Source organism: Haliotis cracherodii, unplaced genomic scaffold (assembly GCF_022045235.1).
Source record: "Haliotis cracherodii isolate W230 unplaced genomic scaffold, xgHalCrac1.p SCAF_5, whole genome shotgun sequence".
NCBI classification, from domain to species: Eukaryota; Metazoa; Mollusca; class Gastropoda; order Lepetellida; family Haliotidae; genus Haliotis; species Haliotis cracherodii.
In genome coordinates this window covers 50,766,476-50,910,654 of record NW_027266308.1, presented here as the reverse complement: position 1 = coordinate 50,910,654, position 144,179 = coordinate 50,766,476, and the positions used below count along the sequence as shown (strand labels likewise).

Genomic DNA, 144,179 nt, shown 5'->3' with positions numbered 1-144,179 from the left:
GGACTAATCCTGAAGCTGCAGCCCATATTACAAATCAAGGGCGGGGAGAGAGAATCGTTCCTCACCAATAGGATATTTATATCATTGTGTAACCTGACAAAGTTAAAGTTGACATTTGTATGACTTTCGTCTACACAAACATATATGTTCGGAATGTTAGTTTACAGAACGCCTGTCGGAAATGCTAGAAAACTGCTTTTTGCCTGTTAAAAAAGGATATAATTTTTCACAGACTGTTGTTATTGAAATATCGAGTAACTACCGATCGACCTACCTGTGGTTTGAAGTGTTTCAGTCACAAGGAGTCCTATCGACAAGTTTATAGGAGGCAAATTCTAACGAAAACAGAAAGTTTACATTTATTCAGTGATGGCAGTCTAAAATGGACTATAGAAATATGCGCACGTGACTCCGTTATAATGATAATAATGTAGTCTTCATAAAACATCTAATCCACACACAAAAATCATTTTGAGAAAATTCTAGATATGCATCTTCTAAAATGACAAGATGATGATGTGTTTGTTTTGTTAACATTGCTCCAATGATGCTTGTTACATTACACTTGCATAGCCATAACCATGGTACACGATATGGAGTCTGTACTGGGAAATGTATGTACAAGTTCTTTACACTTTAGAGAGATAGAAGGAAACCATTTATTAATTTAGATAGGGTGAATTACCGAACTGCCCAAGCTATTGGGTTTTCAATGCATACCATCAAGTCTACAGTATGATAAATAAAACAAAACAGGTCTCAAAAACAAAACTGGGACGTAAAAGGATATTAGAAAGCTTTGATACAGGGTGATTAGGCCTATAGTGTACAAACTGTATGAGCAGAAAGTAACCCTGACTTGTAGTAGAATTAGCGAGGAATTAAAGATACAATAAATGTTTACGGCACTAACTATTGCTCTACAAGAGATGGGATTTCGATACACAGCGCGTGGCGATGACCGAGCACTTTACAGGGGAAAATATTCCATGCTGTCTTTGAGGTCACATTATCTCCGAACCATTCATAACTATCACAGTCAGGGCGTCCAGATAATTTACCTTGGTGAATCATTCCACTGACTACATGTGGCTATCGGCAGATGGACAAAAAGCATCCAAAGACCATCAGGTAAAGGTAATCGTGTCATTGTTTTGCACGCTGCAACCCATGATATGGGGCTTATTGATGAATGTGTGGTAGTTTTCGAGGAGAAAAAGAAAAATGGTAATTTTCATAAGGAAATTATTGGAAATTTTATGATTTGTTCATGGATGTTCAGCTATTGCCAATTTTAAACAACGTCAGTGTCATTGTCATAGATTACATGATACAGTGAAGAACGGTCGATTATTGTCGATAGGAATCACCCCTGACTGCAAACAGTATCTAGAGTAGGTACCCCTCCATTTTCCCTAGGCAAAGGAGTTAACTGTCTGTAAAAGTTCAACTGGATTTTTATAGTTAACTCCCTTGCCTCGGGAAGATGGTACCCCTCTCACGGATGACATTCTCGGGAAGTCTCCAAATCAGGCGTCTGATTTTCAACATTGGGATTCTCTGTCATTCCTGGTGCAGTGCCTGGGTCCGTTCATTCAGGGTTTGAACTGGAGGATCGAGGTAATGTTCAATAGAGTGAGTGAGTGAGTGAGTATGGTTTTACGCCGCTTATATCACTATTCCCGCAATATCACGGCGGGGGACACCAGAAATGGGCTTCACACATTATACCAGTGTCGGGAATCGAACCGAACGAACGCTTTAACCGCTAGGCTACCTGACCGCCCCTAATGTTCAATTGAATTTAGATCAGGGTTTGTCTTTATTTTTCAGAATTTAATTTGAATGAGGTAGTGCTTAATTAATGCCCATGTGTATATACATAAATAGTAATTCTCAAATGCCCCGCCTAATATGAAGCAGACACCTTTATCCATACTTGACAACTGACGTCGCATCAAAGAGAAGCGTTCAATTGGTTGGTACTCGTTGGCGTCTAGTTGTCTGTGGTAGCTAGACTAATTACAAGAAGTAGACGACAGGTCCCACAACGCAACACCGTTATAGATTATATTACATGTTTTTAATGCTAATGTTTTAATATTTATATAGCTACCTCCTTATTGATATAACATGGGAATTTCTATGATGGAAACGTCTGGTTCATAAAATGTGGACAGCATTAATGAAGGCTGACAAACGACCGGAAATTATACACTCTTCAAAAAAAGAAACGCATAAGTGTTTTGAGATTTCCTATTCAAATTTTTTTCCCCCAGCAATTGTCATAAAGACAATTCTTATGTTTGATTCCCGTTAAACATGTCATGTTTGTTGTGCATTGCGCGCAAACACATCTCCAAATGGTTTTTGTAAACGTTTATCAGCAAAAATGCAAAGGATGCATGGAAATTGCTTTCAGAAAAGGTTTTCTGCACAATGCACGTGCAACGTGTTGGAAACAAGAGTAGAGACACTGACTATAAAAAGACCGTACAAAATTCATCAGTTCATTACGAATTTTCTGACGTGAACGGAGATCGAAAAATGCCAAGATTAACTGCAGCTTACCGAAATATCGCCATTGGACGTTTGGAAGCAGGGGAGTCCAAGTCTGCCCTTGCAAGACACTTCAACGTTCACCAAAGCACCATATCTCGACTATGGGATCGATATACCCCAAATTCGACTCAAGATCATCCCAGAAGTGGAAACCAAGAGTGACCACTCCTGCTCAGGATCGGTACATCCGGTTGCATCACCTTGGAATCGATTTGCTACAGCAACGGACACTGCAGGACAAGTGCCTGGTATGCGAAGAATTTCCGACCAAACCATCAGAAATCGTCTGAGGGAAGTGGGAATTCGAGCGAGATGACCAAAAGTTGGACCTGTCTTGCGACGTTTACACCGTCAACGACGTGTCCGGTGGTGCTACAGAGTACAGGCATGGGATATCAGGAACTGGCGACGCGTTTGGTTCAGCGATGAGTCACGTTTTCTTCTTCAACGAAGAGATGGCAGACAACGTGTATACCGACGTCGAAATGAACGTTTTGCGCCGAACTGCGTTCGACAGGTGGACCGATTTGGTGGAGGGAATGTCATGGTGTGGGGAGCCATATCCTACACATGTAGATCACAGTTAGTGGTTGTCCAGGGCAATCTTACAGCAAAACGATACACAGACCAAATTCTGCGTCCTCACCTCCTCCCAACTTTGGACCGACAGAGGGAGCTGTTCCAACATTACAACGCTCGGTCCCACACATCACGTGCAACAGTTAATTTCCTTGTTAATGAGAACATCAATGTCCTTCCATGGCCGTCCAAATCGTCTGATCTCAACCCGATTAAACATTTGTGGTACGAACTTGATCGACGCGTCCGTCAACGTCACTAGCGTCCCCACACACTGGCACGACTCGCCAACGCCTTACAGGAGGAATGGCGAAGAATTCCCCACGAAAAAATCCGACGACTTGTGCTATCTGTGCCAAAGAGGTGTCGAGCAGTGACGGCTGCAAGAGGTAGTGTGACCAGGTACTGACCATGACGCCCCCATGTGGCTACACATGTGCAGTGACTGAACTGAATTAATGCTGACAATGACGACAATGCTTTTGTCGATCACTGTGTCTAATTTCATTTGATTGTGTTCACGCATATTCTGTGTAGATACTTTTACACCCGCTTAATACATATCCTTATTTTTTAACTATGCGTTTCTTTTTTTTTTGAAGAGTGTATATTGAAAATAGTATAATGCCAGCTATCCGGAGTCGATCCATAACTTTTAGGTATTTACGTGTGTGTGTGTGCGCGCGCGCGTGTGTGCATGCGTGCGTGTGGTGTATGTGAGTCGAAGGCGGTTCTCGTGAACACTGTTGCAGCTAGCACATCAATGTTTGTTTGAAAAGGTCTGAAGCAACATGGCATCAAATGACACTGGATTGTGTTCATGAGTGAGCGGTTCCTAGGTACTGCTTTTTCACACACGTGTAACAATAGAATGGAATTATACATAAAAAATGGTCACGCTTAGATAAACATTGACATTTGTAATCTTTCTCGACATTAATAACGTTACATCAAATATTAAATTCCGAGTCCCGTGACAATATGTGACTAGATTGTAAGTTTTATTACTGATTAATTATTATATGAAGCTATTGTTACGATTACCTCAAATTGCGAGCTAGCCACGAGAAGATGGCCATCGATTTGCTATTATGTGGTTGAAGAGGAGAATGCAAGAGAATATAACCGTGTCCCATCCAAACAACAAACCACAATGGGTATCAATTCTAGATGTATAATCATAATAATATGTTTCAAAGTGCATTATTCATAGCTGAAATAGAAGTAGCATTCAGTAATGATATTTGAATTATATCGATGCACCATGCATTGGTGGGTATACAGTGTTAACAAGTCATCACATCCATTGAAGCAGATATTTCACCGAATACTTAAAATATTCATATGAAATAGAATAGAATGAAATACGAAACTATTTCATCTCACTATCACAACATCTGCCGCCCTTTTCAATATGATCGGACCGCCTCCGTGGTCAAGTGGGTAGAGCGCTTACCGGAGAGCGGAAGGTCCAGGGTTCGATCCACGGCAGCGTCATACCAAAATATGTAAAAGTATGGCACTTGTTGTTACCCTGCCTGGCCCTCGGTATTAAGGGGCTAATAGTTACTCTAAGCATAGCTGATAAGCATAGTCTTATTTGATCATAGCTGGTATTAGTACACGCCCAAGGAGTAGACTTTGACACAGTAGTATCAGTGCGTACTAGACCATCCAGTGTTTTTCAACTAGATTCAATTATTTATCATTTTCAAGTGGATATTACAACACACTGAATAGCCAAAGATATGATCACTGACGCTTGTCCAGTCCATCAACAGCAAACTCTGCATTATTGATTGACTAAATCGCGAAACAAAAGGCAACTATGATATGTACAATAGGCTGGGTATTCAATCTCATTAAAATGAGATCTTAGTTCTCCCTATCGCTAAACAAAGTCTGAGGACATCCCATTACGGGTCACGTCAGAACGACCTTTCATCCAAACAATCAGAGCGTCGCTTACCAGATCATGAAAGTGACACACGGAATGTGTTTTCTAATCGTACAACCTCGAAATATTTAACAGAGGGTATTCCGAACGACAGTTACAGGTTTCAAGATTATATCCATACAATCTAGGCCATCTATAAGCCACTCCAGAATGTTATTTTTATCAGTTTTAAAAATTTAAATCGAGAATGCGTCAAAATATGCTTGGAAGCGTAGTCGCCAGTTTGAAACTAGTGTCGTAAAGCTCGTAAAGCTGCCTTCTGATTGGCTAATGTCGATTTCTTGTCAGTCATTCCATTGATCGGTCAAAGTTCGCGAAAGGTCGTTCTGACGTGACCCGTAATGGGATGTCCTCAGATCTTTGTTTAGCGGTAGCGAAAACTAAGATCTGATTTTAATGAGATTCTTACTGTTATATACCGATTCGATTATGTGACCATTCATATCAGGGGCGTCCTCTTTGACACTTTACTAATAAGTTCACGGTTCATAACATGTTATCATGGTGGGAAGAAGGGGGTGGGGGCACCACCACAGAATTCCATACATACTGCAATTCGTTTGTTTTCAATGTCGTGATTTTGAAAACTGACTTTCAAAGACTGGAAGCGAATGTCCTCAGGGACAAAATTAACACTTCGGGGCTGCAAATTCACTTGAAATCCTTCATGATGTCGACCATGTGTTAATTTCAATACATAATGTTCGAAACGCACATTACTTACCGTTTTAAAACCAATTGGTAGTGACAAATATTAAAATATACAAAGTCATTGCTCGGGAGTTTAACATTGGATTGCAAAATGAACAAGGAATTTCAATATTTTAGTCTATGCCACAGATAAGAAATATGTTATATACAAACAAGGCGGGCCGTTATCCAACTGAAACATGCGGTATTTATCTCAAACTATTCAGACGAAGGTTCGTAATGTTTTTAAACATCATTTTATGAAGAAATTGAAAATTGAAAAGGTAAAAATGTGGTTCCAGGATCAATATTGTTCAGATAAGTGGAAATTGAACATATTTTCGATTTCTTCAAAGAACTGAAATTGCATAATTGCGGCACAAAATTGGATTTTATATATTCAATTAGTCTGGCAATGTATGTTATTCTATAATAGTGTTTCAGCAAAGAATCCCTTGTCCCCCAAAAAAGAGAAAACAAATTACACCCTGCACAAAAGGATTTTTGAAGTCTGAACAAAAGGTCGGGATGCACTTTTTTACTGAAGTTACTTGTTAAGATATGAACAAATATGACCATATGACTTCTTATTTACCAGAGACTTCTGCTGCTGATTTGACCGTTAAAAATAACATTGAACCAAAATCTGGAATGTAAAGGCGCCTTACAGAAATGTATCACGAGTACAGCTTTGTATCTTCAAATTTATCTCGCTCGAATGAATTTGGGCAATAAATAGAAGAACCCACTTGGTAATCGTGATTATGGAAAATGTATCACTCACTGAATAACATTAGTTTCATTAATTGATAAACATTAATGATCACTCGTACCTCATTGGTTATACAATAAATGTAATCCTTCTCCACCACCCTCGTCACGGGTTCAAAGGGTTGCCTTCACACACACTAAAACACACACACACACACACACACACACACACACACACACACACACACACACACACACACACACACACACACACATGTCAGGAATCGAAGCCGGGTCTTCGGCGTGACGAGCGAAACGCTTCAACCACTAGGCTACCTGAACTTATGAGCATGGGTCGAACAATCCAGTGGTTGATAGAGTAAGCACCGTTTTACAAGTTTGCCAGGGTATGGTCATTGGTCACACACACACACACACGCACGCACGCACGCACGCACGCACGCACGCACGCACGCACGCACGCACGCACGCACGCACGCACGCACGCACGCACGCACGCACGCACGCACGCACGCACGCACGCACGCACGCACGCACGCACGCACGCACGCACGCACGCACGCACGCACGCACGCACGCACGCACGCACGCACGCACGCACGCACGCACGCACGCACGCACGCACGCACGCACGCACGCACGCACGCACGCACGCACGCACGCACGCACGCACGCACGCACGCACGCACGCACGCACGCACGCACGCACGCACGCACGCACGCACGCACGCACGCACGCACGCACGCACGCACGCACGCACGCACGCACGCACGCACGCACGCACGCACGCACGCACGCACGCACGCACGCACGCACGCACGCACGCACGCACGCACGCACGCACGCACGCACGCACGCACGCACGCACGCACGCACGCACGCACGCACGCACGCACGCACGCACGCACGCACGCACGCACGCACGCACGCACGCACGCACGCACGCACGCACGCACGCACGCACGCACGCACGCACGCACGCACGCACGCACGCACGCACGCACGCACGCACGCACGCACGCACGCACGCACGCACGCACGCACGCACGCACGCACGCACGCACGCACGCACGCACGCACGCACGCACGCACGCACGCACGCACGCACGCACGCACGCACACACACACACACACGAAGGCACGTTACTGTATCAGTGCAATCATCTTGAACGCGACGTTAAACCCCACATCACTTCACCTTCAATATGATCAATGCTTGCATTAATTCAAAGATGACATAATCGTTACTTACGTAGGAATTCCATGTGAAAGTCCCGTGTCTTTTCTTTCACACTGATTTCATTTGGCTGTTCCAGATAATGAAACACTGTAGCTGACAGGAGTATGTAACACAACAGAACACCTGAGAGAATGGCAATGCTCTTCCACAGCATGGCGAGGTGTCACGCCTTCAGCAGACCAGGAGAAACAAATGCTGGCAAGAGCGGCATGCCTGGCTGTTCACCATGCACGTGACTCAATCCGGTAGGCGCCGTTTCCCAAAGAGCATTCGCATCCCTTCATTCCTCCCTTCATGAAAAAGAGGAAACTTATCAAGTTACTTGCATGTACCAGAAATAAATGAGGTATTTATAATGTATAGCCTGTTCAAGTATGAATGTAGCACTGCGGCTTCGCGTATATAGACTATAAACAGGCGCTTGTTGATTAGGTATCACCAAGACGACAAACAGTGGATGTCTTTGAAGGTGTTCAGAGCTGGATGCGTAGGGTTGGATATTTGCCGCCTAGGTCGATCCCCGGGACGCGATACAGGACGACCGGCCAATGGCATAATTGCGATCAAGGTGCTTCGATCGAGTTGTTTGTCGTTACGTTATCGTAACATATTCATGTATTGACATGGCCTATATCAAAACAGGAAGCTGGTACTGGCAATGGGTTGATAGGAAACATAATTACCATAGGTTTCAAAGAGATGTTAATCCCGTTATGAGCCGCATGCTAGACAAATGACGAATTTTTACTCAACTATACATTGAAGAAACCTACCGTTTGGAAATGGTTACAGTTGATTCTACCATGCATTGAAGAATTTGAAATAAGCTGTATCTAATTTACATTTTGACTACATCAAATTTCACCAGACTGTAGGTTTATCTCGTAATTTCAACACATTGATGCAGACATATTCAGAGGAATAACATGTAATAATAGGAGATGTAACAAGAGATTGTTGTTGGAAACGCATGTTTCAGCACTTTGCCCTGTTCCACAAAGCAATCATACTCCCATACTTTTACACAAACTTCGACAGCCGTAGCGCTGAGGTGATCGTAACTGTCATACTGTAACATAGACTTCCACAGCCGTAGCGCTAAGGTGATCGTAACTGTCATACTTTAACATAGACTTCGACAGCCGTAGCACTAAGGTGATCGTAACTGCCATACTGTAACATAGACGTCGACAGTCGTAGTGCTAAGGTGATAGTAACTGCCATACTGTAACATAGACTTCGACAGTCGTAGTGCTAAGGTGATCGTAACTGTCATACTTTAACATAGACTTCGACAGTCGTAGTGCTAAGGTGATATTAACTGCCGTACTTTAACATAGACTTCGACAGCTGTAGCACTAAGGTGATCGTAACTGCCATACTGTAACATAGACTTCGACAGTCGTAGTGCTAAGGTGATCGTAACTGTCATACTTTAACATAGACTTCGACAGCGTAGCGCTAAGGTGATCGTAACTGTCATACTGTAACATAGACTTCGACAGCGTAGCGCTAAGGTGATCGTAACTGTCATACTGTAACATAGACTTCGACAGCCGTAGCACTAAGGTGATCGTAACTGCCATACTGTAACATAGACTTCGACAGTCGTAGTGCTAAGGTGATCGTAACTGCCGTACTTTAACATAGACTTCGACAGCTGTAGCACTAAGGTGATCGTAACTGCCATACTGTAACATAGACTTCGACAGTCGTAGTGCTAAGGTGATCGTAACTGTCATACTTTAACATAGACTCCGACAGCGTAGCGCTAAGGTGATCGTAACTGTCATACTGTAACATAGACTTCGACAGCGTAGCGCTAAGGTGATCGTAACTGTCATACTGTAACATAGACTTCGACAGCCGTAGCACTAAGGTGATCGTAACTGCCATACTGTAACATAGACTTCGACAGTCGTAGTGCTAAGGTGATCGTAACTGCCATACTGTAACATAGACTTCGACAGCCGTAGCACTAAGGTGATCGTAACTGCCATACTGTAACATAGACTTCGACAGTCGTAGTGCTAAGGTGATCGTAACTGCCATACTGTAACATAGACTTCGACAGTCGTAGCACTAAGGTGATCGTAACTGTCATACTTTAACATAGACTTCGACAGCGTAGTGCTAAGGTGATCGTAACTGTCATACTTTAACATAGACTTCGACAGTCGTAGTGCTAAGGTGATCGTAACTGCCATACTTTAACATAGACTTCGACAGCCGTAGCACTAAGGTGATCGTAACTGCCATACTGTAACATAGACTTCGACAGTCGTAGCGCTAAGATGATCGTAACTGCCATACTTTAACAGAGACTTCGACAGTCGTAGCGCTGTGGAAATTGACGAGGTAGTTCTGCTAGTATGCATGCATGCTAATTTAAAATCATTGACTCTTGATTCCCAAGTGCTTCACAACGACATCGCTTTCGTTGCACTCACCCATGAATTGGCTCAATTCTTAACTTTAAACTATAGTTCCCTTTTCTTGGGGACAATGGCGTTTTCCACCGTACCTGTAATCAATTGATTTGCTTGCGGAAGGCGGACAATAGATCAATTGATTTTTTAGATGTACATCAATTACACCTTTGTAATTGTTGCGACCGTATTGTTTAAGATTGAATTGTTAAATTCACGGCGAGTTACTTCAATGTCAGAATATTGATTCTCCACGGTTCATTTCAAGGGAATTATCAGCGTCCTTTGTAAAACCCAGACATAGATGTGCCAATTGCTTAATCAATAACTTCTCTACAGACAGATATAAACGTTGAGTTGCAGTGTTTGAAATACTTCAATCAAACTTGCAATAGGGGTTTGGTCTATCTCTGGGTCCATAGACTGCGTTAAAAGTAATATACAAACAAGATACAGTAAACTACGTTTATATCGAACACGCTTATAACGAACTGGCGGATATAACGAGTTGGTTTTTTGTCCCAACCATTTGCTGTATATATGCTGTATATATGATTATAACGAATTACGTTTATAACGAACTAAAATTAGTGGTCCCTTTGAGTTCGTTATAACCGTAGTTTACTGTATCTAAACCAGATGTCCTACCTTGTTCTTCGCTGTCCTATCCTCACATGATACCATCACATGTTCAGTCAAAAAGTCCCTTAGGGGTTGCGTCCCTTAGGCGTGCCAGGAACCTGTGATCGTGGGTTCGAATTCATGTTCATCTTGATTCAGTGTTTAGGTTTATCAGCACCATACCCGCGAGGTCGTGCATAACATAACTGTAGTACTGTTCAAAGCGGGGTATAACCTCAAGTCACTCACTCTTCCGCTATACCTCAGCGCACGCGTGCACAGAACCGGTAACCAGGCTTTTGGTCTGTCTCCCAGACCTAGAGAATAAATTCGAAATAATCCAAGTCAAGTCTAGATTGATTTGGCACGTTGTGATTGCCTCGGCTCTGAAATTAAGTATTGTTCTCGGCTCCATTTGAATTATATTTTTTATTTTGAAGATATATATTTTTAAATACGATAACGCTATTTCTTGGAGTAAATGTTTACCGGGCTATGTAAGAAGCGCAGTAATGAAGAGTTTAGCCTAGCAGGAAACATGATAGCATAGTGCAAAAACAGCTTAGGGAAGTCATATGACTCAGTCACTCATGACAAAAACATATGACTCATGAGTGTAGTTTCGGATACGTGCTTCCTGGTTACAATAACCATACTTAGCGAAATAATATTTTACAAAACTGAATGTAGAGATATAATATATCTTTGTTGAGAAATAATTAAAAAAACATCGAAAAATATATATTTCTAATATTGCACGTGAATTCTAATATTGCAGCAGTGAAACCTGTTGTTATACAGGTGTGGATGGTATCAGACTTGATTGCACCTCCGTACAGAAACAACGGGTAATGTGGATTTATCTGAAACCCTAACAGCTCTGGCAAGGAATATGACAAAAAAGATGGTTGACAATGAGTGTGCTCATAAAAAACAAATGCTCCATGTCATACTCGCGTGATGTCCTTCCGTGCTGGAACCGAAGTAATGAGAAAATGGGATCAGCAATACTACAAATCTGCAAATAGCGTTTAATCAATAGAGTTCGGTTTATTCTTTGTCTCATTTAGCCTCTTGGATATAACTGATTTATTCATAGTATTACCAACTTGAAGGACATTTCACTTGCCCTGAGTAAGTTATATGTTTCTATTTTGAACAGAAGGGTCACGTCTTGGTGTAAGGTATAATTATGGTAAAATTGCAGAGTCCCAGGCTGGTTTCCGTTATGATTACTCCACCATAGATAATATCTTTATATTACAGTGTATTATCTAGAGATATATCAGTAAGCGTAAGGGCATGGTATATGGTTTGTCGATTTTGCAAAAGCCTTTGACAGAGTAAACCGGATGAAATTATGGTCACTACTAGTCAATAAAGGTGATTCTGGCAAAATGGTGAAAGCCATACAGTCTGTTTATACAGCTGTTTAGGCTAGTGTTTAATTTAAACATTCATTTTCTGAAATGTTTCAGTGTCCAAGAGGAGTACGTCAGGGTTGTGTATTAAGCCCCCCTCTATTCTCGATGTTCATTAACGAACCGGCTGCTGAAGTTGAACAAAATTCTAGACCAGGAATACAACTTCATCCTGATATTACAGATATTCCTGTTATTATTTGTAGACGATATTATTTTAATCGCAGAAACCATTGGTGGACTTCAGAAGCGTATTGATGTTCTAGAAAAGTATTGTAATGATTATGATTTAGACGTCAATTTGGATAAAACCAAGGTGGTTGTTTTAAAGATAGGTGGAGCGTTCTCAAGAAAAGATTTTACATCTACTGCAAAGGTCTAAAGTTGGAGTGTGTATCATCCTATACATATTTGGGCGTCATTTCTCTAACGCTGGTTTTCGGGGGGGGGGGGGGGGGGGGAGCAATGACTGGAATCTTAAAGTCATTGATAAAATTACGCCCTCTTCGACATGACTTATATTCTAAAATATTTGGTATGAAAATAGTCCCAATTTTGCTGTATGGTTCCGAAGTCTGGGGTCTACACAAGAATGGAGAAATAGAAACCATACATACATTGGCATGCAAGCGCTTTATAGGTGTCGAATCGTCAACACCCAACAACATGGTTCGCGGTGAATGTGGGCGGTATCCATTGTATCTCTATGCATACAAATGAGTTATTGGTTATTGGATAAGGTTATTGAGTGTGTCCGATTCTCGCTTTCCAAAGAAATGTTATTATATGATGCTTCAGGCAGGAAGTAATGGAACAATTAATTGGGTCTCAATATGTAAATCTTTATTGTTTAGTTTGGATTCTGGCTCTATATGGGAAAACCAGTGTATAAGTCATACTCATTAGAATTTGACAGAATTTATGTCGCGTCTGAAATGTAGTTATGAACAGGATTGGCATAGTCTTCTGGTAAAGGGTAGTAAATATTTCTCTTATTCTCTATTCAAGGTATCGTTTAGTACAGAGCTGTATCTTAACTGTGTGACCGTCAGGAAATTGAGAGTGGCGCTAGCTCGGTTTTGATGTTTTTCGCATCAGCTGTTAGTTTGCTCCGGTTCTAACAAGCTACGGGTGGATCACTTACCACAGAAATATTGTGAATATCCGACCCAACAACAATTTATTATCATTATGTCTACAACTGACTGTAAATTAATTGAACGTCTAGCTATCTATACCTATCAAGCGATGTCACTTCGTAGTACATTATTGTCAGAACAATAATAGCTGTGTACATCACGTCCATTGTAATACAAATGTAACTATGGGCCGATGGCCTACACTTACGACATAAACCGAATTGAAATTGAAGGACATTGATTGTTAAGACTTTCGCCCACACTGAGCTTTTGTATAATGCATTTACATTGTATCAATAAATATTTATATAATGAAAACGGTTTGCCTGTTACTTGCTTTATTTCAACGCAATTAACTGATTATTTTTTACTGTACATTTAAAAGCTGTGTGTACACTGTAACATTTTTGTCGAGAAGTAAATGATATAACAAAAACGATTATATTTTTCTTGTGTTTAGGAAGTGACTATTAACTTGTGAACACATCACTTATGTGAGACACATTTCTATATCACAGCAGACGCGTGTCCAATATGTGTTTAGCTCTCCTTTGTAATTGATTATTTTCTGCATCTCTGAGAATCCATATGTGCCCGTGTAAGTATGATATTTCTATCGTCAATTTGACTGGGGCTGGTACCAGTGTTGTCGGTTATAAAAAGAACACAGGAATTAGAAAACTGACTTTGTGTGCCTCACTCTGGACGCGTGGGTTCGAATCCCGGATAGGACCCAACTATACCATTTGTTACAATTGCCCACTTTTTCAAATGGCATTATATATTAATATAGGAACTGATACCAACTCTAAAACTAAACAAAGACTTAATAAAACAATCTTTTCAACTACAATAATGGCCCATTATCTGTGCTAAGAGACTCGGTAATATCGGTTTATGTATTTATCTGTTGGGAATTTGTCAGTAACGATTCTATCAACACCAGGCCTGACCATTACCCCAGGCGGGACAGGTGACCACAGGGAGTATCAGGTTAAACATGGCGCCAAGTTTGAAAATCAACGCAACGAGAATTAAATGCAGATGTAATTATAGAGAAACGAAGCAGGCAAATGGTCCTATTGATGAAAATAGAGGAGTGACGTCCACGGCTTCGACATGCTTATTTGATCATGTAGTGTCATGTCGACGTCAAACTAAAAGTATAGCGACAAGGTGTTTCTCATTCACGACACAGTGTTCTGTTAATAATAATTAGTTGCGATTGCAAGTGTATTGTAGGTAAATTTGTTTACCTTCGTAACGCCCATAACAGATGCCCGCGATCCAGGATGCTGGGCATAGTGTAGCAACATGCACTAGTGCACTGAAATTAGCTGCATAGAATTTTTTGTGGTGACGCGCGGGAATGGTTCAATGGCAAAACGATTTTTCATACCTTTATGATCCACTTATTGCTCTTGTGTAATACAGAAGTATTTTCCAGACACATTGCTGAGATGTGAATCATTGTGCTCTCGCTGATGTTCGTACATTATTGATGTGCCGTTGTCAGGATCGCAACAACTTCCAGAGGCAAGGGAGTTAACTGACTATAAAAGTCAGTTTTCACCTGACGGCAAGTTTTCACCCTTGCCGAACTGGACTGGAACTATGGAGTTATACTTTAGCTGGACCAACGAATCTATGCATAGTCCAATCAAAATCGCGTAAACAAAATCGACATCGGTGCGTAAACAACTATGCCGATTTTGGTCGATTGCAGGATTTGCAAAGCATGTGTATCGCCAACTTCGTGTCAAAATATAATTTCCAAATCTTTTCAAGTTTTAAATTAAGGTGCTCACGTGATTTGATGCACTTCGCAAAAGTAAGAGCCGTTTTATCACAATATACAGATTTTGCTTATCGATCAGATCGGCTTGACTTGGCGCCGCCATTTTGTTTGAAGCAAACGCAAGTGATCTATGGGAGGTGGAATCTGATTGGTCAATAGGAGGGACATAGAACTGACGTAACTCGTAATAGCAACTAGTGGCGCTACCATCGAGCCCAGAAATTCCATCCTAGGCAAGGCTGAAACTGGACTTTTATAGTATTTCCCTTGCCTCAGGAAGATGGGATCGCAAGAGATTGTGACAGCAGATGTTATCAACATCTGTCAATCTCAATCTCATTAGATTCGGGGTCACGGGTCGCTGTGCAGAGTTGCGTCCCATGGGCACGCCAGAAACCTATGATTGTGGGTTCGAATCCCGGTTCGCCCCGATTATGTTTCTAGGTATGTCAGCACCATACCCGTGCTCGTGGGTTTCACCGAAGTGGTAAACGTTCGAGAACTACATCACTTCGGGCTTTCCTCCCACATTATGCTGACACGCCGTGTTATAACTGGAATACTGTTAAAAGCGACGTTAAACCCAACTCACTCACTCATTAGATTCAGATCTTTCACCCTGGTACGATACCTCTTTGTATAAAGATCTGAGGACCCCTCCAAAGAAGATTCTCGGTACGATTGAGTGAAGCATTCAAACCTGCCTGTCTGGTTTCTATATTTCATATTTCGAAAACGAAGTCAACCGGCTTGTTCCGAATGTAAACGATAAATGCAGCGCCATTATGTTGTTGTGATATTTTATTCACACTTTCGTATCTGAGCGTCATGGCATCAACATACAAAAGGAAGTACCGTCGAAGGAATATGCGTGCCCTCCCTCTAGGTGTTTCTTTTGTTAAAATCGAAAATTCCGAATCGAGGGTAGTTAAAGAATAGAAATTGATTTTGAAAGCTGACATTTGATTGGCTCAAGGTCCTATGCATAGCGCACAGATCACAAAGCAGGTGAAGTTAGCGGAGAGTCCTTGGATGGGTGACCGCGTTGGGCAGCTTTTACCCCATAGTCCGCAATACCACAGCCTGAACTTGTGAGTGAGTGAGTGTGGTTTTCACGTCGCTTATAGCATTATTCTAGCAATATAACGGCGGGGGACACCAGAATGTGCTTCACATATTGTACCCATGTCAGGAATCGAACCCGGGTCTTCGGCGTGACGAGCGAAACGCTTCAACCACTAGGCTACCTGAACTTATGAGCATGGGTCGAACAATCCAGTGGTTGATAGTGTAAGCACCGTTTTACAAGTTTGCCAGGGTATGGTCATTGGTCACACACACACACACACACACACACACACACACACACACACACACACACACACACACACACACACACACACACACACACACACACACACACACACACACACAAAAAAAAAAACACACACACACACACACACACACACACACAAACACACACCAAAAAAACACACGCACACAAAACACACAAAAAACCACACACACACAAAACACACACACACAGCTGAGGGTCACCATCCATGCTATTCTGCAACCACAGTAGCCTCTCGATTGCAATGCATATAGTCAGTTGTTACGAGAAGAGTTCTTTCACGGAAGTCAAATAACCCCCCGGATTCACTACGGGGATAACGTGGAGCAGTATATGACTGTCGTTATTCCAGGTTATTGAAATCCCACCGTTGCTGAGTCAGCACGTCTGAGGCCAAATCTATACATGTCCCAGGGGAAATATAGCAAACGATGCGTGTTGCATTATGATGTAGATTGATCAACCATGTGTCTCGATGTTATGTCGACATTTATTGCAGCACATACAGGTTATATATTCTAAAAATTGAAATTACATGCAAAGTCGATGATTTCAAGTAGAATCGCTTTAATTATTCACAACATTAACATGTTTTTTGATGATATGTTTGAACAAACTTGCTGCTTATTAGTCTGTAGGTTTGAACTCTGGTGTGGGGCCCAGAACAAAGCTGTAACCTATGCCATGTGTAAAGAGGGGACAAAACGGGGGTCATAATCGGTGACTTGGTTGAACCGCGTGTCAGCGGCATTGACATCGACGTTGCGTATAATATGAATAACTGCTGGTTTAAACTCGGTTAAACATAATCATTATCCGCCGTCATATAGCTGCAATATGGCTGGAGTTCGGCGGAAGCTGCCGACCCCTCCCCCCCCCCCCCCCCCCCCCCCCCCATACACACACCCACACCCTAACCCACACACACAATCACACCACCACCACCCCCACCACCCCCACCCCCCACCACCCCCCCCACACACACATCCACACACACCCCTCCCCCACACACAAACACACACGTACGTATGTACACGTCAAGCAAACTAAAGTATGTGCTGCCCTCTTTTTTTAAATCCTGCTTCCGCCCCTGAGATGTTTGGTCTCTGACAAAAAAAACGGTGTATAACAGTAACGTACTTAGGCATGTCACTTCAATAAGGGAGGGATATTCAACGTCTGGTATATCTTACAGTTGTCTTTTGTGTCTACATTGATTTCCCGACTTGCTCAATCTATAATGCAGACGTAACCAAGTTGGATACCCTGGAGACGGAATGAGCATCAGTGATCACGCCCTTGGTTATTCAGTGTGTTGTAATATCCGCTTGATTATGATAAGTAATTGAATCTAGTTGAAATACACTGGGTGGTCTAGTACGCACTGATACTACTGTGTCAAAGTCTACTCGATTTGGTGTGTACTAATACCAGCTATGATCAAATAAGGTTATGCTTATTAACAGAGTAGCTGCTATTAACGTCCATGTCTACAGCTCAGCACTGAATGCAAGTTGATGTTTGTCTACAGTTCGGCAGCACCCATAAGTGTGTTAAGAGGTAGGGTAGGGGTTATTAGGAGGGAGGGTGTTCTGTGGTATTCTGTATGCCTTTACGATATTAGATATTATAGTGGTAACTGTGTGAAGTCTACTCGTGAGGGAGTAATCCAAACAGCTTAACGTGAAATGGCTGGCATGTGATAAATAATTCATATACTCCGCGGTGAATGTAGAGAATAACAAGCTAGAGAATAGGTACTTGAGAAAATGGTGGCGAGAAATGTAAATGAATTATCTGTTTTATTTTATACCAGCTGTGGACATGTAAGGTTAGTACAGCTATTAACGCCAAGGTTTTCAGTTCGGCAGTAGGCAAGTTGATGTTTGATTGTCTACAGTTCGACACCCATGACGGTCGGGTTCTCTCTCTTTCTAGGTCTGCTCCGGAAACGATCACGACCACCATTTTCAGTCTAAGTCAAAGTCGTTGCCATGGAAGCTCGAAAGATATTTTTGTTTAAAATCCCAAAGTATCAAAAGGCACTAGTTTTTCACTAGACCTATTTACGTGCCAAGTTTGGTGAAGAAATATTGTACGGTTTTCTAGATCTGCTCCGGAAACGAGCACGACCACCATTTTCAGTCTAAGTCAAAGTCGTTGCCATGGAAACTCGAAAAATATTAAATTTTTTTAAATCCCAAAGTATCAAAAGGCACTAGTTTTTCACTAGACCTATTTATGTGCCAAGTTTGGGGAAGAAATATTGTACATTTTTTAAGATCTGCTCCGGAAATGAGCACGACCACCATTTTCAATCTAAGTCAAAGTCGTTGCCATCTCTCATGGTTTTTGTTTTTGTGAAACGAAATGTGACAGACTGGTGGATGGAAGGACGGACGGAAGGCACCCATTCCTATACCCCCTTTCACTTCGTGGCGGAGGATAATAAATAGATACTAGTATCGTCCGGTTGGAAGTACGATAACACAGGGGATGCATTTTCTCTACCATATTCCACGTACCAAGCCGAATTCCGCCGGACTGGCGAGCCTCGCCCGCAGCTGCCAAGATACCCCTGGCCGCTGTCCTTATCGGGTCATCGGCCTGTCATTCCGGGACTCCAGCTAGCTCCATAGTAATTACATACATTAATATAGTATGTCTATTCTACACATGCACATGCACTGTTCGTGATTCTACGTTCCCTACTGTGTTACACTATACAATATTTATCTTCATTTACAGTTGTCAACCCATTATATAAAGCACAGTTATATCAGTGTACAACAATTAATTCATATTTCTAACATAGAATAGATGGATTCTGTTCATAGAACCATGGGTCGGGAAACATGCCTAGATGTCTTGCTCGCCTGGTTGCTGCAGTGTGCGCAGAAAACAAAGAACATAAGTACTTGTATCCATCCAGTGACGTTTCCGGTTCGCCACATCCCTACTGTCGCATCTCACGCTTGTGCCCACGGGTGTTGCCATAGTAATGTCTTTATCAATAGTCATGATCAATTGCTATAATTTGCTAATGATTCGAATGAAAGATAATTTTAGATGAAAGTGATGAGCTGTGTAAGTCAATGTTTAGCATCTTCTATTTATGCCAACAGAACCGTGAACCCATGCTTGCCGTAAAAAGGTGACTATGCTTGTCGTAAGAGGCGACTAACGCGATCGGATGGTCAGGCTCGCTGACTTGGTTGATGCACGCCATCGTATCTCAATTACGTGGATCGATGCTCATGATATCAATGACTGGAATGTGACAAATCACATTTCGATTCATTCCCCAGCTCAAATTTTCCCGTCGTCTGGAAGAAAGTACAACACGTGTGAATTATTCAATCGTGGATGTCCTCGTGGGAGTTTGTCTTTGACGTATGGTTAAACAACAGAAGAATATTTGATCAATAATATATCACTGGATAATGACGATGTCCAAACCCAATCACCAATAAGTATTGATCACTCTCTCTATGAACACCGTCTCACTAGGGCGTTGTGATCTGTCATTTTGGAGGATGTAATACATCCATAATGACAACACTACCAAGTGGAAAGTTTCATAAATATTTCATTATCCTGGAATCTTTATTGACAAGAGACAAGACGCATCATCAGCAAAAGTAACTGTGACATAGTTTATATTCCAATCAATCAATCTTTATTGTTATGAGTATTTGTCAATATTATCTTTTAATCAAGAATAATATATATTTTAAATATGTATAAATACGGATAGCGTATGCGTCTTATCCGTTATGTTTGACCTGAAGAGGATCGGTTGGGCTGAAAGCGCTAACCATTCAACGGATGTATTCTACTCTTTAGTTTGTATTTTATTTATAATTTAACTACCCTTCACGCACAGATTCAGTCAGCCAATCATTCGTGACCAAATCGTGCCATCCCGGATGCGAGAGATGCCAGCCAATTCGACAACTTGCACGTCTATGTTTATGGTATCGTTTCCAGACAGCCAGCTCAATTCAGTATACCACATCTGACGTACAGATATTGTCACATTCATTGTCGGATATTGATATATTGATGGAGGATACAGCCCGTCCACTGTCTTCATCTATTCTATGTACACATGATGTATTGACTTCTCTCGTGACTCCAATTGGCCTCCCTTATATTGTTATCTTTGTACATTAACCCTATCATGCATCAGCATCCATATATACTACTCAAAATATATACTACTCAAAATACATACTACTCAAAAGCAGTTAAAGAATACCCACAGTTGGAAGGGCTGCTATACTCACCAGCCATGACACATTAACTATAATCGTAGGACAATATGCTTGTTGTAAGAGGCGACTAACGGGATCGGTTGGCGCCAGGCTTATAGGAAAACAATCGGGTGTTCTTTGACTTTTTTGAGTAGTATATATTAACTAACATGGCGCAGTATTCACCTGATGGGCGAGAAGTGACACCTCATTACAAATAACATAGATGTTGATATGCATCAATGTTCATATGTTCATAGAGCACAGTTTTCAGTCTAACACTATTTACGACCCATCCCCCCAAACATTTACAAAAATGATAAACACAAATCTGTAATTTCATATTTGCACTTCCTAAATTATAAAGATAGCTACGAAATATAGTTCACTCTCAATACGTATCTTAGCTATAGTGTATTGCAAAAACGAAGATTGATTCGCGACTGATTTTATCCATACTGTTAATAAAAAATATTAATAATTTTCAAAATGACACATACCAAATTGTGCGTGGCATTGGCGTTACAAACCACATGCCCATTGTATGTCGTAATGTAAGGTTGTTTACATGTGTATTGATTCAGCTTTAAGCCACTGTGAGATTATTATAGTTTGAATATAGTTTCCTCAACACATTTATAAACAAATATTTGAAATGCATTTATGGAATCTCAAGATGGCCAATTGTTCTGGTTTCATTTTGGATTGTATTTTATGTATTTATCACAGGTTCTTGTGTAACAACCTTCTTGCGTTTTACCCGAGGATGTCGGACACAAACAAGACACACTTAGGATGACACTAATGTTACGTTGTCAGAGACAATAAAAATAGAATTTGCACAAACTTCTATTAAGCTTATTTGAAAGAATAATATTTTCTCAATATGTCATCATTTCTTCAGATATTTTTGCATCACACAAATAGTGAACACTCTTCATAACACATAACAGGTCTAGGCAAATTACGCATAGAGAACTGCCCACGAACTGGTCACGGTTTGTTGTGCACTTTTAATTTCTTTTAGTTCACAGAAAATATGCGTGCAATCGTTATGTAATTTCATATAGAATGCCCAATGAGGTTAAACTTTAAACATTGAGCAACGACACGGTTGCCAAACGTATGTTACTCAATGGTTGGAACATTCGTCACCACTCGTAACCTGCAGGAAGACTCGTCCCCTATCGATGAATGTTATGTGCGAAAATATGACAAACCAATCAGAATGCGCGTATGATTTCATGTTCTTCGTCAAAGAATCCCTCAGAAATATTTTTTGATTTTTCATGTCTTGCATCTAAAAGTATACCCAAGACACAGTCAAATGTGTTCAATCATACTGTATAATTCCGCATGTCCACATGTGCTTTAGAGAGTTGGGTTTAACGCCGCTTTTAACATTATTCCAGTTATATCGCGGCGTGTCAGCATAATGTGGGAGGAAAGCCCGAAGTGATGCAGTTCTCGAACGTTTACCACTTCAGTGAAATCCACGAGCACGAGTATGTTGCTGACAAACCTAGAAACATAATTGGGGCGAACCGGAATTCGAACCCACAATCATAGGTTTCTGGCGTTACCAAGGGACTCAACTCTGCACAGCGAATCACGGCGCCTTAGACTACTGGGCCACCCGTGGCCCCAGATGTACTTTAAATTGCATCTGAAATATATATAATATATGGAGAAATATATGTGAACCATTACGCAACGAGTTGACAATTGTTTTAGGTATGCCCGTTTGCGCTAAGACGGAACGCGGTCGCAAAAATGGCCATGATAGGGGCACGAGTCGCTATTCGGCTTGTCCCGGAATAAGACGAGTTGGTCACGAATGTAGCTGGAAGGGTCGTGTGCAACTCATCATAACTCGACTTTTACCGTATCCTGGAATCGGCTTGCCGGAATGACACGAGTTGTTACGAATAGGTCGTGTGCGTGCGGTCGCAAAACATTTACACTTCTACTGGAACTGCTCTGGACTGAGTGTATGTCCTCCTCAATTAGCTCTAGTTTTTGTCTTGCATTGTCCATTCACATTTCCTTCATATCAGAATTTAGAAACTTTGACACCCAACGAGCAGATATCTTATTCATCTGCAAATGTTCATAAATAATAGTTTCAATGGATCTATGGCTTAGACATATGTCTTCCTCAGTTCAGCAATGGTAATACGTTTATCTGACAGCATAAGTGGTTTTTTTTTAATATCCTTGATAGAATTTTCATCATCAAGGCTTGTTATCACAGCCTTAAACGTAGCTGCCAAGCGGTTAACAGTGGAATAGCTAGGGCACCTATCCCCATACACCTGTGACATGCGGTCATGAATTTCTTGGGGAGTACTTTTCCCTGAAGTAAAAAACTTGATGACTGCTCGGTACTCGTTCTTTTCCATTTCTGTGTCTATTTGGAACCCCATCACGTTCAACTGGCTGTCACTAATATACAAACGGCCCCAACAGAGTAAATACACTTTCAATGAACTACTCAAACAATGTACTACATTGACTGGTTCACTTTATGGCCCATAGTTGAAAGTTAGGCTTAGAACTTTTTGACCAGCCCTCGTATGAATCTCACATGGACATACAACCAGAATGACATATGTTCCTTGAGTTTGTTTATTCAGTAATACAGTAGAATAAACGAAGTGTGAAAATTGCAGTTAGTTTATATGTAAAAAGTCAAAATATATATTTGGTGCATTCAAGGTGATCACGTACATCGGTATAAAGATATCAAACTCACTCATGCATCCGACATCTGATTACTAAAAAGTATTAAAATCTAAGAAGAGCAAAGCCAGATGGTTCTATAGGGCACCCGAACCTTTGGATATTTTCAAATTGTAGAAGTGGAAAACGATTAAACACAGATTATAATGAACGCAACCACCGAGTCCATACATTCATAAAAATATAAAAATATTTGAAACACATGGGTCAGTAATAGACAACGATAACAGTTTCGATATAACATTCATGAAGGTATATAGAACCATTTGTGTGTAAGCCGGCTCATAGTGACATTTTAGATCGGGTTTCACATTCATGCAGTTTCATAGGAGATGGGGAATAACATTAACGATTAAGAAAGAAGGACACAATGAACCATGATTTGCAAGCCCGGCTCTTTTGGCATGTCTAATCACACAGTGATAAATCCATAGATGGGTGAAAACTGCGACAGAATGTATTTCCAACAATAATGGATCAGATTAAACTTCAGTGCGATTGGACCGCCTCCGTGGTCTCGCGGTAGAGCGTCTCCCCGGAGAGCGAAAGGTCCGAGGTTCGTTCCCAGGTCGCGTCATACCAAAATACGTTAAACGATGGTACTTGTTGTTACCCTGCCCGGCGCTCGGCATTATGGCTAAAACAAGAACTGGTCGGCTCGGAGACAGTATACTGTGCCTGAGCGGGGTATTCATGTTAAACTGCGGCATGGTATCTCAGTGGTCTAGCACTATAAAAATCGGAATCAGTCCGGACTAGTACAAGAAGCCACACACACACGTGCATGCATGTCGCTATACAAGTCCAACAATCTTGAACGCCCATCTTTGAAGTCCCGGTCATATCATTCCACGTGTTTGCAGTTTGTGCGTTACTGCCATGCATTGTCTCGTCATAATGTCTGCTGTTACAAGCCAGAGTAAACATATCCAAACATTGTCTTAGTTACACTGCGGTGGATGGATGACAAAGGCTTGCCAATATCCTACCCGCGTGCAATTTCCGTAAATACGTAGCGCTTTCACCCGGGAGTAATGGACTGCAGGTGTCATTAAATGTGACGACTACATGAACGGTTTCTTATTTTCACCATAAGTATCTATATGTACACTGCATTGCGCCTATATCGCTGGATTGACTGAGAGTGAGTGAGTTGGGTCAACGCCGCTTTTAACAGTATTCCAGTTATATCACGGCGTGTCAGCTTAATGTGGGAGGAAAACCCGAAGTGATGCAGGTCTCAGACGTTAAGCACTTCGGTGAAACCCACGAGTACGGGTATGGTGCTGACAAACCTAGATACATAATCGGGGCGAACCGGGATTCGAACCCACAATCATAGGTTTCTGGCGTGCCCAAGGGACGCAACTCTGCACAGCGAATCGCGGCGCCTTGGACGACTGGGCCACCCGTGCCCCCCAGCATTAAGCAACATACCGCAGTCAAACAAAACCGCTGCTATATTGCTCTTCCTCCGCCATGTAAGTCCCATGGCGTTGATCTTTTATGACCTAGGTCATCGATTCACGTCGGTTAGGGTATCACGCAACTCTGCACAGCGAATCACGGCGCCTTAGACGACTGGGCCACCCGTGCCCCCGCTTGCCGTAAGAGGTGACTAACGGGATCGGGTGGTCAGGCTCGCTGACTTGGTTCATACATGTCATCGTATCCCAATTGATTGGATCGATGCTCATGATGTGAATCACTGGATTGTCTGGTTCAGACTCGAGAATTTGCAGACCGCCGTCATATAGCTGCAATATTGCTGAGTTCGGCGTCAAACAACAAACAATCAAACAAACAAACAAACATTTGGAGCTAAATCAACATTCGCGTCCACAAATGTCATGGATTTTGACCTCTTGACTTGACAGTCATTCCGTATGTTATATACTACTTACAACAAGTGGAACAAACGTGGAAGGCTATGTGTAGACTAACATACATGTAGTCTCTGAAAATATTACAAAAACAACAATTATTAATTATCTTAATAATATGTAATTAAAAAGGAGCCCAGAGACTGTTCACCCGAAACTGCAGTAAACTAGACTTGCCCATTATCATAGACGTGCATGAGCTGTATTGGATATTTATGTTTCACGATCTGTAAGACAGACTGGGCTGTGTGTAGCATACCCACCAGTCATTAGAGATCAACTATAGTCATATGAACAAATCGAATGTTTTGTAGCTTCTTTTGAGTAGTATGTTTTCCTCTTTTAAATTCCTTCGGTTGCAATAGCAGATCTCAAAGTGCTTTATTGGTACTAATGTTATTTTATTGTGTTCATCATTGGGTACTGGTAACAAAAGATAGAGATTACTACACGAGTGCCTGTTAGGTACCATTTATCTCACAACGAGTTGAAAGATAAATGGTATCTAACAGGCACGAGGTTAGTAATCTGTTTCTTACACACCCTAAAATCGCAGTGGCGCATTAATACATAACACAACGGTCATGAGTGACGTCATCCGAAGTACTGCTTACTATTCACAAATAATGTGACCCTACACCTAAGCCTAAAAACGTTTCCGCCATCTGTTGATCACAAAGGCGATGATGATAGTGCAAACTAGATAAGGTCAAAGAACCCGCATGATGCCGAGTTTATAAAATTCACCTCAAAGAAATTACCAAATATGTACAACAATGTTTACTACCATATGACATCACTGAACAAAGCACTGGCAAAGTGAACCACAGAGAAAATGCTTCAAGAATTTGAAGAAACAAGAGACAAACACTCCGGTACTTCAATACTTCGATGTCACTCAACCAGTGACATTGTCAGTTGATGTCAAAAGACATTGCATGGCACTGGAAGAACCCCAGAGAAAATACTTCAAGAATTTGAAGAAGCAAGAGACTAACACTCCGGTACTTCAGTACTTCGATGTCACTCAACCAGTGACATTGTCAGCTGATGCCAGTTCCGAAGGACTAAGAGCAATGCTCATACAAGCTGAAAAGCCAGTTGCGTTTGCATCACGATCACTAACAAGTGCACAGAAGAGATATGCACAGATCGAGAAGGAGATGCTGGGATGCATGCATGGGTGTGAGAAATTCCATCAATAAATATATGGAAAACCTGTCCGTGTAGAAACAGACCACAAGCCACTTGAAGCAGTCTTTCGAAAACCTTTGAGCCAGGCTCCACAAAGATTGCAGAGAATGTTGCTCCGTCTGCAGAAATATGATCTACAGGTTACTTACCGTCCAGGTAAAGAATGTATCGTTGCTGATGCTGAGAGCAGAGCATATATCTCCCAGCTGATGACAATTGGTTCGATGAGACAGAGTTTGATGTGAACTTTATATCACAACTACCCTTGACTTCATCTCGAGTGGAGACATTCAAGTTGGCCACAGCAGATGACCCACAACTACAGCAACTGAAATCTGTCATTCTCTTTGGTTGGTCGTCTGACAGGAAAGATGTTCCAGCTTGTGTACAAGACTTCTGGAATATTAGTGTCAAACTGACTGTAGTTGGGGATCTAGTCTTCAATGGAAACAAACTAGTTATTCCAAGGGCACTGCAAGCAGAAATGCTACAAAAAATTCATGAACCCCACCATGAATAACGAAATGCAAGCAACAAGCAAGAGATGTACTCTTCTGGATTGGAATAGACATATATAATGAAGATTTTGTATCTCAGTGTACAATCTGTAATGAAAACAAAAAGAGCAACACGAAAGAGCCACTAAAAAGCCATGACATACCAGAAAGACCATGGGCTAAAGTTGGTGCAGACTTGTTTGTATACAAAAACAGTGATTACCTGTTATGTTTGGACTACTTTTCAAAGTAACCAGAAATTGTGAAACGTACTGACTAGTCAAGCAAAACTGCTATCACAGCAATGAAGGCAGTCTTTGCTAGACACGGAATACCAGATGAAATCTTGACAGATAACGGTCCACAATTTTCAAGTACTGAGTTTCGCAGATTTTCACAGGCATGGGAATTCTCCCACATGACATCAAGCCCAACATATCCACAATCGAATGGTCAAGCCGAAAGCTCAGTACAGACAGTCAAGATGATGTTGAAAAAGGCAGAGGCAAGTGGAAGAGATGTTTACTTGTCCCTGCTTGAGTACAGAAATACACCAGTGGACAAAGTGAACTTTACGCCAGCACAGATGCCCGAAGAGCCCCTTGCCTGTGTCAAAAGCACTCCCCCAACCACAAGTAAAAGATCACTCCCTGCTTCAAAGACAACATGAATACAAGCAATATCTCCAAACGTACTACTACGACAAAGGAAGCAGAGAGTTGCCTCCACTGAATCCGGGACAATATGTCAGAGTACAGGAGAAGAGCGGGTGGAATCCTGCTGTTGTGACAGCAGTCGGCCCTTCACCAGGATCATACAAGGTGACAACTAGCAGTGACAAAACATACAGACGAAATAGACGTCACATCAGAACAACAGCGGAAGACTTTGACAGAACTGCAGATAACTGCCGTCGTCGTTGTGCGTGACTTTGCATCAGTCATTGTGTCCCACGGGACGGAAACTTTTACAATGTGTGTTGAAATTTCCCTGATCATTGTAATGTATTTTAATTAATATATGCAACAATTAGACGAATTGGTTTCTAAAAATGGGAGAGTGTAAAATCTGAATTTTGCTTTGTTTACATTGCAACAAGTACAGTTTTCCGAGCACAGCTGTTCGTTTCCACACCTAATTTATTTAGCTTCATGTCATCTCGATAATTTGTATTGGTGACAAAGACCATTTGTCATTTGATTCTAAATTGTATGAGGAATTCAGGGATGCATGTATCCCAGCTGCGTTTGAAATGTACGTGATCTAATAGGCGCCTCATAACCACATACGTGAAACGTGATTTTAGTAAACACTATCCAATATGGCGGAAAGTGCACTTCGTGTTTGCGTATTTTCAAACACATTCTAAACGATTCCAGGTTCCTTGGCGACGTTTCAGAATTATCATTGGTGTTTATCATTGGTGAATGTTCCCGTGATCACTAATGTGCTATTTTTGAAATTCATGCGATATTTAGATTTGTAAACACACAGTAATTTTACTTTGGCTAATATGAAGTGAGGGTTGAAGAGGAGAGGCATAAATATATATATATATATATATATATATATATATATATATATATATATATATATATATGTTTTCGGACATCAAACGTTTTCATACGGTCATGTGAATCGCGAATTACTCCCGCTATAACGAGGATTGTGGTGTCAACAGACATTGTAAATACTCAAATGATGGCTTGATTTTTAAATAAAGCTGTCTTTGATAAGGGAATGAGATGTTTTACGGTTCTTGTGATAAGCGAATGTTTCTTAGCGTCCGAAAACCCATAACAAAGGAATATATCTATTAACACTCTAAATCCATAACGTTCTACACAGACGTAGGTGGACATTCGACAGAAGCACGAGCAACTTATCAATGACTTACGATCTGGAAAGTAGTCCGTCATAATCTGACCATCACCATGGAGTAGCCAATCACTGGCCCGGAATTTGATCTCACACATATGATTGATACCAGTTATCTCAAATGGGTTTCTTATCCACAGGTGTGTAAGAGAAAGTATTGTCTTCATCGTGGTGTACTGGTATCAATGCAGTATCGTCTTCATCGTGGGGTACTGGCATCAATTAAACAGTCTGTGTTCATCGAGGTATACTGGTATCAAGAGTGCATTGTCTTCATCGAGGTATACTGGTATCACAATGCTATACTGCTTCGGTACACTGATTATATCACTACTTCCGTCAGGAAACCTGGTTGAACGAGGGTTAAGAGTCACCAATAGAATCAAGGTTCCCAAGCACCCATAGTTCCACCCACAGAACGAGGACACGGGGTCTTGTATCTCAAACACGTCACTTCACTATCACATTTTCGAAGACTCGAGAGGTGTCATCTGAAATTCGTCCTGTTCATCCACCTGAAAGACATGTCATTTCAGTTTTGTTATTAAGGCAAAAAGTATGGTAAATGTGTGGGATACGACTACAAATTTTACAGACACAACCCCTCCTCCTACTACTACTACCACAACCACTACTACGATGGAGCACAGTCGTCTAAGGCGCCAGAATTCGACATGCAGAGTTGCGTCCCTTAGGCACGCCAGAAACCTGTGATTATGGGTTCTAATCCCTGTTCGAATAATGTTTCTCGGTTTGTCAGCACCATACCCGTGCATGCATCATGTCGTGGCTTCCTTCCACAGTAAGCTGACACTCTGTGATATAACTGGAATACTGATGGAAGTGACGTTACACCCAACTCTCTCACTTTGAATTAAAACACTGATTCACATCTAACTGACGTTTATCACCACACACCAAGGATCATAATCGGGATTAATGGAGGATTCGAACCAAAGACCAGTGGATCATGTCAAGGCTTGGGAATGCCTCGCTTTAATTCGCCTCGCTGTGAGAGAGTGAGTGGTCTCATGCCGCTTTGTGCAGAATTTCATACATATCACGGCGTGTCAGCTTGAAATCAGGGGAACGTGATTCGAGACTACGATCACAGGTTCCTGGTTCGCCTAAGGGACAAAACTCTGCACAGCGAATTCCGATGTCTTAAACGACTGGGTCACCGCCTCTACATGAATTGTCTGTAACATATGCATCTCACACCAGCAAATTCTGAGTTGTGTTGTGGTCGACGTGTATAATCCGGCGAGGAATAGTGTCCCAAATTTGCTCCCAAACTGGCTTAAATGGGGATCCGTGGAGATTGTGACCATCGTTTTATAGCCGGGTTATAGCTGTAATATATTGCTTACTGCGGCGTAATTCATTATTCAACGACCGCTCTGTCCTGGCTTGGCTGTTGCTGATGACGACATAAACCATAGTTTAATCACTAACAGTTGGTTTTCATAGTTTGACACTGACATGTTTGGTACTGCATTTCTTTTCCTTTTTGACGATCTTGTCATTGATGTCCCCGGTCATCTCGCTGATGAGCAGGGCTACCCACGCGAGACCTAGAACCACCCACACAGCAGCCACAGCACGATATAGGTGACGGTACGGCATCGCCTGCTGACCTGCAACAGGAACACACCCATAGTTTGCATTGTGGTTCACAAATTCTTAGGAACCGATCACTTCATATAGGAGGATGTGTGAGTATTTTTTCAGCAACTGCTGCAAAACCAGATATATTTTTTTTAAAAACAAAAAACGATATTTTTTTTATAAAATCTTGCAACAAAGTACTTTTCGTGGCTGACAACTTCTTTTTCAACAGTTTGAAGCATAGTTATCATTTCAAGCAAGTATTTTCTGGTACAGTATTTTTGGGGGTGAAAGTCACAGGCATCTCCAGGATATAAAATGGTCGGTCCCTAAGTTGATTGGTATTACTGTGGTAAATGGTGGCACATGGAGCTAAGATATGGGTTACCTCGTCTGTAGTGTTTTTAATTTCGTATCTGAGTTTCAAAATGTCAAAAAACATGGTCTGCATTATTCTGTGTTAGTCCGCGTGGCATACTCCTCCCTGTTGATGTTGATCAGATATATCTGTAAATACACACGTGACATCAGGAGAATCAGGTCTGTGTATCATGGAATGCTAAGAGAATCCCTATCAAAGATGGAGCAGCATAAATAGGTTGAACATATAAGTAGATAACATGCACGATTTCATCATGGGTTTTGAATCAACGGTAAAGGTGTGATTGTTTCACAGCTGGGAACAGAATGCTAGTGTGGAGGTACGGGTCTGGACAGCTGCCTGGCGTCGTCTTGGCATGCATTGGGTGAGGGTCGTTGTTGCTGCAAAAAGTTGGCCCAGACGCTAGGGCGCTGCAGGGTCCACTGGCACAGAACAATCTTAGCGCTAAAATTATTGTTAAGATCACGATCTTAGGCTTCGGCTACGATCGTAATCCACTTGCACAAAGCGATTGTAGGCTAAGATCATTGTAAGCTCCAATCAAAACATACAACTGGTCCGGGACAATCTTAAGTAGCTAAGATCGTTGTAGTCCCTGAATAAACTTGTCAAAATGGCGTGGATGACACGGTCTGTTTCACATAAACAATCTCCTTACATTCAAACATTGCCACTGTTCTGTAGCAGGATGTGTTGCAAACCCATACCATCACAGTGCAATCACTATATCAGTCGTATGGCCCACTGATGGTAAGCGCGTCTTTAAACAGGACTGTGGCCATCTTGTTGTTTGTCAAGTTGTTTGTGTGTTTGTAGTTTAACGCCGCACCCAGCAATATTCCAGCTATATGACGGCGGTCTATAAATAATCGAGTCTGGACCAGACAATTCAGTGATTGATACGGTGACATGCATCAACCAAGTCAGCGAGCCTGACCACCCGATCCCGTTAGTCGCCTCTAACGACAAGCATTGTCGCCTTTTACGGCAAGCTGTGGTTGTTGAAGACCTATTCTAACCCGGATCTTCACGAGTCGGTTCATCAATGATCCAGCGTGACGCAACAACCTAACGCTATCACCCCGCGTTCACTCAATTATTAACTTATTTGTGATAAGTGGCCATCAGAGTGCCAACCAAAGGGAGACGACTTTTGATCCCGCGACCTATCCTTTGAGCACCAACCTTTGGGATGGTCCTATACGCGTCTGTGCTTGATGATGATCTGAATGTATCCATGGCGCATTGCATCTTACGTTACGGTTTCACACCCTGCGACCATGCCGCATTGTCACATACTTCATTTCACAAATTGATTTGTCTTTATCATTCCACGTGTTTGCAGTTTGTGCGTTACTGCCATGCATTGTCTCGTCATAATGCCTGCTGTTACAAGCCAGAGTAAACATATCCAAACATTGTCTTAGTTACACTGCGGTGGATGGATGACAAAGGCTTGCCAATATCCTACCCGCGTGCAATTTCCGCAAATACGTAGCGCTTTGAGGCTTTCACCCGGGAGTAATGAACTGCAGGTGTCATTAAATGTGACGACTACATGAACGGTCTCTTATTTTCACCATAAGTATATATGAATATAGAGGGTAATATAGAAGACGAAACACTGCATTGCGCCTATATTGCTACATTCACAAAGAAGGTAAATATGATGGGATATGCTGTCTTAAGTCTATACATGGGCTGTAACAAATGTTATATTTGGGATAACAATTACTTGGTAAAGTACAGATTCTCGTACTAAGTCGGCGATCTAACCCACTCAGCCACCGAGGCTTCCACAAAATGAAACTCCGACAACTGGTAGTCTTGACAAGTACTTTATGTACCCATCTGACAAGTGTAAATTGGCACGGCTCCCATGGCCGAAAGCTATGAACACACAATGCCATTTAGAAAGTGGTCAGATGTAATAAATGTTATATTTGGGATAACACTGTCTTGGAAAAGTACAGATTCTCGTACCTTTTGGGGTTGAGTCCCGTCTGGAATTCGAACCCACACCGCCAGAGTGAGGCGCGGGACTCAACCCCCAAAAGAACGAGAATCTGTACTTAACTGAGAAAGTGTTTTACCAAATATAACATTTGTTACATTTGACCACTTTCTAAATGGCATTGTGTTTTCAAATACATAGCTGAGTTTTCAGGTAATGTTTTTCAAGCAGTGTTCTCTTATAGATTTCATGGACAAAAAGACAAATGTTAAAATTGTTTTAATGATTGTGAGGCCTGGTAAGCCATTTCGATAAGGTGATGCGTGTTTTTTGTTGACTTTTGTTTTATATGCTCGATGTAACAACTATAGTAATCTAATGAAGTCGTGGTGGATTTCCTCACCATCACATGTATATGACCAATGAGTGAGTGAGTGAGTTGGGTTTAACGCAGCTTTTAACATTATTCCAGTTATATCACGGCGTGTCAGCTTAATGTGGGAGGAAAGCCTGAAATGATGCAGGTCTCAGACGTTTACCACTTCGGTGAAACCCACGAGCACGGGTATAGTGCTGACAAACCTAGAAACATAATCGGGGCGAACCGGGATTCGAACCCACAATCATAGGTTTCTGGCGTGCCGAAGGGACCCCGAGGCAAGAGAGTTAACTGACTTTAAAAGTCCAGTTGGAATTTCTTGGCTCAATCGCAGCGCCACCAGTGGCTATTACGAACTATGTCCCTTCTATGCCTCTCCGATGGACCAATCAGATTCCACCTCTCGTATCACTTGCATTTGCTTCACACAAAATGGCGCCGCCAAGTCAAGGCGATCTGATCGATATTCAAGATCTATATGGTGATAAAACGGGTCTTAAATCCCAAAGTACATCAACTCACGTGAACACCTTGACAAAAAACATGAAAAGACTAGGAAAATATCTGTTGACAGCGAGTTGGCGGTGCGCATGTTTTGCAAATCCTGCAATCGACCGAAATCTGCATGACAGTTTGCGAACCGGATTGCGATTTCGTTGCGCGATTTTGATTGGACTATGCGTGGACTCGTTAGTCCAGCCAAAACTCCATAATACCAGCCTAGTTCGGCAAGGGTGGAAGGGTGGAAGGGTGGAAACGGGACTACTAGTCAGTTAACTCTCTTGCCGCGGGAAGATAGGGTTGCAAGACGTTAATCCAAAATCATACCTACCTGCTACATAGTCCCCGAATCCTATAGTAGTGAGCGTTATAACAGTATAGTACACGGACACGCCATAGTGCCACCCCTCCACCAATGTGAACAGGACGGAGGGCAGGAGGATGAACAGGGTGGAGCCCAGCACCACACACAGGCAGACTTTGACACATCTGAGGACACGGTGAGATCGGCTTGTGACCAGCCTCTCCTGGAGCTTCGTGATGGGATACCTCAGTTTCTGACCCATTGCCGCCATGAACACAGCACTTAAAGGAATTCCGCACAGGGCACAGAATATGCAGAAAACCTGTCCAGCCAAGGTGGTCGGCGCGATGTGGCCATAGCCTGAAATCATAGAAGCATTTGAACCTTGTACAGCAATGTGTTATTTCACGGTGTGATTGTTTGTTTGTTTGTCGTTTATTGCCACACTCAGCAATATTCCAGCTATATGACGGCGGTCTGAAAATAATCAAGTCTGGACCAGACAATCCAGTGATTGGTATCATGAGCAACAATCTGCGCAATTGGGATACGATCATGCATCAACCAAGTCAGCAAGCCTGGCCACCCGATACCTATACTATCGGGTCGTTGCTAAAGACACATTCTATAAGCGTTTCGGCTGTAATATACTCTTTAAAAAAAAAGAAGTAAGGGATACTCGGAAATAACTTAAATTTTCCAAAATTACATAAGTGATATTAGATTCTAGTAATAGTTGTATGATATTACAACCGGTAGGGAAGTATGACAGTATGGCCGCCAACGATCTTGGAGGTCGACAGGCGTAAGGTGGGAAATTTTATAGTTGACGTTTTTGGATCAGTAGATCCCGTTAGTCTCCTCTTACGACAAGCATAGTCGCCTTTTACGGCAAGCATGGATCGGTATTCTATGGATGTTGCGCTTCTGGGGGCGCTTTCATCACAGAAAAGCATCTACCCTCGCGAGACGACAAGCTGAGTTGAGACCAAACATGTCTTTGAAAACTTGGGACACGTTATCCCAAGTGTTCCTGGTGAGGCAGCCTGGCAGCGAATGGTGCCAGGTCACTGCTGACCGCGGCGGCGGCCGCATCGTTGCTGGAACACTACCAAGTAATGGCGTAACAAGGCCACAGATTCACAATATGGGATCGAACATAAGACACAAGTATCATTATATATAGAGACTTTATTACACGGACACTGGTAGAATTTGACCAAACTCGGGATTGAGTGTGACAATGACGGACAGCGCCACAAAGGACGGACAGTTCAAGCTGTGATTCTTCCTTAATATAAGAGTACTTTTATTGTGTGACGTCAGTGCGCCAACTGTACTGGACGATAGGAGGTTACTTTAATGATTTAACTTCCAACTTTATATTTCTTTACGCTTACAAGTTTTGGAAATCTGTATGCACATACATAAAAAGTAGCTGTATGACTGGACTTGTATAGTCAGTTAACTTCCTTGCCTCGGGAAGATGGACAGTACTGTCCAATAACCATTTCCTGCACAGAATGGAGTGGGGTTCGCTCAGTCATGGTGATGCCACCCCCGCCACACACCCCCCCCCCCCCACACACACACACACCCGACCCCACCCCCCACCCCCACCCCCACCCAAAGTGGAATCGGTACTCATCTGAAAACATGACACGTGACCAGCGAACGATTACACAAGTTTCGACGTTGTGTACATCATTGGCGTCCGTTGGCAATACGGGGAGGCACAACATGTGGCTGTTGTGCATTGAGGTGAACTACATATAGACGATTTCTAATCGTCTGACCCTTAACTCATACACCGGTAGCCTGATGAAAGTCTGCAACAATTTCATGCGCCGTTTGAGCTCAATTTCGTACAGCCATCGATTAATCGATGCTGTACTCATGTCGTTGACCTGGGACGCCCTGAATGGGGTCGATCGTCAGCATTTTGGATTTGTTGGTACCTGTTCCATAGTCTGCTAATCACAGACTGGGAAACATTGAAAGCACGGCTGATGGCTGCCAGTTTCCAGCCTATTTATTGCGAACAGGGACCTCGGAGAGTACAAGTGGAGCATACATAGCTTCGAGTTCGCAGCTGAGGGACTGGCCATTTATAACGGGGCAGGGAGGGCCGGTGAGATGTCCATAGTTGTGATAATTTTTGGCGACAACCCCCCTTTCGTTGAGTCATTCCTTCATGACACTCACATGAATCTCACAGCCCAATCCAAACCCCCCTCCCCTATAATAACTGACCGGCCCCTAACATGAGTACCTATCGTGGAAATAATGGTCGTGGTGAAGAGGAAAGCACTTGCGAAGTCCCAGTTAGTTTCCGACGTCTTATTGGCTGTCGCCACCACGCCCATGTCGTACGCCGCCGTCACTCGCTCTACGAAGATCTCCAGATCGCCAGTCTTTAAACACGAAAAGTTACCTGAAAATCAAACACAGGCATCATTCCTCAGTCCTTCAGAATAATGCATACTACACTGTTCCTCGATATAGCGTCTTTGGATAAATTGTATATTCTGTGGAATTACCATTTAGTTCTGTGGGCAGCTGTAACATGTATTTGTGCTGTAGAATACACGCAGTAAGCAGGACACTGTAGGAAGGAATTCAGTGTGTGTGTGTGTGTGTGGCCGGGGGGGGGGGGGGGGGGGGGGGGGGGAGGGAGGGGGGGGCTAATCCTGAAGCCGGAGTATTACTTTATAAATGAAACATTGTATTATATTACTTGATTTGTTTAATGTATTTAGTCATTTCGCAGGAAATGTACATGAAAATGTGACTTGTTTAGACTATAGACAGCATGAAGTCACCACAGGGTGGGGCAGCGAAACGTGTTCTGTAACAATTAGGAGTGAGTGAGTATGGTTTAACGCCGCTTTTAGCAATATTCCAGCAATATCACGGCGGGGGACACCAGAAATGGGTTTCACACATTGTACCCATGTCGGGAATCGAACCCGGGTCTTCGGCGGGACGAGCCAACGCTTTAACCACTAGGCTACCCGACCGCCCCGTAACAATTATGATATACATGAGTACGCTAATTTCTCATGCATCTGCGCCTAATTTCAGGACCCGGGAAGATCCGGGTTAGAATAGGTCTTCAGCAACCCATGCATCCACCTTTTCTGATATGTGCTACATTAAAAACCTGACTGGTGTGATTCAGCGTTGTAAACACGACAAAAAAAAAGTAATAAACTGCCAAACAGAATGTCTGGCACTACAATCATATACATAATGAAGCTGACACTAGCAATCAGTACCGAGTTATTGGCACAAAATTGGATTTTATATATCCAATTAGTCTGGCAATGTATGTTATTCTATTATAATGTTTCAGCAAAGAATCCCTTGTCCCAAACAAAGAGAGAACAAATTACACCTTGCACAAAAGGATTTTTGAATTCTGAACAAAAGGTCGGGATGCACTTTTTACTGGAGCTGCTTGTTAAGATGTGAACAAATATGACCTGTCTTCATATTTACCAGAGACTTCTACTGTGGAGGTTGACGGCTGATTTGACCGTTAAAAAAACAATTTGAAACGAAATCTAGAATGTAATGGAACCTTACAGAAATGTATTACGAGTTCAGCCTGGTTCCCTGGGTATGCTGCGCTGTCGCTATATATACCCAGGAAATGACTGCACAATGGCCGCCTCCAGTAGGCGAACAAACACGGCGGACCCGACATGTATTTACTTTTGACCTTTTTCACACTTCGCTACTTCCGGTTTGAAAGCGAGGCTTGGAGAGCAGAAGGTAGCACATGATACACATGGAGATGTGAACAAGGCACGCACTCGGGACAAACTGTGACAATTTAACCATTCCGGTACTATCACGGCAACATTTATCCTAAGTATTAAAAAAAATAATCTTATCACTGACGAACTATTCTACTGTTACCTGGTCTCTTTACTGATGTATTTAGCGAGTGAGTCTGGCCTTTCTGTTGTGATTTCAATTTCAAATATGCATGACCACCTGGTAACTCCCAGTGCAGTTTATTGTAGCTGAACAGACTGTATACACATCCTACTGACAGGGTAGTTTTAGGGTGGTTCTGCTTTTAGCCCCTAAATTTGAAAAAAAAGGCCCACATTTTCAAATACAATGTGGCATTTTAACATACTGCTGTATGGGCGTAGATCTACGCCTGGAATACTTGAAAGAAGTACATAAAGGGCCCATGTAAAGCAATTCCTTGAATGAACCCTGCTTCTGGGATCGTATAAAGAATAATTCATTGTTTACACACCATTAACCCAAACTATTTATTTATGTGTTTTAGTCAAGGTGTGAGTTTGAATAACTTTGCGAGTTGTATTTGAAGTCGAGTAGAAAATATTGACTTTTGGACCATATCTAGATAGATGTGAGAAACTAACTAAATTGATGTGTTCATTTTATTTATCTTTTGAGGATAATGGATTCAAATACATTCCAATAAAATATTAGACTTCTAGTTCTACTAGTGCTGCTGTGTTATTGTGAACAGTAGTTATTTTAATTGTCAATGTTGACAGATTAGATAGCATAAGGTGAAATATTTCAACTGAATTATTACATAAAGAGTGCGTAAATATTTAAAGTGAAGTACAGTTTGATCTACAATTTTGTAAACAATATTTTTACCAAAATGACATTTACTTTTCTGTACCAAATTAATCATGTCATGAAATGATCAAAATCCCAACTAATTAATGGCCAGTAAATGTTCTACATGTGATCTGTATGTAATGTACAGAAACAGATAACTCTTTAACAGTCTGTATTCGAATATTGCACATTCCTAAATTGAGATTAAGATTACTAAACTAAGCGGCAAAAGAAAGTATAGGTTGGCAATTTGTAATTTTCCTAAAAACAGCGATAATTATAGTGGAATATGGGTATTGGGAATATGACTGCCCAGGAACAGGTACCAAAAAACACCTCACCCGAACACGCCACCTTTGGCGGCGCTCGTGCGGTGACAAAAAAAATGGTGAAACAGGTTTCCCGCTTATGGCATAAACTGCACGTGCATGTTAGCTGTATAAATGCGTTCGTCTGCAGGGTATAACCACACGTGATGAAAGCACACAAAAGAAATGCCACGACTGTCTCAGGAGCAGAGAGAGAGAGCCATCGGTATAGATGAAATGGGGCAACACAGGTCCAAATTGCCAGAATGTTTGGTTGTACACCATTGACAGTAGCCAGGCTGATTCAAGGGTACAGGCGGACAGGGAGGAGACAGGACAGGCCTAGAACCGGACGACCCCGAGTGACAACACCACTGGGAGACGGTCAGATACGGCTCATTCACCTGCGAAACAGATTCGTAACGGCGACGGCGACGGCAGCAACAGCGTTGGGACATCCCATTAGCCAACGTACAGTACTACGACGACTTCGTGCTGTTGGAATCCGAGTGTATCCTCCTTTCCGAGGAATGGTAATGACTGCTCAACATCGACGCCTGAGACTGCGAAATTGGCGTCGAGTGCTGTTTACTTATGAAAGTCGGTTTAACTTGTTTCGACATGACGGCAGAGAACGAGTTTATCGACGCAGAGGGGAACGTTTGGCTCCGGCGTGTATTCGAGAGGTCCATCCATTCATGGTGTGGGGCGGTATTTGTGGAGATCACAAGACTGATTTGGTGATTATACAGGGAAACCTGAACGCTGTGCAATACAGAGACCAAGTGTTGCAGCCAGTTGTGCTTCCGTTCTTTCAAAACCATCAGCAGGGGACATTATTTCAACACGACAATGCCAGGCCCCATACTGCAAGACTGACTCGGAACTTTCTAAACCGGCAGAACGTTGACGTTTTGCCCTGGCCTGCCCACTCACCCAATATGAATCCTATTGAACAACTGTGGGACCATCTTGACAGACAGATTAGAGCACGCCATCACCCTTCCGTCAACAGACAAGAATTGCAGCAGGCCCTGAGAGACGAGTGGCAACGGATTCCAGTCCACGTCATCAGAAGACTGACGTCATCGATGAGGCGGCGTATCACAGCATGCATTGAGGCAACTGGAGGTCATAGACGCTATTGAAGGCAACTGTGTCGACAATGAACTTGTAGTGTGTCTGACAAATTTTTGGTGACATTTCAGACAACTTTTGAAAATGAAATTTCTTACCCCACCATTGTTTACCTTGAGCTTCCATTAACTGTGATTGCACAATTCCATTCAAACTGTGGTTGATCAAGCATTTGTTACCCCTCCCTAGATTTTTTTATAATTCACAACAAAACCTCTTCTTATTATTTGTTATCGATCATGGAACTCGACCTAGACTTTCTTTTGCCGCCCAGTTTATAAACAGAAATATTTTTTTGAATGTTGTGTAATTCTCATGGGTATTTCAATCATAACTTATTTATTCCCTTTGTTTAATTGTGAAATACATCTGGTTTTATCAACACAAACATGTTTTGAAACTTTTAGTTTATTTAATCAAGTCAAGTGGTGTGATCATTCTGATAATTTTGATAGTTCAATCAAGACAAGAAATATAAAAAAATGTAAATACATAGAGGGAATTTGTTCCTTGTCAAGTAACGATGATAGCATGAATGTATTTCATCTTGTGATCTGACAAAGGTAATATTTTCATGAGAGACACAGCCACAAGTCAAAATATCAACTTTAGTAAACCACAAGATGAGATACACATTTCATTTGACAAAAAAATACAAGTCTTTTTCATAGTATATTTTCTTTGTGATCTTCATGGCCTTACTCAGAAAACCATAGTGTCAATGAGGCAGACTGACTGTAGGTGTGACAAAACGTGATATTTCACTTTGTGATTTTAATAATCTTATTTATTTCACTCTAGCGAAATAATGTTTTCAGCATGGTCAGACTAAACAAAGTATCTCATGATTAAATACATAATACAAATATCAAAACCTGTTTCATTAAAACAAGAGTAAATTTCTATGTGACATTGATATAAAGAGGGGGCGGTCGGGTAGCCTAGTGGTTAAAGCGTTCGCTATTTACGGCGAAAACCCGGGTTCGATTCCCGACATGGGTACAATGTGTGGAGCCCATGTCTGGTGTCCCCCGCCGTGATATTACTGGAATATCGCTAAAAGCGGCGTAAAACCATACTCACTCACTCATCTCCAAGCATGGTTGTAGCCGTCAGTGGGTAGCTTCGACTGGTGGCAGCGATGGTATAGAGAGCACCGCGAACGGGATATTGCTGTTAGGAGCTTGGCAGCGATAGTACAGGCAGCACCGCGAACGGGATATCGCTGTGAGGAGCTTGACTGGTGTTACCCTGTAAGCTGGTTCCAGACTCCCTATGCACGTTGTCAACTTGCGCCTATATTGTGATATTAGAGACGGGGCCCAGCCAGTATAGCCCCAGCGCAGCATCCCCAGGGAACCAGGCTGTTACTTCAGCTTTGTATCTTCAAATTAATGTGTCTAGAATGAAACTGGGCAATAAAAAGAAGAATCCACTTAGTACTCGTGATTATGGAAAATGTATCACTCATTGAATAACATTAGTTTCATTAACTGATTAACATTAATGATCACTCGCACCTAATTATTTATACAATAAATGCAATCCTTCTCCACCACCCACCACCACCCTCGTCACGGGTTCAAAGGCTTGCCTTCGCGCGCGCACGCACGCACGCACGCACGCACGCACGCACGCACGCACGCACGCACACACACACGAATGCACGTTGCTATATCAGTGCAATAATCTTGAACGCGACGTTAAACCCCACATCACTTCACCCCCAATCAATATGATCAATGCTTATATTAATTCAAACATGTTCGATATAATAATTACTTACGTAGGAATTCCATGTGAAATTCCCGTGTCTTTTCCTTCACAAGGATTTCATTTGGCTGTTCCAGATAATGAAACACTGTCGCTGACAGGAATGTGTAACATATAAGGACAACTGAGAGAATGGCAATGCTCTTCCACAGCATGGCGAGGTGTCACGCCTTCAGCAGACCGGGAGAAACAAATGTTGGCAAGAGCGGCAAGTCAGGCTGTTCACTATGCGTGTGACTCAAAGCCGTTTCCCAAAGTGTATTCGTTTCCCTTCAGTCCTCCCGTCATGGAAAAGAGGAAACTAATTAAGTTACTTGAATGTACCAGAAATAAATTAGGTATTTATGATGTATAGCTTGTTCAAGTATGGATGTAGCACCGCGGCTTCGCGGATATATACTAGTAGACTATAAACTCGGGACGCGATACGGAAAGACCGCCCAATGGCATAATTGCGATCAAGATGCCTCGATCGATTTTTTCAAAACAGTGGGCTGGTACTGGCAATGGGTTGATAGGAAACATAATTAGCATAGGTTAAAGAGAGATGTTTATAGAGAATACTACACTTGTTCTCGTTAGATACCATTTTTCTTACACACTTGTGTGTCAATTCGTTGACAGATCAAACTGAAACCATTTGCAAAATCTGGATGCGCAGGAATATTAAAATATGCCCAAATATGGGCATTGTTGACATTTTTACGCATACGCATTAACAATATGTTCCTGCAGTTGTGTTAGCAAATGCTCATAAGGACCCTCCATCTATTGATCGGTAGTCATACATTGTATAGCTCGATTAGGCCTATATAATGTCTGCAGAAGCTCTATGCATAACTTATATATAATGCAAACCGAATTTGATGCGCGTGACTATCTTGTTTGGTTTCATAAAGTGTTTGTAAATATCTCTCGCTCTCATGAGATTGCTTTAGTTCTGCTTTGTAGTTTCAAAATGAATGACGTCTCGCGATATTTTATGAATGAAAAAGTAGTCCCGATGTGACAGAGGTCACGGTTATCCAATCAAAACGAATAAAACGAGGTCAACCTTGTACGACACACGTGTGACGTACAGATTTAGTATCTTACCAACTGTATCTTCACCAATAAATCCCGTTATGAGCCGCATGTTAGACAAATGGAGAAATTTTACTCAATTACATTGACGCAACCACGGACCTATATAACCTGGATAGGAAACGCAACAGATAGCCTCAGGTCATCGGCGATTGTTTTTCCACCTCTGCGGGGGGTCATCGCCAAGGCTCATGGGTAGATTCACTGACCAGCTCTTCAATTTTTGTCCGCTTATCGCTTCAAAAAATCCGAATTTCCCGTGTATTTCGCTTATATACAGACTTGAAAGGTAAGTGGATATTTTGTTTATATATTGTGTAATGGTATTCGGGACGAAATAAGACTTCTGAAAGTAATTATTTTTGTTTCAACTGTCTTTAGATATGTGCACACCGGTCCATTGTTTTCGTCTTGCATCCAAGATGGCAGACAAGTGAAATCGTGATATTTGGCTGTTTTATTTCGCTATCTCCTTCGTTATCATCCAATAAAGTCCTTAGTTACAAGGGTGTGCTGAACATATGCTATCTGTACAGCAGTTATGTGTAAGAACTTCTTTGATAATGTTATTTCACAACGAATTACGAGTCCATGAAAATCGATGTTTATGCAAGAAAACTCGGAAATTTTTACACACACGCACAATTTGGGCGTGCTAAAACTTTTATTCTGATAGATATTTTTTTCCCCAAAAAAAACCAACTAATACCTTATATACCAATAAGCAACTATGCGGTTTTGTAATTACGAAACATTTGTTAAATACTCTGTAATTAATGTTACAAAAATAGCTATAATTTAGCTTAAAATATAAGGAAATCTACTATAAATTCCCACTTGAAACATACATTTCATGTCAAATAATGTTTCACATGGGTAGGTGTTGGAGAAAAATAATGATTCATAGCATATTCTATTTAAGCCCATATTTCATGTTCCTAATTTCTGAAGTGTAATTCACTAACTGGTAAAATAATTATGTCCAAGACTTTTTCTGCAATAATATGATCTGTATGTTTTTATATTATAATTATAGGTTTCAACTGTCAATAAATAATGCTACATGTCCACATGAGTACATTCTTGTTGATTTAACATGAAGAATGATAAAACAGGTGCATTATATTCCATTTACAGATGCCACGCCGAAAGAAAATGCCAGGTATTGGCCAGAAAAAGAAGCACTATAAAAGAAAATCTTCAAAGGTGACAACTTCATTGGACAGAGACCACAGCCATGCTCAAGTGAACCATCATAGAACAGATGATCAAGTAATTGTGGAAAGGTTTGTTATTTTCTAGGTATATTACATGCCTTTTGCAAAGTATAGAAAATATATCAAGTTGATTTAAGGACATTTTATTGATTGTTGTTAAATTTAATCATTTACATTAGTTGTAAAGTATGTGAGGTGAAATGGAGTTACATGCCACATTCCAGGGTATTGCACTTGTATGGCAATGTTTTTATGTGGCTGCTTGTAATAGCCTAGAGTAAAGCCAATTGATATAATTTTTTGTCACATTTAAATAATTTTTATTAATTTTATGTGCCAATCCAATTGAGATGATATATTATTCTAAATATCTTGTTCCAGTTCACAAGATGAGTTTGGTGCTAAATGGAGTGAAGCCTGGGATGCCTTCTACCTTGGACATGGATCAGGTACTCGCAACAACACTTCCACTGAAGAACCAGAAGAAGTTGATTCAGACTGCAGTTCTGCTAATAGGTTCTATGTCATTTTACATAAAGTTTTCTGCTATAAATCACATGTGGACTTAGACAAAATTGTCGAGAAACTATGGAGGGATAGAAGGTTTGAGTTATTTCAATTTTTGAAGAATGACATCAAGAGCCATACTGATGCATTGTCCGACTTCACAATTTCAAGGATAACTGATGATAACATCCAGCTTGTCCAACATTATCATGGAGAGTCTCCAACAGTCAAATTGTGTATGAACATAAGATCATCATTAGTTCCCTCTCTGCTTGTACACAAGATTGTGATTGACAGAGAACATGATATATGGACGGGTCTTCCCAAAATTGTGATGTCATTTGGAGACCTTCAGAAGTTCTTTGATAGACTCAAACTTTGGGATGTTTGTGTTGGAAATCATGAGGAAGAGTTCACCAGTACAATGCCAAAATGGAGTACTTCCTACACAAGGACGAACCAAGTTCTTGCATACCATGAAGCCGATTTCTGTGCGAAGCGAGATGATATTGAGTACCACTCTACCATTCGATCAACCAAGTCTTCCATGTTGACTGTTAGAAAAAGGTGTAGCCATTGCAGTTTGTATAGAAACACACTTCGAAAGAAAGTTTCACGTTCAAAACAGCAAGAATCATCATTTTCTGAGAAGAAAACCACACCCCATAAACACATGTCCAAGGACATGATGATATCTAAGATTAAGGTGATGAAAGATAAAACACAGCACCTGCAAACTGAACTTGACAAGATTCGACGCAGCATATGGAAGAGCATATCTGTGAAAGGACAGAAACTTAATGAAACTGACAATGTTGAACTTTTGGGATTGCTGAAGAAACATACAGTTGATGTTGAAAAGGCCTTCCCCGATGAGAACTCGCTACAGAGGCTTTTCTGGGATCAGCAGTTGAAATGTGTAAGTTTGACAGACAGAAGGCAAATGAAATGGCACCCAATGATCATTAAGTGGTGCCTTTATATTCGAAGCAAAAGCCAAAAAGCATACGATGCCACCAGAGATGCTGGATTTATCTCCCTACCAAGCAGTCGAACACTGTTTGACTATTCACACTGGTTACCTGCTGAATGTGGCTTTAACTATGCCTCTGTGTCACATCTCAGGAATGAAGCAGCCCAGCTGGGAATGTTTCAGGAAGAATGGATGAGTTATGTTGGAATTCTTCAAGATGAGGTGAAAGTGTCTGAGGGGTTAGTTTACGACAGAGTAACTGGTGAGCTTGTTGGGTATGTTGAACTTGAGAAAACTGGCAATGACTTGTTGCATATGGAGAATTTAATTGCGAACACTAAGAAGAAACTAGCATCTTCCATTCTTGTCATAATGGTTAGAGGGATTACTTCTTCCCTGAAATACCCAGTTGCCTGTTTTGCCACAAGTGGGATAACTGCTGATCTTTTGTATCCTGCTATATGGAAGGCTGTCCGATTTTTGGAAATTGAATGTAGATTATATTGTAGGTTATACAAGTCCGTGACGCAACCTACCGTTTGGAAATGGTTACAATTGATTCTACCATGACAATGAAGAATGGATGTTTCTGATTGTTTATAAAGAGTTATCCTTTTAGATCTCTCTTATTTATACATTGGAAATATGACGTTATTTGTGCTTGGTTCTAAATTGAAATACGCTGTATATAATCTACAGTGTGACTACATCAAATTTCACAACACAGTAGCTTCACCTGCAAATTACACACTCGCTGATGACTTTAGCACATTAATGTTTAAATATAATATAAACTCTTTGATGCAGACATATTCAGAAGGGTAACATGAAATAATGGGAGATGTAACAAGAGATTGTTGTGGGAAACGCATGTTGCAGCACTGGGCCCTGTTCCACAAAGCAATCATACTCCCGTACTTTAACATAGACTTAGACAGCCGTAGCGCTAAGGTGAACGTAACTCCAAATCTAACTCCAAATTTCCAAATCTGTTCAAAGTAAGAGCCATTTTATCACAATATACAGATTTTGCTTATCGATCAGATCGCCATTTTGTTTGAAGCAAATGCAAGTGATATATGGGACGTAGAATCTGATTGGTCAATAGGAGGGACATAGAACGGACATAACTCGTAATAGCAACTAGTGGCGCTACGATCGAGCCCAGAAATTCCAGCCTAGTTCGGCAAGGGCTGAAACTGGACTTTTATAGCTGGTTAACTCCCTTGCCGCGGGAAGGCGGGATCGCAAGGGATTGTGCCAACAGATCTTAATAACATCTGTCAAATATTTCATTATCATTCAAATCGACACACTGAGAGTTGTTTTGTTTGTTAGTTTGTTTGTTTGTTGTTAACTCTGCACTCAGCAATATTCCAGCAATGTGACCGCGGTCTGTAAATGATCGAGTCTGGACCAGACAATCCAGTGATTGACATCATGAGCATCGATCTACGCAATTTGGAAACAATGACTTGCATCAACCAAGTCAGCGAGTCTGACCACTCATCCAGTTCGTCGCCACATACATACATACAGACAGACAGACAGACAGACAGACAGACAGACATACATACATACATACATTTGCGTGTCTTTTGCGTGACGCCCCCTGAACTTATGAGCCTGGGTCGGGCATACCAGCGGTTGTAAGTGTAGTAGCGGTTATGGGGTGGATGTTGGTGGGGCACACACAACACGACGCTACTCGTCAGTTCACATGACATCCATCTTTATTCAGAGAGTAGATAATAATCATAGTAAACCCTGAAAATATAAAGCAAACATCATAAGTATTTTTGTAGGAGAACATAATAATATTGCCTTTTTGGAGATTAAACACAATTACATGACTTCATCTTATCAGCTAGCACATTAGCACTAGCATGAATAAATCCTTAAATATAAATAGCAGGTTGTAAACTATTTCTGAATAACTATCTAAAATTGCCATTTGTAAATACTTTGTGAATACATTACATTAAAAAAAACATTAATTTAGAAGGATAACAATACACTAGTTATTAGTTTGAACCATAGATATAATTATGTTCCCCACTTACCACTGTGTGGCAATGAGCTTAACTCAGTGGTTCGCAGCAACGTTCAAGATTGTTTACGGTCACATCATTCTATAACAAGTTGAAATACAACCTTGACAATACTAATAATGGCAATATAAAATAAGATATAAAAACAACCGATCTCCCATATATACCTTCTTATTTCATACCACGTTCAGACAGTTATAGGTTTTAGAACATGTTTAAATAATAATTTAGTTTAGTAAAGTGTATACTAGTAATGCAGTATTTAAGAAGATAACATACTGTATAGATGCAATATGATACATTTTAGATTGAAATGAAATAAATTCTACATACAACCAACTGTAATGATAGTTGAAATACCTACTTTACTTTAGCTACCAGCTAAGTTTAATTATACACTGATGCATTAATCTAACACCTCTTAAGAAATACAAGACCATATATACAGTATATGAAATACTACACATAAACTAACCTGGATAATGAAATCCTCAATACACAAATATCGGGTTCCATGAATGCACAATGTTCCACATCCACTATCAGCAAGGGGCTGATTTTAAGGAAAACGATCCAATATAAATCCATGTGACCTTCTCGAATAAATGTGTATGACTGCCAACAGGATATGCCGGACAGAAACCTTTAAAACTCCATACACAATAGATAGAAAGCTGACCACAGAAACTAAAGCTGACAGACAAAAGAAACTTGTGCAGTGTACATACGCATGGGTCAGAACCTGGCCTGACCCAGTAAGGTGGCTATTGTTAAATGCAGGGTGCAGGGATAGGCGTATTGTATTGAGGGCTTGTATAACTCTAAAGGTTTGTTTGTAGGGTACTGTATGTAAAGTTTAAAGCTGAAATGAAACATCTAAAATATCTAACTTATATGTACAAATACTTAATACATGACTTGGCCACATAAGCACCGTTTTACAACTTTACCAGGGTATGGTATCTCTTAAAAAGAGAGTTACCGTTATTATAGCTAAAATGGATGGAATTTGTTATCAAATAAGAAGAAACAACAATATCAGTTTCGAAACATTTATTGCAATCAACACGGATGTCACTGACCCACTTTTACAAATATGGAAACGTCATAGAACAAAATAGATGACGTCACTATTGAACGTGACGTCACCTATCCCTATCATATGACGTCACCTAACAACGGGCGTGATAATGGCCCGTCGTCAAGCAATATGAGGGCATTATCAAGTTACAGTGGCCCGCTCATTTTTGATAACATGCGGGCGGTTTAATGATAATGCTATCCATTTTAACTATAACCCATGTTATTCTCCAACCACAGTAGCCTCCCGGTTGCCATGCATAATAGTCAGTTGTTGCGAGAAGAGTTCTTTCACGGAAGTCAAATAACCCCCCGGATTCACCACGGGGACAACGTGGAGCAGTATATGGCTATCGTTATTCCAGTTGTTGAAATCCCACCGCTGCTGAGTCAGCACGTCTGAGGCCTTGACAAACCTATACATGTCCCAGGGGAAATATAGGAAACGATGCGTGTTGCATTATGATGTAGATTGATCAACCATGTGTCTCGATGTCATGTCGACATTTATTGCAGCACATACAGGTTATATTTTTTTTGTAATTCTAAAAATTGAAATGACATGCAAGGTCGATGATTTTAAGGAGATTGCCTTTAATTATTCACACATATTGGCAACATTAACATGTGTTTTGATGATACGTTGGAACAAACATACTGCTTATTAGTCTGTAGGTTTGATCTCTGGTGTGGGGCCCAGAAGAAAGCTTAATTTCAGCTGAGGCAATATAACCTATGCCATTTGTAAAGAGGGGACAAAACGGGGGTCATAATCGGTGACTTGGTTGAACGCGTGTCAGCGGCATTGACATCGACGATTCGTATAATATGAATAACTGCTGGTTCAAACTCGATCAATCATTATCCGCCGTCATATAGCTGCACTATGGCTGGGGTTCGGCGGAGGCGTAACCAGTGTGTGTGCCCCCCCCCCCCCCCCCCCCCCCCGCGAAGTACACGTCAAGCAAACTAAAGTACATTGTATTTTCAAATCCTGAAGTTTTCTGAAAGAAAATCGGTCTATAACAGTGACGTACTTGGGCATGTCACTTCAATAAGGGAGGGATATTCAACCCCTGGTATATCTTACAGTTGTCTTTTGTTTCTATATTGACTTCCCGACTTAGTCAATCTATAATGCAGAGTTTGCTGTTGAGGGCACTGGAGACGTGATGAGCGTCAGTGATCGCATCCTTGGTTATTCAGTGTGTTGTAATATCCACTATGATAAATAATTGAATCTAGTTGAAATACACTGGATGGTCTAGTACGCACTGATACTACTGTGTCAAAGTCTACTCGATTTGGTGTGTACTAATACCAGCTATGATCAAATAAGGTTATGCTTATTAACAGAGTAGCTGCTATTAACGTCCATGTCTACAGCTCAGCACTGAATGCAAGTTGATGTTTGTCTACAGTTCGGCAGCACCCATAAGTGTGTAAAGAGGTAGGGTAGGGGTTATTAGGAGGGAGGGTGTTCTATGGTTTTCTATATGCCTTTGCGATATTAGATATTATAGTGGTAACTGTGTGAAGTCTACTCGTGAGGGCGTAATCCAAACAGCTTAACGTGAAATGGCTGTCATGTGATAAATAATTCATATACTCCGCAGTGAATGTAGAGAATAACAAGCTAGAGAATAGGTACTTGAGAAAATGGTGGCGAGAAATTGTAAATGGATTATCTGTATTATTTGACCCGTGTGGGAATACCAGCTGTGGTCATGTGAGGTTAGTATAGCTATTAACGCCAAGGTATTCAGTTCGGCTGTAGGCAAGTTGATGTTTGGTCTACAGTTCGGCACCTACGAAGGTCGGTCTCCCTCTCTCTCTCTCTCCTTCCTGTGTGTGTGTGTGTGTGTGTGTGCGTGTGCGTGCGCGTGCGCGTGCGCGTGTGTGATTCCAATATGTCTTTCTGATATTACATATTAGTATGTTTATGGGGTTAACCTGGTATTGAAACAAGTGTGCTCAGGATTTAATAAATTATTAATTAAATTAAATTATTAATAAATGATTAACAGAATAATCCTTCCACTAGAATCTTGGCCCCGTGAAGGTCCGGGGTACAATAGGTCTTCAGCAACCCATGCTTGCCGTAAAAGGCGACTTTGCATGTCTTAAGAGACGACGAACGGCATCGGGTGGTCAGGCTCGCTGACTTGGTTGATGCATGTCATCGATCCCAATTGTGTGGATCGATGCTCATGATTTCAATCACTGGATTGTCTGGTCCAGACTCGATTATTTACAGACCGCCGTCATATAGCTGGAATATTGCTGAGCGCGGCGTAAAACAACAAACCAACCAACACTAGAAACTTGACACAAGAAGGTCACGTACAAGTTAGAATCGTGACCAATATTACGGTGGCGGATTACTGTCGCCTTCATTTTAATGCAGACGTTCCCAACAAGATCGCCCAGGCAGATTAGGCCTAACTATCGTGATTATGAAAGAATCGTTTGATCCTTTACTTTTTTCGAGTAGTATATGTAAGGTTAGATATATCAGTTACAAAAGCTCTAAAACACATGCAGATGCCTTAGTAATCTTTTCAATGAAGAACTTATATGTTTGGGTGATATTTAGAAACTGCTGTAGCAATAAAGACAGGACTAAAGACAGGGTTTCAATGTCTTTACGTCTGAGAAATATTCATTCAACAATGGGAGACACTAAACCACATGAAGCGTCATATCTATTTAGCGTCAGACTTCTAAGAGGATACACATGCGTGAGCCTGTGAGTCGGCTATATAGGGGACGCTAGGGTTCCAGTATGTGATATAACACACCAAACAGATTTGGGAAGTCTAAAAGCAACGATAACGGGAGGGTAACGAACGATGTCATAAGCCAGCCTGGTTCCCTGGGTATGCTGCGCTGGCGCTTGAGTGTAGCGCCAGCGCAGCATACCCAGGGAAACAGGCTGTCATAAGCTAAGCGTTGACGCGTGACTCGTTGAGTCACATATTTTGACAATGCAGTTAATAATGAACTGTACAATGTGCAGAAATGTTTTTATTATGCTAAATATTGAGATATGCAGCAAGACAACAATTCCCGAAACGAGGTAAGAGAACCTCTTCTCTCTGATTGTTTGGGGATAGTTGTAATGCATTAATAAAAGGTTCGATGCCACAGAGATACTCCTTTTGAGGGTGATGCCCATGTCTGTCGTGTTCAGTATGATGGAAAGCAGTTTTCTAAGAACGCACACCATAAGACCCCATGCTTTCTTTCCAACGATCTTGAAAATTATCAACATTATCACTTAACACAGGTTTGATTTATGCAAATAGTTACTAAATACCATCCATGTTAAAAAAAAAATCGACATCTGACCTCACCCAGGTGCAATCTTAGACTACATTACTACGATAGTATTATTTGTAACACTAGTAAAGGAATGTCACCTTCATACTGCTGTCACTCAGCTACAACGTTGTACGAAATTAGAAGTGGTGACTGGGTGAATGAATAGAAACCATCCATTATGATTCTGCCCATTTGTTGAGTACGGACATCAATCTCATTAAAATCAGATTTTAGTTCTCCCTATCGCTAAACAAGGATCTGAGGACATCCCATTACGGATCACGTCAGAACGACCTTTCATCCAAACAATCAGAGCGTCGCTTACCAGATCATGAAAGTGACACACGGAATGTGTTTTCTTATTATGCAACCTCGAAATATTTAACAGAGGGTATTCCGAACGACAGTTACAGGTTTCATGATTATATCCATACAATATAGGCCATTTATAAGCCATTCCAGAATGTTCTTTTTATCAGTTTTAACATTTTTAATCGGGAATACGTCAAAATATGCTTCGAAGCGTAGTCGCCAGTTTGAAACTAGTGTCGGAAAGCTCGAGAAAGCTGGCTTCTGATTGGCTAATGTCGATTTCTTGTCAGTCATTTCATTGATCAGTCAAAGTTCGCGAAAGGTCGGTCTGACGTGACCCCAGTGGGATGTCCTCAATTTTTGTTTATCGGTAGCGAAAACTAAGATCTGATTTTAATGAGATTAAACGGACATTGACTTATTTCGTTGGTATTGATAATTGTATTGCATTTGAATGTTGTTTAAAAAATATATATAGAAAATATCAACATCGGCCATTGTTTATTTCTATTCTATTCCAATTTCAATGTTTTCAACAGAGGTTTCATCATTTTAAACGTAATCATCCAATAAATATATTGCAGCCACATAGGAGTCGTACAACACATTTCTATTTTGTCAGAAGAGTCACATCATATATATTACGAGTTATTCCTTATTCCTTAAATGGACCCACTTTAAACATAAAGATTTTTGACGTTATGGAATGGAAAGACAAAGTTAGGAATATTTTCAATGCGACATTTATATTGTATGCGTGGCTCTACATATGTCGACATATATAAATTTCCTACATGCGTATCTCATTCAAATACCTGAGAATAGTTTATTCGCTCAAAGTTTTCTGACAAGTGTATAATAATTATTTTCCTCGCATAGCACAATTTGGGGGTGTATTCGAAAACCTGCGAAATGTTCATTCAAAGAATACACAAGAGTATCTTTACTATCATTTGTCTTACATATTGGTATCATGTACGTAAAATGTATGAAGAAAATAATTTTGGAAATTTAACGTCCTACATTTAAGTACAATTTAAAGTTTGAAGGTCTTTCCTGCACCAGATGGTGGCACATCTAAACAAAATGACTAAAGTAGTTTGTGATGTTTCTCAGTGGAGGCTTTTGCAGAAGGGTAGCCCTTCGTCATAGTGTAATGTTATGTATTTCGAAGGCGCTCACAGCCATCGTCTCATTGGCCTGTACCGGCGCCTATATTGTGATGACGACGCGCATAGGGAGCCGGGAACCAGCAAGCTCCCCACGGCGATAATCCGTTCGCGGCGCTCTCTATGCTAGAGAGTGTAACGAAGGTGTCACGCGCTGGGAAGGAGCTTGCTGGGATAGTGAACAAGGGACGTAACTCTCGTTTAAACCCGATAGGGGTCGCAAGCGACAGTTTATAGTTACCAAAATGGCGGACGAGTCTGGGCTGGAATTTCTGTATTGATTTTAGAATGTTTTGCTTATTGCATTATGTAGAAAGCGTCAGATCACTCGGGTATTTTTACCCTGAAGGCACCCTCATATAACGGTAGGCTCAATATTATTGCAATAGTTGTTATGGATGTGTCGGAGTTAAAATGCCGCAAATGCTAAAGTGAATTTCAATCATGAAAGGCGTTTTCACTTTCATCATCTACAGCTTTTTTTATTTGTTTAGTTTGGGTCCTGTTTTGGTCCTATGGCTAAAGTGCAGTATATCAGATGAAGTATACATTGACATACTAGCACGACATTTGCACTACTCCATCATCATGAACTTCATCTTCCAGGGGTAGAAACTTAACATCTTAGTTCACTAGTCGTTATAATGATAAGATATAGCAAAACCCTTAAAAATGGCAAATTTTGACTCGTCCTTATGATACCTCAACTATTGGCCAGTTTGGCAAGGACTACAGGACTAGTGTCAATTTCTAACGCTGTCTTCAATTTAGTTTAGCTTTTAGGCCTTCTACTAGTAGGATCAAGATAAACTATCCAATCATTACCTCGCTAGTGAATCGGGTCACCAACTGCTGTATTCAAACCTCGAGGTACGATTCTTTTTTTTAAATGGGGAGTCGTTTTAACATGTTTAACACAGGAAATACCATTACAGATGAACGTAGAAAACTTTCCATTTGCACTTTAAAGTTTATTTCATTTAACTTCGTTTAACATGTTTAACAGAAAAAATGTGTCTGAAAGTTTTCTAGTACATGTATTCCTAATATTTCCGTGATTTTGAAAATACACCATGGATTACCTTCCTTGCTTTGTAATTACAAGGTGTACAGCGATTTGAGTGTGATTGCCTTGTAGTTTGAAGGCATCACTGTAAGCTCAAGGCAAAGGTGCCAATCACGTTCCTTTGAGGAAGATTTACCATTCTTTCCATGCAGGTCAAAATAAACCTCAAAACAGTTATCTGAGTGCAGGCATTAAATATTGTGTCTGCTTTGAAATCTGGACGAAACTGCATCTCACTGGACTAGCACAATAACACCAGCATTGGTTTGGACTAGTAAAGGAAGACATACACGCATGCACGGAAGACACACGCATGCATGTTGCAATATAAGTGCAAGAATCTTGAACTCGATGTTAAACCCCATTTCACCGCACCTGGACTACCATGACATCCCAGGTGTGTCTAAGTACATTCAGCAATGTTCAACAAAACCTTTGTGTTTTGTTTCCAGGTGAAGTTACATGCAATGCTTTTTTAGAGAGTTACTATGAAATATTTTGGTGGATGCTTAAAACAGGATTCGTGTATGTTATATGTCTTGTAATTTTGGAGTGTTCTAGGTTTTGAGCCTATCCATATTATTTTAGTTTTTTTTCAAGTTCATTTTCAGTCCAGAAAAAGATGCATATTTTTTCAGAATTTCTATATTTGCCATGATTTAGATCTGTCAAGTATGATTGTTGTATCATCTGCAAATTGTGTCAAAAGGTATTCTGTATTGAGCAGTTTTGTGCCTTTTACTTTAATACTTCAGGTTAAGAAAGACCACCTCCATGGTCTTATACATCATGTAGAGTGTCTGCCTGGAGAGCAGAATGTTGGCGGTTGGATCAGCAGCCATGTCATACCAAAAGACGTTAACTGGGCCAGTGCTTGTTGTTACCATAACTGGTGCTTGGCATTATGGGTATAAGACAAGTACTGGCCGGCTCAGAGTACTGTCAAGTAATCATTGTAAGAGCAATGAGAGATTACACATGTTAGAATTCTTAAAAAGTAAACATGGTAAAACAAAGAATTTATATCTTTCTTTCAGGAGCTCCTAAGAGCAGAAAAAACATGGCTGGGAGTTTAAAAGGGAGTCTTGGGCTGAAAAGTGGCCGTAAGTTTCCCATTTTCAGCTTTACTATGGCAAATGAAAATATAACCTCAACCAATAGTACTGGAATAGTTACTGAAGTGTCTGTTATAATGGTTATGTGATTATTCCTTCGCATGTTTACTGTTGCACATTAAGAAAAAAAACCCAGAAATTACAAATTAGATTTTAGAAACAGCACAGTTTGTATGTTTAGATAATGTCTTATCATGCTTATATTGATTTTGAAATTGGATGTCATGTATGATGATCATATTGTTTCATAAGATAGGTTTGCCTGATTTTCCAGCATTAGCCCCAACATCTGCCAAACTGACTACACAGTATCTAGTACTGGATCACATGAACAACCATTACCGCAAGATAAATAAAGCTAAACGTGAGTACACATGGTTGTCTTTAAGACTTGTATACCTTTACATTCCCAGTAGTGAAGCTTTGTCAAATATCAGGAGTCCTATTTGCTGAAACGACAGGTAACCAATTCTAATAGAAGATAGAGAATGGAGATCTAATGACCATATCAATAATTAATTAGTCTAATAACCTACCTGTGCCATCAGAAACCAAAACATGGACATTCACACCTTTGTGTAGTGGGTGACATTTCTAAAAAAAATTAACATGATTCAGGAATTATGTGAACACAAATTATGGGTGTATATTATATGAGGGCAACTTGTTGTAATTTTAAGTTGGTATTGACTATTCCATTAATTGGGTTACACATTGATGCTCAAAGTAATAGGTTGCATGTTTTTTGTTTTTCAGCCGCCATTGATAACCGTCCACCCAAGTCTATAGCACAGAGTCAGAAAGGTAATGTTTTTTTCCGTATCCTAAACTAGGTGTTTATGATGTAAAGTGCAGAAGTATTTTGCATGTTTCCTGTTTCATGATTCCTGTTGTACTACATGTAGATCGTATACATTAATTTATGGACATCAGGGTCTTTCTGTTTTAGTTCGAGAAAGGAAAGAACGTGATCACATCAAGAAACATGGAACGAGTCGGCCAACTTCTCGTATGTCTGTGCGGCCAGTGTCAAGGAATGATGTTGATGCTGAGTATTATGATGAGGCAGAGTGGGTAGGTGTTTTGTTGGATCACATGGGGAATGAAAACAGTGATGTCCTTATTAACAAATGACTGAACTGTATCGTTTTATCACTTTGGGAATTTTGTCGAGTTTTGTGTATTGTTATAGCTTAAGAACTGCATCATATCTAGGTTATTGTTTGTTCTCCTAAAACAAAAACATTCACCCGAACACCCACAAAAGTCTATGGTTACGACCAACAACTGGGTCAATTACATGCTCCCGTCCACGGAAACCTTACTTGATACTTGATCCAGCGACAATGGGTAGGGGGAGACAATCTACGACCGGCATACTCACACTCTTTGTTGTGATTGTCGCGGTCAGTGCTGCTTAGACTCCAGGGCCCACTTGCACAAAGCAATCTTAGCGCTAAGACTATTGTAGGCCTATGCTAAAGTATGGGAGTTACGATCATCTTAGCGCTAAGATCGTTTTGTGCAAGTGGTCCCTGGTGCTACACCTTCATCTGTTCGTTGACACCTCAACCGAGCCTTGGGTTCCTGTTCCTGCTCCACTTATCTCTCAGTGGCTTTAACACTCCATCTATTCTTTTGGCGCTTCGTCAGAAGTCCCTTTTCGCTTCTAACTACTCCAAGCAGGTAGCAAAGGCTCTCCCTGCAGCTCAACGTTCGTCTACCACTCATCTTTGCTATCACAAATGGACAGCCTTGAGAATTACTTTCGCCCTTTTGACATTTCTACTCCTACCTCTGCTTCACCTCAACAGATCACTAAGTATTTAAATCACCTGCGATCTATAGTAAGCTTAAAGCCACTACCTCAGGTGCAAATGTCTCCACTGCTGCGGAACTCCAATCGCTCATCTGCTCCTACAAATTGGTGGGTCAATCCTTGCGTGGCACCTCAACATCATCCTGCGACATTTGACTTCAAGTGATTGTGAGCAACTGGTGGATAAAGACCTCAAGACGATCACACTGGAGACCGTGTTACTCTTGGCCTTGGCTACTGCAACGTTCGTGATATACACACGGTCATGGAAGGCTTGCAGTTTTCGTCTCTCATTACCTTCATGACATCTCAGTCACAGATGTCCAGGGTCTCCACAAGTTCTGCCCTTTGGTTTTGGCACAGCAACTGTCACACCCCAGCAAACGCAGATAGAGATGTCATGTACACGTGATCCTTGCTTTGTTTTACGAATGTATAAACGTAATACATCTTCGAGCGTTCACTTTGGGGTTGAGGTTTTTGTTTATTGTTTGGGTATCCATGATTATGTCCCTCTTAAAGAGACTTGTAGTCTTCAATAAGGTGTGGCTGTTCCTTAATATAGAACAGTGTCCCGAAACTTTATCCCGCTCACCTCTGCCTTGAGCATTTTTGATGTATGGTTATGGTTCTTGTGGATGTTGTCGTTAGTTCCTCTTTGCGTCCTGGTTTGGTTCATGCACTCAAATGCACTCAAACCTTGACGAAGTGTTAAAAGCGATACCGAACAGTCACACCCTATTGTCGGTGGAAGATAGTGCTGCGCTCTGTTTGAAGAATCGATACCGTTCCAGAATTGATTGAAGTCATCAGTTGTATCACCTATACTTTTATAGCTATGAGGTTGTTCTATGAATGACGACATATGTCAAAACACTTTCAGCATGTATTCTCAAGCTGTTTCATTCAATTAACATATCATATCGTCAGCACCGATTGATTGTGTGTTTTTTTCCCACTCACAAGTTCATGTCTTTCAGTGTTTTAAACTTACCTATTTCACCGTTTAGATCCAGCTTCCTCGTGTACGTCTCACAGTTGTAGTCTATGCAGGCTAGGGTGCCGCGACCCACCGTACTACGTGGGATAAATGCAAAGTGTGAGATAGGATCTCTACACAACAAACCAGGCCAGTGGGATACAGTGGGGAAACACCAACTGAGGGGAAGAGCCCACATCAAATAGGCCATGGAGTATACAGATAGGATGAGATAGGGAACACATAATTGACCCCAATCTTATTAAAATCATATCTTAGTTCAGACCAACCTTGCGCAAACTGTGACCGACCAATGGAATGACCAATCAGAAAGCAGCTTTTTCGTGCTTTACGGCACTAATTTCAAATTGGCGACTACTTTTCGAAACACATTTTGACAAATTCTCGATTACAAATTTGAAACCTGAACAAAAGAACATTCTGGAATGGCTAAAAGATGGTGTAGATTTATGGATTCAGTCGTTAAACCCGCAACTATCGTTCAGAGTTAAAGTTTTCGAGGTTGCATGATTAGAAATCACATTCCGACTGTCACTTTCATAATCGGGTAAGCGATGCTCTGATTGGTCGGGTGAAAGGTCGTTCTGAGGTGACCCCTAATGGGATGTCCTCAGATCTTTGTTTAGCAGTAGCGCGAACTGAGGTCTGATTTTAATGAGATTGAATTGACCCAGTTGTAGGTCGTAACCATAGAGATGCTGGGGTGTGTTTAGGTGAATGTCTTTGTTTTAGGTGCTGGAAACATAGTTCAAGCGTGTTTCCACATAGGGTTGAAAACGAAGAACATATGCAAAGTGTGAGATAGGATAAGTATATAACTATACAATTTATACTAAAATTTCTAATAATCTCCTATACATGTCTTTTCTGCTTTTAGGATGATCCCGAGGATGATGATGAGAGACTGGTGTATGACATCATGAGAACAACCCTGAGAGAAAACTACCCTGCGAGTGCCGACGCCACATACGGGTCAGGCCAACGACCCCGTGGACAGTCCCCTGGCGGCTTTAACAAGACCATCAGATACCAGGACCAGGTTCAAGCCAATGATCTACAGACCTACTACAGACCAGAGAAACGCCCTTCCTCTGTGAGATCCACCCACTCCATGCTAAGCAATGGATCTCGAACCAGTCTCATGGGCAATCCCAAGAAGGCCACAGATGGAGATCTTTTACAAAAACGCTCTCATGTATTCACAGAGCCTGAGAAACCTTTCACCCCACGAACTCTCAAATCGAACCGCCAGTCTCGTCTAAGCGAGTACAAGTATTACAATCCGCCCCCAAAGAAGCCAAGTCATAGACATGACGACATGGAGCAAACCGGCAGACAGGCTATGCAGATGACAGAGAGGGAGTGTCGCCCCAAGCCCAAGCCCCGGGGCACAGGTTCCCTGAACAGGACGGGGACACAGACATTGTCAGAGAGCCAGCTGATGTACGAGACGCTACAGAGTCGAGACTTCAACCGCCACCAAGGGGAGAAGGATGGGGTGCCGAAGCTGGACATATCGGTGGACAAGGATCACATGAATTGGCTCCAGGAACAAGCTAGCAAGGCACAGATCCGGATGAAGAATGGGATGAAGACTCCGATGGATCAGATTGATGAAACTGAACAGTCTCCTGTTAATGGCACTATGCGACCATCATCTGGCAGTGCTAGACTTACTAAGTAATGCACTTTTTTTTACTTTTGTGACATATTGTGGTGGAGTAGTTTTAGCTTTAGTTCCTGGCATCTAAACATTGTTTTTATTTATGAAATCATTATATTTTTAAATGCCCAAGTTTTTGTGGCTCAAATTTAAATTAAAAATTGCAATTGCTTATGAATACCTGAATGTTAGGAAACGTTCCATGACTCAATAATTTCCTTGTTTAGTGTGTATTTTGCAGTTTATGAGTAAATTCTCAGAGATTTGTGACATGAAGACGTATTTGTGGCCTTGGAAAATTAACATTTAAATCATGTGAATACTTAATCAGGACTTAATTTTAGTTCATTTCTCTGTCGTTTTTTAGTTTAGAAATGTATTCATTTAGAACAATTAGAACAAGCTGTAAGATTAATATGTTCTAGCACCTTTTCTTTGATATTTTAATAGCTATGTCACTTGTGATATTTATTGCTGTATGTGATATGCCCTGTGTATGTATATATTATGATCCATTTCTTATAGGTTGTTGAGTATGTTATTTTATATATGGATAAAAAAAGGTATGTCATTAAAAAGATGATATTGATTGACAAGTTCAATCATCAGTAAAACTTGCAGAATTGTGGGTTCAGCATAGCCTGTGTAACACACTGAAATTGTCTTGAAATTGCCAAAAAAAAGTCAGCTTTCAAAATTGCTTATTCTTCCAATGGTAATGTTTGCTGCTGAAGCTAAAGCTATTTTCTCTACTTGGCAGGTCGTTTGGCACTAAGTCTTTGAACAGGCAGAGAATGAGTGACGCGTGAGTACATCGAAACCTTTCTGATACTTCAATACTGCTTCAAGCTGAGCACGGTCCTCCACCTCACCCACACCCTACCTTGCATCCCGCTGTAGATACAGTAGCATCTACATAGGCTTTCTGATTCGCTTGACTGCAGGTTTTACAGTAGAAGTTGTTGTGAAATATTTTATTTGCTTGATTTTGTTCGATGAGTTTATTCTTTCTGCTTGAACATGTCTTAGTAGATGTAAATATAAACTTTTTGGGTTGTTCTGATGAACAAACATTTTATAGCCTTGTTACCTGTACTGATGCATTCATTAGTATATGTGCCATAATCTACTGACTAGTAAAATATCCTGTGTTAAATTATTATTTCAAATAGTCTACTTAGGAGATAAACATACTGTGTTTTCAGTGTAGAGCTAGGTTACCTGTAGATTTAACTGTGCTAAATTGAATTTTGAACTGAATGTGCAGCGGAAGGTTTCAAATGTTAAATTTAGTGCCAGGCATCCTTTGAATATTGTAGTTACCACAAGCTTGCATTTTGTAGCCTATTATTGTGCATATAATTATCCCCACCGACAATGTCTGTAAAAGAACTATTCTAAAAATATTAGCTTTCGTGGTGATGCGGCTGTCAAAGCAGCCTTTTCAATCAGAGGGGGTTTATTGTGATTTGATACCTCTGATTGACCAATCAAAATCGAATATTTTCCAAATTCATAGTAGAATGTGCATTAAATGTGTACAGGAAAATACATTGAAATACTCACTGGTAATATGCAAGCAACAACATGAAAAGGGCATTCTTAAATTTCAGAAACTTCAAATTATGTTTATCAAGATATAATCACAGTGTTTCTGATGTGTAGTAGCTCGATTTGCTGGAAAATACACACAACGTAAACAATTGTAATCAGTGACTGAAAAATAAAACAATCATAACGAATCATCATTCAGTTCCAACACATAAACATTCAAACCTTTGGCTACATTATTCCTGTCAAGTGTAGTGCATGTGGTATACAGGTCGTGTATCTCATTTGACTTGTCTGGCAATACATCTGTCAAATTAAAGGATCTATGTAGCATAGGTTAGGAAGTTATTTTTTCTGAACAAGTTTTGAGCTTACCTGGCCTGAAAGCACCTACAGTGCAGTTGCATTATTTTTGTTGTTTAACAATTGTTATGTGAAGGTACAAATTAGTAGTCTGCCTTGTATTGTCACAGCTGTCTAGTCAGTTGCTTATCTGTTTGTTGTGGTTCGCAGGACACAGTTTAAATGTTGAACTGTTTTTACTGAAAAACATAGAAAACAATCAAAGTGCCTTCATAGAGATTTGGGAGAAAACTTGATTAATTTGAAGTAGAATGCAAAGGTTTTTAAATGCTATACAATCCCTGAACATTTGTTTATCATTTGAAAAAGAAACATTGAATAATAATGAACCAACTTCTGATGCTGTGGTTTCCGTGTGTAACTCACTGATGCTGCGGAGTGCGTGTTACATTCCATGTTTCATATGGTACTATTCTTTTTTTTCTGTAAAACGTCTTTCTGTTTTCTAAACAAACATTTGATTTTTGTAACACAAGGGCTGTAATGAAGTATTGGTTCATTGCAAGTATCATGAGGTCATGCATCATATGAAACATACTGATGGTATGGGCATCAGGGAAATACTGTTTTATGAATGTGTGAGAGTTATGAAACTATTTTTAGTTTATTTGATGGAAGTTTGGTAAAATGTTTTGGTTCCATCTCTACATACTCAGGCCATTAAGCAGTATATGTGTCACACAATCAAAATCCTTCATGAACAATGAATTACATTGATCTTCCTCATAAGTTTTGATATTAATGCCAGTTCTCTGTGAAAACGGTTTATATTCAGAAGTCTATATCTTGGTCTTCCTCGTAGAAATTACAATAGCTAAGTCCCAAATTGGGTTCTATAAGTAAACAGTTTACAACTTGCTTCCAATCTCCGATAAGTTTCGTCAGATAAGTAGTTTCTTCCCGATTATTTGATAGACTTGTGTTGTATAATATTCCATCCACTTGAGAAGGTGCCACTTATTTATCCGAGAGGCATGTCACACGTTGTACCAAGTGAATGTCACACGTTGTACCAAGTGAATGTCACATACGGGAAGTGTGCTAGCCTGATGTCATAGTGTACATATTTTGTCTTCAGGCAGAAACAGATAATAACATGCAAGGCTGTTTTGGTGGCATCTATGACATAGTTTTGCATGATAATTATATATATTGTAATAATTTTCACACAGAAATAGACTGAATAAATACTTTTTTTATTACCATTTATCAATTGTTTTCTATTACTATAAAACAAACAACATCAGTGTTGTCAACATTGTCTATGTGAAACATGGGTAGGCCGTCAAGCCTAATTCCTGGAATATCAATGACTGGGGCATAAAATGTCATTCATTCACTCAGTCAGTGTAGGAAGTAGGCTCTAGCTGGAGGAAAGTGGTTGGAAGTCAGCTGTCACAGTGAAGTGTCACTGACTGGCTGATTTCTCTATATTCCTAAACATTAATACCATTGATACTACCAGATTTGATCAATCTTTTTGTAATAGCTTTAGTTTGTCAGTGCAGACTTAATGTAGTCCGTTGTCACCTGATTGGCTGTAGTACTTGATACAGCCGTCACCTGATTGGCTGTAGTACTTGATACAGCTGTCGCCTGATTGGCTGTAGTACTTGATACAACTGTCACCTAATTGGCTGACCAACCTGATTCAGTTCTTGATACAGCTGTCAAACAATATATCACGTGACTAACCACAGGTCTGGGTAGTCTTGTGGGTACCCGGGTCCTACTCAGTACCCACTCGACCCGGGTACCCGAGTTACTCGTCCCAGCCCTACTAGATATTTTATTAGTAAACAGAAAAATCTGTCCGACCCTATGGCTGATAATGCAGAAAATAGCAAAGCCAGAGAAATGGCATCTTTGACCTGGCTGTCACCTGGCACTAACTTCTTGACGAGATGTTCAATGTATTTTCCAGGCATTCATAATTTCATGCAAATGCAGTTTATCATATACCTACATATCTGACAACATAACAAGGGAAGTAATTCCATTGTTGCATTTGGAACCTTTCAGTTAGGTCCATGCTTTTATCTTTGATATGTTCAACCAAGGATTAAGTTCAAATGTGGTAAAGAAAATAAGATTTGAAAGATCTGGTTAAATTTAATTTCTGTCATGCCAATTGTCTGGTAGGAAATATACTCTCATAAAATGTCTCATATAGCCCCATTCATTGCTAAGGGGTGTTTTTGCAATGTATTTTACGAAATTGTAATGTGATGACATTTTTTTCGTTCTACAGGGAAGAAGAACAACAGTATGTGGTGTTTGCTAAACAGGTGACAGAGGAGGTTCTGAACAGGGGTATCTACACTGACAGGTGGGTTCCGAGTTACAGGTATACTGAACAGGGTTATCTACAGGGTGGGTCCAGAGTAACAGGTGTACTGAACAGGCGTATCTACAGGGTGGGTTCAGAGTTACAGGTGTACTGAACAGTGGTATCTACAGGGTGGGTCCAGAGTTACAGGTGTACTGAACAGGGGTATCTACAGGGTGGGTCCAGAGTTACAGGTGTACTGAACAGGGGTATCTACAGGGTGGGTACAGAGTTACAGGTGTACTGAACAGGGGTATCTACAGGGTGGGTACAGAGTTACAGGTGTACTGAACAGGGGTATCTACAGGGTGGGTACAGAGTTACAGGTGTACTGAACAGGGGTATCTACAGGGTGGGTACAGAGTTACAGGTGTACTGAACAGGGGTATCTACAGGGTGGGTACAGAGTTACAGGTGTACTGAACAGGGGTATCTACAGGGTGGGTCCAGAGTTACAGGTGTACTGAACAGGGGTATCTACAGGGTGGGTACAGAGTTACAGGTGTACTGAACAGGGGTATCTACAGGGTGGGTACAGAGTTACAGGTGTACTGAACAGGGGTATCTACAGGGTGGGTACAGAGTTACAGGTGTACTGAACAGGGGTATCTACAGGGTGGGTACAGAGTTACAGGTGTACTGAACAGTGGTATCTACAGGGTGGGTACAGAGTTACAGGTGTACTGAACAGGGGTATCTACAGGGTGGGTACAGAGTTACAGGTGTACTGAACAGGGGTATCTACAGGGTGGGTACAGAGTTACAGGTGTACTGAACAGGGGTATCTACAGGGTGGGTCCAGAGTTACAGGTGTACTGAACAGGGGTATCTACAGGGTGGGTTCAGAGTTACAGGTGTACTGAACAGGGGTATCTACAGGGTGGGTACAGAGTTACAGGTGTACTGAACAGTGGTATCTACAGGGTGGGTACAGAGTTACAGGTGTACTGAACAGGGGTATCTACAGGGTGGGTACAGAGTTACAGGTGTACTGAACAGGGGTATCTACAGGGTGGGTACAGAGTTACAGGTGTACTGAACAGGGGTATCTACAGGGTGGGTACAGAGTTACAGGTGTACTGAACAGTGGTATCTACAGGGTGGGTTCAGAGTTACAGGTGTACTGAACAGGGGTATCTACAGGGTGGGTACAGAGTTACAGGTGTACTGAACAGGGGTATCTACAGGGTGGGTACAGAGTTACAGGTGTACTGAACAGTGGTATCTACAGGGTGGGTACAGAGTTACAGGTGTACTGAACAGGGGTATCTACAGGGTGGGTTCAGAGTTACAGGTGTACTGAACAGGCGTATCTACACCGGCAGGTGGGTTACAGGTGTACTGAACAGGGGTATCTACACTGACAGGTGGGTAACAGGTGTACTGAACAGGCTTATCTACATTGTGGGTTCAGAGTTACAGGTGTACTGAACAGGGGTATCTACACCAACAGGTGGGTAACAGGTGTACTGAACAGGGGTATCTACACTGACAGGTGAGTTACAGGTGTACTGAACAGGGCTATCTACACCGACAGGTGGGTTCAGAGTTACAAGCGTACTGAACAGGGGTATCTACACCGACAGGTGGGTTCAGAGTTACAGGTGTACTGAACAGGGGTATCTACACCGACAGGTGAGTTACAGGTGTACTTAACAGGGGTATCTACACCGACAGGTGAGTTACAGGTGTACTGAACAGTGGTATCTACAGGGTGGGTCCAGAGTTACAGGTGTACTGAACAGGGGTATCTACAGGGTGGGTACAGAGTTACAGGTGTACTGAACAGGGGTATCTACAGGGTGGGTACAGAGTTACAGGTGTACTGAACAGGGGTATCTACAGGGTGGGTACAGAGTTACAGGTGTACTGAACAGGGGTATCTACAGGGTGGGTACAGAGTTACAGGTGTACTGAACAGGGGTATCTACAGGGTGGGTACAGAGTTACAGGTGTACTGAACAGGGGTATCTACAGGGTGGGTCCAGAGTTACAGGTGTACTGAACAGGGGTATCTACAGGGTGGGTACAGAGTTACAGGTGTACTGAACAGGGGTATCTACAGGGTGGGTACAGAGTTACAGGTGTACTGAACAGGGGTATCTACAGGGTGGGTACAGAGTTACAGGTGTACTGAACAGGGGTATCTACAGGGTGGGTACAGAGTTACAGGTGTACTGAACAGTGGTATCTACAGGGTGGGTACAGAGTTACAGGTGTACTGAACAGGGGTATCTACAGGGTGGGTACAGAGTTACAGGTGTACTGAACAGGGGTATCTACAGGGTGGGTACAGAGTTACAGGTGTACTGAACAGGGGTATCTACAGGGTGGGTCCAGAGTTAAGGTGTACTGAACAGGGGTATCTACAGGGTGGGTTCAGAGTTACAGGTGTACTGAACAGGGGTATCTACAGGGTGGGTACAGAGTTACAGGTGTACTGAACAGTGGTATCTACAGGGTGGGTACAGAGTTACAGGTGTACTGAACAGGGGTATCTACAGGGTGGGTACAGAGTTACAGGTGTACTGAACAGGGGTATCTACAGGGTGGGTACAGAGTTACAGGTGTACTGAACAGGGGTATCTACAGGGTGGGTACAGAGTTACAGGTGTACTGAACAGGGGTATCTACAGGGTGGGTACAGAGTTACAGGTGTACTGAACAGGGGTATCTACAGGGTGGGTACAGAGTTACAGGTGTACTGAACAGGGGTATCTACAGGGTGGGTACAGAGTTACAGGTGTACTGAACAGTGGTATCTACAGGGTGGGTACAGAGTTACAGGTGTACTGAACAGGGGTATCTACAGGGTGGGTACAGAGTTACAGGTGTACTGAACAGGCGTATCTACACCGGCAGGTGGGTTACAGGTGTACTGAACAGGGGTATCTACACTGACAGGTGGGTAACAGGTGTACTGAACAGGCTTATCTACATTGTGGGTTCAGAGTTACAGGTGTACTGAACAGGGGTATCTACACCAACAGGTGGGTAACAGGTGTACTGAACAGGGGTATCTACACTGACAGGTGAGTTACAGGTGTACTGAACAGGGCTATCTACACCGACAGGTGGGTTCAGAGTTACAGGCGTACTGAACAGGGGTATCTACACCGACAGGTGGGTTCAGAGTTACAGGTGTACTGAACAGGGGTATCTACACCGACAGGTGAGTTACAGGTGTACTTAACAGGGGTATCTACACCGACAGGTGAGTTACAGGTGTACTGAACAGGGGTATCTACACCGACAGGTGAGTTACAGGTGTACTGAACAGGGGTATCTACGCCGACAGGTGGGTTCAGGGTTACAGGCGTACTGAACAGGGGTATCTACACCGACAGGTGAGTTACAGGTGTACTGAACAGGGGTATCTACACCGACAGGTGGGTTCAGAGTTACAGGTGTACTGAACAGGGGTATCTACACCGACAGGTGAGTTACAGGTGTACTGAACAGGGGTATCTACACCGACAGGTGAGTTACAGGTGTACTGAACAGGGGTATCTACACCGACAGGTGGGTTCAGGGTTACAGGTATACTGAACAGGGGTATCTTAACAGTGAAATGGTTCAGGGTGGAACCTGTGCTGAACAGAGACACCAATGTAGATGACATTGTGGGAGATAAACAGGGGCATCTGATGTTGATGATTAATCTTATTGTCACTGTCATTCAGTGTGTCCTGTTTTCTTTTACAGGGTATTGAAGAAGGTGTTTGACAGACATGTAGAGAAACACAAAGGAAAGCTAAAGATTGTGAGTAGTGATGGTCATGTGATGCACTGAAGCTCACCTGGTCATGTAGAATCTTTAAATAACTGGTTACAATAATTTGACTGACAGGAGAAACAATAAAATTTACCATAGAAAATGAGGATATCATAACGTCTCTGGATTTGAATAATATTATGCCACTGTTGACAAAGAAACAATATACAATCAGCTTGTTATTTTCAGTCTCGAATGCGGGCTATCCTGGACAAACTACGCACAGATTTTGGCATATCTGATAGTCCTGAACCCTTTGAGGTGGAAGATGAGTGTGAGAGGACTGTGAACATGTTAGAGCCAGACCCAGAAGTGAGAGCAGCCCGACTTGCCAGGCAGGATAAACCTGCTGAGGATATAGATGGCTCTCATACTTCAACAAACACATTGAACTTTGACAGTACTGGAGAGGCATTCAGTACTGTGAGGTCCCACCACAGGAGAGGGTCACAAGCTAGTGAAGCAAGATCTGACATTGCCGACAGAAGGTCATTGGTCAGTGAATCAAGGTCAACTATCGGGGACAGAAGGTCAGAAACGAGATCCCAGCTTGGGGACACAAGATCTGAGGCAAGGTCGGAGATGAGTGATAGAAGGTCACTGGCCAGTGCGTCAAGGTCAACTATTGGAGAGAAAAGGTCAGAGTTTGGAGAAATTAGATCCCAGTTGGGTGAAGTAAGATCAGAAGTGAGTGACTTGAAATCTGAAGGGAAACAGTCAGATGTGGGTTTGGGTGAGACTGATGAGATGACGGCCACCCAGGTGCTGGAGCGATACGAGAAGACAATGACCACCCATGACAATGAAGGAGCAAGTAGATCTGTCAGTGAGGTGGATGTGAGTGACAGGATGTCATCAAGAGGGGAGCAGATTAATGGGGTCACATCGCCAGGTGAGATGCAGTCAGAACCGGATTCCTCACTTGTATCATCGCCATCTCACTCCACCAAAGCCCCGGTACCCGCTCGACGTCGCCGCACGCCCAGACAAGAGGAGAAACGCCTGCCAGAGCTCCACAAGTCTGAGGTTATAAAGGTTGCAAGTCAAGGTGAAGAAGGGCAGATAACTGTGGATGTGACAGAAGCAATAAAGGCTAATGCCAGTACAGGCCTTGACATAAAGAATGAAGAATCCATTACCATCAACAATTCCTTAAAATCCAAGCTGGATGACAAAACCCCTGGGAATGCTGAAGTGGCGGGAGACTATGAGGATGATTATGAAGATGATTATGATGCTGATGATGATGATGGTCAGGGGGGTACGACACACAGAACATCGGATGAAGATTTTTAGAGTGACAGTTCATGCAATAGTTGAATTAATATAGACCATAGATCCCCATGTAGTATTTTAGTATATAACAACTGCTTTGCCCTGACTGTGATAAATGAACCCTTTGCCTTTTGTGTGCTGTATTTGGACACAGTCACATTGTTAGATATATCTTTTGTGCAGATTATATTATACCAGATTTGTTATTCTTCAGAGAATGTTCTCAATGATAAACATTGTATGTTTTATGCTGTCATTGTTGGGACTCTGTTTTATTCTAAGGCTTTAAAAACAAATAATGTTGGTTCTCATGCAATGGCAAGTCAGTATCACAGTCTGTTCCCAAAACTTTTGAGTCTACTGGCCGCCCATGTCACTTGACATTATTTTCATTAGATCTTAGTGAAAATATATGGAGTTTTATTAGCAAAGCTTACTAGACTAAAAGAAATTTTACTTGACTCGGGCCATGGACTTGTGGCTGAAGTCCTATGCTGATATATTTTGTATTAACATGAGACAAAAAGTACAAGTTCTAACCCTTTTCACTGCCGGATCAGAGGGGGGTGGGGATGGGGGTTGCGCATTATCCTTTCGTCAGGCACCTTACATCTGCCTGTGTGAGACCCTTCCTGACTTCGGTAGTGTCACTTTTCACTACCCTGAATGGTGGCAGGGGTGGCCCAGTTGTCTAAGGCGCTGCGATTCCCTGTGCAGAGTTGCGTCCCTTGGGCACGCCAGAAACTTATGATTGTGGGTTCGAATCCCGGTTCGCCCCGATTATGTTTCTAGGTTTGTCAGCACCATACCCGTGCTCGTGGGTTTCACAGAAGTGGTAAACGACTGAGACCTGCATCACTTCGGGCTTTCCTTAAGCTGACACGCCGCGATATAACTGGAATGCTGTTAAAAGCGGTGTTAAACCCAACTCACTCAATACCCTGACTTCACCTCCCCCTGGTGGCACACAACTTTTCACACTCAAACAGAAGCCCCCAACATTTGAAAGGTTTTGCATGGGAATCAATCGTTTTATTTGTTGGCCTGACCATGCCTACTTTACAGCATGGTGATTGTAACTGTCCTGAGTGTTGAACTATATTTGTCTCTTTCAGATGGATTTTATTGACAACAGTCTTTCTAGATGGGCTGTATTTATTAGTGTTTTTACATCATGTCACTGTCTATGAACATCTGTCAAATATATGATAACTCTTGTGCCAACATGTTTCATCAGTATGGTATGAATGTTTATGGCTTAAAGGAGAAAACGAAAATGTAATAAGCATGACATAGTTTGTGCCAAAAAATGATGGATAAGGTGAGGCTTAAAAAAGTAATGGAATTGGTCCACAGGCAATGGCTTTTGAAATTATTGGGCGGGTGGTGGTGGTTTTTTTGTTGGTTGTTCAAGCTAGTATGTAACCAAAGTTGTTTTTTTTCAATAATTTCGGGGGAAATCATGTTGTTCTTAAACATTGTAGCATTTAACTGCTGGGGTCGTGTGTTTGAGATGCAGAATATTTAAAGATTTTTATTTTTTTTTAAAAATGGAAATATAATTGAAACATGCGCAGACTTTATGATGATGCGGGCGGTGCCTGTGAACCAAGACTATTTTCTTTTTAGCCTAACATGTGTTTTAAGTTTCCTCATTTCAAGTCTCATTCAGATGTGGATATAGTCCAGTGAGGCTTTGTTATCACACATCTGTTTTTTTATATGTTTCATTTAAGACAATATATTTTTTATTCTGGCATTATCTGTAACAGCACTATCAACGCTTCACTTGTTTTGAACTATGGACCATTATGTAGTGTTATTAATAGTATGCCAGTCTTCGAGGGACTTCTTTTGGCAAGTTGCCTTTTCAAGAACTGTTTCAGTTTATACAGTGGTATTTTGTTACACATTTATTTATCTAAACATGCTATGCACGTAAACAGTTATGGTGATTGGTGCAAAAATTCATTTTGAATCTTCTGGAAGCATTTTAGAACTAGACTTATGATAGATATTGTGCAATTGGAAAAATACCTCAGTCAAAGCCTACAAGAGATGTAAGCACACAGTAAACAAAGCAGCTTGGGGATAGCAATGAGGGCCCCCCTTGTTAGTCAACTATACAGAACAAAAAACGTTAGGGATCATGAATATTTTGGGGGAATTTTTTTGTAGTCAAAACAGTAAATTTCAGAAAAAATATCCCCCCAAATGTTCATGGTCCCTAACTTGTTTTGTTTGGTATATAAACTCTTAGAGTCAAGACGTAAGGATGTTTTTGTTTCAGATTTCAGTCGTTTTAATCCTTTATGTTAAATAGTATCCCAAGATCTTTTTGAATTTTGATTATTTCAAGAAGTTGTAGCATTAGTACCATAAATCCTTAAAACAGTCAGGCACTTTTTTGTTGAACCTTCAGATTTGTTATTTTACAGAGGAAATTTGATCATAAAGAGACCAGAATTATAAATGATTTTCGTTGTCATATGACATACTTAGTGGAGCACATTTGACTTGGCTGAAGTTCATGCCATATTTTGCATCAGTGAAAATAGTGTTGTAATATTAGAAGAATACAGATGCATACGTTCTGTCTGAACATTTTTAGCATACAGGATATTGTAACGATAACCTCCTGCAATATCCAGCTGTGTTTTGAGTGTGTTGTGTAAATTCAGGTGTTTAGTATATACACATGCGTTTGATATTATCACAGCACCATGTCACATTTACATTGATCTGCTGCTGTAGCGGCATCAGAAAACGTATGAGATGAAGAACCTAAGTATGTTAGTTTCATATGTTCTGTATGGTTTTATAAAGAATATCTGACAATTAAGAAGGGAACTATATCTGTCAGCTCACACTGTAGGGTTTTTTATGAGATGTTTGACAAATCAGGAGATTGTGCCTGAACTCCCCCGCTTGTCTGATACAGACAGATGCTGACAGATGCTGCTAATACTGACACAATCTGCTGCTGTGTGCTGACAGGGAAGGTGAGATTTGCTGGCCTCAGAGTAAACACTATACACAAAGTAGGAGCTTCTGTCTCTATGAACTGTATACACTGTATTTATGTTGATGTTTATCATGTTTATTCTGCTGTTTGATGATAACCACTGCTGGCCTCTCCTCTGTGATGTGCTGCAGCAACCTATGCCTCTATACCCAGCCAGTATACATACAACTGTTGAATTTTACAAGTTTATGTCAGAACAATTTCACAATATTTCTCTATATTTTGAAATTGTGTGACTACAACTATGGTATTTTACCTTGACATGCTTCTAATCAGACTTACTTTATTTCTTATACAGTCAAGTCCCGTTAATCTGACATGGTTGGTTGCATATGACTTCCTGTTAGCAGAGACCATATAATAATCTATTATATGGTCTCTGCTGTTAGTCATTTCATTGGTTGGAAATAGGTCGTGAAGGGTTGTTCTGACGTGACTTGTAATGGGATGTCCTCAGCGATAGCAAGAACTTGTATCTGATTTTAATGAGATTGAGGTAATCTAAGCATGTGATTAATCCTGTTTTCTTTACTTAAAGCCTTAATTGTTTATTGTTAAGCAAATTTATCTCTGCAGCCGTTGTAATATGCAGCTACCAGCCGACTCGTCTCGCAATAAAACACAGACTGTGTACTCGCGGGAAGATGACCACGGAGTACACTGATCACTGTGTTTCATTAACGAGACTGATTAATGAGTGATTTCGGTAAATTGTTGCATATTAGGTATGTCGGAGTCAGATTGAGAGACTGTCGGATTAACGGGTCTAAATAGCACTGATTTAATCGGTTCCCATCATTTGTGTCGGATAAAAACGATTTCGGATTAACGATTGTCGGAATAACGAGACTTGACTGTACTATGTTTCTAAGGCCAATTAGTCAACATGCTCCAGAGAAGAGCATATAAATATGTACATGACATGTCATTGAAATTGTAAGAAGATTTGATATTATTTTGAAAGAGATTAAAAGGCTGTTTGTTTCATATTTATTACCCTGTAGGTTAGCTCTTAAATTAAACGTTAAAACTAAATTTATAACATGTCACTGTCCATCATAAGAATATTTTCAGTTGAAAATATGTTTTCATTTTTCTATTGTGTTGCGAAATGTAGAGTAGCTGTACTCATAAGAAGGAGTAGATTGGCCTTATGTAGTTTCTATGTGAGTATAAGATCTCAATATTTATATATGATACAGTATTTCTGTGATCTTATCACCCTATTTGTATTCCATATTTTGTGTATGGAGATTTGTGTTGTCATCCGTCCGGTGTAATGTCCACACGTCCATTGTGCCTCACTTTTACCATCCTCTTATTTATATACAACAAATGAACCTGCACTTGCAGGACATTCATTTTATTTTATGAACAGTAAAGAGCATGTGATATACAAATAATTCTATTTATTTTCATTTGGGGTTCTTCCCAGTTAACAAAATGCTTGGAGGGTCTATGCTTGAATTACAGATGATGAAAGATATATGTATTCCTTAATAGTGAGTTACACGATAGCTGTAGATGTTTCTAGATTCAATGAACTTGTATGTGACAGATTTTAATATATATATGTCTGCCAAATAAGGACTTGGTTTGGTTGATACCGATTGTCATATCTCTCCCACTTTTGAGTGGGATTGCGTTCATCTGTGCTGTCCAGCTACATCTATTGGGAACAACTCACTGGACACATCCCTCTAAAAAAATAACGCCGTCCATTTTTCAACATCATCAAGTTCGAATCTCCAGAAATGATGTCATGATAGAACAATGTTTTATCGTGAAGTAAACCACGCTTTGGTCTTCATTGTTCTTTGCGATTTATCGCACAGCTATATTGTACATCCTGATAACCAGACTGACTTTTTGCAAAAGCATATATGTTTTTTTTTAATTATGTTCTATTAATATGATGTCGGCTGTTAACAATTGGATATTAAATTATTAAAGATTTCAGTCATTGGAGCAATTTATATGGAAATATTTATTAAATGTGTTTGTTTACTAATCCAGAGACAGTCTGTTTACTAATCTAGAGATTTTCTGTTTACTAATCTAGAGAGAGCCTGTTTGTTAATCTACAGAGAGCCTTAAGGCCGTGTGTGATGCCTTGGTGATCAGTATGTGCCTTGCTGTCTTCTACACATTATTAAGCACACACTTGTGTATCTGCTGACTTGTTGCTCTGTACAGCATCATTGTGATATTTGGAAGTATTTCTGTTATATGCAATATATATGTGTGTTCTAACTGTTAACTACTACTTCTAGTAATCAGTTCATGTGTCAGGCTTGTGTGATACAGATGTCGCTAAAGAGACTAACATAAATACAGAGTGTGCCTTTCTAAAACATTAATTGTCAGCTTATGTGTAGTATATTTGGTATGTTTGCAAAATGGTTTATGACATATTTTTGACATTTCTAAGTAAGTCTTTACTTTTAGACTGTTAAAGTCAGTACCACACCAACCCCAACCCTTAATGTACATGATTTTATTGAATGCAAAGTTAGCAGATATCTGCATGAGAAAATAAGACTACATGTATTAACCAAAATACCAATGTTGGACAAAATAATTTCACCCCGCCACTAATCTGCCTGTGTATGGCACTTACCAGTTGTTTGAAATCCTAGATGAATGCCTGTTACTATTTACTATGTCCAAGCCCTAGTCAAGCATATCAGTGTTCATTTGGATCAAATATACTAGAGCAGTTAATCTCATATTGCTTCATAGAGAGAGGATGTATTCCTCATGCCATTACATATCTAAGTATTTTGGCGAATGCTATAAGTTACAGTTTTCTGTCTCTGTTATTTCGGATGTAGCCTGACCTCTCTTACTGTCCACACTTTGATTGGTCAGTATTACTGGCTATTTTGTTAACCCATTTTTCTTGGACATGTGTTGACTTTAGAAAGAAAGAATTTGAAAATAAAATTGAATTTGCATAGTTTTCTTGTGTTGTATTTATATTTTCTTTTGCCTACTTGTGTCTCGACATAATCAATGGGTTTATTTGGTTTGTAGTTTTAACACTGCAGTCAGCAGTGTCCTTGCTGTATCCAGGCAGCCTGTAAATACTTGTGTCTCAATGGGTTTATTTGGTTTGTAGTTTTAACACTGCAGTCAGCAGTGTCCTTGCTGTATCCAGGCAGCCTGTAAATACTTGTGTCTCAATGGGTTTATTTGGTTTGTAGTTTTAACACTGCAGTCAGCAGTGTCCTTGCTGTATCCAGGCAGCCTGTAAATACTTGTGTCTCAATGGGTTTATTTGGTTTGTAGTTTAACACTGCAGTCAGCAGTGTCCTTGCTGTATCCAGGCAGCCTGTAAATACTTGTGTCTCAATGGGTTTATTTGGTTTGTAGTTTAACACTGCAGTCAGCAGTGTCCTTGCTGTATCCAGGCAGCCTGTAAATACTTGTGTCTCAATGGGTTTATTTGGTTTGTAGTTTAACACTGCAGTCAGCAGTGTCCTTGCTGTATCCGTGCAGCCTGTAAATACTTGTGTCTCAATGGGTTTATTTGGTTTGTAGTTTTAACACTGCAGTCAGCAGTGTCCTTGCTGTATCCAGGCAGCCTGTAAATACTTGTGTCTCAATGGGTTTATTTGGTTTGTAGTTTAACACTGCAGTCAGCAGTGTCCTTGCTGTATCCAGGCAGCCTGTAAATACTTGTGTCTCAATGGGTTTATTTGGTTTGTAGTTTAACACTGCAGTCAGCAGTGTCCTTGCTGTATCCGTGCAGCCTGTAAATACTTGTGTCTCAATGGGTTTATTTGGTTTGTAGTTTAACACTGCAGTCAGCAGTGTCCTTGCTGTATCCAGGCAGCCTGTAAATACTTGTGTCTCAATGGGTTTATTTGGTTTGTAGTTTTAACACTGCAGTCAGCAGTGTCCTTGCTTTATCCGTGCAGCCTGTAAATACTTGTGTCTCAATGGGTTTATTTGGTTTGTAGTTTAACACTGCAGTCAGCAGTGTCCTTGCTGTATCCAGGCAGCCTGTAAATACTTGTGTCTCAATGGGTTTATTTGGTTTGTAGTTTAACACTGCAGTCAGCAGTGTCCTTGCTGTATCCAGGCAGCCTGTAAATACTTGTGTCTCAATGGGTTTATTTGGTTTGTAGTTTAACACTGCAGTCAGCAGTGTCCTTGCTGTATCCAGGCAGCCTGTAAATACTTGTGTCTCAATGGGTTTATTTGGTTTGTAGTTTAACACTGCAGTCAGCAGTGTCCTTGCTGTATCCGTGCAGCCTGTAAATACTTGTGTCTCAATGGGTTTATTTGGTTTGTAGTTTAACACTGCAGTCAGCAGTGTCCTTGCTGTATCCAGGCAGCCTGTAAATACTTGTGTCTCAATGGGTTTATTTGGTTTGTAGTTTTAACACTGCAGTCAGCAGTGTCCTTGCTTTATCCGTGCAGCCTGTAAATACTTGTGTCTCAATGGGTTTATTTGGTTTGTAGTTTAACACTGCAGTCAGCAGTGTCCTTGCTGTATCCAGGCAGCCTGTAAATACTTGTGTCTCAATGGGTTTATTTGGTTTGTAGTTTAACACTGCAGTCAGCAGTGTCCTTGCTGTATCCAGGCAGCCTGTAAATACTTGTGTCTCAATGGGTTTATTTGGTTTGTAGTTTAACACTGCAGTCAGCAGTGTCCTTGCTGAATCCAGGCAGCCTGTAAATACTTGTGTCTCAATGGGTTTATTTGGTTTGTAGTTTAACACTGCAGTCAGCAGTGTCCTTGCTGTATCCAGGCAGCCTGTAAATACTTGTGTCTCAATGGGTTTATTTGGTTTGTAGTTTTAACACTGCAGTCAGCAGTGTCCTTGCTGTATCCAGGCAGCCTGTAAATACTTGTGTCTCAATGGGTTTATTTGGTTTGTAGTTTAACACTGCAGTCAGCAGTGTCCTTGCTGTATCCGTGCAGCCTGTAAATACTTGTGTCTCAAATGGGTTTATTTGGTTTGTAGTTTAACACTGCAGTCAGCAGTGTCCTTGCTGTATCCAGGCAGCCTGTAAATACTTGTGTCTCAATGGGTTTATTTGGTTTGTAGTTTAACACTGCAGTCAGCAGTGTCCTTGCTGTATCCAGGCAGCCTGTAAATACTTGTGTCTCAATGGGTTTATTTGGTTTGTAGTTTAACACTGCAGTCAGCAGTGTCCTTGCTGTATCCAGGCAGCCTGTAAATACTTGTGTCTCAATGGGTTTATTTGGTTTGTAGTTTAACACTGCAGTCAGCAGTGTCCTTGCTGTATCCAGGCAGCCTGTAAATACTTGTGTCTCAATGGGTTTATTTGGTTTGTAGTTTTAACACTGCAGTCAGCAGTGTCCTTGCTTTATCCGTGCAGCCTGTAAATACTTGTGTCTCAATGGGTTTATTTGGTTTGTAGTTTAACACTGCAGTCAGCAGTGTCCTTGCTGTATCCAGGCAGCCTGTAAATACTTGTGTCTCAATGGGTTTATTTGGTTTGTAGTTTAACACTGCAGTCAGCAGTGTCCTTGCTGTATCCAGGCAGCCTGTAAATACTTGTGTCTCAATGGGTTTATTTGGTTTGTAGTTTAACACTGCAGTCAGCAGTGTCCTTGCTGTATCCAGGCAGCCTGTAAATACTTGTGTCTCAATGGGTTATTTGGTTTGTAGTTTAACACTGCAGTCAGCAGTGTCCTTGCTGTATCCGTGCAGCCTGTAAATACTTGTGTCTCAATGGGTTTATTTGGTTTGTAGTTTAACACTGCAGTCAGCAGTGTCCTTGCTGTATCCAGGCAGCCTGTAAATACTTGTGTCTCAATGGGTTTATTTGGTTTGTAGTTTAACACTGCAGTCAGCAGTGTCCTTGCTGTATCCAGGCAGCCTGTAAATACTTGTGTCTCAATGGGTTTATTTGGTTTGTAGTTTAACACTGCAGTCAGCAGTGTCCTTGCTGTATCCAGGCAGCCTGTAAATACTTGTGTCTCAATGGGTTTATTTGGTTTGTAGTTTAACACTGCAGTCAGCAGTGTCCTTGCTGTATCCAGGCAGCCTGTAAATACTTGTGTCTCAATGGGTTTATTTGGTTTGTAGTTTAACACTGCAGTCAGCAGTGTCCTTGCTGTATCCAGGCAGCCTGTAAATACTTGTGTCTCAATGGGTTTATTTGGTTTGTAGTTTAACACTGCAGTCAGCAGTGTCCTTGCTGTATCCAGGCAGCCTGTAAATACTTGTGTCTCAATGGGTTTATTTGGTTTGTAGTTTAACACTGCAGTCAGCAGTGTCCTTGCTGTATCCGTGCAGCCTGTAAATACTTGTGTCTCAATGGGTTTATTTGGTTTGTAGTTTAACACTGCAGTCAGCAGTGTCCTTGCTGTATCCAGGCAGCCTGTAAATACTTGTGTCTCAATGGGTTTATTTGGTTTGTAGTTTAACACTGCAGTCAGCAGTGTCCTTGCTGTATCCAGGCAGCCTGTAAATACTTGTGTCTCAATGGGTTTATTTGGTTTGTAGTTTAACACTGCAGTCAGCAGTGTCCTTGCTGTATCCAGGCAGCCTGTAAATACTTGTGTCTCAATGGGTTTATTTGGTTTGTAGTTTAACACTGCAGTCAGCAGTGTCCTTGCTGTATCCGTGCAGCCTGTAAATACTTGTGTCTCAATGGGTTTATTTGGTTTGTAGTTTAACACTGTAGTCAGCAGTGTCCTTGCTGTATCCAGGCAGCCTGTAAATACTTGTGTCTCAATGGGTTTATTTGGTTTGTAGTTTAACACTGCAGTCAGCAGTGTCCTTGCTGTATCCAGGCAGCCTGTAAATACTTGTGTCTCAATGGGTTTATTTGGTTTGTAGTTTAACACTGCAGTCAGCAGTGTTCTTGCTGTATCCAGGCAGCCTGTAAATACTTGTGTCTCAATGGGTTTATTTGGTTTGTAGTTTAACACTGCAGTGAGCAGTGTCCTTGCTGTATCCATGCAGCCTGTAAATACTTGTGTCTCAATGGGTTTATTTGGTTTGTAGTTTAACACTGCAGTCAGCAGTGTCCTTGCTGTATCCAGGCAGCCTGTAAATACTTGTGTCTCAATGGGTTTATTTGGTTTGTAGTTTAACACTGCAGTCAGCAGTGTCCTTGCTGTATCCAGGCAGCCTGTAAATACTTGTGTCTCAATGGGTTTATTTGGTTTGTAGTTTAACACTGCAGTCAGCAGTGTCCTTGCTGTATCCGTGCAGCCTGTAAATACTTGTGTCTCAATGGGTTTATTTGGTTTGTAGTTTTAACACTGCAGTCAGCAGTGTCCTTGCTGTATCCAGGCAGCCTGTAAATACTTGTGTCTCAATGGGTTTATTTGGTTTGTAGTTTAACACTGCAGTCAGCAGTGTCCTTGCTGTATCCAGGCAGCCTGTAAATACTTGTGTCTCAATGGGTTTATTTGGTTTGTAGTTTAACACTGCAGTCAGCAGTGTCCTTGCTGTATCCGTGCAGCCTGTAAATACTTGTGTCTCAATGGGTTTATTTGGTTTGTAGTTTAACACTGCAGTCAGCAGTGTCCTTGCTGTATCCAGGCAGCCTGTAAATACTTGTGTCTCAATGGGTTTATTTGGTTTGTAGTTTTAACACTGCAGTCAGCAGTGTCCTTGCTTTATCCGTGCAGCCTGTAAATACTTGTGTCTCAATGGGTTTATTTGGTTTGTAGTTTAACACTGCAGTCAGCAGTGTCCTTGCTGTATCCAGGCAGCCTGTAAATACTTGTGTCTCAATGGGTTTATTTGGTTTGTAGTTTAACACTGCAGTCAGCAGTGTCCTTGCTGTATCCAGGCAGCCTGTAAATACTTGTGTCTCAATGGGTTTATTTGGTTTGTAGTTTAACACTGCAGTCAGCAGTGTCCTTGCTGAATCCAGGCAGCCTGTAAATACTTGTGTCTCAATGGGTTTATTTGGTTTGTAGTTTAACACTGCAGTCAGCAGTGTCCTTGCTGTATCCAGGCAGCCTGTAAATACTTGTGTCTCAATGGGTTTATTTGGTTTGTAGTTTTAACACTGCAGTCAGCAGTGTCCTTGCTGTATCCAGGCAGCCTGTAAATACTTGTGTCTCAATGGGTTTATTTGGTTTGTAGTTTAACACTGCAGTCAGCAGTGTCCTTGCTGTATCCAGGCAGCCTGTAAATACTTGTGTCTCAATGGGTTTATTTGGTTTGTAGTTTAACACTGCAGTCAGCAGTGTCCTTGCTGTATCCAGGCAGCCTGTAAATACTTGTGTCTCAATGGGTTTATTTGGTTTGTAGTTTAACACTGCAGTCAGCAGTGTCCTTGCTGTATCCAGGCAGCCTGTAAATACTTGTGTCTCAATGGGTTTATTTGGTTTGTAGTTTAACACTGCAGTCAGCAGTGTCCTTGCTGTATCCAGGCAGCCTGTAAATACTTGTGTCTCAATGGGTTTATTTGGTTTGTAGTTTTAACACTGCAGTCAGCAGTGTCCTTGCTTTATCCGTGCAGCCTGTAAATACTTGTGTCTCAATGGGTTTATTTGGTTTGTAGTTTAACACTGCAGTCAGCAGTGTCCTTGCTGTATCCAGGCAGCCTGTAAATACTTGTGTCTCAATGGGTTTATTTGGTTTGTAGTTTAACACTGCAGTCAGCAGTGTCCTTGCTGTATCCAGGCAGCCTGTAAATACTTGTGTCTCAATGGGTTTATTTGGTTTGTAGTTTAACACTGCAGTCAGCAGTGTCCTTGCTGTATCCGTGCAGCCTGTAAATACTTGTGTCTCAATGGGTTTATTTGGTTTGTAGTTTAACACTGCAGTCAGCAGTGTCCTTGCTGTATCCGTGCAGCCTGTAAATACTTGTGTCTCAATGGGTTTATTTGGTTTGTAGTTTAACACTGCAGTCAGCAGTGTCCTTGCTGTATCCAGGCAGCCTGTAAATACTTGTGTCTCAATGGGTTTATTTGGTTTGTAGTTTAACACTGCAGTCAGCAGTGTCCTTGCTGTATCCGTGCAGCCTGTAAATACTTGTGTTTCAATGGGTTTATTTGGTTTGTAGTTTAACACTGCAGTCAGCAGTGTCCTTGCTGTATCCAGGCAGCCTGTAAATACTTGTGTCTCAATGGGTTTATTTGGTTTGTAGTTTAACACTGCAGTCAGCAGTGTCCTTGCTGTATCCAGGCAGCCTGTAAATACTTGTGTCTCAATGGGTTTATTTGGTTTGTAGTTTAACACTGCAGTCAGCAGTGTCCTTGCTGTATCCAGGCAGCCTGTAAATACTTGTGTCTCAATGGGTTTATTTGGTTTGTAGTTTAACACTGCAGTCAGCAGTGTCCTTGCTTTATCCAGGCAGCCTGTAAATACTTGTGTCTCAATGGGTTTATTTGGTTTGTAGTTTAACACTGCAGTCAGCAGTGTCCTTGCTGTATCCAGGCAGCCTGTAAATACTTGTGTCTCAATGGGTTTATTTGGTTTGTAGTTTAACACTGCAGTCAGCAGTGTCCTTGCTGTATCCAGGCAGCCTGTAAATACTTGTGTCTCAATGGGTTTATTTGGTTTGTAGTTTAACACTGCAGTCAGCAGTGTCCTTGCTGTATCCGTGCAGCCTGTAAATACTTGTGTTTCAATGGGTTTATTTGGTTTGTAGTTTAACACTGCAGTCAGCAGTGTCCTTGCTGTATCCAGGCAGCCTGTAAATACTTGTGTCTCAATGGGTTTATTTGGTTTGTAGTTTAACACTGCAGTCAGCAGTGTCCTTGCTGTATCCAGGCAGCCTGTAAATACTTGTGTCTCAATGGGTTTATTTGGTTTGTAGTTTAACACTGCAGTCAGCAGTGTCCTTGCTGTATCCAGGCAGCCTGTAAATACTTGTGTCTCAATGGGTTTATTTGGTTTGTAGTTTAACACTGCAGTCAGCAGTGTCCTTGCTTTATCCAGGCAGCCTGTAAATACTTGTGTCTCAATGGGTTTATTTGGTTTGTAGTTTAACACTGCAGTCAGCAGTGTCCTTGCTGTATCCAGGCAGCCTGTAAATACTTGTGTCTCAATGGGTTTATTTGGTTTGTAGTTTAACACTGCAGTCAGCAGTGTCCTTGCTGTATCCAGGCAGCCTGTAAATACTTGTGTCTCAATGGGTTTATTTGGTTTGTAGTTTAACACTGCAGTCAGCAGTGTCCTTGCTGTATCCAGGCAGCCTGTAAATACTTGTGTCTCAATGGGTTTATTTGGTTTGTAGTTTAACACTGCAGTCAGCAGTGTCCTTGCTGTATCCAGGCAGCCTGTAAATACTTGTGTCTCAATGGGTTTATTTGGTTTGTAGTTTAACACTGCAGTCAGCAGTGTCCTTGCTGTATCCGTGCAGCCTGTAAATACTTGTGTCTCAATGGGTTTATTTGGTTTGTAGTTTAACACTGCAGTCAGCAGTGTCCTTGCTGTATCCAGGCAGCCTGTAAATACTTGTGTCTCAATGGGTTTATTTGGTTTGTAGTTTAACACTGCAGTCAGCAGTGTCCTTGCTGTATCCGTGCAGCCTGTAAATACTTGTGTCTCAATGGGTTTATTTGGTTTGTAGTTTAACACTGCAGTCAGCAGTGTCCTTGCTGTATCCAGGCAGCCTGTAAATACTTGTGTCTCAATGGGTTTATTTGGTTTGTAGTTTAACACTGCAGTCAGCAGTGTCCTTGCTGTATCCAGGCAGCCTGTAAATACTTGTGTCTCAATGGGTTTATTTGGTTTGTAGTTTAACACTGCAGTCAGCAGTGTTCTTGCTGTATCCAGGCAGCCTGTAAATACTTGTGTCTCAATGGGTTTATTTGGTTTGTAGTTTAACACTGCAGTGAGCAGTGTCCTTGCTGTATCCATGCAGCCTGTAAATACTTGTGTCTGGGGCATAATCAATGTCCTAAGCTGTCAGGGTACAATGACAAACTTTGTTGAATCACAGAGCCGGACCAACCAATCCCCTATTCTGACCTGGGATCCCCAAAGGTTGTCTCTCAGTAAATAACTGCACATGAGTGCAGTGTTTCAGAGCAGATTGCCTACCCTCTTGGACTGACTACACACGTTAATTAAATCATTGCTATTCCAATGTTCGAGAGGTTCGTACAGGCTTGAATAGGCCTTGAATTTACGGGTTTCTCCTAAAAATGCATTGATTTTAATAGTCAACCTTGACAAACCTTGAAAATCACCAAAATAGCTTGAAAAGCTTTGAATTTGTACCAAATGACATACCGTATTCGACGTAATAAACACCCAGGGACTCTCAAAATTAGAAATATAAATTATTAGAATATAATTTTGGTGAGAAAAGAAACGGAGTTGAAAGATTGTAAATTTTGTGTTTTTTGTTGACAGCCTGAAATGATACAAAAGAAGAATCTCTGTGTATTATACAAGATAGATATATTTTCCAGAATTTAATTGCCCATAATTAAGGGTGCATATAACACACGAGTGCATATTATACACGAATGAATAAGTCTTGTGTACATTGATCAATCAAAAGGGGTGGTAATTGGGATTGATCACTATCCAATTTATTACCAAATATCGCTGTGTGCACTTATTAGAGTGGGGCGCTTATTACATCAAATACGGTAACCTTGTTAATAGAAGTATTGAAAGTTGGGACTTGGCATGAATTGGGTGTCCTTCCTCATTCCTTGGGTTTGTACCGACTGTCAGCCATGTCTGATATCTTTTGATAGGAATACTGAGATATTTCATACCGTTGTGTAAATTGGACAAGTTATGGACACACACACACACAAAGGCAAAAGCAAAAAAAACAGGCAGACTGATTTTTTACATCATGCACTTATATCATTTTTAGAGACTAAGATATAGTCCATATGTGATCTTTTATTACACAATACAATTTTCTCCTCTAGAGCAAAAATATATTCTGATGCTGATTATTTCATGTTGAATACAGCTGGACTAGATATTTTTATAATCTAGATAAGTTTGGGTTTCATAAAATATATATATTCCACATTCATGATGCAGGACGATCCTTTTTCAGAGAAAATTAGGAATAGACTTATTGCAAGTCTAGTTTACCTTAGTTGTGAAGAACACGGCTATAGCGCGGGATTGTGGGTAATTTCATTCACGTTCAGACTGTGGTAACCTCCATGCGGCCTTTCTGACTCAAGTCGCCATCATGGGTTTTCAGAATATCTGGCACTCTCACCCAAGACGCTATGGGCCTGGCTCAAGATACTGGTACTGCTCGATTTTTAGTTCAATAAAAACAGAATGGATTAGTGCATTGTTTAAGACCGATTTAGATTAATTATTCACTATATTTATATCATTTGGGGCTAGTTTATGTGAGGAAACTCCTGATTTCACGTGTCCACATGGTTCGCGGCTATGCGACACGCTTGTGATTGCAGTGTGGGGATGTTTCGTTACACCTAAGGATGTCATGTAAATGCGAAAGTTTTATACCTAATGCGATTTACAATATCTGCAGAATAGAAGTACTTAGTGACTTGACATTCTTAAAATCATCCCGAGATAAGAATCTTCCTTCACCAAACAACTTATTGTTTTCACATACATTGCACAGTATTATCTGAGTTGGACATTTTCTGGTGTTTGTATATATCTACCATATAAACGTCGAGATACCGTCTGACAAGTTCTTCATTAGTATATGAGACCCGTGATGATCGGGATAGAATAGGTCTTCAGCAACTCATGCTTGTCGTAAGAGGCGACTAACGGGATCGGGTAGTCAGGCTCGCTGAATTTGTTGATGTGTGTTATCGTGATCGTATGCCCCCAATTGCGTAGATTGATGCTCATGATGTCAATAACTGGATTGTCTATTCCGGAGTCGATTATTTACAGACCGTCATATAGCTGGAATATTGCTGAGTGCGGTGTTAAACATCAAAGAAACATACAAAACAGACAATACGTTAATATGTCCGGATGCGACTAATTTACTGACCATATGCAATGCTGCACAACTGTAAGTATGCTCCAAGTCTATGTCAGGACTTTGAATTAATGTTTTATTACCACATTAGAAAGATACTAAGATATATTTCTGTCATTTCAGCCGTGTGTGCAATAATTCTCACGGACTCATCAGGAAATACGGTCTAAATATATGCAGACGATGCTTCAGACAGTATGCTGATGATATTGGCTTCAAGAAGGTAAATTGTTTTCATTAGTAGAACTTACTATCCTTGCTAAATCTTTGCAGGGGAAAATACAGTTCATGTTCCTGGTCATCTTTAATTATTTGCAACAATGTGTTGATTTTGGAACAACTGGCATAATTATCATGATTAATAGCCTTGATCATGAAGCAGAAATTATAATGCTCAGTGAGAATTACTAAAATGATTGCATTTATATCCCTGCACCTATGTGTAATATCAGTATGACATGCCTGGCTGACATTGGGGATCCGGTTGATACATTGTCTGACTAGTCATTGTAACTTGAAGAGATGTGTTAATGCAGTTAATCGCTTGTTTGACTTGATTATATGGGATGATGTGATATGGCTAAAGTATTGCTGATTGGCATTAAAACAACATTCTCTTCCTTTTAATATGAAGAGCCCCAGTATGTCCCTTGAATTTATCTTGTTTGCTTAGTACCACAAAGGTATACTTTATCATGATTCACCTAGTCTGAAACAGTAATTGCCAATTACACATTCTGGGTATTCTTAGTCTCAAGGTTGCAGGGAAAGTTATTTTATCATGCTAAGACTCAAATTGTTTGTCAGCGTAATATGATATTCTACTTTTGAGGGCAATATATTCATCATTCCATGGTTTTCAAAAAAGATGTCGTGTACATTTAAATATATCTGTTTTTCCTCTCAAAAGATGAGTAGTTTGGTGCATTCATGTAACGAATGTGTGCTTTTGATTTCAGCTGGACTGAGTGTTATGGAGGACAGGGTGGCTTTTTTGGCAGGACCTAAATCTGTGACCCATGTGAAGTGACATGAACAATAAACATTTCTTGTTGAAGAGAATGTAATTTGTGTAGCACCTGTGAATTAAAAGCCATTGTCCTTCTATGTTTTGTCTTTTGTTCTTTGTGGAAGGTTTCATTAAAAGACCACAGGTTTGGTGTTTCTGATCCCGATTTGACTCTCAGAATGAGTAATATTGCTGACTGAGTGTTAAGTCTGTAGATCTAACATTCCCTGGCTGTGCTATACCAAAGACGTTAAAATATGGTACTTATTGTTACCCTGCCTTGCTCTCGGCATTAAGGAGATAACACAAGGACTGTCCAGCTTGGAGATGTATGTATGTGTCCGAGTGGGGTGTCCATAAACTGCAGCATGACATCTCAGACTAGCGCTATAAAGCTGACAGAAGTCAGCACAAGTACAAGCAACATCATATTGAACCTGACATTAAGCCCCCACCAGGACCTGAGTTGCAGAAATTAAAACAAACACATTTTGTGTGTTATTTGCAATGTGAGACAATAACAATAGCCCTTACAGGGGAATAATTATTGTGACCAGTTTCCAGGATGAAAACCCTGTTTCATGCAATAGCAATGGACACTGGGCTCATTTAGGTATTATACAGCGTGACTACATGAAACATTTGTATAACATGGTTTACATGACGGAAATCAATACATACCAGTACTAAAGTATAAGAAATGCTAGAAAATTGCTTTTTGCCTGTTAAAAAAAGGATATAATTTTTCACAGACTTATTTAAATATCGAGTAACTTCTGATCGCCCTACCTATGGTTTGAAATATTTCAGTCTCAAGGAGTCATATCGACAAGTTTACAGGAGGCAAATTTGAACGAAAACAGGAAGTTTACATTTATTCCAAGTCCAATCATGGCAATCTGAAACGGACTTTTGAAATATGCGCACGTGACTCCGTTATAATGATAATAATGTGCATCTTCTAAAAGGACAAAATGATGATGCGTTTGCTTTGTTAACATTGCTCCCATGAAGCATGTAACATTACGCTTGCATAGCCATAACCATGGTACACGATATGGAGTCTGTACTGGGAAATGTATGTACAAGTTCTTTACACTTTAGAGGGGAAACCATTTATTAATTTAGATAGACTGAATTACCGAACTGCCCAAGCTATTGGGTTTTCAATGCATACCATCAAGTCTGGTATGATAAATAAAACAAAACAGGTATAGAGGTGGTCTGAAAAAAATACTGGGATGTAAAAGGATATTAGACAGCTTTGATACAGGGTGATTAGGCATATATGGTACAAGCTTCATGAGCAGAAGGTAACCCTACTTGAAGTAGAATTAGGGAGGACATAGAGATACAATTGTTAACTGCACGAACTATTGCTTTCCAAGAGATGGGATTTCGATACACTGCGCTTGGCGATGACCGAGCACATTTCTGGGGAAAATGTTCCATCCTGTCTGTGGTCACATTATCTCTGAACCATTCATAACTATCACAGTAAGGGCGTTCAGATTTACCTTGATGAATCATTCCACTGACTACAAGTGGCTATCGGCAGATGGACAAAAAACACCCACAGACCATCAGGTAAAGGTAATCATGTTTTGCACGCTGCAACCCATGATATGGAGCTTATTGATGTGTGTTAGTTTTCGAGACGAAATAGAAAAATGGTGATTTTCATAAGGAAATTATAGGAAGTGATGTGTTCATAGACAGGTAGGAACTTCAGCTATTGCCCATTTTAAACAACGTCATTGTCATGGATAACGCCAGTTAATATTATTAACGTTTGGGAATCAGATACTGTCGCCCAAACCATGAGTGGTCTGAAGGCGACCATACAATATATGACATTGTCGAATTCAGACCATAGAAAACGAAAGTTCAACTCATGGAGAAAATTCGGCTGAATAACAGGACATTTGTGCTGGCGGCATAACACGGTTACGTTGTGTTACGTACGGCAGTCAGACATCGTGAGCTCAACCCTGTTGTGCCCATCTTGGATGAGCGTAAAGGGTTCGTGGCAAGACATAACACAACATTCAAAAGTACAGATTCATATACATCATCAGCGGAGATAAATGCTACCTCAAGAAATCATCTGTACATAACAACAAATACTTCTGGATTCCAAAACAGCAACCTTCCAATACTCATCCCGTTTCATAGCTCTCAACTATTTCATCATGTTTCCAAGCAAATATAATGCAGTACATATCCTAAATTGCTACCAAATTAAAGCACATATCAATTCATGACAATAACAGCAATATTTTGAGAACACCCCCAACACGGTGACATTTGCACCTGGGAGAATGCACGGGACGGTGTGAGGTCATCACCTCGGGATAGGTGTTAATTAATTACCTCAGGTAAAAGGCCATTTCATACATGCATGAAGTTGATCATCATTTTACCTGTAAAAGTACATTTTAAGCTTTATCACAGTGTCAGTTAGGACATGCTAGATAAGATTAGGGCAATTTGCGTTATTTTGATATACCGTATTCGACGTAATAAGCGCCCAGGGCGCTCTCAAAATTAGAAATAGGGGCTCTTATTAGAATATTATTTTGGTGAAAACAACAGAGTTGAAAGATACATTTCGTGGTTTTTGCTGACAGCCTGAAATGTTTATATACTACAGATATATTTTTCAAGAATTCAATTGCCCATAATTGAGGGTGCATATTACACACGAGTGCGGATTATACACAAATAAATAGGTCTTGTGTACATTGATCAATCGGAAGTGGTGCTAATTAGGATTGTTCACTAGCCAATATATGAGCAAATATCGCCGTGGACGCTTATTACGTCGAATACGGTATGCTCTTTTTATAGTCCTATGACTCGTATTTATTAAATGAAGCCAGAAAGTAGTTTTCTAGCATTTCCGATATTACATTAAACGGTGACCTGTTTCTCAAAGCTGACGTTACTTAAGTTTACATAATGTATACAACCATCTTGTTATTAGTTGTGACAGATTAAAGCAGAGAACCTGCAAGGCACTTGTTTATAACATTGCCAAAAGATGGTAGGGACCGTCACACAAAACAGAAAAGTCAATACAAGCATAAAATTTCTCCAACTTGTAAAATAATCAAGGATATTATTACAGGTTCTATCAACAGCTCCAATGCTACATAAGTACTTGCCTCAATGGAATTAAGCGTGGTGATCAGGTAATGTCAAGGGAAAGGTATTCCAAGGTGTATCTGAAATATATCCTGTTCCTTTAGCTGCAGCTTTTACTATATATATAATAAGTCATATTTGTGGAAATTTGGCTAATATATGTCAACATAACATTTTCGCAATCGAAATACATGTCGCTGGGAAGTCCCCACCGTGTCTGGTCAAATTGTTCCATACGTAAAAATATCCTGCAACAGCAATCACCAGTACCAAAGTGCTACACTTGTGGTTTTTATAATTTTAAATACATATATAGTAAAAGCTGCAACTAAAGTAACACCATATTGGAATATATAATTCCTGATAAAACAATAATTTCTGATGCAATTTCTTCGACCATTGCATAAAAATTCTTTGAAGTTGTATCACTGGTGAAGTACATTGATTATTTTCTGGTGTTTGAACTTTGAATTGTTTTGAAGGAGTGAGTGAGTGAGTGAGTGAGTGAGTGAGTTCCACTTTGAAGCTTAACAACTTCAGTAGTCTTGTTATTATAAAATAATTTGGACTGTTCCAAACTCATGAAAGGTTCAATCTTGACATGCTTTTAAGTCTTGTTTTTGTATCATTGCGTATCGAGATACGTAAGGTATCGTGACCAGAATATCGAGATGCGTATCGTATCCTGATCTTCCTGTATCGTTGCAGCCCTAGTTGGCGATGTATCAAGACGTGGAATGCATTTTACTGGCCTTTGTGACCATATCATTGCTGCATTGAGACTATTCACAGTAAATGAGTGAGCCGGGTTTAACACCGCTTTCAGCAGTATTCCAGATATATCACAGCGTGACGCAGGTCTCAGACGTTTACAACTTCGGTGAAACCCATGAGCATGGGTATGGTGCAGACAAACCTAGAAACGGGGCAAATTGGGATTCGATCCCATGATCATAGAGCATGTATAACAGGCTTATGGCCTTCAGTAACGCTGCATGTTTTGTCAGCACAAGGCTAAAATAAAAACATTGCTCTTGAGGTTGAAGGGTTTTATTCATGTACATATGTACATTATGACAAGGAAGGCACACTAACATGCTGGGTATCAACTATCCTGTGAACAAGAAATGAAATTATGATCCTCAAATTGGGTTGAGTGATATTGCATTGACAACTTTACCACTTAAATCCACATGCAGAGTTCACATTTGTTAGACATGTTAGGAAATAAATTAATTTCTCTCCGAAATAACCATATCCTTTTAATATACAATTAATAAACAATGACATAGTTTAATATCACAGTCGGAAGAATACATTGCTTAAAAATTTGAATTTTCTTTTTCTGAATAACTGCTGCCAATTAACTTTTCTGTTAAAAGTTTAACATGTCATTAACAAAACACAGTAGTGAGTGATTCAGACAAATGTTAAAACCTCTTAAATGAACCACTTTAGAGGACTAGGCTCAATCTACGTTTATATTTCATTGTGAAGATAAAAAGATTCTACGAATACACTACAGTATTGAATCTATTGAATAAAGAAAGAAGGATATAATTAAAACGTTTCTGACAATTTACATATAAAATGGAGTTATCAGTTTGATATCTAACAGCTTACATTATCAAAATATTGACTGCTAAGTCATAAAGCGGTGAGTAGAAATAAAGGAAACCAGTTGGCTAAGATATTTGCTTGTTTTGAAAACAGCCATTTTCATGGACATAGGGTGAGTGAGTTGGGTTTAACAACGCTTTTAACAGTATTCCCGTTATATCACGGCGTGTCAGCTTAATGTAGCAGGAAAGTCTGAAGTGATGCAGGTCTCAGACGTTTACCACTTCGGTGAACCCCATGAGCACAGGTATGGTGCTGACAAACCTAGAAACATAATTGGGGCGAACCGGGATTCGAACCCACAATCATCAGTTTCTAGCGTACCCAAGGGACTCAACTCTGCACAGGAAATTGCGACGCCTTAGACGACTGGGCGACCCGCGACCCCTTCATGGACATAGAAATATATCTTCGTCCAGACTCATTCTCTGGGTGAACAGATATTCAGATATTCTTTCTGCGGACTTGGCAATAAGTCATTAATTTAATTAGCTAGATGCAGAGAACCATATCAGCAGATGTGTGAACTGTAATGACTTGATCCAACTTTTCCCCGAGCCTAGCCCTCTGATAGTTTCATGTTGTCAACCACTACTGGACTGATGAATTGTTGTTCTCTAGTAGCTTCTGCCGAACAGTGTGAAGTATTTGGCTGGTTTGCCACAGTCTGGGTGAATGCACTTCGTCCCGGACTTGAGCTCCTGTGGTTGTTTAAAGGGGATACACAGCCCCTTGGCCCCCATAGCAGGTGCCCCCTCCTCCACAACAACGTCCCTGCAACACAAGACATTCACACAACAATGATAAACTGTATCTACGGCTGTTCATATTAAAATCAGGCTAAAAAAGAAATCCTTTGTGTGACACGAAGATGATTTAGCTATATGGATTTCCGATGACTACTGATTTTGTTAACATGAACTTTTATAAAGGACTGAAAAAACGGAAGGGCCACAGCCAACTAATGGAGAAATGTCTGTGCAGTAGGAAGTAAGGTATTGCTATATCTCAAACAAATCAAAAAACAAGATATTCTGTTGACATAGAGAAACATATTGCTGACACATCTGAAGGTTTCGCGGGTGAATGTTGTTTTACGCAACAGTGGAGGAACATTACAGCAAAAGTCATGAAGCTGAACAATCCAGTCCTGTCCTGCAAACCAGTTTCCTACAGGTTGAGAGGACTCACTATAGTGAGTGAGTGAGTATGGTTTTACGCCGCTTTTAGCAATATTCCAGCAATATCACGACGGGGGACACCTGAAATGGGCTTCACACATTGTACTCATGTTAAGAATCGAACGTCTTCGGCGTGACGAGGAACGCTTTAACCACAAGGCTACCCAACCGCCCTGGATTCACTATAGGCCAGGGTGATGTTGTACAAAGCGATCTCAGAGCTAAGGTGATCCTAATTCCCATACCTTAACACAGACTTACGACAGTCGTAGCGCTAAGGTTGTTTTGTACAACGGCAACCAGGTCCAACATTGAGACAACAAGACCCACCTCCGGTTGAGTGAGTGAGTGAGTGAGTGGGTATGGTTTTACGTCGCTTTTAGCAATATTCCAGCAATATCACGGAGGGGGACACCAGAAATGGGCTTCACACATTGTAGCAATGTCGGGATTCGAACCCGGGTTTTCGGCGTGACGAGCGACCGCTTTAACCACTAGGCTACCCGACCGCCCCCACCTCCAGTGAGACAATCAGGGAAAGTTACAGGACAGGGACCCTGTCGTTAGTCCTCACCTAGCACTGTCCTTCTTGATCTTGTCCTCACATGGGATTTCCCCACAGAACGGAGCCTGGATGAGTTTCTTCTGATCAAGGCTGTTGCAGAAGTCAGTCCAGTCATGTGACACACTCATAAATTGGTCCATTTCTTTCTTCGCCCTGGGGATAAGAAAGGTCACATTTCAATACAGTTTAATCAGGACACCAGAACTGAAAAGACCTATGCTGATATTTAAGTGAGATGGTGTTAGGCTAAAAAAAAGTAATAGTCTTGGTTCTTAGGCACTGCCTGCATCATCATAAAGTCTGCGGCACGTTTTGTTTTAATTTCCATTTTCCGAAAAAAATAATTTAAAATTCTAAAACTTAAAAACAATGCGATCCAATATAGCAGATACTGCATTTCTCATGTAATCGTCAGGGCAGCAAAAGTAGTTTGTGTGCTTGTTTATATAGGAAGGCCCTTTCCCAGGTTGATTGTACACAACTGTTATTTGGTTACATAGATATACCAATCTCATTAAAATCAGATCTTAGTTCTCGCTACCGCTAAACAAAGATCTGAGGACATCCCATTACGGGTCACGTCAGACTGACCTTTCGTGAACTTTGACCGACCAATGGAATTACTGACAAGAAGTCAACATTACCCAATCAGAAGGCAGCTTTCTCGTGCTTTATGGCACTAATTTCAAATTGGCGACTATGCTTCAAAACATATTTTGACAAATCCTTGCTTAAAAATTTGAAACCTGAACAAAAGAACATTCTCGACTGGCTAATATAGGGTCTAGATTGTATAGATTCTGTCATTAAGCCCGTAACTATCGTTCGGAATACCCCGTTTTAATGTTTTCGATTAGAAATCACATTCCGACTGTCACTTTCAAGATCTGGTAAGTGACGCTCTGATTGGTCGGATGAAAGGTCGTTCTGACGTGACCCCTAATGGTATGTCCTCAGATCTTTGTTTAGTGGTAGCGAGAACTAAGATCTGATTTTAATGAGATTGTAGATCTACTGTTTGAACAAGCACAGGGAATCCGGTTCCGGTCTCTGGCTTGAGCAACTACTAAGCTACCTCAGCATATGGAGGATAAGAATTTTTTTTTATTTATTCTGTTATGTTGTGGAAGCCTTAAAACATGTTAATTTTATTATCCATGAAGACAAGACTGGTTTAATTATACTACTCCACTTCTGATAGGAATATTTTTATCTTTCGATTTATTCCACAGAACTGATTCCCATAATATCTCAAGTGTATATTTAAAAACATCTGACATACCTGATTATCTCTATCAAAAATTGAGTGAGTGAGTGAGCTAGTGAGTTTACGCCGCTTTTAGCAATATTCCAGCAATATCACGGCGGGGGACACCAGAAATGGGCTTCCCACATTGTACCCATGTCAGGAATCGAACCTGGGTTTTCGGCGTGACGAACAAACGCTTTAACCACTTTGCTACCCGACTGCCCTAACAAAAATTGAGAAGTACACTTAAAGCCTATTTAATTAGAAATGATTTCTAACTTCTACTGCCTTACTATCCGAAAGAAATATAGAATGAGAAAAATCCCCCCCCCCCCCAAATGACTTTTTGGGAAAAAACTCAGGAAAATGATTATCTAAAGTTTTATTCCAGCTCAACAAAACTGAACTACTTACTTTGCATATAAGTCATCTTGGATTGTGTTGAGTAGATCATTCAGCTGTTTAACAATGTTGTCATTCTTCAGTGTGATCTTGTCCCCCGTGTCACGTCTTACAGCAACCAACTGATTCTGCTTCAAGTCCCGGGGACCCAGCTCTACCCTGATCGGCACACCCTGAAAACAAACAGATTTATTCAGGCAAGGACAGAGGTAAAATACAAAAGCCCTAGGAATCATTTCCTCCCTTTGCATCTTGGGTACATGACGCTTCTGTGTCATAATAACACATACTTTCACATGATCAAGTACTGAGGAGGAGATTAAATGATGTAAGAATTCAAAAGTAAATTTACAACACAATTGAAATAGTGTTGGTGACTAGTAACTCAATCATTGCTCAACAGGTGATGACTCTGATACTGCAGCTACAACTGTGATTATGTGGACATGATACTGCCCCTACAACTATGATGATGTGGACATGATACTGCCCCTACAACTGTGATGATGTGGACATGATACTGCCCCTACAACTGTGATGATGTGGACATGATACTGCCCCTACAACTGTGATGATGTGGACCTGATACTGCCCCTACAACTGTGATTATGTGGACATGATACTGCCCCTACAACTGTGATTATGTGGACCTGATACTGCGGCTACAACTGTGATTATGTGGACCTGATACTGCCCCTACAACTGTGATTATGTGGACCTGATACTGCCCCTACAACTGTGATGATGTGGACCTGATACTGCCCCTACAACTGTGATGATGTGGACATGATACTGCCCCTACAACTGTGATGATGTGGACATGATACTGCCCCTACAACTGTGATGATGTGGACCTGATACTGCCCCTACAACTGTGATTATGTGGACCTGATACTGCGGCTACAACTGTGATTATGTGGACCTGATACTGCGGCTACAACTGTGATTATGTGGACCTGATACTGCCCCTACAACTGTGATTATGTGGACCTGATACTGCCCCTACAACTGTGATGATGTGGACATGATACTGCCCCTACAACTGTGATGATGTGGACCTGATACTGCCCCTACAACTGTGATGATGTGGACATGATACTGCCCCTACAACTGTGATTATGTGGACATGATACTGCCCCTACAACTGTGATTATGTGGACATGATACCTTACAACTGTGATGATGTGGACCTGATACTGCCCCTACAACTGTGATTATGTGGACCTGATACTGCCCCTACAACTGTGATGATGTGGACCTGATACTGCCCCTACAACTGTGAGTGTGATAAGGTGACCTACCTTCAGTTCCCAGTGGTTGAACTTCCAGCCTGGAGAGTAGTTGTCTCGGAGATCAGCCTTACACCGGATCCCAGCAGCCAACAGCGTCTTGCCTAGCTCGTCACATTTCTCCATGAGGTTCTTCTCGTCCGCTGGCTGCATGCTGGCCGTCACACCACATGGCACGATCACAATCTACATAGTCACAAAGAGTCTTGATAGTTACCAAATTCCTAGCATTTAGGCCATCTGAATATGAGTGAGGGAGTGCGATGAATGAAACTAATGCTATGATCAAGGATTTATCTAGACCAGCGCAGACCATCTCAGAGGCTGATATTGAACCCTTGGTCTCCTACAAATGACTGTAAAAATTCCCAATTTGAATTTGAAAATTTCCCAGTTTTGCTGAATATACAAAAATATGAACATTATAAAAATCCAATTTTAAACAATATCACAATTTATTTCTATTTTGCCAGCCAAGGGCACCAAGTTTGGAATCCTAGATATATCCCTGTATGACACTGAAGGACCAAGAATCATGTTGTTAGCAGAGTAGAATCTGGGATTCGGCTTATCCTAACAACTTAGGAAAGGAAACTCCGCATGAACTGTTGAGGTGTTGGTTCACTGTGCAAACATTTGTGCAACTCTCACTTGTTGCAACTTAAAACTCTTTTCACTGAATGCAACACATTGTTAGAGTTTTCACTTAATCGCTGCCATCGAATGCACAGAAGGACATGTTCCAACATGCCCAAGAAGAGTTGTCACCCCTACCTGTAAGCAGGCGATCCTAGGTGGCAGCACCAGACCAGTGTTGTCTCCATGGACCATACATAGAACACCTATTGTTCGTGTCGTAAGACCCCAGGAGTTCTGGAATACATAGTTCTTCTCATGCGTGTCGGGGTCTTCATACGTGATATCGAACATCTTGGAGAAGTTCTGGCCCAGGTGATGTGAGGTGCCTCCCTGTGGAGATGGATAGCATATTTACAAATGAAGAGCAAACTTCCAAATGTGTTTAAATCATAATGAAGGTACCCCTTTCTGCTTGGAACCAAACAGACTTCCCAATACAGAAGAGATACAATAATATACTATACTTTAGCAACATTCCAGCAAAACCAAGGTGACCTAAAATAGGCTTCACACATTGTAACCATATGGAGAATAACCTGGGTCTTCATCATGACGACCGCTTGACTTCCCACTGGCACTAACATACTTTAAATTACTTTTGCTAACATGATTGTACGTAGAAAGGTGCATGACAACCCCATATCCTTTAAAAAAACAACAGCTTGCATTCCAAATGATATCTATTTCGGATGACTGAGCTCATAACATGAAGCAGTTCGTCTCCTACTCTGCCACTGTCAGTGTTGTGTGTTGAGAGTTCCTCCATGTACACCCGTGAAGATACGGGTTGGAATAGGTCTTCTGCAACCCATGCTTGCCGTAAAAGGCAACTGCCTGTCGTAAGTGGCGACTAACGGGATTGGGTGGTCAGACTTGGTGACTTGGTTGATGCATGTCATGTCGTATCCCAATTGCATGGTTCGATGCTAATGATTTCAATCACTGGATTGTCTGGCCCTGACTTGATTATTTTCAGATCGCTGGCATTATGCTGAGCGCAACATTAAACAACAAACAAACAAACAAACAAACTCCTCCTTGTACCTGGATGGCTCTGCCGCTAGCTGATATGTAGGCCTCCACAGTTGTAGTGAAGTCTCCACCAGCAAACTTTTCCTTCTCAGTCTTTCTTCCTCGAACTACAGGGATGGCTAGTAAGTCTTCGTACACCCTTGCATATAACTCCAGGATCTTGTAGACCTGACACAACAGACACAGGACATATCATAACATAGGACCTTGCACTCCATAACATATAGCTCCAGGATCTTGTAGACCTGACACAACAGACATAGGACATATCATAACATAGGACCTTGTACTCCATAACATATAGCTCCAGGATCTTGTAGACCTGAAACAACAGACATAGGACACATCATAACATAGGACCTTGCACTCCATAACATATAGCTCCAGGATCTTGTAGACCTGACACAACAGACATAGGACATATCCTAACATAGGACCTTGTACTCCATAACATATAGCTCCAGGATCTTGTAGACCTGACATAACAGACATAGGACATATCCTAACATAGGACCTTGTACTCCAACTCTAGCAGCCTGTGGAAGTGGATCAACAGCTTCAGGAGGTAACTTCGAGACAAACAATATTTCGAGATTACACAGTTTTCAATCATATCACGACATGTCAGCATGATGTGGGAGGAAGGCTCACAGGGATGAGTGAGTGAGTGAGTATTGTTTTACGCCTCTTTTAGCAATATTCCAGCAATATCACAACGGGGGACACCAGAAATGGGCTTCACACAATGTACCCATGTCGGGAATCGAACCTGGGTCTTCGGCGTGACAAGCGAACGCTTTAACCACTAGGCTACCCGACCGCCCCTCTCATAGGGATGAAGGTCTCAAACATGTACCACTCTAGTGAAACCCATTACCATGGTGCTGACAAACCTGGAAACGTGATCAGGCCAAACTGGAATTCAAACATGCCAGGTTTCTGTAACAGTACAGTAGTGTTCATTAAATTATGGTCACAAGAGTTGTCTCCCTTACCTCTTCACACGCCTCGTCCTTGCCAGCAAATGCTGTGTGGCCCTCTTGCCACAAGAACTCGCGAGTCCTGAGGAATGGTTGTGGGTGCTTAAATTCCCACCTCTGTGAAAGAAAATAGAATGATCATAAATATAAAGCTATAATCAATCTTCCACATTTAACAGTACCAGAGATAAATGTTACTACTAGGAGATACACCACCGATGATGGTTGATTACACTTTGAATCAACAAATTAAGGAACTCGTCCTGTATAAACATGGAGTAATTTGACTTGTGGTTACCAATATATATGACACTTCAATATAATTTTACTGACCACAACATTACACCACTGGTTGAGCCTGAGTGGGAGATCACGGTGGGACTTGATCCACTTGGCGTAGGAGGGGTACATCACAGTTTCACTGGTTGGACGAATGGCGATGGGTTCTGCTAGTTCGGACTGGCCAGACTTTGTTACCCAAGCAACCTGACGGAAAAGAACAGTGCAAATGAATTGAAAACAGTCACACTAACAATTTACAAAGAAGAAAAAACAGTTATCAAATAATAACAAATTTAAGAAAAAATTTCCATTTGAAAAAGTCTGCCATGATAACATGGGCTTATTTCATTCAAGTCTCTGCTTTAGTCGGCAATATCATTGTAGCCTGTAAATAAGGCTGGACCAGATAATCCAATACTGGAGACCAAGGGACCTGTACAACCCTGGACTCCCCATAGGGAACAAGGGACCAGTACAACCCCGGACTCCCCATGGGGAACAAGGGACCTGTACAACCCCGGACTCCCCATGGGGAACAAGCGACCTGTACAACCCCGGACTCCCCATAGGGAATAAGGGACCTGTACAACCCCGGACTCCCCATGGGGAACAAGGGACCTGTACCACCCAAGACTCCCCATGGGGAACAAGAGACCAGTTCTACCCCGGACTCCCCATGGGGAACAAGGGACCTGTACAACCCCGGACTCCCCATGGGGAACAAGGGACCTGTACAACCCCGGACTCCCCATGGGGAACAAGGGACCTGTACAACCCCGGACTCCCCATGGGGAACAAGAGACCAGTACTACCCCGGACTCCCCATGGGGAACAAGAGACCAGTACTACCCCGGACTCCCCATGGGGAACAAGGGACCTGTACAACCCCGGACTCCCCATGGGGAACAAGGGACCTGTACAACCCCGGACTCCCCATGGGGAACAAGCGACCTGTACAACCCCGGACTCCCCATAGGGAATAAGGGACCTGTACAACCCCGGACTCCCCATAGGGAATAAGGGACCTGTACAACCCAAGACTCCCCATGGGGAACAAGGGACCTGTACCACCCCGGACTCATCACACTTGAGGACCTCTTACACCTGGATTCCAATCTGGTGACATAACTGATATAAAACAAACCCACCTCCGGGGCGAAGTCTTCTATGTGTGTCTTCTCCTTCTCCAGAGCCTGCTGTGACACAAATATAGGGAAGTAGCAATTTTCCACACCCAGCTTCTTGATCTCTTTGTCGAAGAAGTCCTTGATCATCTCCCAAATGGAGAAGGCCCAGGGTCGGAGGATGTAGCAGCCACTCACATCGTAATACTCGATCAGCTCCGCCTTGGTGATCACCTGGGAGTACCAGTCAGACAGAGCCTCCTCCTTTCGCGCTTCAAGTCCTAACCTGCAGCATGAGTCAGTTAAGAAACAGCGCTTTGAGCAGTTATATCAAGACACGACAGCCTTATATGGGAGAAAGCCTAAAGTGACCCAGGACAGAAATGTTTACCAGGTGCTCACAAAACAATCGTAATAAGTCAGAATATTGGATTCGAACCCATGTTCACTGAATCACAACTCTGCATCGTGTGTCCTGGCACCTAAGATGGTTGCTGTTGATGGTTTGTAGCTGCACTAAGCAATATTCCAGCTATATGATGGAAGATGTAAATAATCAAATCTGGACCAGACAAACCTGTGAGGGATATTATTTGATCTAACTGATCATTCTTAATCTAATTTGATGGCCATTTGGTAGGACGGTAATTTACTTAACCTTCAGGCGCCTAAAATGCAGCTTGGGTTGTATACTCCCCAGGGAGCTGAGAATAAAAATTGAGTGCTCACTGATCCATAAACCGGGGTAAAAATGCAGCGTTTTGAGCATGATTTAGGGCATGGATTTAGCACATAATAAATATGCAGATTATTATCATAATTAGTTCTGCCATCTTCTCTACCTTGTGACTTTCTTAGGTCCCCCTGCAGCCCCATCTACAGCTGCCTTTGGCTCTGCCTTCTTCTCTTGTTTCTTCTCTTGTTTCTTGTCCTGCTTCTTCTCCTTCTTGTCCTGCTTGCGTCCTCCACCAGCCAGGTCCTCCCCGGTCAGGGCCTTGTACTGACCTTTCAGGTCTAGCAGGGCCTTTACCTCAACATCTACTGCAGCCTGTAGGGATACATTCCTTCATTTGATACCCGCTCAGTATTTCTTAACTAAATCATCTTTGAACTGTTAATTACTTGAACAGCCATTACTGAATTCAACACATGAAATGAAACCAAGTGATAAAGCTTGACCTCCCAATTTTAAGTCACCTCTACAGACATGGGATCCTATTCTTACCAGGTTGGTTGGTTGGTTAGTTTGTTGTTTAATGCCGCACTCAGCAATAGTCCAGCTATATGACGGCAGTCTGTAAATAATCGAGTCTGGACCAGACAATCCGGTGATTGACATCATGAGCATCGATCCACGCAATTGGGATCAATGACATGTATCAACCAAGTCAGCAAGCCTGACCACCCGATTCCTTTAGTCGCCTTTTACGACAAGCATAGTCGCTTTTTAAGGCAAGTATGGGTTGCTGAAGACCTATTCTACCCCGGAATCTTCACAGGTCTATTCTAACCAGGATTCCAGATGAGGCCAGTATATTATGAAGCATATAGGTACTTCCACTGAACAAAGTTAATGCCCAGTGGTCCAGTTTTACAGTCTAGATATGGGCAGGTATTGGACAACAGTTTGTAGAGCACAGCCCTTTATAAACACTGCCGATCCTTCATTCAAAAGTTGAATCCAAAAAGGAACACAAGCCATTATCTGTGACTTTATCTAAAGTGAGTGAGTTTGGTTTAACACCGTTTTTTACAGTATTCCAGTTACATCACAGCGTGTCAGCTTAATGTGTAAGGACAGCCGGAAGTGATGCAGGTCTCAGACGTTTACCCCTTCGGAGAAGCCCACGAGCACGGGTATGGTGCTGACAAACCTAGAACATAATCGGGGTGAACCGGGATTCGAACCCACTATCATAGGTTTCTGGCGTGCCGAAGGGACGCATCCCCGCACAGCTAATCGCAGCGCCTCAGATGACTGGGTCACCGATGACCCCCTTTATTTAAAGAGCTTATTGATCAATAATAAAGTCAAACCTTGTCGCCTCCTGAAGTTTTGAGCTGTCTAACTTTTTCTCCCTGAGCATCGATTTTTGTTCTGAGCGCTGCCGCTTCTGCCGAGTCTTTTGTAGCTGACATCTCGGGTGCCGACTTCGCTGGCTGGGTGGCTCCCCCTTGTGGTGGCTTCCAGTCGTTGCCAGTCGCTGCCTTGTACTCAGCCTTCAAACTCAGCAGTATCTTCACTTCCGCATCAATGTCACCCTGAAAAACACACAATGTTGCTCATACGGAGGCAGTCAAATACAAGCTTCTTTAAAGGGCTCTGTGGTCACAGCACCATAAACTAGCTATATCTGCTTGAATGACATCAGTTTTCCTGGCTCTCTCTTTGCCCCATTGGCTACTACTAGTCTTACAACAGAAGGGAATAAGAATATACATGAGAATCTGCTTTTCACGTGTGATGATATACTCCTTGGCAACAGTCAAGGCATTTACTTTCGTAAGTGTGTATCATTGAAGATATTATTTGATCGATGTCTGAATGCTCATGCTATGCTCAACAATCCAAATATGATGAAAGAATTAACACTGACCAAAGAGTTTTAAATCAGCTGAAGCACACATGTATACACAATTCTTCAGAAGAATTCCATCAATATCACAGCAGGAAACACTAAAATTAGCTTCACACAAAGTACCAGTGAATCAAACACATCTTCCCGAGGCAAAGGATTTATCTGACTATAAAAGTCCAGTTTCCACCCTTGACGAACTAGGCTGGAATTCTTGAGTGATATTTTGGTTGGACTAGAGCGTCTCTGTGTAGTCCAATCAAAATTATGTAATGAAATCAACATCAGGTTTGTAACCAACCAACCAGATTTCGGTCGATTGCAAGGTTTGCAAAGCAAATTTACCGTAAATTTAGTGTCAACAGATATTTTCCAAATCTTTTCATACTTTTAATCAAGGTGCTCATGTGATTTGGCCAATAGGAGGGGCAGAGAAGGTATTTAGTAGTAGCCACTGATGGTGCTATGATTGGACCCAGAAATTCTGGCCTAGTCCGGCAGGGGTGGTAAATGAACTTTTACGGTCAGTTAACTCTCTTGCCTCGGGAAAAGGCATCAAACCTTGATATTCAGCATGATGGGTAAAACTATATCCACCAGGTTACTCTATTATGGTCTGCAGGGCTGGGCCCAAAACTAAGTCAGGAAAGACGCTGATATGACACTAAAGCCTTGCAGCTATGATTTACAATTCTGATTTACCTCCACAATACACAGTGACACACTGTAGAATACACTGAGATCTTCACCAGCTGACACTCACACTGTTACACTAATAGTATCAGGCAGGAAAGACACATCTTCCCGAGGCAAGTGAGTTAACTGACTATAAAAGTCCAGTTTCCACCCTTGCCGAACTAGGCTGGTATTATGGAGTTACATTTTGGCTGGGCTAACGAGTCTATGCGTAGTCTAATCAAAATCGCGCACCGAAATCTAAATCCGGTTCGTAAACTGTCATGCAGATTTGGGTCGACTGCAGGACATAACTCGTAATAGCCACTGGTTGTGCTACGATCGAGCCAGGGAATTCCAGCCTAGTTCGGCAAGGGTGGAAACTGGACTTTTAAAGACAGTTAACTCTCTTGCCTCGGGAAGATGGGAAAGACGCTGATATGACACTAAAGCCTAGCAGCTACGATTTACAATTCTGATCTACCTCCACAAGATAGTGACACACTGTAGAATACACTGAGATCTTCACCAGCTGACACTCACACTAATAGCATGAGGAAGAAATGTGGCTGATATGACATCAATGTCATATGAACTTGAGATCAATACCTTAAATACAATTGTAAGAAAGTCTACACATTTTCTATTAGTTGGGAGCTGCAGATGTTTTAGGTGACAATAATTCAGTTTGGTGAAAATAGTGTAGCTCATTATTATACTTAGAATGACAGATATCAATACTGTGTCAAGTAATGTATGTCCCTGTCAGAAAAGATTTTGTCGTCCTACATCACTACCTGCTCAGGAGATACTACGTGGAAACATATTCATATATACATGTACATGTATATATATATATATATTTAGCACAGATTTTTTAGATCCCTTTTGTACCAGTTTTCTTGTATAAGCATTAGTGGAATATATGAAACCAGAGACCATATACTGATATTGGTATCTGATGAAACTCTACTGATTTGGCATAAATATTAGTTGACAGTGATCATGTGAAGATGCATGGCACATCATAGTCTCTGTGCAGTTTCTGATTTGTGTCACATACTGTATTTGCTGTAATAAGCGCATGGGTACTTAGAAAATTGACAATTGGGGACACCTTTAAAAACAAAAAAACAAACAATAGTTACATTTGTTGTCTGAGATCAAGCAGCAGATAAAAACTTGGTTCAAAAGTTTCTATAATAGTTACTAGGATATCAAAATGCTTTTTACACAGCTGTCTGTGACCAAGTCTGTAATATAATCAAGAAAATGCAGACTTAGTAAGGGGCGCTTATCAAGATTACTTACAGATCAATAGAAGTAGGTCAGGAGTTACTTAATATGGTGATATACTGTAGTTGGATGGATCGGGACCAACAAAATTTTGAAATCATGAATGTGGGTATTTGAGAGGTACATTTGCCTGCTGTCCAGTAAACACTTCAGAATATTTTAAGCATCACACAACTAACTAAAGTCTATCAAATCATTAATAACACTATAGATTTCTTGGTAATAATTTTTTTTTAAATAATAAAACTATAATTTTGATTTCATAGATAGCTAGACTTACCTAACAGTATAAATGCAGATATTCGGTAGCCAGGACTCTTTAAGCAGACAGTGTCATGCACATTCTTTCAAATTAGATACAAGTTGTGGTTCGGTCACTAAAATCTTTTGCCAGTGATCTTCAGACAGCTACCTTTATAAACTAGATGGAATCTGTACAATTATGATGAAACTAAGGGCAATGGGAAACCGTACCTGATAAGACCTGCATCATTATTCTTATCAATTTTCTGTACCAGGTTTAGGCTAAAAAAATAATAGTCTTGGTTCTAAGGCACCACACGCATCATCATAAAGTCCGCCACACATTTTGTTTTTGTTTCCATTTTCAAAAAATTGTAAAAATCCTAATCCTTAAACACAATGCACAAAAAAATTGAAAATGGAAACAAAAACAAAACATGTAATAAACTTGAAAATGATGTTGGCAGTGCCTGAGTACCAAGACTATCATTTATTTTAGCCTTCCAGAAGAATATGACAGTGAACGAATCTGGAGCTATCAAAAAACATGAATGCTTGGGCTTTTTATCATGACTGTCCCACCCATCTAAATTGCCATCAACTTGACTACCGGTAGTTTCACTGATTCACCGTCAACAGTGACACCTCCTTGAACAGGTCAATCGGTTCACTGGCCTAGAAAGCACAACAACCATACTGACGACATATGAACACAAGCAAAGCTTTAATTTGATTATCAAAAAAAAGGAGAGTATTCTGTTTCATATTTCCCCACTCTGTACTGTTATTGGTAATGGCTGTAGATGACCAAGATGTTGACAGATGATGCAACTCTAATGCTGTGTGTACACTACAGAATCAGCTATCTGCCTAACACAACACAACACTCATATCAACTGAAGTATCTACCATACCTTGTACCCGGGTTGTAACTCTGAATGCAGCCAGCTATTATCTCCCAGTCTCAAAACAATGTGCTCCACGTGTGCATGTGAACACAACCCCACTAGTGCTAAAAATAGCCCCACACACAGAGCTAACCTAGTTGTTTGAGCCACACATAGCACTAGAGTTGAGGACACTGAAAGAAGGCGTTGTGTGATTGCTCCATGCTTCATTGATTCGGCCTGGGGGACGTGTCAGAGATTTCAACTGAACAATAACTTTGTAAATCATGATGCAATCCCTGACAAATTGATGACAGACAACCTTCCTTTGTTGATGTGTCAATAGGATTTGTGAAATCTAATATTGCAACAGAATCAGAAGTGTCCTACCTCTGACATTGTCTTTAATTTACTGACAATAAATCAAGTGTATTCCTCCAAGCAAGATCTCTGAACTGAATCCAGATTAACAAGGTCTCAATGTATTCTAACCAGTGAGTCAAAAATAAACACTTGTTCACAAAATCATTACTATTTCTGACCCATTTCCACTGAAGTGCATACAATTATGAAGTATGCATATCAGCCATGTCAATGCTGCTGTCGGATCGAATCAGAAAACATGAACTACTTTTCCATCCTTAAATTTACAAAAAGAAAAGTGATGAAAACAACTACACAATTTATGTTGGCAACACAACATACATTAAAGCTGTATAGTGTCCTCAACATGCTCCACGTGGTCCAACAGAAGGGATACATTCCTCCCTAGGGCAGTATGAGTGATATACACACCAGTCAACACATGAGATAAGATGCACTGTCACCCTATATCCCGGCCCACCACTCCCATCAGCATGACACACAGACAGCGATCATAACCCAATCATATGTGGACAGTTCAATCAATAACAAAGATTACTGCATGCCGATAAACATGTTGGAAATATTTGTCAAACTTAAGCCAAATATCATTAACTTATTCACCTAATTGGAACAGGGGTTCCTTTTTTTTTAAAATCTACTTGCCCATGGAAAATGAATACCGTACTTGATGCAATAAGCGCCCCACTCTAATAAGTACCCACAGCGATATTTGCTAATATATTGGCTAGTAAACAATCCCAATTAGCACCCCTTCCGAATGATCAATGTACACAAGACTTTTTTATTTGCATTTATTCGTGTGTAATATGCACCCTTAATTATGGGCAATTAAATTCTGTAAAAATATATCTGTCGTACATAAACATTTCAGGCTGTGAGCATAAGCCACGAAATTTATCTTTCAACTCTGTTTTTTTCACCAAAATAATATTTTAATAAGAGCCCCCATTTCTAATTTTGAGAGCGCCCTGGGCGCTTATTACCTCCAATACGGTAAGCTAAAACCACTAGCCCCGATTGAATTTCTAGTTGCCCAAAACTTTTCATTGATTGAAGTGAAAACCATTGCAGATCAGATCCACACACAATATCACTGAATGTAATGGAAACAATACTGAATGAAATTCTGAACATAAATTGTTGAAAAACATCAAGCCAGATCGATACACTGAACAGTCTGTATTACCTGATAATGTAAAAACAGGGCTAAATGTATACTTCAGTACTCCAAGCTGAAATAATCCCCTTACCCAAGGACAAGTAGTGACGGGTTACTTTGCTTGTCTGAATAAATTAACTTGCTCCAGGTGTTATGCAGTGGGATTTTTGAACCCATGTGTATACCTTGAAATACTGTGCATAACATGCTCCAGCATTATTATACCCCCCCCCCAAAAAAAAGGGCGGGGGTATACTGTCCTTCTGAGATATTTTTGTGTGTAACCTTTAGTTTTAAAACTACTGCATAGATTCTATTGAACACTTTCTATACTAATAGGAGAGGTGCATGCAAAGTTTGATTTCAAGATTTGGATATTTAGAAAAAATACAGCTATTTTTCATTTCTTTACTTAGAATTCCTAAACAAATTTAAGGAACACTTTCTATACTTAGGAGAGGTGCAGTGCAAAGTTTGATTTTCAGAAAAAATTAAGATTTTTATCATGTTTTGAACTTAGAATTTTTTTTTACTTCAACATTTGTTTGACCTATAACTTGAAAACAACTTTATGGATTCTTTTCCAATTGGGGGTGACCCGTGACGATTCCGGGGTAGAATTGGTCTTCAGCAACCCATACTTGCTGTAAAAGGCGACTATGCTTGTCGTAAAAGGCGACTAACGGGATCGAGTGGTCAGGCTCGCTGACTTGGTTGATACATGTTATTGATCCCAATTGCATGGATCGATGCTCATGATATTAATCACAGGATTGTCTGGTCCAGACTCGATTATTTACAGACCGCCATCATATAGCTGGAATACTGCTGAGTGCAGCGTTAAACAACAAACCAACCAACCAACCAACCAATTGGGGGTACAGTTTCTAAATAGGAGCAGTGCAGTGCAAAGTTTGATCTCGATTAGTGGATTTTCTGAGAAAATGTTTCATTTTTCATGTTTTAAACTTAGAAATATGTTGGAGTTAAAGTCTGGGTATTAGTGAACCCGGCTCACTTTTACTGTGTTAATCTATGTATCGATGTCATATTTTCAAACTAGAGATGTTTGCATTTACCCCTAAATAAAGAAGCAGCACCACCAACGCAATTTCCTCAAAACTCCGAAAACATTACTTCCAGACCCTGACCTTAATTTAAACACCTCCGGATCCAACAATTCCCCAAGTCTCTGGATTGTACAAGTAAAAGTGCAACAGTAACTGGCAATAGATAATACAGCCATGTTTCACAACAACCTTTAACATGACCTTGACCTTTGATAGGCATAGCACCAACATTAGATGCGGTAGGATTTTTAAGGATACAGGCAAATATTAAGTTCCATGCCTGTAGAGGCGGCAACCATACCTCAGAAGCTGACCATAATATAATCATGTTTTACAAAAAGGCTGAATGCTGACCTTGACCTTTGACTAATCTTAACCAAAATCTTTTCTAAGCAGGGCCCATATTACTGGACCAGGTATATACCAAATTTTCTTTTGTTTAATTTCATTAATATGGCTTCAGGGATGTGTAACCACAAAATCTTTCACGATTGTTTTCAATGTTATTTATTTTGACCTTTTCATGACATGTGTTAAAAGACTTGTCCTTGACCATTTGGAAAAAAGTCCATAGAAGAATAATGTCTCATGCCAATCTTTGTGTAGTAGTCATAAGAAAAATCGCCAGCGGTGGTAACGGGGGGGGGCTCTTAGTTACTGATACAAATTTACAATCTTGAAATCTGAGCTGTCACTACTGTTTTGAACCATCCAATCATAGCATTGACGGAACGGCTTGATTCAGCAGCTTTGATCTAGCTACCACAGAATTCCACTGGTTGCCATCGTAACAGCAGTGGGAATAAGATAGCAAATTTAAGTCAAATATGATTTGTCAAGAATAAAGGCTGTATTTCTAGATACAAAGGCATGTTTTCTTGACCTTGTGCTTTGAAAATATGATCAAGTTTTTAATTCCTATCAAGCGAACTGCATCTACAGACAATGTCTCTGTGCAGCAGGTATGTGCTTGAAATAAATAATAACACCACCTAACTCTGATAAAATAATGTCAATATATATCGGGGTAATGTAAATAATTTGCACTTTAAAGAAACAAATTCCAAACCAAGACCAAATTTGTTAAGTTGGTTGGTTTGGTTGGTTTGTTGTTTAACCCCGCACCCCGGAATCTTCATGGGTCCCATTTGTTAAGTATAACTGAACGGATAATTCTATAAACATTTCTAAAGAAATCTAGTGAGTTAAGTTAATTCTTTTGAAAATTTGTAGATGATTACCATTAGCTGTAACTCATTTGGACGAGAATTAGGTTGACAAGCCGATGATAAGAAAAGAGGTGAAAAGCAGATAAAAACCTATATCCAGCAGATCCTGGGACAGGTAAGGGATGCAACTCGCATGGTCTGAAGACCACATGATCTGACATTAAAATGCTGATGAATAATGCAGCACTGCAGTAGGCAGCCAGTGTTTAAAATTCAGAATGAAAAGTTGAGGGGAAATAGTTTATTTCCTGTCTACATAGAATGTTTCCACCTTTCTGAACTATCAATGTACACCAAGATGGGATAGCATGAATCATGATAGGATATTATCTAGCCATCACATCACATAACGTCACTAGTTGTCATGAGGGCAGCAGTGTGGAAGATAGCACATCAAGGACAGCGTGATATTGTGAGCCAGTTGGATAAAACATGACTGTGAAGAGTATTTCAGTTACATGTATATCAGAGCGCCAGCATAAAGTGTGTGGAAAACCAAGATTATTCAGGTCTTTGACATTTATTACTTTGGTGAAAGCCATGAGCACAGCTATGGTGATCGTTAATAATGAATAATCAGTGCAAATTGGGATTCAAACCCATGACCATTGGATTCAGAACATCACCATTGACAACTGGGTGACCTTGGTCCACTAGTTTTGGAAAGAATTAATCAGTTCTTAATAATCTGGTATTAAGTATGTGTGGTCTTAAATTTCCAAACTAAAGATCCTTAACATCAGTGTGATTAGTGTACAAGTGTCTGAGGTAGGGTATCTACGCCAGAACAGGCATGCATACTTTGGCTTTGTAATCTATACTACTCCACTTTTGATAGGGATAATTTTATCTTTTCATGACAAACAAAAATTATTTTTAAAATATGTCAAATGCATATTAAAATTAAATCCCCATCAAAAGTTGAATAGCATTTTTAAGTTCATTTCAGACCAAGAAACAAATGTCTTCATTCTAAGTATGCATGTATCACGAGTATAGATACAGTTTGTGGTATGTGTAACGCTGCACTCAGCAATATTCTCATGACAGGCTGAAGACCAATTCTAACCCAGGTAGACAGCATGAAGAACCTCTCAAGTCCTCACCTCATTTCACACTTGAGGTTTATGTAACATAACAAGATATTGGGAGGACAGTGAGAGAAAATAACACAGCAGGAGAAACGAAGACTGGGCTGCCTCTCACTTCAATGCATGTAGGAAAGAAAACGCAAACTACCTTTGATGCCTTCTTGCTCTTGAGATCCCGAACCTTGCCGCCCTGGTCTGCTATTTTCTGTTCCAGTTCCTGATTCCCTCCCTTGATGCCGCTGCCACCAGATGGCGCTGCTGCCTTCTTCCCGTCACCTGCTCCAGGCTTCCAGTCTTTCCCAGTAGCAGACTTGTAGTCGGCCTTGAGAGCCAGGAGGACCTTCACTGCTGCATCAACTTCCCCCTGCAGACGATCAGCAGAAATAATTGATTAATGTCAGAAACACAGTTCAGAAAACTTTACCTAAATCCAGATCATTTCCAGGCCTTTGAGAGGGTAGAGTTTATTTGCTCCAGTTTGAAGCAAAACGAGATGAGATGAGTTGAAAATTCCAAGTATCACTTCTGTTGGCACCATTCAGTCAACTCTTGAGAATGAGCAAAAATGATCTATTTATCTACTGTTTGCTAATTAACTGTATCCAACATTATCACATAGTTTTAATTAACACAATTTGCAAGGAAAGTACAGGTATTCTCCCCCAAAGCAGCATGACGACAGCTGTCTGTAAATAATAGAGTCTGGACCAGACAATCCAGTGATTGACATCATGACAAACAATCTACGCAGTTGGGATATGATGACATGCATCAAGTCAGCAAACATGATCACCTGATCCTGTTAGTCGCCTCTTACGACAAGCATACGTGCCTCTTATGGCAAGCAAGGATTGCTGAAGACCCATTCTCTACCCGGATCTTCACGGGTCACACATTCAATGTAACATTTGGTGAATTTACCCAGTCCTTAGGCATAAAAGCAAACACTTTCACTACTGGGCTACCTCACACCCTACAATGATCCAGAGTGATGCATCAAGGCCTGTTTACTCTAGTGATGTCCCTTCTCTGTCCCTCCTATTGGCCAATCACATTTCTTGCATATACTTCAAACAAAATGGTTGCGCCAAGTAAAGGCAGTCTGATCTATGTTGTCATAAAACAGGTCTTAACTCGCAAAAGGCATCAACTTAATTGAGCACCCTGATTTTAAACATGTAGAGATTTGGAAAATATTCAGTTAATGGTACAAATGCTTTGCAAATCCTGCAATTGTCTGAAATCTGCACAGCAGTTTACGAACTGGATGTCAATTTCGTTACACAATTTTGATTGGACTGTGCATAGACTCATAGTACAGCCAAAAACAAAACTCCGATTTTTCAGCCTAGTTCGGCAAGGTTTGGAAACAGGACTTTTATAGTCAGTTAACTCTGTTGCCACTGGAAGATGCAGTTATTAGGACTTAAGAAATAGTCGTCCTTCAGATAGAGGCATGGAGGATGATCAGTGCAAACAAATATGGACAACCCACACTCTCATGAAGCAGAAAGTGAAATGACGGTCATACGTTCTTAACTATGCTACACTGGATACAAGCTAGAATCATTTATGGCTACAACCTTTCCATTGAATCACTGACGATTCTGCTCGGTGCATGTTGCTGCCGTTTCGATCCACCTAGTCATGGGAGATAACTAAGATGGCTTTACTCAGAAGCTTTTATGTAGCTACAGATATGCAACACTGGTTGCCATGGCAGCAGACAGTGAAATGATTGTAGCATTGAATTGAGGTTATCAGACATTGTCAACTTTCAAGAAACTACTGAATCACGTTTTGACTACACTTTGCAGTGCTTGCAAAGAGTCACATTGATAGGCATCTGAGCTGTACATCTCTCCAAAACATCCCCTCACTAGCGGAGTTCATGTCCCTCAGGTACTTGTGAACTCAGGACACCATGTGTCAATTAAGGATGCTGTCATATCATTTTTCTGGATGCATATTTAAGGTATACAATTTAGGTGTGCAGATGAGTAAGTCTAGAGGAAAACAAAATGTTTTAAGCTTGTCCAGAAGATTGTTTGCAAGCTAATCTTTCCTTAAATTCTACATAAATATTGTTGCTACAGTTTCGATCCATCAGGTCAAGGGAGACAACTCAGATGGCTTTACTCAGGAGCTTTTATATAGCTACATCAATTAGTGTACTGGCTGCCATGGTAGCAGACAGTGACATGGTTGTAGCATTGAATTGAAATCACAGACATGGTCAACTTTTAAGGAACTATTGAATCATATTTTGACTACACTTTGCAGTGCTTGCAAAGAGTCACATTGATAGGCGTCTGAGCTGTACATCCTGTCAAAACATCCCCTTACAGATGGCGTTTGGTCCATCAGGTCCATCAGGTACATAATTTTCTCTGAATACATATTTGATGTACAAAAATTAGGTTTGCAGATGAGTGAGTGAGTGAGTATGGTTTTACGCCGCTTTTAGCAATATTCCAGCAATATCACAGCAGGGGGACACCAGAAATGGGCTTCACACATTGTACCCATGTCGGGAATCGAACCCGGGTCTTCGGCGTGACGAACGAACGCTTTAACCACTAGGCTACCAGACCGCCCCTGGTTTGCAGATGAGAGAAAGGTTTAAAGGAAAATAACTCAGTTAAGCAGAAGAATTTTTGTACGCTAATCTTTCCTAAAATTCTACATAAATATTGTTGCTACAGTTTCGATCCATCAGGTCAAGGGACACAAATCAGATGGCTTTACTCTGGAGCTTTTATATAGCTACATCTATTATTGTACTGGTTGCCATGGTAGCAGACAGTAGGATTATAGTAGCAAAGAGGCACTGGAATGGAGAACTGTTGAACATAAATCAAGAAACAGAAATATGTGTCCTTGATTTGTAGTCACGCTGCGCACAAAAGTCATTGAAATTCTAGGAATATAAAACCTTTGTCCATTGCATGAAACAGCACAACCAAAGCAATAATACTGGTACTAAATGTGTGCGTTTCTCAAAGATGGATTACAACAAACCTGAACACTGCACTAGTCATTACCTTTCAGACAGAAGCAACAAACAAATGCCCAATGACAAACACAAGATATGATTCTTTCACAAATTAGCAACTTTAATATTGGTGTTTTTTCACAGATGTGGCCTATAAGCCAAGGCCTTTTATTTGCATCATATCTTTAACTTATTTGTACCAGCTGATGTTTATAGCACACAAATATAAAATATTGGGAACACTAAGATGTTTGTTTGTTGTTTAACGCTGCAATGAGCAATATTCCAGCTATATTATGGTGGTCTGTAAATAATCGAGTTTGGACCAGACAATCCAGTGATTGACATCATGACCATTGATCCATGCAATTGAGATACGATGACATGCATCAACCATGTCAGCCGATCCCGTTAGTCGCCTCTTACAACAAGCATTGTCGCCTTTTATGACAAGCATGGGTTGCTGAAGACCTATTCTACCCTGGATCTTCCCCGGGGGGGGGGAGACAAGCATGGGTTGCTGAAGACCTATTCTACCCCGGATCTTCACGGGTCGGGAACACTAAGAGTGAGTGAGTGAGTGAGTGAGTTGGGTTTAACGCCGCTTTTAACAATATTCCAGTTATATCGCGGTGTGTCAGCTTAATGTGGGAGGAAAGCCCGAAGTGATGCAGGTTTCAGACGTTTACCACTTCGGTGAAACCCATGAGCAAGGGTATGGTGCTGACAAACCTAGAAACATAATCGGAGCGAACCGGGATTCGAACCCACAATCATAGGTTTCTGGCGTGCACAAGGGATGCAACCCTTCACAGCGAATCGCAGCGCCTTAGACGACTGGGCCACCCGGGAACACTAAGAAGTGAATCTCATTCATTGTACCCGTAACAGGATTGATCCTGAACACTTTGATCCCTAGGCTACCACAACACAGCATAACAACGTAAAAGTGAAAAGCTTGCTGATTGTTTGATAAACAACTGTCACTACTGTTTTGAACCATCCAATCACAGCATCGACGGAACGGCTTGATTCAGCAGCTTTGATCTAGCTACCATTGAATTCCACTGGTTGCCATGGTAACAGCAGTGGGATGAACGTAGCAAAGTTGGGACTAAACGCACACTGTTAAGTCCTCGTCCAAAGATCTAAGCAATTGATGCAGGTGACAAAATGTTGACAGTACAGATTGTTGGGTCTTACACATGATGCTTTATGACAGATGTCTGACAGCTGAGAGAATTCTTTCACTTAAAGACACCATGATGGTGACAAACTTCAAGCTATATTTAAATCAAATGGGATGTGTTTTAGTGGGTTTAGCCAGAGATGTGTTTGGATATTTTTGCTTTACTGTCAATAAGTACAATGATGAGTTTCATCCCACACCAAGTTGGTGGCCAGAGTACATGATCTTGAGTCTCGCACTCTTTATGAAGAATGAGCGACCAACTGAAGTTTTCAGCCGCTTCACACAATAGTCCTGCAGCATCAGAGTGAGTGAGTGAGTGAGTGAGTGAGTGAGTGAGTGAGTGAGTGAGTGAGTGAGTTGGGTTTAACGCCGCTTTTAACAGTATTCCAGTTATATTGTGGCGTGTCAGCTTAATGTGGGAGGAAAGCCCAAAGTGATGCAGGTCTCAGACGTTTACCACTTCGGTGAAACCCACGAGCACGGGTATGGTGCTGACAAACCTAGACACATAATCGGGGCGAACCAGGATTCGAACCCACAATCATAGGTTTCTGGGGTGCCCATCCTGCAGGATCAGAGGGGACACCACAAATTACAATATACCCATTTGGGGAATCGAACCAGGTGCTATTGTGTGATGAGCAAACGCTTCAAGCAATAGGCTACCCCACAGTCCCACTTTCTGAACAATGATCTTCCCTTTTTGAGGCCACATCATATATCTAACAGCCACTGGGCTCTGCTTCACATGGGATTAATGACTGGAAATTATTGTCATAGATAGGAAGCTCTGACCAGAGATGAAAAGTATATACTTATATTTTCTTTGGTCCAGATTTAAAAAATGAGTCCCGATTGGGATCAATTTGTGGAAAGACATCCACCCAAAAGACAACTTCAATAAAATACTGTGTGGTGTCATGTTATACCAAACGTATTTTCACTATGTTTTGAAATAAGTTATACAAAAATCACAAAACAAAAACAATTTGGTAGTCCCAGATTAGCTTGTGTAAACAAGTTTAACATTAAATAAATTAACATGAGAAATGATGTTGCCACAGTTTCGGTCCATCTGGTCAAGGGAGATAACTCAGATGGCTTTACTCAGCAGCTTTTATATAGCTACTGATATATACTGCACTGGTTGCCATGGTAGCAGACAGTGAAATCATTGTAGCATGGAATTGATGTTGCAAACTCAGCAGATTTTGAAGTTATCAGACATTAACTTTCAAAGAAAGTTCTACTGAATCACGTTTTGACTACACTTTGCAGTGCTTGCAAAGAGTCACATTGATAGGCATCTGAGCTGTACATCTCTCCAAAACTTCCCCTCACTAGCGGAGTTCATGTCCCTCAGGTACTTGTGAACTCAGGACACCATGTGTCAATTAAGGATGCTGTCATATCATTTTTCTGAATGCATATTTAAGGTATACAATTTAGGTTTGCAGACGAGCAAGTCTAGAGGAAAACAAAATGTTTTAAGCTGGTCCAGAAGATTGTTTGCAAGCTAATCTTTCCTTAAATTCTACATAAATATTGTTGCTACAGTTTCGATCCATCAGGTCAAGGGAGACAACTCAGATGGCTTTACTCAGGAGCTTTTATATAGCTACATCTATTATTGTACTGGTTGCCATGGTAGCAAACAGTAGGATTATAGTAGCAAAGATACACTAAAATGGAGAACGGCTGAACATAAATCAAGAGACAGAAATATGTGTCCTTGATTTGTAGTCACGCTGTGCACAAAAGTCATTGAAGTTCTAGGAATGTAAAACCTTGTCAATTGCATGAAACAGCACAACCAAAGCAATAATACTGGTACTAACTGTGTGCGTTTCTCAAAGATGGATTACAACAAACGTGAACACTGCACAAGTCATTACCTTTCAGACAGAAGCAACAAACAAATGCCAAATGACAAAATATAAATGATCCTTTCACAACTTTTGATCATATCACAGACTGGCAGTTTCAAACAAACCTATAAGACAACCGGTCATTACCACAGAAATAATAGAACATTATTTAGTTTGCGTTTGCAATTTAGAGAACAAAATCAATAGAATCATTTGCACAAATCACAGGTCTGTCTGTCTGAAATAATCAAACATGGTATTATGGTGTTGCTGCAGTTTCGATCCATCAGGTCAAGGGAGACAACTCAGATGGCTTTACTCAACAGCTTTTATGTAGCTACATAAAAAAACTGGTTGCCATGGTAGCAGACAGTAAGATGATAGTAGCTTCAAGACAATGACAAAAAAGAATTCTGGAATGATATCATAAAATGAAGTGTTATAACTTAATTTCAGACCAAACTTAATACAGTTCATTCTCTTTGAATGCACAAATACTGTTGCTACAGTTGCGTTTCATCAGGTCAAGGGATACAACTCAAATGGCTTTATTCAGAAGCTTCTATGTAGCTGATATTCAGTACTGGTTGCCATGGTAGTAGGTATGTCATGATTTTAGTATGGAAACAGAACTTACAGAATTCTGTAATGGCTATCAAAAACTCAAATGCCTTCAATTCAGCCTTGTTGTTCGCCTATGTGATTGCAACACAAAGTCTTTCAAATTGAAACAGCAATGACACTGGTATTAACTGTTTCTTACAGAAGGACTTCAACAAATCTGAAGAAGTCACTATATACATGACATGACAGACAGTAAACGGCAGAGGAACACTTAGATGCCCAGTGGCAAGATACATAGAATTCTTTTCAAATCTTTGGTTGAGTCTATACACTTCAGACAGATTAAACTGATTTCCGCATTAATAACTACTCACTGTGCTGTGTGTTTAAGAATATTCTCTTCTAATAAAATATTTGGCTCAAGGACAAAGTTTTTAAAATCTTGAATATTTTTGGGTAAATCTAAATGCAGAAATTATATACTTTTATATAGCTTTACTGTTTTTGCATAACTGTTTGCATATTTGTTAAGTATTTCTGCCAGCTCCAGTTCAAGCAGAACAATAAAGCAAGCTAGGTTAGCGAGTGAGTGAGTGAACGAGTATGGTTTTATTCGAGCAATATCACACCGGGGTGCCCCAGATATTGTACCCATGTGGGGAATCGAACCCAGGTCTTCGACGTGACGAGGGAACGCTTTAACTACTAGGCTACCCCACCACCCCTAGTGACTTTAACAACATCACAGCAGTATCACAGCAGAAGGGCAACTCACTGTACTCGAGTCTGGATCCACCCTGAAAATGTTAACCTGTAGACTAACCCAACGCAACTTAAAAGTGAAAAGCTTGGTGAACGCTTGATAAACAACTGTCACAACTGTTTTGAACCATCCAATCACAGCATCGACGGAACGGCTTGATTCAGCAGTTTTGATCTAGCTACCATCAAATTCCACTGGTTGCCATAGTAACAGCAGTGGGATGAACATAGCAAAGTTGGGACAAAAGGGAAGCATAGCAAATGCACACTGCTAGATCCTTGTCCAAAGAGTCAGAGCAGGTTAATGTTATTTTACAAAAAGTAGGAAATATTCCAGCAATATTATGGTGGCCTGCAAATAATCAAAGCAGGACCTAACTAACCAGGGCTGAGCAACCCCCCACACCCTATCCAGTTTGTCACCCCTTGCAACAGGCATAGGTTTCTGGGGACTTATTCTACCCTGGAGTCCCCATGGTGACCAATGATCTAATGCTTTAGATGAATAGCACAGCCCTCTAAATAGCAACCATTTTGGTGGCCAAATGCAACTTAAATCTACGATTGGCCTAAATTCATCTGCTTGCCACTTGGCTCCCTAAAAGTAAATATAACCGGCGATAATATCTGTTCAAGATATATGTTGGCTCCTAAAAGGTTTGGCTCCTAAGATATTCATGTTTGGAGCTGCATGGAAAGATGGTGGCAACTGATGGAAGAACACTTCAGACACAAACAAATCTCTTGCGCCAACATTGTTTACTTCAATTAGTGTCCATCACTGGCCAAATAAATTATCAAAGTTTAGCACCAATGTACAAGGCCAACGCCATTGAAATAACCCAAGTCACATACACAGCACTTATAAACAGCGACCGCCAGTCTGCTGGCTATGGTCCCCCAGTGACATGATGTAAACTACCTCTAACTGCTCACTAAAATATCGACAAGAAGAAATGCGAAGAGATTTTGCACACTAAAACTATTCACTGGGTAAAGATCGAGTCGACAATGTTTTCAGAAGACGACAACATGCAATTTAACTGCTGCTTACACATCGTTTTCTGGATACGTTGTAGATTGTACTCGTTTTGTGTCCTTGGTATGCCTGAATCATGGACTAAAACCCTGCAGGACCTTTCTTACTTAAGTTTGAACACTGGGATTGTCTTGTGGACAGATAACATACATCCATATGACAATACTTAACACAAACTGTTCTTTGACCAGATAATATTATATAACACAGTTGAACATGTTTACCTTTGACGCCTTCTTGGACTTGAGATCCCGCACAGTGTTGCCCTGGGCAGTAATCTTGTTGTTGAGGTCGTCCATGTTGCCACTCGACGCCTGGTTCACAGGGGCACCAGACCCTGTAGGAAGCTTTATGTCAGGTTTCCAGTCCAACCCTGTCGCTGCCTTGAAGTCTGCTTTCAGACTCAGTAACGACTTCACAGCTGCATCAATCTGGTCCTACAAGGACAAACACCACAAATGTACCATGTACTTCATAGTAGTGAAATTCTTAATTAGGTTTGTTTGGTTGTTGTTTAATGCCACACTCAGCAATATTCCAGCTATATATAACGGCGGTGTGTAAATAATCGAGTCTGGACCAGACAATCCAGTGATTGACATCATGAGCATCGATCCACGCAATTGGGATTCAGCGCGCCCGACCACCGGATCCCGTTAGTTGCCTCTTATGACAAGCATAGTAACCTTTTATGGCAGGCATGGGTTGCTGAAGACCTATTCTATCACGAATCTTCACGGGTCCTTAATTAAGTATTAACATATGATATTACCCATAAGGGTAGAATGATCGTGTGCAATACCTTTCCGTTATTTGAACATGTGCATTTTAGCAATTCTCAATGCTCATTGGTCAATTGAAGCCATACAATGTCGCAGTGCTTCATCTTTGAGAAAAAAAAGATATGACGTCATCCATTGTTCATGATGTCACAAACTGATTACAAAACGTCATCTGAACAATAGTCTGCCAGTGTAGGGTTGACATTTTATAATGTTTTTCTTCATTTTCCTTCTTAAAATGTCAATGAGTAATATATAACATAACTTACTAGGAGCTAAGAATTACGGGTAATCTGTCCCTCATGAAGGGTGGAGGGTTGGGGGGGGGTCCTGTAACTCAGGACGGACAATATACCCTAGAGCTTGTGGTATTCAAATATTCAATAAAAGGTGACATCATCACAAACCTTTGGTGCCTTCTTGGACTTGAGCTCTCTAACTTGATTGCCTTGAGCTGTGACCTTGTTGTTAAGGTCATTGACATTGACATCACCAGCTCCGACCTTCTTGGCAGCTGCAGCTGGTTCTGGCAGTTTGACGTCTGGCTTCCAATCCTTCCCGGCCGCTGCCTTGAAGTCAGCTTTCAGACTAAGCAGTGTCTTCACAGCTACATCGACCTGGTCCTGAAACATCAGAACATTCCTCAATGTTCACCTGTGTGCAAGTCATCATTCAACATACCGTATTTCCTCTATTAGACGCTCGGGCTTCTATCTATTTCAGACAAGCCTTTGACACGGCGTTAATTAGAGGATCAGCGTCTATTTTTACCCCCATTTCACTATGAACACGAATGTCCCGAATCATCACGAAATGGAAATATTTCAATTGATCGGCCAGGCACTGAACAATTGACACGGCTTCTATTAGAGGCCCGGCGTCTAATGGAGAAAATACGGTAGTTACGTTAGCCATGACTTGAGTGCAAGGATGTTGAACACTCCCTGATTCTGATTGGTCAACTCTGATAATTAAAATTCTGTGAATAAATTGTGTGATGTGTAAAACCACATACATGTTTTTGCATAACGTCTTTTCAACGGGTGATTTAATTCAGATTTGGTCGTGAAAATCTGCTTCACCATGCCCCAACAGGACCTTAACTATGCAACAGAAGTTTCAATTTCACAAATGGCACAGAGACCGACCACCTGTTATTGGTTGGCTATCAGGACAAGCAGGGAGTCTTAAAACAAGCACGACATATAAGAAATAATTTTGACTTGGAATTGCCACAGTGGTAACTGGCAAGGAAGGTCAGTACTGCTCACCTTGGGAGCTTTTTCTGACTTGAGTTTCCGGACTAGGTCTCCCTGAGCACGGATGTTGTTGTCGAGGTCGACCACGCTGATGGAGCTCAGTTCCGAGGGTGGCTGCTCATCCTGAGGTGATTTCTCTGCAGACTTTCCCTTCTTGCTCTGAGCCTTCTGAAAAACAGATAAACAACCCCCAGTGAGTATTTGACTGCAAAGTACTACATATTCCGTGGACTAACTGCAACATTTACAGTTCTACCTTCACACCATCCTTCCAGCAGTATCCAGTGTCCTTGCATACAGAAACATGCATTTGACTGAATGTGGGTGGGTGAGTGACTGATGTCAGTAATATTCTTGCTGTAAATCCCTGTCATAACAGTCCGGGACACTATCTTCATTAATCGTCTCTTCATCTTCCCGAGGCAAGAGAGTTAACTGACTATAAAAGTCCAGTTTTCACCCTTGCCGAACTAGGCTGGTATTATTGAGTTACATTTTGGCTGGACTAAAGAGTCTATGCATAGTCTAATCAAAATCGCAGACCGAAATCAAAATTCGGTTCGTAAACTGTCGTGCAGATTTCAGTCGATTGCAGGATTTGCAAAGCATGTGCACCACAAACTCGTTGTCAGCAGATATTTTCCAAATCTTTTCATGTTTTCAATCAAGGTGCTCACGTGATTTGCTGCATTTCGCGATGTAAGACCCGTTTTATCACAATATAGATCTTTATTATTGATCAGATCGTCCTGACTGGGTGCCACCATTTTGTGTGAAGCAAACGCAAGTTATAAGAGAGGTAGAATCTGATTGGTCCATAGGAGAGACTTAGAAGGGACATAACTGGTAATAGCCACTGGTTGCGCTGCGATCGAGCCCAGTAATTCCAGCCTAGTTCGGCAAGGGTGGAAACTGGACTTTTAAAGTCAGTTAACTCTCTTGCCTCGGGAAGATGTCGTCTCTTATGACAAGCATGGATACTGGGGACCTATTCTTCTCAGGATTCACCAAAGGGAGAATGTTCTTATAGATGAAATCTTATGATGGCCCTGTGAGTCACCTCCTTGGCACTGGCCTCCTGCTTGTGTTTGGATCCTGTAGTCGGCATGTCCTTCTGATGGCCGTCAGGGATGTTCAGCAACACACAGGGACTTGCTCTCCCAGAGTACCGACTGCAACACAACATCTTGTGTTAAACTAAGGCCTACATAGGCTCAGCTGTCAAGAAGGCCTTGCAAATAGACAATCAGTTTTCAGACTAGGGCCCTGTTTCACAAAGTGATCATGGTGCTGGAACTGCTGTAAGACTGTGAAGCACTTGGTGTAACACATTCAGAAGCTGTTAATGAAGACTGGACTGACTTACGATGCTACCCAGAAGTTGATCTCTTGTTTTACAATGGTACTACAACTTCTAGTGAAATGCTGCATTGAAATAACAAAAGAGCTTGAAATCTGTCAGTCAATACTCTGTACCTGACTGGTTCATAAGGTTGGTCGCAGATGAAATAACCTCGTCTTTGGAGCTGGATTATCTCCCCTTTCTTCAATGTTGCCAGACAAGGATCACCCAGCATCTCGGTTTCATTCTGTAGCAATAAAGGCCAGATGTGACTTATTTCTGTGTAAAAACTCATGACCAAATCAACAAGAGTTTGCCACTAACGTGGCTATATCCCCCGCCCCTGTTGCAGAATTTATGACATAATTAAATCTAAACAAACCCTAACCTTTTTTAACCGAGGTGGAACTTGTCATGGAAATTGTAAAAAAAGAAGAGTTTGGAACCTAAGTCCATCTTGTTGCCATGGAAACGTAAAAAATACTAATTTCTAAAATTTCTAAATAGCAAAAGGCACCAGTTCAGCATGTACCTGACAAACCTGCAAAGTTTGATGAATAAATATTGAACGGTTTCTGAGTTCTGCTCCGGAAACGAAACGTGACGGACGGACGTACAGACGTACGGAGCCCGTTTCTATATCCCCCGCCAACTTTGTTGGGTGGGGGAGAATAAATGTTAAGAATATCACAATCCACTAACCTGACAACAAAGCATAGTCAACTGCAAGTTATTACAAAAGGGATCGAATGGATCTTTTTTCAAAGTGTGCCACAAGGCAAGTGTAAAGATGTTTAGGTGTGCCCTTTGTGCCAACAAGAATAATACTTTCATCAATCTTCGAAAGCAGGGAAAGTTTCAAATATGAGCCACAGAGCAGTTGTCATTTAGATAGTTTGTTGTTTAACGCTGCACTCAGCTATATGACAGCGGTCTGAAAAAAATCGAGTCTGGACCAGACAATCCAGTGATTGATGTCATGAGCATCAATCCACCCAATTGGGATCGATGACATGAATCAACCAAGTCAGCAAGCCTGACCATTAGAAAGTTTACCACCTAGATTTTTATTGAGATTGATTTTCTTTTCAATTCCTGAATTCCAGTATGTCTGTTTTATCTCAGCGAGTTAGCTTAAGGTGGAGGTAATGCTCAAAACAGCACAGGTCATAGATAGGTACCAATTTCAGTGAAACCCACCATCAGTAAAGTGCTGACAGGCCAAGAATCAGAATTGGCATGAATTGGAGATTTAAACCCACAACTAACAGTTCCTGACAGATAAGGCAGACAACTCCTCAAAAAGAACTGCAGCCGTTTGGACCACTCAGGCACCAGGCTCTGATTTATAAACATTTGTTCAGTTGTGTTTTTAATAACATACATTTATACATCTCAGCACAATTTGATCTGAAATTACTTCAATGAGAAGAATAGATGTTTGAGTGTGTATACCCTGGAGTCCTTGTTGACATAGTCCTTGAAGTCCTCCTCTTTGCCGAGCACAGGCTTGGTGATGAGGTAGTCCAGCTGTACACACACTGCCGGGATCAGTGGCGCCTTGTCCGTGACTGTCAGCCACGTGATCTTCTGGGTCTTCTTGTAGTCCTGTACAAGGCAACATGTTTTAGTTGAACAACGGACAATATACACTTGGCATAACGGACAATATACACTTGGCATAACGGACAATATACACACAGTATAATAGACTATACACTTGGCATAACGGACAATATACACTTGGCATAACGGACAATATACACTTGGCATAACGGACAATATACACTTGGCATAACGGACAATATACACTTGGTATAATAGACTATACACTTGGTATAACTGACTTCTATTATATTAAGTTTTAAGAGTGACTGAATGCATGAATGTAGAAGGCAACATTGTCACTCACACCTGGGGATATTTCAGTTGAATAACAGACACTATAAACTTGGTGTAACGGACAATATACACTTGGTATAATAGACTATACACTTGGTATAATGGACTATACACTTGGTATAATAGACTATACACTTGGTATAATGGACTCTACACTTGGTATAATGGACTATACACTTGGTATAATGGACTATACACTTGGTATAATTGACTCCTATTATATGAAGTTCTAAGAGTGACTAACTATTGTTAGACAGCAGTGTTCCCTGTCCTAATCCCGCCAGTTTCCCCCACAGCATGCTTCTTATTTAGTGAGTATGTTATACCACTTTCAGCCATCTTCCAGCCATCTCCTGGCAAGGTGACACCACAAAGGTTATTCACACACTGTACCCACGCATGGAATCTAACCCAGGCCTTTGGTGTGACGAGCCAGTACTTTAACCACTAGGCTACTCTGCTGCCTTTTACTGCCCACCGTAAACACTGCTCACAGCTGCGTCAGACTTTGTTGTGAATTCATGTGGAACATTTTCCACCGCTGTTTCTTTCCAAAGACTTCATGCAAATACTTGTGGTAGAAATAACCTCCAATGCTAAACATATTTCTGAATTTAATCAACTATTTTGCTTCATTAGTTGCTAGGAAATTTGCCATAATTGTGAATAAGTATTGACTGGTGACCCAATCTCCAGGCCCTACCACAGTAACAACCCTCCATGGTGATGGGATTTCTTCCACACTTACTTTGTTGTCCAGGTTGAGCTCAGCATCAACAGACACCACCTTGCCTTCACTGTCTCTGCCAGAGAAGAACAGAGTGAGAGAGTCAGTCTCAGAGCTAGTTAATTTCATAGTGAGTGTTTGAGAGTTTCATAAGAGTGAATTTCAGAGTGAGTGATTTTCAGGTTATTGGTCAGTAACTATATATAAGTAGAGAACTCTCTACGTATATATAGAGGGGTATATACTCACTGCCAAAAGAAATGCAAACCATAGAAACAGAGAGATGTATGTATGTTAACAAAAGATGTTTCAAATGAGTACCACTTTATGAAAAACTAGCAAACAGTCAAGTGTTACCACAGAATGCCTTTATTCTTATCATAATATGCTTTTACACTCTAATCCTGCCCACGAGACAAATGGTGCATCTCGAGTCATGGATGTCACATGTGATGTTTTCATGAGTGTCGGTTCAATATATCCCATTATTATATTACATAATTTTGACATATTGATGGTGTTTATTAATTCCATAACTTGTTCTTGTTCCTTGGCTGAAACCATGTCCATGCAAAGTCAAAGTTGAACACACTCACTCAAAATATACTACTCAAAAGGAGTTAAGGACCACGCAATTCTTTCATATTACTAGAGTTAATCTGTCATGCATACCCACCATGATATATGCTGTAATATAGCTACAAGCGGTGTAAAAGCATACTTACTCACCGTCATGGCATTACAGATTAACTATAGTAAAATGAAAGAATCGGGTGGTCCTTAACTTCTCTTGAGTAGTATATTTCCAATATACCCTTGTTATACCATAAAACAACTGTAACTAAGACTTACTTCTTGATGGCCTTGATCTTGAGATTTCCCCAGTTGATAAACGTGACAATCTCGCCTTCCTTGATGACCTGAGCATCAGCGCCCTCTATGTACAACTTTGGGCCGTACCACACAGTCTTCATGCCAACATCCTTGTTCTGAAGATCAAAGGCAACACCAATTATAGACTCAAGTGAGTGAGTGAGTGAGTGAGTGAGTGAGTGAGTGAGTGAGTGATTGAGTGAGTGAGTGAGTGATTGGGTGAGTGAGTGAGTGAGGTTTAACGCCGCTTTTAACAGTATTCCAGTTATATCATGGCGTGCCAGCTTAATGTGGGAGGAAATCTCGAAGTGATGCAGGTCTCAGACGTTTACAACTTCCCATGAGCACGGGTATGGTGCTGAAAAACCTAGAAACATAATCGAAGCGAACCGTGATTTGAACCCACAATCATAGCTTTCTGGCGTGCCCAAGGGATGCAACTGCGCACAGCGAATTGCAGCGCCTTAGACTACTGGGCCACCCATAGCCCCTTTGTATTCAAGTGAGATTTCTGTGGTTGTGCTCCAGTGTCTCTTCCTCATGAAACTACTAACACAAGTCTCTTGTTAGAAGGGCACAGAGCCTTACTGAACTTAAATGCAGTGATTCAGACATTTTCATGATTTTAACTAATTTACTTTACCTTAGGATGCTTGGCGACTTCCTCGGACAGATCCTTGGCTCCTGCCACAGACACCGGCACGACATCCCCCTTCTCCAGCGCTGTGAAGCGTGGGACAACTGGGTCAATGACCTTCTTATTGCAGGCCCAGATCTTGTCCCACTCCATCATAACAACTGAACGAGAGGAGCCCTGAAACAGGAATGATGTTTCTTCGTTGATTAACACCGCAATATTCCAGCTATATGACTGCGGCTTGTAAACAACGGCGTCAGGAGCAGACAAGCTAGTAACTTTTATCAGCCTGATAAGCAACTGTCACTACTGTTTTGAACCATCCAATCACAGCAACGATGGAACGGCTTGATTCAGCAGCTTTGATCTAGCTACAAAAGAATTCCACTGGTTGCCATGGTAACAGCAGTGGGATGAAAGTAGCAAAGTTGGGACTAAACAGAAACATAGAAAGTGCACACCATGCACACTGCAACGTCCTTGTCAAAATAGTCCAAGCAGGTGATGCATGCTGACACCATTTTACAACGCGGCAAGCAATATTCCAGCTATATAATGGTGGCCTGTAAATAATCAAATCTGGACTTGACAAACCAGAAATGAGTGAGTGAGTGAGTTGGGTTTAACACCGCTTTTAACAGTATTCCAGTTATATCGCGGCGTGTCAGCTTAATGAGGGAGGAAAGCCCGAAGTGATGCAGGTCTTAGACGTTTACCAGTTCGGTGAAACCCACGAGCACGGGTATGGTGCTGACAAACCTAGAAACATAATCAGGGCGAACCCACAATCATAGGTTTCTGGCGTGCCCAAGGGACGCAACTCTGCACAGCGAATAGCGGCGCTTTAGACGACTGGGCCACCCATGCCCCCCAAACCAGAAATGAGTAGGGTCCAACACCATCAGGGTATGATGACATGCAATCAACCAAGGTACCGTGATCCAACAGGTTGCCTGAGCCCACTACAATACTATGATGTTAACTCCGAGCCAACCAGCCCTTTTTCCACCCTCAACGCCAAGTACCAGGCAGGGTAACAACTAGAACCAACTTAAAATATTTTACATGATGCAGCCAGGGTATTGAACCACTGACATTCTGCTCTCAGAGCAAACACTCCATTTACTACCCCATAGAGGCAGGAGTGTGACTGATACAGGTGGTGGGCATTTACCTGTCTGAGGAAACCCACGGGGTTAGGGATGAGGTTAAAAGAACATGGATCATAATCAAGGGTCTCCTAGCTTTGGACACAAGTTGTGATGCTAACTGGACCATAAGATTCTGCTTTTGAGTGAGTGAAAGCAGAGTCATCCCCGCGCAGTGGGGTCAGTCTTTCTCCGTAGTTCACATGTACCATATACGTTTAGATCAATAGCACTACAAGCTCGTTGGTTGGTTGGTTGGTTTGTTGTTTAACACCGCACTCAGCAATATTCCAGCTATATGACAGCGGTCTGTAAATAATCGAGTCTGGACCAGACAATCCAGTGATTAATATCATGAGCATCGATCCACACAATTGGGATGGATGACATGCATCAACCAAGTCAGCGAGCCTGACCACTCGATCCCGTGAAACACTGTAACCTATTTCCTCCAACATTCTGCAGACTCACCTGTGAGACAATAAACTGCTTCAAACCTTCAACTGTCATTCCTCTCCTCAACACGCCTCGCACTGTTGGGAAGCGTGGATCATTCCTGGGTCAAGGAGAAACGTTCGCTATTTATCTTGTCAGCCTCAGTTACATCTCACCAGTATCACTCAAATTAATACGACAGCTTCTCAAATGCCACTTACAGATATCCTAGCATACATGAGTTATGATATAGTAAACAGCAAAAGTGTATGTCTTGATACTTTCTACCAGCAAGGTCCTAAAAATATTTCATAACACCATTACAGCATACAGGCATGTACCTGTGCATGAATCAGTGAACAATGCTCTGTTTGACAGACAACAACAAAATGGGTTTAAGTCCACCGGGAATCAATAATAATAATAATTATAATCATAAATGAGTTCATTTGTATGGAGCCAAACTCGTGCACCAGCTCGTGTGCTCATGGCGCTTACATTATTAGCTCAGTCAATGGATCAGTGAGCACTCGATTTTCATTCTCAGCTCCCTGGGGAGTATACAACCCAAGCTGCCTGTGAGGCGCTAGAAGGTTACCATCTCATCCTACCGGGTACCCACTCACTGCTTGGTGAACAGAGGCACATTTCGAACAAAGTCACTTGCCCAAGGAGACACCACATATGCTACACGTCCTTCAGTGTGGGGCAGGACTGAAGCCCTAGAAACTCTCAGGAGTCAAGCTGCTTAACGTGGTCACCAATCCATCCACTCCCCAAGACCGACGTTGCTCAACTTCACCTGATTAGTGATCTGTGCGCTGTGCACAGGACCACTTGCCATCCACTTCTATCAGTACTTACCAGCCCTCGACGATGCCCTCGTTGACAAACCAGGTGAGCTTCCTCTTGGACATGACAATATTCTGCAGGTTCAGTCTGCTATACTCGTAGATGTGTGGCTTCCTCAACCCTGTTGTAAGACACAGTTGGACATTGGTCAGTATTGGCCCAAACTCATTAAAATCAGATCTAAGTTCTCGCTACTGCTAAAATAAAGAACTGAGCACATCCCATTACAGGTCATGTGAGAAGAACCTTTTGCAAACTTTGACCAACCAAAGAAACGACTACCAAGAAGTCGACATTAGTCAATCAGAAAGCAGCTTTCTCCAGCTAGTTTGAGACTGGTGACTCCATTTCCCACTATGAATCAAAATATAAATTTGAAACCTGAACAAACGAAAATTCTGGAATGTCTAATAGATGAAAACATTGTTTGGCAGTACTTCCCACTGGCTATGGAAAGTCTCTTCCATTTCAAATGTTTATCCCATTGAATTGAGAAACAGAAAGCTGCTGTTTGGAATACCAAATTACACCGAGATATTGTCTCACATGACACATTTTTCAAAGTCTAGATTGGAAATGTGCAGTGCTCCTCTTTGAAATAATCTTGTCATAAAATGCAACATGACTTTTATTTCTTCTAAAGTAATACAAACAACAGAATATTGTAATACACAGGACAGATACTTTCACACTCAAAAACAGTGGCTTGGGAACTTATCTAATTTTTTCAGCAGATATATTTTTCTGTTTCCACTTAATTCTAAAGTACGAGGCACTGAAACCCACCGAGCTGGTCAATGAACCAGAAATACTGGTCGTCTCGGTCGTGGTACTCGGTGGTCCTCAAGGCATGGGTCACTCCCTCAACACTGTCCACCACTGGACAAGCGAAGTCGTAAGTCGGGTACACCCTGGAAACAGACATTGTTTGCATACAAACCACATTCAGTGAGAGAGCATCTTCCCAAGGCAAAAGAGTTAACTGACTTTAAAAGTCCAGTTTCCACCCTTGCTGAACTAGGCTGGAATTCGTGGGCTCTATCGTAGCGCCACCAGTGGCTATTACGAGTTATGTCCCTTCTAAGCCTCTCCTTCACACCAATCAGATTCCATCTCTCGCATTTGCTTCAAACAAAACAGTGGTGCCCAGTAAAGACAATCTGATCGATAATCAAGGTCTATGTTGTGATAAAACTGGTCTTACATCACGAAATGCGTTAGCACCTTGATTAAAAACATGAAAAGATTTGGAAAATATATGTTGACAACGAGTTGGCGGTGCACATGCTTTGCAAATCCTGCAATCAACCGAAATCTGCACGACTGTTTTCAAACCGGATTTCGATTTTGTTGCGTGATTTTGATTGGACTGTGCATTGACTCATTAGTCCTGCCAAAATGTAACTCCATAATAGCAGCCTAGTTCGGCAAGGGTGGAATCTGGACGTTTTTAGTTAGTTAACTCCCTTGCCTTGGGAAGATGGTGAGAGAGTGTGTGAGGGAGGAGAAAAAAAATCTGAAATTATACTAGTTATCAAACGCAGGGGCAGAATAATGTAAGAAGGTTGAATAAAGAAATGCAGGTCGAAACCAATTACAAGTACCTGTTTGGTAAAACAAATATGAATCGGTATGAAAAACTGACGAAGTGGGGCAATTATATACCCCTTCAGAGCTGCTGTTTAAAAAAATCTGTAAAATGCACGTAAAAATATGAACTGTCATTTAAATTTTCAGTCTTTGTTGGGTCACTTATTATGATTATTTACAGATTAGCCTGGAAGTCGGTTGGGGGGTGCTTTTTGGTGCAGGGCAGGGCCCTTAATACGGCGAATACGGTATGCCTGTCAAACTTACTTGTATTTAGTCCCTGTCCTGATGTGAGGCTCGTTCTTGCACCGGTAAATGGTTGGGTCCCTCATACACCCGTTGTCAGATGCCATGCTGATTTTGGCACGGACGGCACAGCGCTGACCGCGTGGAGTGGCCTGCACCATCTCCTGCCACATGCTGAGGTTCTTGTCAACGCCTGGTAAAGGCAGCAACATGTCATAAGGCAATTTATAGCTAAGATGGATAGAATTATCATTAAACCGCCCGCATGTTATCAGAAATCAGCGGGCCACTGTAACTTGATAATGCCCTCATATTGCCATTATCACGCCCGTTGTTAGGTGACGTCATAGGATAGGGATAGGTGACGTCATGTTGAATAGTGACTTCATCTGGTTTGTTCTATGACGTTTCCATATTTGTAAAAGTGGGCCAGTGGCATTCGTGTTAATTGCAGTAAATGTTTCAAAACAGATATTGTTGTTTCTTTTTATTTGAAAACAAATTCCATCCATTTTAGCTATAATAATGGTAACACTATTTTTCAGGGCACTATCATTTGCAGAAGCCCTCGGTCTTTTCAACTGCCCTCCTTCATCGGGCCGTTTATGGAAGACCTGGGGCTTCTGCAAATAATAATGCCCTGAAAAATAGCGTTACCCTTATGATAGTCAGTGGGTTTAACCTGCACTGCACAGTATTTCAGATATATCACCTAATTTTGGAGGAAAGGTCCAACTGACACAGGTAACAGAAGTGTATTAGAATACAGTACGTTCATAACGAACACACTTTAACGATCTGATGGATATAACTAACTGATTTTTGGTCCTGTGCATTTGTTGTATATATGTTGTATATCTGCTTATAACAAACTGCGGTCATAACGAAAATTAATGGTCCCTTTGAGTTTGTTATAACCATCGTTAACTGTACTTTGGAGACCCTGATGAGGATGGTGTTGGAAGATCAAGGATTCTATTATATTATTGGGGTTATTCTAGAATTAGTACTCAAGAGCAAAGAAAACTGGCACAGCAGGACATTTACTAGTCCTGCACCATGACTGTGGAATATATTTATTTTATGAATTTAAAAAAAGTAAATCAGAAAAGTATACAAAAGCAAGTCTAGGCAACTCTAGCTAGCTCTAAATCAGCATAGGGAAACTATTTTTTTAAATATTTTTAGAGTCGAGAAGGGTATTGTGTAATATAAGATTTCATAGTCTTAATGTTAGTCTTAACATTAACTGAATCTAACTCAATTCAAACATGGCACTTCCCTATATGAACAACACAAGTCATTGGTGATCTGAAAGGCATTTTTCAAAAGGCCAAACATTTGAGTCAATATTATATTTTCCAGTTTATCATGGTCATAGCGTGCACAGTGAGCCAGCTCCCCTCACTGTCCTAGCCAAGCAATGCTAGGATCTTCCCAACCCATTCTGTACTCACTGTTGTTTCTGTTCTTGGATTCCTTCCTCTCTTCCCTCTCCTTCTTCATGGTCTCGGGGTCGGTGTCGTCCACGTACGCCTTCTTGTCACGGATCAGCTTCTCACAGAGGCCCATCAGACGGTCGAAGTGGTCGGAGGAGTGACTGAAGATGTCGTACTTGACCCCCAGCTTAGCCAGGTCCTCCAGAATGACCTGACAACAGTGAAATTGGTTGGTTGGTTTGTTGTTTAACGGGACAGCAATATTCCAGCTATATGACAACAGTCTGTAAATAATCAAGTCTGGACCAGACAATCCAGTGATTGATATCATGAGCATTGCTCCACGCAATTGAAATTGATGACAAGCATTAACCAAGTCAGCGAGCCTGACCACCCGATCCTGTTAGTCGCCTCTTACGACAAGCATAGGCCCCTGACAACAGTGAAATCACAGATAGTGTCCTCACCTTCATACAAAGAGGGTTGGGTTATCTCAATTTTCAACAGTATCGCAGTAGTAGACATGGTACAAAATCAGGTGAGGTGAAATTGGGTTTCACGTTGCAAGCAAGATTATTGCTCTTATATAATCGATGTGTCTGTGTTCGTGAGTGTTCGTGAGTGTGAGTGTGAGGTGAGGTGAGGTGAAATGGGGTTTAATGTTGCGTCCAAGATTATTGCACTTATATAGCGACGTGCATGCACGTGTGTGGCTGCTTGTACTAGTCCGGAGTAATGCCGATTTATAGTGCTAGCTCACTGAGATACAATGCTGCAGTTTAACATGAATACCCCACTCAGACACAGTATACCGACTCTGAGCCGACCAGTCCTTGTTTAAGCCCCTTAATGACGAGCACCAGACAGGGTAGCAACAAGTACCATCTTTTAATGTCTTTTGGTATGACGGGACCGGGGATCGAACCATACCCTACTCAGACAGTTTACACACTCCAATCCCACCAGCCCTTACTTTATCACCTCAATGCTGACAACCAGCCACAGTAACAACATGGACCATCTGTTCACATCTTTTGGATTGGGATCCAACCACTGATCTCCCACTCTCTGGGCAGATGATCTATCCACAAGACCACAGCAGTCTGGTCCAGTATTAGATAACTCAGATAGCTTCACATATATTTCAGGGAACCTGTGACTTTGAGTTAACCTTAGTTCAGTGTATGGCTATGGTGCATTTGTGTGTGTATGTTTGTTGCCTTTGTAACCATTGGTTATTTTATTTGGTCCTACCTTCTCATACTCCTCGTTCTCCTTGGCTGGGTTTGTGTCGTCAAATCTCATGATGAGTTTACCCTTGAAGGCCTCTGCGTAGTACTGGTTGAGTAGCGCTGCCTTGGCATGGCCGATGTGCAGGTACCTGAAATACAGGGGCATCTCAGTCACGTCAGGATGGGTAGCATCATAGTGTGAGCGAGCATGGTTTTACGCCGCTTTTAGCAATATCACGACAGGGGGACACCAAAAATGGGCTTCACACATTGTACCCATGTTGGGAACTGAACCTTCGGCATGAGGAGTGAACACTTTAACTACAAGGCTTCCCCATCATCCCAGCAACAACAACTACCCTCCTGTGTACAATGGTGTAGTGAGTGAGTATGGTTTTACGCCGCTTTTACCATGACGGGGACATGTAATTGGGCTTCACACATTGTACCCATGTGGGGAATCGAACCCAGGTCTTTGGCGTGACAAGTGAAAGCCTTAACCAGCAACATCATTGTCAGGTACAAGAAATATCCTTGTCAGGTAACATTATTGTCAGGTAACAGCAACAACATTGTCAGGTAACATTGTCAGGTAACATTGTCATCATTATCAAGCAACACTAAACAGCAACATTATTGACAGGTGATAGCAGCATCCCTATCAGATAATAGTAGCATTATTGTCAGGTACAATGCATCTCTATCTAACAAGACTTTACAAAACATTGAATAAGAAGTGCTTCAACGTACCCACTGGCCTCTGGGGGGAATCTGACGACCACTTTCCCCATCTCTGCCCCTGGTAGGTCAACATACTTCCCCTCGTCTTTCTTCACCTGAAACAAAACCCATACAACAGGTACATCAGTGTTTCTTCCTCACTAAGATCAGGCTGCAAACCAACTTATTATTTTCCTACAGTGAAGATACAAAGGACATTTTTCTCTTTCTTTTCTAAAACAAAGACAATTTGATGACAACTATTTCTTGGCAGACATTCGTATCATATCATGTTTTGTTTGTTTTTTGGTTAAGGCCGCACTAAGCATTCCAGCATTGTCAGGGGTCTGTAAATAATCGAGTCTGAACCAGACAATTCAGTGATTGACATCACGAGCATCGACCCCTGTATTTGGGATACAATGACATGCATCAAGCAAGTCAGCGAGCATGACCACCCAATCCTGTTAGGTGCCTCTAACGACAAGCAAAGTCACCTTTTACGGCATGCATGGGTTGCTTAAGACCTGTTCTACCCTGGATCTTCATGGGTAGATGTTGATATCAAACTCATGGAATAAGAAATCATTTGACATTTGACTTCTTGACAACATGTCATCCTCCTTCTGAGCATCAACAGAGTATGACACTACACACATTTTGGCCAAATAGAAAAAAAATCACAAAATCCCAACATCAACAGAACAAATTTTGAGAAAAAAGATTCCCGAGAAACAAATCATTTTGTTGAGAACAGTATTTCAGTTTATATCACAATGTGTCAGCTTGTTGTGGGAGGAAAGACCAAAGTAATGCATATCTTCGTTGTTTACCACCATACTCCTGCTGCTGACTTACCTAGAAACGTAATCAGTGTGATTCTGGGATTCAGACCCATGATCATGGGATTCTGTCTACTTGCAGGATGCAACTCTGCACAGCAAATGACTAGGCCATTCATACCTCATAAGTCTTTCAGAAACGACAATCAATCTAACCTAGGTTTTTAAACATGATAAATGATATAAGAAGAAAGTTTTGAAATGTCATCACACAATTATTGGTGATTTTCCTATTTAAAATGGAAATGTTTATCAATAGTAGTAAACTTACAACACCATCTCCTCGCTTATCTCCCTTGATCTCGACCTTTGGCAGCTTGCTGACAGTGGATGCAAAAATAGCCTCTGATGACAGGAAGTTGTAGTAACGCTTGACGTGTGGAGGAGCACGCCCCTTCTCCAGCATTGAGTGCCACTGGCCGTTGGCTGAATCAAATTAATGTAACCCTTAGGACAAATACGTTAATTGTCAAAATGAGAGATGCTGCTTTGAACAGTATTTCAGTTATATCACGGAGTGTCAGCTTAATGAGGGAGGAATGCCCGAAGTAGTGCAGGTTTCAGATGTTTACACTTTGGTAAAACCAACGAGCACAAGCATGGTGCTGACAAACCTAGTAACATAATTGGAGAGAACCGGGATTCGAACCCACAATCATAGATCTGGCGTGCCCAAGGGATGCAACACTGCAACTCTGCATTGCAAATGACAGCCCCTGAGATGACTGGGCCACCCGTGCCCCCGATGAGAGCCCAGTAGAGTGAGGTGAGGTGAGGTGAAATTGGGTTTAACGTCGCGTCCAAGATTATTGCACTTATAGAGTGCCGTGCATGTGCGTGTGTGTGTTTGTGTGTGTGGCTGCTTGTACTAGTCCGGAGTAATGCCGATTTATAATGCTAGCTCACTGAGATACCATGCCGCAGTTTAACATGAATACCCCACTCAGACACATTATACTGACTCCGAGCTGACCAGCCCTTGTTTTAGCCCCTTAGTGACGACCACCTTTAACGTCTTTTGGTATGACCTGGCCGGGGATCGAACCCTGGACCTTCCGCTCTCCGGGCGGACGCTCTACCACTAGATCATGGAGGCGGTTTGATGCAGTAGATGTTTAGCACTTTCTCATATTGCAGTCAATCAAAAGTGATGTCTTAATCATTAGTATCAACCACGTGCAACACCTCAAAGGACACCGAAATCTTGGTCTTACTCTGCAGGGCCTCCCACACGATGAAGTCAGCGATGGTGAAGTTGTGGCCGACCAGGAAGGTGATGGAGCCAAGCACGTTGTCCAGGTACTGGATGGCATCTACGAAGTCCGACGCACAGGACAGCTGACCTCCAGCGAACTGGATCCAGTGGTCAACCTGGACAAGTCAAATCAGGTCATATCTTAACATCTGTAACCATGGTAACAACAATGCACTGAAACTGTTCATCCAGACAAAAACTGTTCCACACAAGTCGGAGCAGTTATCAGGGCCGAGTCATCACAAACCTTCATCATTATTATGTGTAGAGTCCATACAGCCTTGAAACACAAATTGATACAAGGATAGCTGTGTTGTTAGGCTATAATAAATTAATTGCTTGATTATCATCCACTTTTGTTCCAAAAGTGGGGAGGGAGGCTTTTTATCTATACTTTACTAAAATAAAATATTTGTTAAAGTCATCAAGTTGATATGAGCAAAGGGTGACTGAAATAACAAAGATAACAAATAGACATTGATTTCAACAGTACCAGTCGGATGTATCCGTGTCAAACCTATTTTCGTTTTTACTGCCCCAAGTTGTACTCGTGCGATTATGAATTAATCCTCAATTGACGATAACTTGTCATGTTCCCCAAAAGCAAACTTACAGACTGAGTGAGTATGGTTTTTACGCCGCTTTTAGCAATATTCCAGCAATATCACCCGGCGGGGGACACCAGAAATGGGCTTCACACATTGTACCCATGTTGGGAATCGAACCCAGGTCTTCAGCGTGACGAGCGAACGCCTTAACCACTAGGCTACCCGACCGCCCCTCTCACAGACTCTGACAAAGGACAGGCATACCCTCTCGTGTTTTCAAAATAGCGAGCACCATCTTGACAGCCGACAGCAAGCAGACGATAGACAGGCACACAACAAGAGTCACGCCAGTTTAATCCTTGTCATAAACATGAATTAATTTTTCAGGGGGTTTAGTCGTGAGTCGGGTGGGGATGATAATCTGGCAATTAATTTATTATGCCCTTATGTCAGGTTAATATTCGCATTACATAGGGGAGTCATGACAACCCTATTATTACAAATGACTATTTCAAATGAAATCCCACCTCAGTTTTCTCCAGAACAGGTCCCCCTTGAAGTCCGGCTGCTGGGAATGCTCGGGCCAGATAGCGACAAATGGAGGGGCAGAAAGTGAAATTCACATCCCTGTAAACAAGTAAACATTTTACATTATTTAATTCCTTGTTTTGCTGTGACTTTCAATTAATGCAAATACTGTTTGCATTTTGTTTTACACTGCACTCAGCAATATCTCAGCCATGACAGTATTCAGTAATGGAGTCTGAACACCTGATCCTGTTACTCGACACTAATGAATAGTATGGTTTGCCACAGACAAATTTTAACCTAATTTTCATGAGGACTAATGCAAATAACGATGAGTGAGTGAATGTAGTTTTATGACACACCATTATTCCATCTTAATCATAGTGAATGGTGAAGTCATGTCCTGGTCAGATGGACCAAGCATGATACCCTAAGAAACGAATGAATCACACATTTCTTCTAACTTTACAACCAAACAAACTTCAAAAATGTTGAATTGCCTTTAAATTTTGCTGTTAAGTTTTAATTTAAAACTTACACAGGCAGTTCTACTTACTTGTTGACTGTGAGGCTGTTGGAGGGACCAAACTCCCAGCTTACGTCCTCACCCTTTGCCTTCAAATACTCAACCGCAACTACTGCAGCTGAAATCAAAGTAAACACCATTCATACAAGTTATTCTTTACAAATAATACCACCATAAAAATTATAAACACTGCCTTCGAACAAGGAAGTATGAGGTTCCTGGCTCTGTAGTCTTTAGTTTTGGTTTGTTTAACGCTGCACTCCGCAATATTCCAGCTATATGACGGCGGTCTGTAAATAATCGAGTCTGGACCAGACAATTCAGTGATTGACATCATGAGCATCGATCCACGCAATTGGGATACAATGACATGCAGCCCGACCACCCGATCCTGTTAGTCGCCTCTTACGACAAACTCTGTAGTCACGTGGTCACTGTTACATAAGATTTTTTATTTTTTTTATTGATTTTGATAATCTAGGAGCAGGTGGGTTGGCAAGTGAGTGAGGTTTTACGCCACTTTTAGCAATATTTCAGCAATATCACGGCGCGTGACACAGGAAAATGGGCTTCAGACATTGTACCCATGTTGGGAATCGAACCCGGGTCTTAGGCGTGATGAGCAAACGCTTTAACCACTAGGCTACCCTACCAATAATCTTGGAACTGTGTAGAAGCAGAAATTAGGTATAAAATCAATTTGAAAACAAACACTTCTCCAAGTGGAGTTTATTACTAATACTACCAATGACTACTGTAGTATATTATTGTTTCTATGTTTTATAAATCTCATTAAAATCAGATCTTAGTTCCTGATACCTAAAGAAAGTTCTGAGGACATCCCATTACAGGTTACGTCAAAACACCTTTCATCCAGCAAGATCAGAAAAGTGACTGTCAGAATGTGTTTTCTAATCATGCAACCTACAAAAGGTTAACAGTGAATTCAGAAGGACAGTTATGGGTTGTACGATTGAAACCGTCCAAATCATCATCTCTCTCTCGCCTCAATGGGATAAACATTTGAAATTAAGAGATTTTACATAGCCTGTGGGAAGTACTGACCGACAATCTAGGCCATCAATTAGACATTAAAGAATGTTCTTTCGCTCAGTTTTTAATTTTTGAATCGAGACCTGTAATGGGGTGTCCTCAGATCTTTGTTTAGTGTTAGCGAAAACTAAGATTTGATTTAATTGAGATTGGTGTTTAAAGGACAAGTTCTCATGGATGAACAATTTTGTTAATTAATGTAGAGTCCGAGTAACTCTGCATCCCTTAAAAATAATGGAGGCCCATTTTTTTCGAGCATATTCCCTTACTCAAAACACATCCCTACTTTTACACTTTGACAAAACAGTCTCTTGTGGAAAATATTTCAAATAAAAACAGAACCCTTTGTAGCCTGTATTTATACTGTGCAAGTCGCGTCATGCATGAGGAATACGCTCTCTGCAGCTGTTTCAACATCCCAAATTATAAAAAGCTACTAGTTCACCACAAGACTGATCTGTATAGCAAGTTTCATCCAGAAATATTCAACTGTTTTGGAGTTCTGCTCTGGAAACAAGCACTACCCTCATTTTCAGTAAAGTCAAACTTGTCCTCATGAAGACATTTTTTTTCAAAACAGAGATCCCAAATTATCAAAAGGCACCAGATCAAGACTGATCTGTATCGCATGTTTCATCTAGAAATACTCAACTGTTTAAGAGTGCGCCGGAAACAAACACAAGTTTCATTTTCAGTTAAGTCCAACTTCTTGTCATGAAACATATTTTTTGTTTAAAATTAAAGCTCTCAAATCTTCAAAAGGCACCAGTTCAACACAAGCCTCATCTTTAGAGCAAGTTTCATCTAAAAGTATTCAACAGTTTTGGAGTTCTGCTCTGATTGAGCAATTCCCTTCATTGGAATACAAATAACATAAAATAGACCTGAGATATTTTTCTAGATTTACTTCGTCAATTACTATTCCAGTATAATAATAATAACAGTGATCATAAAAATAATTGACGGGTGAAACATGTGACAGATGCTGTTAATGACACTATTCTGCCATGTACTCTTTGATAGACATTTTGATCATTTTCTGCTGTTTCCGCGATACATGTTTTATAACAACCAGCCCTGTGATACATGAGTAAACAAGTACCGTAATCTGTAAATGAAATCTGATGATAGATAAACCACACGCTGCATATGGCTCTTCTAATATTACACATATTCTCATTTTCAAAAAGCTTGACTTATATCTGCACACAGATGTATTTTCCCCGTCTGCATATCTAGCCTGGAAGAGGAACGAAAGTCCATCTAGACAAATTTAATATGAATATTAAACCAACTTCAATAAGATAATAGATACATGCTGAATGGGATTATAGGAAGAATAGAGCCCTGAACAAGATATATGTTTACCTGAATCTTTTTCGCGTCAAATGTATACCTAATTACTTTATAAATGTTAAATATGAACATTGTTACAGGTAACCCACCGTAACACAACAGTATATACTTGTTATTTTTCTAGATTATAAGGATTATGTTAATTAATAACAAGCGTTAAGTTAATTTCAAATTATACTCTTATGGTAATAAATAAGAAATGTTAGAACTCTCAAATGGATTATATGAGCAAAATAGTAGCTTAAAGCAATGTTAAAAGTCAATGAAAAAAACAATGGGTTATAATACCTGAATTTAGGTAGCTAAGAAAAAAATAGATAGATTGGATTTAAACTGATCGCTGACTGTTGAATGGTCTTTGATATCTTAATAGATTTCATGGAGCAACTTTAGAGTACAGTACATAGGAGTATGATTCATAGTTGTAAAATAAATATATATCCAACTGATAGATTGTTTTTATTTAAGAGCTTTAACTTTCACTTTAGCTTTAATGTTTAATTGAATTGACAATTGGTTGAAGTGAGTAAGTTGGGTTTAAAGCTGCTTTGAACAGTATTCCAGTTATATCATGACATGTCAGCTTAATGTGGGAGGAAAGGACAATTACTTGAAATAATTTGTGATGCATTGCAGCTTTTTATTTTGAATGTCTTTCTTTATCATATGTAAGTTACAGTAGTTTTGCTTGTAGAAGGGTTGTACTGGGGGATTGCTGCACAATTTCTTCATCTTCATCACCAGTTTATTGAGCATGCTCAATCAACTGATCATCAGTATTACTCTCTGTGATGGGGAGGTTGTCGTCACATGTCGCCAGACTTGGACTGAAGTTGAACATGGGCATTTTCGCCGGAACAGTCCCGGTATTTGGCAACCGGATTGGTGACATTAGTTTCTATGAACCACTCGAAGTCATTGAACCTATCGCCTAGTCCTTTTTTCCCAAGAGTTCTTAATCGTTGTGGTTGTAATTTGTTTCCATGCACAGTTGGTCATGAATATCTCATCTTCCATGGTCACAGTCTTTTTGTGATTGGTTTTCTACAATTTCTACAACTTCTCGTGAGGACGATCTCAGCCATAGGTCACAATAACATTTACAAGATTATTGCACTTAAATAGCAACATGCTTGCATGTGTGTGCATTTGGGTGTGTGTGTATGTGTGTGTATGTGTGTGTTTTATAATGGTAACCAACTGAGAGACCATGCTGCAGTTTAACATGGATACTCAGACACAGTATACTACTCCGTGCCAACCGTGCCTTGTTTTGTCCCTTTAAAGACACTGCCATAGGCATGCAGCACTGGGAATTCCACGAGTCATTTTTACACCCAACAACCTAGGCAAGATGGTAACTCAAAACTAACCTAGCTCGCCTTGAAAGTTTGCAGGCTCGCATCTGTAAGTACATGCTGGACATGAATTCCTGAAGCAGGAAAGTGATATTACTATAACACCAGCCCCATACATATTAATAGTCTATTTATATATATGGGTCTGGTGTTTTAGGAATATCACTAGCCTGCTTCAGGGGCCTGTGAGCATTGTGATGCCGGAGTAAATAATCATTAGCCTATCAGATTTATTTTGCTCTGTGTGGTAAACATTTAGCCTACAGCTCTATAATCACATAGGTAGCTCTTGCTATCTGGTAAATTAGTCACATATCAATGTCTGATTCAAAATTATCAGTGCAGCAATGACATGTTAGGAATAGTGAGTGAGTGAGTGATATTCCAGCATTATCAGGGCGGGGGACACCAGAAATGGGCTTCACACATTGTACCCATGTCGGGAATCGAACCCAGGTCTTTGGCGCGACGAGCGAACATTTTAACCACTGGGCTACCCGACCGCCCCTTGTTCGGAATAAACACTAATTATCCTGACTGAAATGTTACCAGTCATGAGGTAGCTGACAGGATGTTATTTCGACCTCTGGAAATCTCTGCATTTTATTTATAAGACATTTTGTAACAACTATAGGCAGTTATAACAACGCATGTGCATGCCATATTTTGCAAATGTTTGCTTTCTCACAAGGTGGCTGGATGTCATAAACAAACAACCTAAAAAGAACCGATTTCACATTAGAACTTGGAAATGTCTCCAATTAGCTCACTCCTCTTATTTGATCCGTTTGATTCACTTCTAGATTTCATATAACAAATTGCAGACACAACAGAGTGGAAACCTAAGGAGACAAATCTTGTTTTGTGACAGTAGAATATTGTGATCGAAAACCGGACAATAGGTTGAACTAGGAGAACACGTGCCCGTTCCGATGGCATCTAGCCGGTTCATATGAGACTAATCAATAATTAAACACTTTTGCGTATATGTGTTACCTGCAGCTGGCTTGTCTTTGCTTATGACCACCTTGAGAGCCATCATGTATCAATCAGCAGAAATTCTAAGAGCAGTATCTGATGCTACCTTCTTAAAGCCCTGGGCAGGCACCGGAAGTGATGAAAACATTTGCAACGTTCGGGTATTTCCGTAAAAAGCGCTCGCGATGGGCATACAGTTGCATGTGGCAAAAGCTAATGTTGCTGATTGCGCGATCATGTCGTCATCATCTTATGTTTTCCCACGATGTAACAACGTGCAATCATCGATAGAACAATGCGTGTCCGCCACTTATATTATATAAATGATATGTTGATAAATTTAACATAGGATTAAAATTCCCCGATTATGTTTCTAGGTTTGTCAGCACCATACCCGTGCTCGTGGGTTTCACCAAAGTGGTAAACGTCTGAGACCTGCATCACTTCGGGCTTTCCTCCCACATTAAGCTGACACGCCGCGATGTAACTGGAATACTGTTAAAAAAGCGGCGTTAAACCCAACTCACTCACTTCAAAAATGGTGAAATCCACTGATTTGGTACTGACAAACCTAGAAATATATACGGATCGGGATTCGAACCCGCAATCATGCGTTTCTGGCGTGCCCACAGCACTCTTTAACAGCGAATTGCGGCGCCTTAACGTGCCCCCACTGTTTCTAATAGGTCACTGGTATCTAAATATGTGGCAGCTTAAATATAATGGCACTAAAAGTACAGTTATAATGTTCGTTAACGGGAACAAACCAGTTGATGCAAATAATATCCCGTAAGTGGCCTCTTACGACAAGCATACATATAGTCGCCTCACGCATGGTTTGCTGAAGACCTATTCTACCCCGGATCTTCATGGGATCATTTATTATAAGAGGGGTATGGGTAGGGGATTATGAGACACACACACACACACACACACACACACACACACACACACACACACACACACACACACACACACACACACACACACACACACACACACACACTTACACAATCATTTACATGTAGCATTGTTTTCAAGAGTTATTGAAGACGGCATTGGTTGTATGTCTGATCAGTCCTTAATTGATAAATGTGCTCTTCTATTCTCTGGTAAACTACTCAGAACATCTTTGTTCTTCTTCACAATTATGTTATTATATTAAAAAATCGATAATGTGTGTATCGAATACCTAGCAAACAATTGCATGGACTCGATTATTGACAGACCGCCGTCATATAGCTGGAATATTGCTGAGTGCGGCGTTGAGCAACAAACCAACAAACCAACTGGTCAGATATGATGACAATATTTTATTATATTGTATCGCCAACTTCGGAGGAAATCTATTTGTCTATCTGTCCTTCCATCAAGCCATCCATATGATTAAAAGTATTCCTCCTGAATATACCCCACTAATTAGGACTATCCTATTCTAGCTATGGGTGCTGTCTTTA

The 144,179-nt window shown here is 41.1% G+C and overlaps 5 protein-coding genes across 8 annotated transcripts in view; 2 read left to right on the top strand and 3 right to left on the bottom strand.

Moving 5' to 3' along the window:
* Positions 1-10,893, bottom strand: part of LOC139442866 (potassium channel subfamily K member 16-like) — a 19,098-nt gene extending 8,205 nt beyond the window's left edge. For 3 of the 4 annotated variants that reach the window (XR_011651703.1, XM_071223768.1, XM_071223770.1), the window contains exon 1: positions 7,774-8,162. Coding sequence is in view for 3 of the 4 variants with exons in the window: in XM_071223768.1 (XP_071079869.1) it covers positions 7,774-7,915 (142 nt within the window). In the remaining variant the exon portion in view is untranslated. Of the gene's footprint in view, positions 1-7,773; positions 8,163-10,838 lie in introns of those variants that run through there. The other variant, XM_071223769.1, reaches the window with a different exon arrangement.
* Positions 10,894-29,312: 18,419 nt separating this feature from the next.
* LOC139444084 (potassium channel, subfamily K, member 16-like) lies at positions 29,313-42,329 on the bottom strand. The gene is made up of 5 exons (XM_071224993.1): positions 41,950-42,329; positions 36,374-36,535; positions 34,129-34,461; positions 30,456-30,610; positions 29,313-29,488 (listed from the first exon to the last, which is right to left on the bottom strand). The coding sequence occupies exons 1-5, from the start codon at positions 42,089-42,091 to the stop codon at positions 29,435-29,437; spliced, it is 846 nt and encodes a 281-aa protein (XP_071081094.1). The 5' UTR covers positions 42,092-42,329; the 3' UTR covers positions 29,313-29,434.
* An 890-nt stretch (positions 42,330-43,219) lies between these two features.
* Positions 43,220-46,286, top strand: LOC139443731 (uncharacterized). Its single transcript, XM_071224660.1, has 3 exons — positions 43,220-43,308; positions 44,157-44,305; positions 44,618-46,286. Exons 2-3 carry the CDS (start codon positions 44,157-44,159, stop codon positions 46,284-46,286), a joined length of 1,818 nt encoding a protein of 605 aa, XP_071080761.1. The 5' UTR covers positions 43,220-43,308.
* Positions 46,287-53,907: 7,621 nt separating this feature from the next.
* LOC139443335 (spermatogenesis-associated protein 7-like) lies at positions 53,908-70,157 on the top strand. The gene is made up of 10 exons (XM_071224314.1): positions 53,908-54,017; positions 55,756-55,821; positions 56,108-56,197; positions 56,590-56,637; positions 56,783-56,907; positions 59,530-60,332; positions 61,076-61,120; positions 64,481-64,558; positions 68,264-68,321; positions 68,523-70,157. The coding sequence occupies exons 2-10, from the start codon at positions 55,779-55,781 to the stop codon at positions 69,627-69,629; spliced, it is 2,397 nt and encodes a 798-aa protein (XP_071080415.1). The 5' UTR covers positions 53,908-54,017; positions 55,756-55,778; the 3' UTR covers positions 69,630-70,157.
* Positions 70,158-90,732: 20,575 nt separating this feature from the next.
* LOC139442083 (bifunctional glutamate/proline--tRNA ligase-like) lies at positions 90,733-142,844 on the bottom strand. Its single transcript, XM_071222865.1, has 33 exons — positions 142,741-142,844; positions 138,008-138,095; positions 137,451-137,550; positions 136,335-136,491; positions 135,392-135,546; positions 134,309-134,394; positions 133,581-133,707; positions 132,345-132,537; positions 130,909-131,080; positions 129,838-129,962; positions 129,064-129,172; positions 128,236-128,320; positions 126,623-126,793; positions 125,959-126,095; positions 125,128-125,182; positions 123,933-124,085; positions 122,612-122,724; positions 122,196-122,307; positions 121,148-121,303; positions 120,284-120,499; positions 119,319-119,531; positions 110,823-111,038; positions 102,099-102,323; positions 100,904-101,109; positions 100,086-100,347; positions 98,989-99,141; positions 98,671-98,772; positions 97,688-97,843; positions 96,779-96,973; positions 96,017-96,190; positions 94,728-94,888; positions 93,074-93,217; positions 90,733-92,092 (listed from the first exon to the last, which is right to left on the bottom strand). Exons 1-33 carry the CDS (start codon positions 142,784-142,786, stop codon positions 91,936-91,938), a joined length of 4,920 nt encoding a protein of 1,639 aa, XP_071078966.1. The 5' UTR covers positions 142,787-142,844; the 3' UTR covers positions 90,733-91,935.
* Positions 142,845-144,179: the final 1,335 nt, after the last annotated feature.

Bases quoted from the DNA above. Each gene is read 5' to 3' on its own strand.
- LOC139443731 (XM_071224660.1), top strand. From the start codon at position 44,157: ATGCCACGCCGAAAGAAAATGCCAGGTATTGGCCAGAAAAAGAAGCAC. The intron at 44,306-44,617 runs GTTTGTTATTTT...ATCTTGTTCCAG, and splicing joins GATCAAGTAATTGTGGAAAG to TTCACAAGATGAGTTTGGTG.
- LOC139443335 (XM_071224314.1), top strand. From the start codon at position 55,779: ATGGCTGGGAGTTTAAAAGGGAGTCTTGGGCTGAAAAGTGGCC. The intron at 56,908-59,529 runs GTAGGTGTTTTG...TTCTGCTTTTAG, and splicing joins ATTATGATGAGGCAGAGTGG to GATGATCCCGAGGATGATGA. The intron at 61,121-64,480 runs GTGAGTACATCG...TTCGTTCTACAG, and splicing joins AGGCAGAGAATGAGTGACGC to GGAAGAAGAACAACAGTATG.
- LOC139442083 (XM_071222865.1), bottom strand. From the start codon at position 142,786: ATGATGGCTCTCAAGGTGGTCATAAGCAAAGACAAGCCAGCTGCAG. The intron at 135,547-136,334 runs GTAAGACCAAGA...AATTTGATTCAG, and splicing joins CGTGTGGGAGGCCCTGCAGA to CCAACGGCCAGTGGCACTCA. The intron at 124,086-125,127 runs GTAAGTGTGGAA...TGCCTTGTACAG, and splicing joins AGCTCAACCTGGACAACAAA to GACTACAAGAAGACCCAGAA.
- LOC139444084 (XM_071224993.1), bottom strand. From the start codon at position 42,091: ATGCTGTGGAAGAGCATTGCCATTCTCTCAGTTGTCCTTATATGTTAC. The intron at 30,611-34,128 runs GTAGGTATGATT...TTCCTGTTGCAG, and splicing joins ATTCGGGGACTATGTAGCAG to GTCAGCAGGCGATGCCGTAC. The intron at 29,489-30,455 runs GTCAGTGTCAAA...CATGTCTTTCAG, and splicing joins AGAAATGCAGTACCAAACAT to GTGGATGAACAGGACGAATT.